The 140,365-nt window shown below is 58.2% G+C and overlaps 2 protein-coding genes, 1 long non-coding RNA gene and 1 pseudogene across 5 annotated transcripts in view; 2 read left to right on the top strand and 2 right to left on the bottom strand.

Annotated features, from left to right (window-relative positions):
• The window catches only part of LOC114513953 (ataxin-10-like), a 61,497-nt gene extending 21,710 nt beyond the window's left edge, over window positions 1-39,787 (bottom strand). The window contains exons 1-5 of the mRNA XM_036019745.1: window positions 39,555-39,787; window positions 21,462-21,653; window positions 17,725-17,807; window positions 8,044-8,140; window positions 5,918-6,076 (exon numbers count right to left, since the gene is read on the bottom strand). Coding sequence (XP_035875638.1) covers window positions 5,918-6,076; window positions 8,044-8,140; window positions 17,725-17,807; window positions 21,462-21,653; window positions 39,555-39,670 — 647 coding nt within the window. The 5' untranslated portion in view covers window positions 39,671-39,787. The remainder of the gene's footprint in view (window positions 1-5,917; window positions 6,077-8,043; window positions 8,141-17,724; window positions 17,808-21,461; window positions 21,654-39,554) is intronic.
• Window positions 39,788-41,183: 1,396 nt separating this feature from the next.
• On the top strand, window positions 41,184-42,717 carry LOC114513542 (annotated as a pseudogene).
• Window positions 42,718-74,900: 32,183 nt separating this feature from the next.
• Window positions 74,901-134,591, bottom strand: FBLN1 (fibulin 1). Of its 2 annotated transcripts, XM_028532712.2 has the most exons (17): window positions 134,405-134,591; window positions 125,127-125,232; window positions 123,597-123,729; window positions 121,558-121,729; window positions 117,628-117,690; window positions 116,127-116,228; window positions 115,431-115,568; window positions 114,158-114,295; window positions 110,923-111,066; window positions 109,885-110,013; window positions 109,053-109,178; window positions 106,273-106,392; window positions 105,165-105,296; window positions 103,302-103,425; window positions 92,075-92,217; window positions 89,616-89,747; window positions 74,901-75,667 (listed from the first exon to the last, which is right to left on the bottom strand). In XM_028532712.2, the coding sequence occupies exons 1-17, from the start codon at window positions 134,478-134,480 to the stop codon at window positions 75,528-75,530; spliced, it is 2,118 nt and encodes a 705-aa protein (XP_028388513.1). In that variant the 5' UTR covers window positions 134,481-134,591; the 3' UTR covers window positions 74,901-75,527. The 2 variants fall into 2 exon arrangements, with proteins under 2 accessions (XP_028388513.1, XP_028388514.1); XM_028532713.2 differs by lacking the exons at window positions 74,901-75,667; window positions 89,616-89,747; window positions 92,075-92,217 and adding an exon at window positions 96,569-97,017.
• LOC118499205 lies at window positions 97,713-98,364 on the top strand. Of its 2 annotated transcripts, none has more exons than XR_004901727.1 (3): window positions 97,713-97,772; window positions 97,860-98,074; window positions 98,305-98,364. It is a non-coding gene; the product is annotated as an uncharacterized LOC118499205 (long non-coding RNA). The 2 variants fall into 2 exon arrangements; XR_004901729.1 differs by lacking the exon at window positions 98,305-98,364 and adding an exon at window positions 98,176-98,202.
• Window positions 134,592-140,365: the final 5,774 nt, after the last annotated feature.

Here is a 140,365-nt window from a genome sequence, read left to right as displayed (position 1 = left end):
TTCCTCCCGCTGGTGCCGGGGCAGACACATCCCGGGCAGCTGGCGGCGGAGCTGCTCTGTTTAATAAGGAAATTCCTCATTTAAAGGTGGTTACAGAGCAGCCAGAGTTCACAAAGCAAGTTGTTGATGCCAAAGCACTGACCACGATTTTACAAGTTTCCACAATGGCTGGAAACCACGGTGCACGAGGCCCCTCTCCCCGTCCCTCCCGCCCTGCCCACGTACAGCCAGTCCTGAAGTGTGAGAACCGCCACAGAGAGACGGGTCGCGCCCACGTCACCGTGCTCTTCTGTCAATGAAGGGGGTGCGTGTGGAAAAAGACCAGCAACGGTGACCCTGTCGCTGGGAAACCCTAAAGTCAGGCTCCCCTGGAGGGAAATTTTCTAAAAATGAAAGCCATTTATTCTCTCCATTCCCATACACAGGGATACAGTGTCAAAGCTATATTTATAACACAAATAAAATAAATTTCATTGACTGCAAAACCCTAGAAAATGTTTTTACACCTCATTGATTATAAGTAAAGAATTTGATTTAAACACATTCTTGAAAATGAACACCACCCTCCTAGTTGCTTGAGATCTGGGAACTCCAACCTCGGTTGCTTAGTGCAGCTCTTTGGACGAGGCCTTACAAAGCTGCTGTAGCCAATAACCTCTTTCTCTTGTTGGTTAAGTAATGTTTTTAGCGGGTTAAACAAAACATGAAGATAGGTAACCAACAGTCTGATAATGCAATGACAACGTGTCTTCAACTGGAAAACAAAAGGGACAAAACCTCTGAACACATACTAGTTGAATTCCCTGGACACTGAGTGCAAGGCACGGCCGAAATGCCACCCCAGACTTTGGAGTCAGAGAGAGCGGGGCTTGTGTCTCAGCTGGCACCACGGGCAGCGGCGGCAGCGGCAGAGGCACCGGACTCGGTATCCACGGTCCCGGCACTCCAGGGTCCTGCTCTCCTGCTTCTACTAATAACATCAGAACGCAACTCCAACCAAGGAAGAGAAATGAAACAATATTTAACTTCGAAAGCAGTACAGACAATGAAAATGATTCCTTCGTTCATTCGTCATTTACTGAGTTCCTATAGATGGCTGCCAATTTTTTCCTGCCCAAGATCCCCTTTTCCTTCTTTGAATAACAGAAGATTTTCCTTTCAAGAATGAGCCCCAACCTGTCAGTGGGGGCTATCAGCCCCAGGGCCCCCAAAGCTCCACCACAGAGGCCAGCACGTGGCCCCCAGGGCCCTGGAACAGGGGCGGGGCCTGGGACGAGGATGTGAGCCACGAGGAAGGGCCGCTCGCACACCGTGCGAAGATCTAGCGAGTTAACGCTTCTCCTGGAGAAGACCTCTTTGTTCCGAACGCCCAAACTTCTCGAAACATTTGCCAGCCAAAGTTCACAAAGAAAAAAACAGTTCCTTACATCCCAAAGCATTCCAACATGTCACAGAAAGATGTACACGCAACAGAAACCCCAAGTTGTGCTCTGCATGCAACCGCCAGCAGGCACCGTGCGCAGACATCGCGAGAAGCACACTGGGCAGACCACGGCGCAGACGACCTTGGCGCACACAGGAACCGAGCGCTGCATGAGGCTCGCTGTGCTGAGGGGGCTGCAGCCAAGCAGCAGTGTCTCTGAGGTGGGCCTGCGCAGGGCTCGGGGGGAGACTGAGACGGACCCTCTGGGAGTCTCTCTCCAGGAGCCCCGGGAACCACACAAGCCTGACGAACCCGAAAGCCAACAATGCCACCAGTCACCCAACTCGGCCAAGGAAGACGACACAGCAGGCACTTTTCCATGCAGGGCCCCAGGGTAACTACTTTAGGTCACGTGGGCCAAAGGCCCTGCCCCTGAGCCTGCGGGGCTGCGTGACAGTAGCCACAGGTAACGTAGAAGCTCATGAGCACGGTGTGTGCCAGTAAAAGCGTATTTACAAAAACAGGCTGTGGGCTGGGTCTGGCCACGGACCCCAGTTTGCCAACACGTTCTCGCGACCAAGTACAAGCACTGTGGGGCCAGTCCTACATGGCAGCAACACACAAATGAGAAAACAACTAGAATATGTAACTCCAGTCACACTGAGTGCCGTTAGGTCACAAAGAAGAGCACCCCCGGTACAGCTCGGAGGGACACCGGTTCTCGTCTGGTGACAGGAAGTGCTCTGTAAGGACACACGGGAGTGGAGACCAGGGCAGACGGCCGTGTGGAGACCTGCAGGAGGCCATGCCAAGCAGAGGGAAGAGCAGGGGTCAGGTTCTGGAAAGAACGGAGCCCGGGTCTTCAAAGAAAGGAGGTGGGACCAGCTGGAAGTCAGGAGCAAGGCAAAGGGCGGTCAGAATAGGGCAGGAGGTCAGTCAGGAGCCAGGACCCGCCCAGCACCGTATTTTGCCACATAATATGCACGCTCACATTTTTGTGCATGTTATACACAGATCTGCCCATGGCATGTAATCATTATACTCATGCACAATGACCATCCTTATTGTTCTCTCAAAATTTAGGGCAAAAAAGTACACAGTATACACGGCAAAGTACGGTGCTTTGAATTTGCTCCCTGGTGTCTCTATGCCAGAGCGTGGCAAGCTCTACAGCCACTTTCTGAAAGGTCGCCCTGGGTGCTGTGCGGTGCTGCAGAGGGCCCGAGAGGCAGGAGGGCAGTGAGAAAGTTCGGGCAGCAGGCTGACTACAGGAGCGATGACAGGGCCTCGAGTGGCCGTGGCAGCTGACCTTGGAACATGGTGTGCAGACAGCGCTGGTGAGCACGAGCGGAGAGAGCAGAGAATCAGAGCTGACCCTCAGGGTCAGGGCATGAGCAGGGTCCGGAACGCAGCGTAGGGGGACTGGAGACACCAGTCATGGAACCAGCGAGGACTGGCAGGGCGGCAGCAGGCTTTGAGGGTGCAGGGGACCCAAAGCTTTCCCAAGTGTGAGACGCCACAAGTGTGCAACAGGAAGGCACACACGTAAGCCTGGAGCTCTGGTGAGAGGTCGAGGCCAGGTGCACACACTTGGAAGTCCTCAACTTAGAAAGGAATTCTGAGCTGTGGAACTAGGTCAGGACGCCCCGGGTGAGCAATGACAGGGAAGGCATCTGAAGACTGGCCGAGGGCCACGACACCTCGGGGCACACGCAAGGAGCCGGCGCTAGCCACGGAGCAGCAAGGGTGTCCGGGGGTGCGACCAGCACAGAACAAGACACAGCCGAGCCGGTGCTGGTGCATCCTTCGGCCCTGGGGCCCCGTGTGCCTAAGAACCCGATCAACTTGAGGACTTCTCAGTCCCGAAAGCCTGTAAATGACCTTTCGTGCACGTGCATTCTGAGCCGGGCCTCTGGCACTTGAGACTCAGGAGAATGATGAACAACGCCATGGCCGTCATGTGCCAGCTGCCGTCCCGGGGCAGGTCCGAGGGCGAACAACACTCAGTCCCCCGTCGGGGAGCCAGTCCCGCAGACCGGCACCGAGCGCCGTGAAATGGGATTGCAGGGAGGACAGAAGAGGGGCCGCAGACTCCAACGGCAGCTGGAAGGACCCTTGCGTGCATCTCCCCAATATCTGCACGGGTACGGAAACAGTGAAATTTACATGCACGGGGCACGAAACACCCCTAGAGCAACAGGGAGATAGCGATCTGGGAGTGAAACTTTGTCACGCAAAATAAATCAACGAGATAACTTAAATATGACCCAAAAGCAACACTCTACTCAGAGTCATAAATTGTTTTTGTAGGGAAACTGTGATAAAAGTTTACGCTGAAAGAGGCCAAAACTAAAAGAACTCATACCTCACCTCTGAATTCGGGCCTCCTCCCCTACCTGATTGTTCTCAGAACAGGTACCAGAGTAGACACGCGGAAGCCGCAAGTGCGGCCTGCCAGCCCTGCCTCTTCTCTGCACTGGTGCTGCGACCTTGGTCAGGCTGGGTAACCTTGACTGGCGGCTCAGGGCTCTCAGCTGCACAGGACAGCAAAACACAGTCCCAGGATGGCAGCCAGGGACCGTGAGACGCTCCCACACCGCACCCCCATCACAGGGGCGGCACGAGGCGGTGGTCCCTCTGTGCCCCCCCACCCCAGTAATGCCACACAGACCCACCCGTACTTCACTAAGCTACCAGGGCACACGCATGGGGCTATCCGGTTTCGAAGGACTCAAATGCCAAAATCCAGCCCTCAGGTCCAGCCAGGTTATCTAAGAACATAAACACATCCTTCACACCCATGAGCAAGAGAAACAAGCATTTTTAGAAGGACATTATCCCAATAACCCAACCTGAGTGGTGCCAAAGCCTTCCTGCCCACGCTTTCCTGTGTGGACCCACACAAAGAGACCCAGAGGCCCGGAAGCCTCGCATCTGCCCCTCTCCGAGAAAAGACACGGAGCCCTGCACTCCGCCCTGCACCGCTGTGCGCGCCGTCAGCTCTCACCACGCATCGGGCGGTGGGAGGGCACACAGTGGGGTTTTTCTCTCAGTGTTCAGGGGTGGGCTCCTATTTAACAGCGAAGAGTAACAATTTAGTTGGACACCGCGGGACAGTCTGCGGTCCCATTTTTGTTTACCAGACGCAGAGTTTCTCTCACTGCAGTCAAAGCCTTCAGCGAAGGGACCGCAGGGACACACTGGACCACTACGCTCCACCCTTCGCTCCCGCCTGACCCCGTCTGGTGACCTTCAATAACCTGAACTTGAGCTAACCTGAAGGAGATCTTCTATTTACAACTTTTGCCCTTTACTCCAGGTGGCTAAAACACAGACCTAAGACACGTAACAAACGAAAACAGAATCCCGCTGCAGAAAACCTCGCAGTCACCCGACTTCAATGATTCAGCCGTCGGGTTATTAAAAACACTGGATTCTGAGGGAGGGTTTCTAAGTCAAACACAATTGCATAATTATCTTTGCACCCACTACTATTTGTGTGCAAATGGCAATTCAAGTATAATAAATGTCCAGAAATGAAAAGTATTTTAAAATCAGGTATAATCTCAACAGAATAAGAAAATTCACAGCAAAGAGACGAAAGCGAGGCAAGTTCAGGCCTCGCTGGTGAAACGCCGGTGGGGCCCCTGGCAGCTCGAGGCTCCCCCCAGAGACAGTCTCAACCCTGAACACGCGCCACTACGTGAAAGCCGGACACAGAAATAGGTTGTAAAGGAAGCAGGAGAAGGGCCCTCGTAAACAAGAACAATCACTTTTGATGAGTTCCACAGGGAGGAAAGTGTCGACTCCTCAGGAGACGCGGCGGTTACAAACCCGTGTCTAACAGCGAGGGCTGACACGGGGACGCCAAAGCTGGCAGGACCGAGGGGAGAGAGGACACCACCCACGTCCACCAGTGACGGACGGTGGGGCAGGAGGCCGTCGAGGAGAAGGAAGCCTCGAACGACGGGCTAAGCCGACCAGACCTGCCAGGCGGCTACAGAAGACCCCACCGGAACCAGAGCACACGGCGTCCTCAAGAGCACGGGCCGTCCTCCTGACGGAGCAGCTGTCAGGCCGCAAACAAGCCCTGATGCGTTCACATGGGATGAGATGACACACAGCGTGCTCACCGACCTCCACCGCGACAGGGGACTGACTGCTCCTCCACACAGCGCCCACAACACACCACACGCAGCGCCCTCCACTCTCCGACGGACCACCCACTGCAGCCGCGGTCCTGGAGCCGCGTGTCCGCACGCTGCGCCGTTCCACACCTCCCACGCCTCCCCACTCCCCTGTCCTCCAGGGACCCCGCGGCCAGCTCCCCCGCAGAGCCCCAGGGTCGGCCGGGGAGCCCTCCCTGCTCTGTCAGCACGCGCTGTTCTAACGTACTGCCAGACCCTATAATCCAAGTTCCTACTCAAAACTTCTCTGAGGAAAGCGACCTGCCGGAAGGTTCTTCAGCGATCAGACTCCTAACGAGATACTCACGGCCACTCCGACTCAGGCTGCTTTTGGTGAGCGTTCACGACGTCGATCGCAATGTTGAGGTTTTCTTCCAGTTCTTTCATTCTTCCAGAATTGAGGGATGTGAACAAGATCATTGACGAGTAGGAAACGATTTTTTTGTCTGGATGATTTAAGCAAGACCTTCCAAATAAAGAAATAAGTGTTAGCCCAGTTTAACAACACAACAAAATATGACTACAGCATATACATAGCAATGATCCTATTAACAAATATAGTGGGCGCTGAATTTTTAAGGATTCAATGAAGAATTCCAGCACTTTGAAATAAGTACATTATTTACTGTAAAACAGCAAGTATCAGAGGAGTCACAGCACAAGGCACCCACCAGCAGTCGCGAAGGACAGGGTGCTTAAGGGAAGGCGGCGCCCGGGCAGGAAGTAAACTCTGGAGCCAGGAGCCTCAGCGGGGGTCGGCCCTGGCCCACCGACCTACCACCTCGTGAGCTCAGAAAGTGCTCGCCTTAGCGGCTGCCCGTTCTGTCACGGGTAACAAACAATGGCAGCATTCCATTTTTCATTCTTCTGGAGAAGGTATTAGCCTTACACTTCAGATAAAGGACGTGCCGACTGCAGCTGCCCAGAGACACAAAGCCAGCGCCAGCCAGAGCCAGAATTCAAATCTGGTTCTACCCGTCTCCGAGGCCCGTCAGGAGTGGTGTCGCCTGACTTCGCACCGTGGGCTTTCTGGCATAAAAACGGAACACAGCAACGAGACCTCCTCGCCTGCCTCTCAGGGCCTCTGAGGCCGAGGGGACGGGTGGGAAGCGCCAGGCAACCTGTCACGACTTCCCCGAGCACCTACGCCTGCTGGGGGCCCCTCGCCTGTGTTGCCGTGACACCGGGTGTATGTGGCTGGGTCAGTTCTTGGGCTACAATGTGGGCACCTGTCCCTCACCTCCCCACCACAGCACGCGCTCGTTGGGAATACCGAAGTGTCTCCAAGTCGCCCCAATGCCACTCATCTCGCTCAGAACCTGCCAGGTACGAGGCACCCGAAATGTTTTAAAGGAATGGATTCCAAAAATAATTAATTTTTATTTCTGTAGCTTGAATCCCACAATTCTCTCCTTCCCCCTAAGCTCAACTATTAGTAGTCACAAAGACAACAGACACGGAGGTGCCTCCCACTCTGGTTACCTGCAGCAACTTGAGGGGCAGTTGTGCTCAGTGAGCCGACAGTAACACGGGAGCCGTACTTCACAGGTGGCCGAGGCACACCTGTGCAACCAGGGACGGCAGCAAAGAGCGCAGGCAGCAGGTGTGTGAGGAGTGCAGGCTCTGGCCCCAAGAGCCACACGGGGTTTACACCCAGCTCTGCCAGTGGCCAGCACCCACGTCGGCTCCCGCCCCTGCCCCCTCGCTCGCCGCCACTCGCCGGGCAGGGCTGAGCAGGGAAGGGGGGGACACGCAGACACGGCCGGCTCAGGGCGTCTGAACAGCAGCTGCTGTGCTGCCACGTGTTCTGTGCCACCACCAAAGTCACCCCGTTCGGTGGCGACACAGCCGGGCTAGAAGCCAGGCCTCTGCTCCCCCACAGGGCTTTTCCCCTCCCCACCCCACCTCCGCCCCCCTGACCAGCCTTTTCCCTCCCCGCACACAACTGGGGAGGAGACAGGGCCCGGCGCGCGGGCGCACACCAAAAGCTCTCCGGATCGACCGAAGCGCGCGGCTCTGCACCGGGCACCCAGATCAGCTCATCGCCCACACGTCAACGTTACGGCTTTCTCTTGTAAATCACTGTGTCCATTAGAACAGCGTTTCTCATTTTAACCCAAACCTTTATTTTCTTAGAGTGAAACTGACATACAACCAAGGGCACAAATCACAAATCAGTGAGTGTGCAGATGCGTGCACACCTCTGTAACCGGATTAGCTGCAGAGCCCTCCCGGAGCCCCAGGGGACCTGTGCGCCCCTCCCTCTCAGCCGGCACCGGACCCGCCCCCGCCCCGCCACCGCCCCCCCAGGAAAACCACGATCCTCGTTTCTGTTAGCCAAGGTTCGTTTTTGCTGTTTTTGAACTCCCCTGAATGGAATGGTATTAACCAGCGTCTCTCAGAAGTCAGAGACAGTCCCCGCGGTGCACTCACAGAAAGAGTTCCGGGAAGGCGTGCACCCAGACGGCGGCCTGGGAGTCCTCGTTCCGCGAGGCGATGTTGCCCAAAAACTGCAGGCCACAGCGAAAGGCTGAGGGTTCGGCAAAGCAAACAAGACACACGATTAAAATAATTTTAACACAAAGAATAAACACATCTTAACAAGAAATATCCCCAATGTTATTAAACAGAAAGTTTCCGTCAGCTTCTTGTAACTACGTAGTTCTCTCGCCACAATGAAACTTTGCGTATGACATTAATAGTAAAATGCCTCACCGAAACAAAGCACTCGACAAAGTTCACTAACTTCTTAAAAAGACTAATGTTAAGTGTCAACACAAATAAATATACCAGTGACTACTGGTACATTAAATACTGGAATACGTGCTCCAGTCTTTAAAAAGGTGCTCTTAGACCAGGGCTTTTAAAGTCAGAGCGTGGTGGAAACGACACAGTGGGCAAGTGTCAGCCTGCAAAGAGCATCACAGACCATTTAAAATCAGACATAATAATCCTTAAGGCTGACGCTTAAGGCAAAAAAGCATCATTGGTGATTTCTGTAAAAAGTCATTTCAGAATGACTTAATTCACCAGAAAGCTGTAACAATTTTAAATTGGAATGACCTTAACGTGGCCTCAAGTATACAAATTTAAAAAATAACACTGACAAAAGTATGGAACAGAGAGAAAAACCCACATTAAAATGGGTACTTATAATATACCTTTCTCAGTAACTGACAGAATAAGCAAAAATACCAGCCTATTTAAAAGATCTGAGCATTATTTATTAACAACCTTGTTGACATGTTTAGTATATATTTCACCAAACAAAACTGCAACATATGGGCAAAAGCTAGAATGCTGGCAACACCAAATGCTGGTGAGGATGGGGAGCCGGGGGCTCTGTCCACTCATCGCCGGGGATGGGACACGGGCAGCCGCTGCGGAAGGCAGTCTGGCGGTTTCTCACAGAACGACACACGCTCTTTGCACACAACCCGGCAACTGCCCTCCTGGAGTGCACCTGAGGGAACCGAAAACACGTCCACACAAAAACCCGCACAAGAGGCTCACAGCAGGTTTGTTCATAACCGCTGAAACGGGGAAGCAACCAGAGGCCCTTCGGCAGCTGATGGATACACTGCGGTCCACCCAGACAATGGGGCAGTATTCGGGACCAAAAGGACATTATTGTCGGGCCGTGCAAAGACACAAAGAAACGTCAATGCATATGACTAGGAGAAAGACACCAGTCCGAAGAGGCTACACACTGTGTGGTTCCCACCCTGCGACTTTCTGGAAAAGGCCGAGCCGTGCAGATGGCCAAAAGATCCGGGGCTGCCAGGAGTCAGGGGAGGGAGGGATGAGCAGGCGGGCAGAGGGCGGAGAAACCGCTCCTCACTGCGCTACAGTGGTGGACACCTGTCATGACACATCTGTCAAACCCTCAGAATGCACCAAGAGTGACCCTGCATGCAGACTATGGCCCCCAGGCAACAAGGACGTGCCGGCGTAGGCTCATCGCCTGTCACAAACAAACTGCTCTGGGGCCAGGTGTTGACAGCGGGAAAGGCTGTGCGGGTGTGGGGGCAGGAGACACATGAGAAACCTCCATACCTTCTCAATTCTGCCGAGAACCTAGAACAGCTCTGAAAAATAAGGTATTATTAAAAAAAAAAAAAAAAAAGAGTAACAGCAAAATAAAACTGTTGAGGGGCCAAGAAGAAAAAGGAGCCATAAATTCAACTCCCAACTTAACGTGAACCTGCAAAGCCACCTAGCCTTCACAGGACCCAGTCTGCTCAGCACACAGCGGGACGGCACCACCCACCCGCAGAGCTGCTGGAGGGCTGAAACGTGGACTCGCTGCGAGTGCTGAGTGCGCCACAGGGAGCACGTGAAACGCCCACCAGGCCGCTACCTGTAACCAGCACACACCATGGACTTGGTACACACTGGCCTAAAAAGTCAGATTTTCAGATTTTAAATTAACACGTGTGTTCGGTCCCGTGGCCAGAGGCTCTGCACGGAGACCCCGAGTGCTCACCGTGTGAATCCGCATCACAGAGCAGGGGAGACCAAGACCCACAGAGGCCACCTGGGGCCCGACCAGGGTCACACAGTTACGGAGAAGCACAATTCTGGATCGCGACGGCAGCGACCCAGTGTGGGAGGAGTGTCACCTCGTGACCCGCAGAAGCTGCACCTGGAAGCTGTAGGGAATGTCATTAACCAAGAGGGGATTTAAACGGCCGCAGCACACGCAGCCCCCGCAAGGACACCGGGCACGCCGACAACGTCTCACCATGTGACACAGGAACAGACAGCTCTCCCCAAATGTCAACCGGATACAGAAGTTCACTGACCACCTTGGAATTATACCACAGAAACAGATCCCCCAGGTAATGAGAACACCCCATGGTCTGAAACTAAGAGATACAGTTCTAAATGATCCCTGGGGACAAAAAAGAAATCACAATGGAAGTAGCCTTCGAGAAGATCACTCAAAAGAGAGAAAAGGCCCCAGTAACAGAGAAAAACTTTCAGAAATGAAAGAGCATATGGCCACAGATCTCGAAGACATCAAAGAAAAGAAAATTGTGAGATATTACAAATAACGTAATGCCAAACTGTTTGAAAATTTAAATAAAATGACCAAAACCCTAGAATATAACTAACACAAACTGACTCTATAAAGAATTCTGTAAAATATTCAGGAAAAGCCTGAAGAGTCCTCTAACCATTAGGGAAATTGAATTAGTAGTCCCCAAAATTATCTCCTCAAAAAGACGACCCAGACCCAGAATGTGGCCAGCTCACGTTCAAGGAAAAATAATTCCAGTTCACCCAGCTCCCCCAGGGAACGCTAGAAGAGGGAGGAGAGTCCCCAACCGGCTTCGTGAGGCCAGCACGGCTGTGAGGCCCGGGTCGGGACACGGCAGCGTCAGGAAGGAGAGCAGGCAGGGCCCTAAACGATACGCTGACAAAGCGAGTCCACTGCTTTGAACGGCATCTCACGCGTCCTGTGACGGCGCTGAACTCGTGTCTCCGCTGAAAGCCACCTGAACACTAGAAATCACAACGTCTGACCCACCGCATTAACCTGTGAAGGACGAAACCACACGAGCATCTCAAATACTGCAGAAGACACATTCGATGAAATCAAACCCTCATTCATAATTTAAAACAAGGCAAAAGCCCCTCGCCATCGGAGACAGAAGGAGACTTCTTTAACCTAAAAGAGGTATCAACAACAAACCCCTCCCTGCCCAGTGTACGCAGTGACCGATGGCCAGCTGCGGAGAACCAGGGCACGCCCCCTGGAAGGGAGCGGGCGAGGGGGCCTGGAACGAGCGCTCCCGGACGCTCTGGCACCGAACGCCTCGGTCAGCACGACAGCGCAACGAAAGGCCCAAGAAGTAGAAAAGGAGCGGCTAAACTGTCATTTTGTCCCCAACAGATGAAATGTCCTTTCTAGTCCACATAGAAAATGTATTTTAAACCTATTAAGTTGTTTGAATTACTAAGAGAGCTATAAATGTCACTGGTGCAAAGTCAATATTCAAATATGCGTATTTCTATATACAGAAAGTGAGCAAAAATCAAGAAAAGAAACCATTTATCAAAGCACCAAAAATACAAATAAAAATGCATGCCACTAAAAAATCTTCTAAAAATAAGATGAATAATAAAGTAGAACGAAGTAAGTGGAGAATTATACCACTTTCACGGATCAGAGGACTAGATTAAGCGCCATTCCCATCTGAATCACAACAGGGGGCGTGTGTGTGTGATTTCACACACCAGAGAATGTGGCTAGTTTGCGTGTGTGTGTGTATGCACAATGGAGGTAAAAAGGGCTGAGATGAGGTTCAAAGCAATGCGGTGAGCGGGCTCGCTCTCACAAGACAGTAAGCAGCCATGGCAAGACAGCGCGGTGCTGGGGCAGGTAAACAAAGCAACAGAACAAAACAGAGCAAAGGACGGCTCAAACCTAAGCTGATATGTGACTAACGACAAATTAAAATGAAACCGCAGATTGGAAGTAAAAGAGTCTTTTCAAAAACAAGGCGGGGACAACCGGGTATGAGTAGGGAAAAATGAAAACTGAACTCTTTGCTCCCACACACAGAAGATTCAAGTCCATGTACTAACCTAAATGTAAAACAGTAAAAAAAACAAAAACAAAAACAAAAAAACCACTGTAGAATAAGAACTATTTTGAGACAAGACTCATAAAATAATACCCATAAAGAAAAATACTAGTAAACTATATTATATTAATAGACTACATTAAAACTAAGAACACTTTTTTCTCAAAAGGTACCACAAAGAGAGTTAAAAACAACAACAAAGAAAACTATCCACAGAACAGGAAAAAATACAGAACACATAACCGAAACAGGATTTATACACAGAATATATTGAAAGAGCTCTCAGAAATCATTTAAAAAGACAAGTAATCCAATAAAAAAGTAGACCAAAAACACCGAGACCCTGAAAACCATCTCATAAAACAAGGCAGACGAGACGAAGGCGAGGAGGGCGCACACACACACACAGACGAGCAGCGCCCGGCCCCAAGGGAGAGATGGAGACGCCGCTCCGCACCCACCAGAGCTACTCCGCACGCCTGTCTGCTGCAGCGCGGCCGGGGCTCGGGGTTCCGTGAAGCCCTCTCCGCCCCGGATGGACTGCAGGAGCCCCGTTACTCAGGTGTCACGCAGGGCGCTTTTGAGAGGGCACCACTACCAATAAGGGCCCCTCGGCTCCAAATAAACCCTTCAGTGCCCGCCCTGCGGACGGAGCTGGGCCCTTGGAGAGCCAGCCTTGGCAGCAGGGGCGCGGGAGGAACTCGGGGGAGCAGCATTCCCTGCCCCCCCGGCCCCCGCGGTTGGCAGTTCTCCAGCGATCAGCCCCTGCGGAGCCTGACAATGTCTCGGGGCGCTCAGGGCACATGATCAGTCATGGTCCCTCCCTGCAGACAACGTCCCCCTGCACCCCACGACCCCCTCGTGAAGGAGGTGTCAGTAGTCCCCCCCATACAGGAGAGGAAACCGACGTTCAAACAGCCGCTCACTCAGGACATGCTCCTTGTAAGTGGTGTGAGGACAGCGGGCAAAGAGGCCCGTCCCGGGGACAGGGCTTACGGCTGGTCACCGGAGGTCAAGCCACCGGAGGGTCTGACACGAAATGAAAGACTTCGCTCCATTAAAGGAATTCCCAACAGGCACCAACCAGGAGACAGTTTTCAGAGCAAGTGAACTTTCAAAGACCTTAAACTTCCCAGATTTCCGCTTTGCTAGAGGAGAGAAGCCGGCCTGCTGATCCGGCCCCAGACCTCCGACCTCTGACCTGGGACTTTGGCAGGGTCTGGGCCTGCCCCTCACCCCCGGTGGCCGGAAGCCTGGCTGGGCACCGGGCAGGCTGCGGGCTCCCGAGCCTCCGGGCAGAGCAGCTGCAAGGACGGAAAGCACGAGGTGCCCGCGCTCCGCACCACTCACCCACTCCTGCCGCTAACCCAACACCTGGCAGTGCGAAGCGAGGGGCAGAACTGGGGCCAAAAATCAAAACTCTGAAATTTTAAAAAGTGTACAAGGAAAGTGATGAGCCAAGAACCTCAAAACTAAATTAACAGTATAATCGAAAACAAAGACGCAGGATTCAGAACTGTACATGTACACACATACCCGTATATACAAATACTGAAAAATGACTAAAAAACAAGTCGAGTGTGTTTAATGTGGCCTGCACAGGTAATGAGGATTGTTTTTCTTTCTACTTTTCTGAACTTTTAAATGTCACTCTATAATAAAATTATAAAATGTTTATAATAAAAAACTCTTCATTTTTAATCATAAGATGTTGTAGTCTTAGATGACACTGATATTTCTACTGAGTACTTAGAGTACGAACACCAACCCGTGTAAAACCTAACACACCAAAGAGGGCAACCACGGGCACCGGCCTGCGCGCGGGCAGCAGGCGCCGGAGCGCGGTCCCGCGGAGGAAAAGGGTCCGAGACGTCCCGGAAACGAGAGAAGAAAACGCCGGACAAGTACAAATGACAGTCTGCTTTTACCAAACAGCTTATCAAATGATCTTTAGGTAAATACTGCAAAAGTTACAAAGCCCCTCAGAAATCCCAACATTATTTTTACAGATTAGAAAAGAGTAAAGGCCAAAAACAACACCAATAGCTCAATTAAAATAACTCCTGCTTGTGTTTACATAAAATTTGATGAGCATAATATATTCGTCACACCACTGTAATTATTCTCTGAAAATAATACTCTAAATATTATTTTGACAATGTAATTATAGTTCTTACCTCAAACGTGGTTAACAAAAAACTGGCACAGATGGCCTGCTAAATTCTACCGAGAACAACGTTCTCACAGAGAAACGGAGAGTCGATGGGCACCTCATTAGGAGCCAGAATTACCTTTTAAAAAATTTGTGTTAGGTTCGAACTAACACACCGTAAATGTTTTTAAGTTCCGTTGTTGAATCCAAGGTTCATTGAATTCCTGATAAAATTCAGTAACATCAGTAGCTGCCTTTTTCAAGAAGGGGCGAGGAAACTCCACTTGTTTTCCTTCCTGCCTCGGGACGGCCTCCCGCCTCTGCGTCCGAGCACGGCTCCCTGCTCGAGGCCGACACGGCCGGAGTGCTGCAGGTTAGACCGAAATAAGCACGTTCCCTGCGCACAGACTGGGAGGCACAGCACCAACAACGTGGCAACTCTCCCCCCAGAATCTATAAACTCCACACAATTCCTAGCATCCACAATATAATTTGAGTAGACAAAAGTATAACCCTTTGTCTTCTCTGAGCAGACAAAGGGCCCAATTAAAACCTGGGCCGAGGACTGGAGTGGCCATTTCCCCAAAGAGGACTAACGAATGGCCAACAAGCACAGGGCACGCTCAGCGTCACTAATCACTGCGGAACTTCCAAAGACCGTCAGCTTTCTACATCTTCATATCCACCAGGAGGACTGTGACCTAAACAGAGGGAAATAAATTTTGGCCAGCATGTGGAGAAACTGGAACCTTGTACATTGTGGGTGAAAATGTAAAGTGGTTTAGCTGCTGTGGAAAAGTGTGACAGTTCCTTTAAAATGCGTGCAGGTAGCCCAGCAATCCCCCCCTTGGGGGTGCGCCCACAGGAACTGCGGGCAGGTGCTCAGACCAGTGCAGGCACGCGCGTGTCCATGCAGGCCACACGACAGCCGGATGGTGGAACCCACCCAGACGTCCATCGCCCAATGACTGGGCAAAGAAAACGTGGCATGAGCATTTACTGGAATACTTTCCAGGCATTACAAATAAAGTGCTGATACGTGCTACGACATGAATGAACCTCAAAAAACACTATGCTAAAGAAAAAGCCAGGCACAAAAGATCCTGTAATTCTACGACTCCCTATCCAAGAAATACCCAGAACAGGTAACCCCACAAAGACAGAAGGCAGAATGGTGGCTGCCAGGGCTCTGGGCAAATGGAACACAGCCGGTCGGGGGCACCGAGTTTCCTTTGGGGGGCGCAAAAATCCATGCAATTCGACAGAGGTGGTGGGTGTACAGCCTGTGAATGCATTAAATGCCGCAGTTTAGGGTGGTTAATTTTATCTTCTATGGATCTGGCGTCAACAAAATGTGGGAGAGAGCAGAGCGCAGAGAAAATGGACGCAGGGGGACACGGAGTCGGGCAAGGCATTTTGCAGATGCCAAACAGGACGGCGCGCTGTACTCTGATGAGAGGGCGGGAAGAGGGAAGAGCCGACGCGGCCCAGAGACCGGGACAACTGCAGGGCACGAGTGTCTGCGTGCATGAGTGGAGCGCCGGTCCGGCTGATGGCTCTTTAATCACAGCGTTCGCTCGCAGGGCACTTCCTCTGGCGTCTTATTTCGGGCCCGTCGTCACGGGAGAAACCCACGGCCCGCCGCGGCCCCGCCGGGCTGCCGGGGACACACAGCCGCCACACCAGCGTTTGTCAGCAATTACAGAACGCAGGGCGTTCTGAGCTCTCTCTGAATCACCCCGCCACACACAGACTTCCGAAATAGCTGCCTTCCCGTGCAGGGCAGTGAAGTATGTCTTCTACGGCTGACTTTTAATTCCCCACGTTGCGCACTGAGGCTTTCATTTTATTACAAAATGGAGTTAACAAAAATAACTTTACAACATCTTTAAAACACTTTACAACTACCCCTACATCCTATCAAGTTCTTGAGAATGTTTGAAAACTTATTGCTGTTTTAAAAAACCGAGAGCAAACACTTTGTAAATTTTTAGATAACTTAATTCAAAAATGATTACGATTTCCCAAAGGAAGAATTCTAAGTCATATAAAAAGATGTAGGAATGTTAACAAATGAGCTTTAAATAAAAACACCAAGACATCACAGAACAGAACGAGAATTAAGCTGAGCCGGGCAGCCCCCTCCACCCAGACCTCACCCGGTCCGCTCCGGGCCACAGCTGCCCAGCCCGTGCAGGGAGGCCCGCAGCCCGCACCCGCACGTCCCCGCGAAGGCAAGTGTCCCTCGCCTCCCATCCGCACAGGCATTAGGGACTGCACATGCTGAAGGAGTCCATTTATAACTCAAATCACTTTAAATACAGCTGGAGATGTCTCACCTTAAAGAAGTATTTGTTGAAGTGTGTTATACTTTCTTTACTAAAAAGAATTTTTAACTACATCTGCTTATAAGCCAGATATTTACACTGAGATTTTCTTATTAAATGGCTTGCATTTACCCATAAAGTATTTCAGCTCTTTGGATGAAGACATCATATATTAAAATTCTATGTTTTTTAAATGTGATGTTAAGATAATAACCCAAGTTCAAAGGAGAAACATCGATGCCAACAGTTCAAGAACCAGGAACACCCGAACAAGTCTGGGAGAGCCCCCCGGCCCTCAGAATGAGCAGCACGGGCCACCCCCCCGGCCCCCGAGGACGGCCACCAACAGCCAGAGCTGTCCTCCCGCTCCATCGGTGGCTCCCCAGACATCCTTCTTGGGCATCGCTAGTGTCTGGTGGCTCCCCAGACATCCTTCTTGGGCATCGCTAGTGTCTGGCTGCCCTCAACGGAACGTCAGCACCCTGAGGGCAGGGATCTTTGTCCCCTGCAGTCCCTGTCCCACCACACCAATACCTCCCTCGGGACCTGCCCTGTGCTACTGGCTGGGCTGCACTATAAAGTGCCATGACAGGAGGGGCAGGTGTGGGCAGGGCGGGGCCTCCCTCCTCCGAGTGCACATGGCCATTTTCTTCCTGTGCCCTCACGTGGTCCTCCTTGGGTGCGTCTGTGTCCTGATGTCCTCTTCTTACAAGGACACCAGTCACACTGGACTAGGGCCACACACATGACCCCATCTTACCCTGATTACCTTGCTAGAGGTTCTGTCTCCAAATACAGGCACAGCCTGGGGGACCAGGCGTCAGGACTCCACCCGTGGATTTGGGGGAACACAGCTGGGCCCAGAGCAGAGGTAGGAAAGCAACCTGCTGCGACGTCTCTTATGCTGTCCCTTTAACATCACTAACAACGTCTCTCTGCACCGTCACAGGCATCTGCTCTAATGAATGACGCAATACCCAGGGTGCTGGTGTCCGAGCCCGCCTCAAAGGCACGAATAACCCACGGATCGCACTGCAGTTACCTGTCAGCAGCGCCTCCTGTTCCGCTCGCAGTTCCCGGAACAGAAGAATCAAATCCACGGCTATGCCGACTGTATCCAAGTTCCTGTACCACGTTGTGAAGAGAGACAAAGAGAGACAAAGTCAGACCCCTTCCCAAGCCTGCATGTCAAAGGTCCAAACACAGCGCCGAGCCTGCCGGTGCCAGTTCCTGTGTCCGGCAGGACAAGGTCCTCCCGGGGGCGCCATTGGGCTCCCCAAGCCTATAGTTATGTGACCTCCCAGGGCAAAGGGCACTCCACAGTCAGGGGCATGTATATAGGATATATATATATGTATTAAGGATGCCGAGAACGGAAGAGCATCCTGGGGTCTCAGGCGGGGCCGGCAGCGTCTCGGGGTCCTTGTAGGAGGACGACAGGGGTCGCAGTCAGGGAGGGGCACGCGCCGAGGAATGCACGCAGCCGCTGGAGGCTGGGAAAGGCCTCCAGGCGGGCTGCTACGCATCGACCCATGTGAACTTCTGAGTCCAGAGCTGTAAAATGGTGAGTCCGTGTTGTGTCAAGCTGCTAGTTGTGGTAATCTGTCATGGCAGCCACGGGAAACATACAGATTTGGGTGGCAGAAGCGGGGTGCCACTGTAACGAACACCTAAAAGGCAGGAGAGGCTCTGAAACTGGGCAGCAGGCAGGGGCTGGGAGCACTCTGAGGCACGCGATGGGAAGGCCCCCATCGCCCCGAACAGACCCTGGGGAAACCTGGGCACGGAGGGCCCTGCAGGCGAGGACTCAGCCACGAAGAGGAGCGCGTTACTGAAAACAGGGGGAGGCCGTGCTGTTCACACGGCGGTCAAAGCCCAGCTGAGCTGTGCGTGGAGGCCAAACGCACGCACTACGAACCTGGCCACTGTCACTGGACAGATTTCTGAGCAACTGGTCTAAGGCCTGATTTCTTCTTGCTGCTTCAAACGCGACAGGGAGAGATACACAAAGGAACGAAGAGGGAACGGACCTCCGTGGTTTCCAGAACTCTCGGCTTACCCAGACCGCAAAAGCTGCTGAACCCTGGCGACCACCAGGAAAAGGGTGCTCTGGGGAGAGAGCCGCGCCGCGGCTGGCCGGCCTCGCGGTGGTGGCGTCCCCTCAGTCCCCTCAGCCCACACCAGGAGCAGAGACGGCATTACCCACCACGAACGCTCTCTGGTGGGCCCTTTCGTCTAACGGGAACCCCCATGGTATCCGCGTGAGACCCACGGGGATTCCAAGACTGTTACACTGGTCGAAACTCCGCCAGCTTAAACAGAATGCACAGAGGCACGATGAAGTCAAAGAAGGTGGCCGGACTCCCAGAATCCTACAGGTGGGAACTAGGCTGCACACAGGACTCCGCGGCTCTCCCCTACTCTGGGGGCGGGGCCGGGGGCGGGGCCTCCAGCTGCAGAGGCTCACTGCTGAGCCCTGAGACCTAAGTTTGCCCGACGGGACTTTGAAACTGCTCAGGACCAGCGCCGCCTTTTCCCCTCCATTGTCCCTGCTTCTAAAGGGGACCTCTAAAACTGTCCCCCTACGCCTGTCCCAGCGCTGCATCCGAGTCAGAGCTTGTCTTCTAGCCTCGCGGGCCGTGGGACACAGCCACACCCACCCGTCCTGCGCTGTCGGCAGGTGCTCGCACACGGCCGGGGGGAGCCAAGACAGTCTGACCGAGACCTCAACGCCTGAACCGCTTATTACGTGGCCTGTCACAGAAACATCTCGGGGACCCCTGCGACAGGGCTCACACTTCCGAGTGGAGGTCACTGCTCCCAACAGTGTTCTCTGGGCGACGCCTGGGCCTTCACGGGACGCGGACCGCCCGCTTGGCTGTGGCAGACCCCACGCCACACTCCTGGTGGAACACAAGCCTAGTCCACACGCAGTACAATGTTCGCACAGGGGAGGGGAAAAGGTCTAAGCCTCAGCAGCATCACACTTTCGACTAACTCTTTAATAACTTAAAACCCAGAAAAACAAACATCGGTTGTGATCTGAACTTGACAGGTTCAGAACACCGGCTTCAGCTGAGGTTGGCCTTGAAGCCCGTACAGAATCTGTGTTGTATTTCTGACTAGAAAACGTTTTTCTCTGAGAGCTGATGCCCCAAATGGCTGGATTTCCCTTTAAAGTCAACAGTGAATAAATACAAATGTGGAACGTGAGGGGGGAAAACTAACACGACTTATGTTCACTTTCACGCCAAGACGACCGTAAGCTGCACGCAGTCCAGACACCGTGGCCACCCAGAGCACAGCCCCGCCAGGAGAGCGCTGCCAAGGCACTGAATCTTGTAACGTGTGGGCTTTTCCACTCTGCACTCAAAAAAGAATATAAAGATTGTCTCCCAGGAGACCAGTATCCTGAGTGTGCCTGTTCGTGGTGCAGACGGGTGAGCATGCCCGAGCCGTGCTCACGGGCGCCAGCGGGCGTTTCACAGAAGTGAACTCCCTCGACACTCACCCCACTCCCGGCGGCCGCTGCCGCCGGCCTATCCCACGGAGGAGGAAATGGCACTCAGAGAGGCCAGGGCCCTGTCTAGAGACGGCGGGTGGCACAGCCCAGGGGCGGGAGCATCTCGGGACAGTGCCAGCGCCCGCTGCCGAACTGAGCCACCACCCGAGCCACAGAGAACGCCCGTGGGCTCTCACTGGGCTTGAACTCATGGACGAGTCCCTTGGCCCCCCTGACCAGCAGTCCCTGACTGGCAAAAATGGAGAACCAGCAGCATGCTGTTTCCTGAGTTTGTGCTCAGGATCACAAAGGACACTGCCAGTCAAGCCCTTGGTTACACGGCCTGGACTCGGGGCGGGCTCGCGGGTCCCCGGGCAGGCCGCAGAGCACTCAGCTGGCCCGCCAGCCCACGGCCGATTCTGCGCTGAGGCTCGGGCCCTCCCCGCCCCACTGCCTGGAAAGGACAGGAGACACCTGCCTCTGGCCCCCTCTTCCAGCACCAGACTCGCTGTTTTTAAAATGTTGACTATTACAATCAAGATTATAATTGTTTCTATCCATTTATCTGCAAATGGATGGCAGTTTGGTTTAGAGCTGAAGTTAAACAATCCTGGCTTTCCCCCCCTCATCTTTCATCTTAAAAACCCCATTAATCACATCGCAGCCTCGGGTATCAGAACTGTCTAGGCAGCGCGGGGCGTCCCTGAAGTGGCTTCTGGAGCAGCCGGCGCGCCCGTCACGGCAGTGACAGGGCGGCCTGGAGGCTTGTCTGCACGGAGCTCAGGGAAGAAAGGCGAGTGCGCTCTCTGGGGCTTCTGGCCTCATCGCAGGTAAAAACATTTAATGACAGCAGATCCCATAAAATCAAAGAGGGCAGGCGCTCCGTCCTGGGAGGGGAGAGTAACATGGAAAAGCACACGCACAGCGCTGAGCAGTCCCTTGCTCTGCTTTGAACCACGTTACAAAGTGGGCGGGAAAGGAGCGGGCAACCTCGCGCCCTCTCAGGGACCTCTTGAGACAGGCCACCTCAGATGCCTGCGAACTGTGCTCCCTGTTCCAAGTAAACACAGGGGTCACTCGTTAAAACAGTGAAACAAACAAAACGTTTGCGACTACGAGGCCCAGAGCAGGCAGGTCCTAGCACACATCACACCACCCTGTACTCGGTGACACGCAAGCCCAGACACCACCGCCCAGGCGGACCAGCGGGACGGGCCCAGCACGCACGCAGACGCGAACGGAGAGGCACGCGAACGGGCAGGGACGAGGAGCACCACCTGATGGCGTTCTGGTTCCCAGGACACTCGATGCAAGCATTGCGGAGGCACCGGAAGCACTCTGTGATCAGCTGCAGACTGGAAGCCAGGTGCTCCACCTGCGACGGGTCCCTGCAGGCCAGCTCCACGGCGTGGGAGGACTTCTTTAAGATACCCAGGACTCTCTGGAAGATAGTCCTGGGTGCGGTTTCCCTGGAAAAAGACAAAACTTGTCACAAACCAGAAAAAAAATAACCTAATTTCCCAACGTCCTGTCCAGAACACGGCCTACACTTACTCTAGGCCTGACAACTTGTGTTGTCTGGGCCAGTTCCCCGACCGACAACACAAAATAAAAGGGATCCCTCCGCTGGGCGCCGCCGCGTGCCAGACACGTCCTCGCCAACCTCTCCCTGTGGTGTTCTCTAATCTGCGCCCTAAGCCAGTACCGTCCTGCCCACCGCACAGACCAGGCAGCTGGGGCAGGGGGTTCGGCACCTCGCCGCGCCCACAGGCAGACGCTGGCAGAGCCAGCTCCGGCTGCAGCACTCGGGCCTCTGTACCTCCACTCCCCGGGCCAACCCAGACCCCACTGGCACGGGGCTGTCTGTGCTTCCGGTTCTGCCCTAATCCACACGGAACAGCTACATGTCCTGCTCCAGGCAGAGCGTGCAGCCGAGTCCTGTCACCCCACGTGCACCTAAAGTACTGTTACGAGAAGCGATACTCATGCAGGACTGACTGCCTGGGAGGCGAGTAACCCACCCGTTCTCTAGATACAGAGAAGCTGGCAACACCTGCTCAGAGTGAGAGAGAGTGTGTTTGTGCATGTGTGTGTGTGAGGGCATGTGTGTGCATATGAACACATGTGTGCACATGCATGCATGTGTGTTCATTCAACTGCGTGGATGGGGGAGGGAGGCAGGCAGAGAAACAGGACAGAAAGCACTCCTCGATGGAGAACGTGGCCGTCCCCACATGCCTCTTGTGCCAGGAGCGGGGCCTGGGCTGACTGTCATTCCGAAGCTAGGAAGGCCGGAATTTTCCATGCCACAGAGCACCTAACGCGGGCCAGCTTCCTCATTCCACGACTCCCCAGACAAGCAGCCACGTTCCGACAGTAGAAGAAATGCTGCTGGGTGGGGAAATGGGAGAGATTCTTGCAGATTAATTCTGTCCAGATGAATCTTCTGCTTCTGCTCTCATCCGTGATCTCAGTGCCACACCTGTCGCCCTGGATTAAGCCAAAGCATCAGGGAGCCGCACGTTTACGCAGAACTACCGACCAGGAGACGCCTGAGGCGCTGGGCTTGCTCAGGTGCAAGGAAGACCCTGCCTGTCCCTGCTTTCCCGCCCGGAAGAGGCACTTCCCGCCTTGAGCTTCAGGGCCACGAGCACCTGGGCTCCACGTGGTGAGTCTGTGGCTTCTGGGGAACCACCGCGCACCACACTGACGGTCTCTGTCTGGGCCTGGCCGCGGCCGCACCAAACCCGGAGCGCCTCTCTCCCACTGTGGGTCCCCCCGCGTGACTCTGAGCACCAGCCTCCTTCTTCCCACCCGGCTTTCCCTTCCCTCCGACCTCCCTCCCTTAGCTTTTACTTAACTGCATTTATTTTTTCAGGCGCTTCACATTTGTTTTGGGAAAGAGGCAGAGTGTAAATTACTCAATGAAAAATTGAGAAGCACGCATAAAATAATTTGCCGGTACCTCCCTGTGGACCCTGAAGCTTCGATTCAATGTCACAGAGATTGACCGACCAAATAAAAAGGAAAAGCTCAATAACCATGTAAACCAGTTAAGCATGCAAGCCATTTTTAGTGATAATATGCCATAAAAGAACATACGTGAACATTCTCAAGAAAGCTGTAAGGACACTACATACAGTGCAGACATTAACACGCTAAGAAAACACCCAAGAGTTTAAAACCTTTCAAAGAATGCCGAGAGTGAGCCCAACTTCCACGACTTAGAAGAAAAGCCTTCTTTGCTCTCACAAATGAAAGCAGAACTCTGCACCTTCGATAACCCGCAGCAAAGCCTCCTCCTCCCCGTAAGATGGCTGAGAAACGCGTGCTCACACCTTGGATAAAGAAGTCAGTTTCATCTCCTTCCCGCGGGTCCTTTGCAAGCTACCTCTCACACGGGTGTCACCTTCCTACCGTGAATGGTCTTCCCTGATGTCACTCTTTAAAACCTCAACCTTCAGCTGACTCGGAGGTGGCACCCAGCACAGCAGAAGCTCCGGGACCGAACTACGGGAGGCTAAACAAGACAGGAGCAGAGCCCTGCCCTCGGGAACCCCGGGTACCGGATATGCCAACAACAGAACACGCAGCTCCTGAAGCGTCCTGTGAATGATCCCAACGTCACACGTCCTTTGTCATCGATGCACCATGCCTTTTTCCGTTATTACACTTTCAACCAAGAGAAAAATGTTTAAACTAAAGTCAACCAAAAGATTCCTGAAATCCAATAACTACTAACAGCCACTAAAGAGTAACCATGGCAACGTCTCCCTGGCACACAGAGATTCGTACCTATGGCTCAGAGACAAAATAAGCCGTGTCCAGGGTGGCTCCGTTGAGCGCCATGGCCCCGCAAAGCAAGAGGCCGCCGGCTGGGTTTCTGGTCAGGGCACACGCCTGGGTGGCGGGTTCAGGCCCAGCCAGGGCATGTGCGAGAGGCAACCGGTCCTCCTTTCTCTCTCACCCTGCTGTTTCTCTCCCTCTCTTTCCACCTCCCTTCCCCTCTCTCCAAAAATAAATAAAGTCATTTTAAAAAGAAAAGAAACTGGGATTGTGACCAGTGTCCCTTGCTCTCCCCAGGTTGCACACCATGGGCTCCTGAACACACCAAGCACTTGCCATCCTGTGTCTGCTCAGACGCGCACCCGCTGCCAGAATGCCCTTTCCATGCGCACACCGCCCCACCCAGCTCTCGCCTGGAGGACTCTCACGTCTCCTCACTCTCGGCCCTGGGGAACCCTCCCCCCACGGCCCCCGGGGAACCAGGTCCCACACAAGCCCCACTGGCACTCAGTCCAGAAGACTGAAATAACGTTTCCCCACACCAGATTACCTTCTCTTTGGTCCACCTCCCCGGCTAGCCCAGGAATCCCCTCAAAATAGAAACGATCTTATTCTTTTCCTTTACCTCCAGGTGTTATGCAAAACTAGCATCCACTCACTGACCACACGTGTACAATGCAAGTTTAACACGGCCGTGAGACTGCCGGCGCACTCAGAGTGGCACCGGAAGGGTCCACAGCCTGTGAGGGGCCCGAACCTCTCCCGAGCCGTGCTCTGAGCCAGGCGCCCGGCGGACACGAGCAGTGAACCGGCGCACCTGGTGGCGGCGCCTGGGCGAGGGAGCTGCAGGGGCATCGGCTCAGCTCTTCCGCGGCCGTTCAGAGGTGCACGTGCCCTGGACGCGAGACTATGCAAGTGTCCTGCGTTGAGAGGCGGATGTCCTCTGACCGACATTTAACAGCCGTCTAATTTCTCCTCGCCGCTACACAATCAATGGCTACGCTTAAAGGGGGCTCAAAGGAGAGGAGCCGTGGCCCGATTCACTGTATTTAAAATTTCTTGAGAGGAGAGACTATTTCTTAGATGTGTTTATCCCTCTAAAAAGAGTTGGGGAAAACCTTTTCCTCTGGAGCCATATAATAAACAGCCATATAATAAACATACTTTTATACAATATAAAACATTAACAACCTTCATCAGAGGACAAAAAAACTTTTACTCGCTAGCAGTAAATACTATGAAAGAATTTAACTCTCTTCTATACTTTTTTACCTTCTAAATAGCCTTGAAAGAAAGCTCCTTTGGCATTATAGATCCAAAGCAGTCGTAGTGTGCCCCGTCTACAGATTCTGAGTTCCCTGTCAAGGCAGCACAGCTAATACGCGTAGTGATTAACGACAGGGACAGAGCTGGTAAAGATCAGCCGACTGTTCCTATATTACAAATGTTATTAATAGTAAAAGTTGCTGTCACTTCTGCTTTAACCAAACTAACACAAAATATTCACAAGGACTTGAAAAAGCTTAGCTACTTCATTCACAGGAGGCAGAAAGTACTTAAGAGGACAATTAAAATTCAACCGTTAGACATTCCTGTTAGATAGGAATGCATACCCTGAAGACAACATATAAATGAAATGTTACATTACACACAAAAAAAAGGCTTAAAAAAAGCCTTTGAATTACACAAAAGGTAGAATTTCATCTCCTTCAAGTTCGAACAGATCCGCAGGTTTGATCTTGGCAAGTCCTGTTCCAGTGAGATGATAGAAAACTGCCCGTGATCACGTGCGGCGGGCAGAGCGGCCTGACACACTGTGTGCGCACACGCCGCACGGGCGTCCGTCAGCCGCGACTCCCGCCGAGGGGGAAGCCAAGTGCTCGTCACTGCGAGGCCACGGCTAAGACCTTCCTACTTGTTAAAAGATTTATTCTAATACCGTAGATTTAATTAAAAACTGGCATGTGTGGTTTACAGTAGTTCAACCACTGTCACTAAGCAAAACTATTAAAATACACACGAGTTCAGAGATTAGAGTAACAATCACTGGTTGTTACTTAAAACCATAAGCCCTGCCTGCTGATCTGACCGGGCTGATAGAGGAAAACCAGAAAGCATTTCTAGCTCCTGCCAGAAACAGCCTAGGGCAACACACTGAAATTCATCTCTGCAGACCTTAAAACTCTCCTCCGTTACCTCCTTTCCCCTCTCCTGTCACACCCAGGACGCCCCGGCTGTCCCTGAAGCCCAGGCCGCCCCATGCCGTGGGGCCGGCAGACCTCCGTAAAAAGTCAGCCAGGAACCCAGGCTCCACCCTCTCGCCCCTGCGGCTGTAACACCCACGAACAGCAGCCCCGGGCAGCAGCTGAAGGAACGTCCTGTCCTAACGAAACTCCTTCCTGGACACTGAAACCTAAAGCTCATGTCACTTCCCCATGTCGCAAAACTCTGTTTCCCTCAAGCACTGAAAAATGTGAAGACCATTCTTAAGCGGAAGACCACGGATCTACACGGGATGAAGAAGGGAAACGTGAAGGTGAGGAGCAAGAGGGGCAGCACACAGGAAGTGGGGGGGCCAGCAGGCTGTTCCCAGGTGCCCAACCCACTGCGAGCTGGCCCATGGGCCCGCGGGCCACATGCGGAGCTCATCGGGTTTTGTTAGTGTTTGTGTATCTAATGGGTGGCCCAGAGATGCCAGAGGTACCTGGTGCGGCCGCAGGCTCGTTGCAGGAGGAGACCCAGAGGGGGAACACGTGCAGACGGGAGGGAACGCAGCCACAGTGAATGAGGCCCGGGTAGCACTCGGCAACGAGTGGGTAGAGGCAGGGAGTGTCGCGCTCACTGAAGGAAAGTCAAGGAAAGAAAAGGCCAGCAGCGCACCGAAAGGCTAACCCACGCAAACACTGAAATAACTGAGGTTTAAGACAGAAGAAAGGCAGAGTTAACGGCGAACTGGAGCTAAATTTCTTCCAGAAATAAGGTGAGCGGCCCGCAGGCCTCTCTCACCAGCAGGAGAGACTGTAGGTGTGGTCCACTCTGCGGCCGGGACCTGGAAAGCTGGGGGGCCCTGCAGGAGAGAGCACACCTGCCTCGCCTCGGGCCCCGCAGTGCGCTGGCTGCTGGCAGGCGGCAACAGCCTCCCGCTCAGAAGACATTCTGGGAAAGGCACGTCCTCCAACGTGGGTCCGCTTCACTTAGATCAAGGGGAAAGGGATTTGCAGATAAGCTGAGGGTAAGAAATTTTCCTGAGGGCACATGGGAAAGGTTGTGAAGCTGAAAAATCAGAAAAGGATCCACATGAGCCAGGCAATACCAGAAAACCTGGGAGCTCCCCACAGAAATTAGGAAACCAGCTTGTGCATGTCCCTTGAGACCGGGAACAAGACAGGGATGTCCATTTTCACCACTGCTGCTCAACACGGTGCTGGAAGCCCCAGCCACAGCGAACAGACAAGAAGAAATAAAAGGCATCCCAACTGGAAAGGAAGAAGTAAAACTGTTATTATTGGAGGATGATATGCTACTGTATGTAGAGAACCCTAGAGATCCCACCAAAAAACTGCTAGAACTGATCGAAGAATTCAGTCCAGTAGCAGGGTACAAAATAAAGATTCAGCCCTGGCCAGGCAGCTAGCTCAGTTGGTTGGAGCATCATCCCAATAAACCAAGACTGCGGACTCCACCCCACGGCAGGGCACATACAAAAATCAACCAAAGAATGAATAAGTAAGTGGAACAACAAATCAATGCCTGTCTGTCTGTCTTGTTCTTGCTCGCTCTCTCAAAATCAATAAATAAAAAATTTAAAAATATATTTTAAAAAATAAATGTTCAGTCATGACTAGTGCAGTTCAGTGGATTGAGCTCGGGCTGCAAACCAAAGGGTCGCTGGTTCAAATCCCAGTCAGGGCACGTGCCTGGGCTGCGGGCCAGGTCCTCAGTTAGGGGTACTCAAGAGGCAACCACACATTAATGTTTCTCTTCCTCTTTCTCCCTCTCTCCCCCTCTCTAAAAATAAGTAAATCAAATATTTAAAATAAATAAATATTCAGAAATCAGTTTCATTTTTATACGACAATAATGAAGTATTGGAAAGGATAGCTTCAAAAAATCCCATTTGCAATTACATCAAAAAAATGAAATAAAATACCTGGGAATAAAATTAACCAAGGAGGTACAAAAATCTGTATTTGGAAAATTATAAGACACTGAAGAAAGAAACTGAAAATACAAATAAATGGAAGCATATACTGTGCTCATGGACAGAAAGAATTAATGTTATTAAAATGCCCATACTACTCAAAGCAATCTACAGAGTCAACACAACTCCTATCAAAGTACCAATGGTGCTTTCCACAGAACCAGAATGAGTAATCCGGAAAGTTATATGGAACCACAAAAGACCCCAAGGCCACAGCAATCTTGAGAAAAAAGGAGGTACCATGCTACCTGATATCAAACTGTACTACAAGGCTACAGTAATCAAAACAGCCTGGTACTGGAGTAAGAACAGACACATAGATCAATGGAACAGAACAGAGAGCCCAGAAATAAATCCATGCCTACATGGTCAATTCATACATGACAAAGGAGGCAAGAACATACAATGGTGTAAAGACAATTTTTTTAATAATGGTGTTGGGAAAATTAGATACACGCAGAAACAAATGAAACTAGACTACCTTCTTACCAGAGTAAACTCAAAATGGATTAAAGACAAATGAAAGACTCAAAAACCATAAAACTCCTAAAAGAAACCACAGACCGTAAAATCTCTGACACCTCTCTTAGCGGTACTTTGTTTCTCATGTATCTCCTCAGGCAAGGAAAACAAAAGAAAAAAAATAAATCAGACGACATCAAGCTGAAAGTATTTTGCACAGCAAAGGAAACCATCAGCAAGATGAAAAGACAACCCACTGAATGGAAGAAAATATTTGCCAATGATACATCTGATAAGGGGTTAATATCCAAAATTTATAAAGAGTTCATACAACTCGACACACACACAAAAAATTCTAATTAATGCCCTGGCTGGCGTAGCTCAGTGGATTGAGCGCGGGCTGGGAACCAAAGTGTCCCAGGTTCGATTCCCAGCCAGGGTACATTCCTGGGTTGCAGGCCAGAACCCCCAGCAACTGCACATTGATGTTTCTCTCTCTCTCTCTCTCCCTCTCCCTCTCCCTCTCTCTCTCTCTCTCTCCCCCCCTTCCCTCTCTCTCTCTCCCTTCCCTCTCTAAAAATAAATAAATAAAATCTTTAAAAAAAAATTCTAATTAAAAAGTGGGCAGAGGACCTGAATAGACATTTACCCAAAGGGGACATACAGATGGCCAACAGACACATGACAAGATTCTCAGCATCTCTACTCATCAGAGGGATTCAAACTAAAACCACCGTGAGACATCGCCTCACACCGCTCAGAATGACCACCACCAGTAAATCCCCACACACGTGTTGTCGAGGACATGGGAAAAGGGGAACCATCATGCACTGTTGATAGAAATGCAGGCCGGCACAGCCACTGTGGAAAACAGTATGGAATTACTTAAAAAAACTAAAAATGGAACTGCCTTATGACCCAAAGATTCCTCTCCTGAGGATATATCTGAAGAAACCCAAAACACTAATTTTTAAGAATTTATGCACAATAGCTAAGACATGGAAACAACCCAAATGCCCATCAATAAACAAGTGGATAAAAAAGCTGTGGTACATGTATGCAGTGGAGTATTACTTGGCCATAAAAAAGAATGAAATCTTATGTTTGCAACAGCATGGATGGACCTAGAGGGAATTATGCAGAGTGAAATAAGTCAGTCACAGAAAGATAAATACCATATGGTTTCATTTACGTGTTTAATCTAAAGAACAAAATAAGCAAATGACATTGGAACAGACTCACAGATACATGGCTGCCAGAGGGAAGAGGGGGTTGAGGGACTGGGTGAAAAGGTGAAGCATTAGGAAGCACAAATGAGTTGTTACAAAATAGTCACGGGGATATAGAGCAGGGCGCAGGGAACACCATCAGCGCTACTGTGGTAACGCTGCGTGGTGCTGCGCAGATGCTGGAAACAGCGGGGGAACACTCCGGAAAGTATATGACTGTCTGACCACTATGCTGTACACCCGAAACTCTACAAAGTAATACTGAATGTAAACTGTAACTGAAAAGTTTTAAAAAGGAAAAAACAGAAAGAAAACTTGTGAATACCTAACAAAAATTCTGTTGAGACGGTTTTTAGTTTGAACGTCACTGAAACAACAGCTCAATTTGGGGAGAACTGACATCTGTGCTCTGAGGTTCCCTATCGCGTAATGGCGTGTCTTACTGCTTCAGGTTTTTAAATAACGTTTGATAAAGCTTTATGATATCCTCAATGATGACAAGGCACTGACACTTAAATTGGGCTTATTATATGCCCAGCGCTCTTCCAAACACTACATGTATAAATAAACCCAATGGCTGTAATGAGCGTCGCTTGCTTTCAAACCGTCTTCTCAATGCTAATGTGCCTTATCCAGGCTTGCGGCCTTCGCAGAGGTGACTCAGCCTCGAGTTGGCCCCAGGGTTCCTGTGCCTTTGAGTGAGTGTCCCTGCCCACAGTCCAGTGACCACACCCTTGGGTCCAGGGACCACTACAAAAGACTGGAAGAATGAAAGAGCTGAGCAACTCTCCTCTGAGGGTACTACTGGTCACAATTCTAACCTTATTTATTTTGATTTGCTGGCTCTCTTTCCTGTCTACTTTGTCCATTTAAGATAATTGAATGTGAGGGGTGGCTCACACTGACCACATCTGTATTTGGAGCTGAGTCAGAACACCTTACCGAATAGTTCCATGCAGTCTTCCAGCTCATGGCACAGATAAAAATAAAGGAAACTGTCATCACTCTAAAAAGTTCTTTTTATAGTGTAACTTAATTGATGTTCTCTCTCAACAAAGCTGACCTGAATCATGGGTGAGTCAAGATGATATGGCATCCTCAGCTAGGCTGACGATTGATTCATGTGGAGGGTTTTTTGGTTTTTTGTTTTGTTTCGTTTTTTGTTTTGTTTTTGGTGCATCCGAAGACTCCTGCTGGCCAGAGGCGCGGTCACGTCCGGGGGAAGCCTGGTGACTGTGCGCACACACAGATGGCCGGGGTTGTTTCTGAGCTCCGCAGCACGCTGACCTCTGAGGGGTTCCGTCTGCTCCCTTCGTGAACATCAGCCAACATACCTGTACGGGCAGGTCGCAATCCCGAGACCTTTTTTACCTCTTGAAAGCATACTCATCATCATATCTGGTCACTTTTCTGTACTTCCTTCAGTCGAGTCTTTCTTCTGCACTCTCACTGTGTATCTAATGACTCAAGAAAATCAAACACTTAAGGAAATAATAACATGCTACGAAGTGCTCATTCTGTGCTGGGTCTCAGAGTGGGCAGAGGTCAGTAATGAGAACCCTGCCTTCGGCCACTCTCACATAGTGGGACCTGGAGGTGACTAAGTGACGAGAAGGCTCTAAATAAAGCTCTTTGGGAAAAGCAAGCACAGAGTACCACAGGGAACGCAGGCCAGGGGCACCTAGAAGGTTAAAAAGACTTTCGGTAGGAGGTGGAATGGTAATTAAATCTTCAGGGCAAATCAGGAGTGTGTATGAGCGAAGGAATTAAGGCATGAGACGTTTATATTTATAAATTTAATATCACAGCATTTGAGCTATTCCTGTTTGGGTGGTTCAAAGTGAGCTCAGTTACTTGTCCTGAATCCAGTATACCTGCAGCACTAAACACAGCACAGCACTCGGCATTCGTGAGATGAAATAAATGAAAGAACAACATGGGAATGGAATTAAGAACTTCTGAGTAATTAGGGCAATCGTCACTGACTGGGCCTGCGACAGCACTGAGTGATGTTTTCATTACAGCACAGGCTCCTCACTGCTCTCCTCAGTCCAGCACGTGTTCAGCCCCCATGTGGGCCTGCGCTAGGAAACATTGTCGAGAAGACAGTCCCAGCCCTGGACGGTCGCAGTCAAGCAGTAGGGAGACATTAAGAGGCCATTTCACGATGAAGTGAAAAGTGCCGTGAGAAAGGCGTTCACACTCCAAACATCTCCCTTCCGTTCCAAATAATGTAATCACACTTACTTTGAACTATAAATATATCGCCTTTAAAACAAGGTATCTCCATACACCAAACACGGAACGGAAATGCTCAGCTCTAACCAGGTCTAAAACCGAAGAGCAAGGCCTGCTCTGCACAAGCAGAGGCCACCTGCACGTCAGCTCTGCGGGATGACGGGGGACCGAGGCTGCCTGCGCCTGTGGTGACCAGGGCCACTGTGGGAAACTCGGAGCCAGGAGGGACTCCCCAGCGTCTGCCGAGGAGGAGGGCCGTGCTCAGTGTGCGCTACACACAGAGGTGCGCGCCTCCAGTGTCGGGGAAGGCAAGAGAGCGTCAGTGAGGACCCAGTCCAAGATGCCACCAGTGCAGCGAGCAGATGCACAGGACCCCCCGCACCACTGTGACATATCACCAACAGAGGCCCTGGGGCTAGGGCCGTGGGGGAAACAGGTAGGGGAAAATGCAAAGCTATGTATTATACAGGGAGTAGAGGGCCCGGGAAAACAGCAAACCTCTCACTCAAGAGCAAACCAAAGGCTCCAGAGAAAACCTAAGCCTAGAAAAGCTGGCCCCTTTCTCCTCACTCCCAGTGACCCAGCTACAGAGTGTGGGTCCCGGCCCCGCCACTCTAGACTGTGCTGGGCTAAGTCTTAGATCCAAGACAAGGGACACTTTCATCAGGGGGCACAGGGAGAAACCCAGTGGACCTTAGGCTGGACCTACAGAATGGTCACTGTGGACCAGCAAATGAAAAAGGACTTCCGGCACTGGCAGGAGTAACGACCCTGATTTTCAAGGAGGGCAGGGCTGCTTCCACAAGCAGGGGCAGGGAGGAGGAGATCTGGAAGTTAGAGAGTCTATGGGATGGAAGTCTCTTGGATGTTAAGTACTTTACCATGTATTTCTTGGCCCTTTATATATTGTGAAGCATGTAAGTTTCTTGCCTAATTTTTTAACTGGTTTTTTACCGAGTTGTAGGAACTCTTATATATTCTGAAGTAAGTCCTTTGTCAGATAGATACACGTATTGCAAATACTCTCGCTCCATGGTTTGCCTTTTCATTGTCTTCATTTCTTTCGATGAGCAGAAGTTTTAATTTTTATAAAGTCTAATTTGATAAAGTCAGATTCTTTCTTGCATAGTTAGTGTTGCACCCTAGATAAATGTCTGTCTACACTCAGGTCACAAAGATATTCTCCCATGTTCTCCTAAACATGTTATAGCTTTAGTTTTTATGTTTAGGTCTATAACCCACAGTGAAATAGTTTTTGCAAATGGTGCTAGGTGTGGGTCAAGATTCATTTTATTCCAATTAGATGTCAACTTGTTCTACCACCATTTCTTGAAAACAATAGTTTTTAGATTGTTTTGGTTTTGAGTTTTTAAATATTTGCGATGAGAAGCTACCTGGAAACGGCCTCAATTTTTCATGCACAGCATTCAGCATTCAATAAAAAAAGATAGGACCAAATGATTACACACAAAAAGACAAAATCTAACAACAGAAAGTTATCAGGCACATTCTTTAACTACAATAGGTTCAAGAAGATAAATGACAAAATGAATTCAACAGGGTAACCTATTTTTTAAAACTCAAATAAAAATTCTACAATGCAGTAACTGAAAAATACAATACCTGAAACTGAGAACACCATAGATGGCAGCAGATGAGATAGCAGAAAAGAGGATTAGAGAACTACAGCAAAGTAGCACGAAACTTTCAAACAAAAGCTCGTAAACAATGGAAACCACAGAATGGAGCCTATGAGACACAAAAAAGAATGAATGGTTTAACATACATGTAACTGGAGTTCTAGAAGAAAAGGAAAGGATAGGAGACCAATGATACTGGGAAAAATACTGGCTGACATTTTCCCAAACTGATAAAAAAAACATCAAATTCAAGAAGCATTATCCAAACAGGATAATCATGAAAAAAGCCAAACATCCCTGCCCTCAAGGGCCTTCCATTCTGGAAGGAGACAGAGAATAAGAAACCACTGTAAATAATTACATAGTACAGTAGAATGTAATAAGTGCTTTCTTTAAAAAGAATTTTATAAAAGAATTTATAAGGGAAAGGGAATCAAAAGTATGGAGGGAAGCATCTGCGCTATTTTATAGGATGTACAAAATCTTGAAAGTAAACAGAAAAACAATTTTAACACAAGTTGAAGAGGAAAAATAAGCCATACTGACAAAAGCCTTTAAAAAAAGAGTATCATCTACAAGAGTGTGGAAGAAAAAGACCAAGCATGCACAATGAGTAATAAGTTACAAAAATAAAAGCAAGTCCACAAGAATTTGTTAAGCACCTATAATTATCTGGCATACTCGATGCCAGATGCTAGGCACACAGGAAATGTGATATGATCACTTTATTCAAGAAGCTTACCGATGAAGAGCGATGAGTTATTAGTTACTCCTCAGTATGAGAAGAATGTATATTGGGTCGGCCAAAAAGTCCACATGTTTTTTTCCGTGAAGTAAAAGATACGTTTTTCGTTTTCACCAATAACTTTATTGACTTCGATATTTTGAGTATATTGGCTATCTCCCACATGGTACAACATTGATTGTTTTCAATTAATGTCTCAATTTGATCGCTATCCACTTCCATTGATCTATCTAATCATGGATCATCATCCATCAAGAAATATCCAGCACGGAGCTTCCCAAAACACTTTGACGTGTTTGATCAGTCACAGCACCTTCTCCAAACACTACACAAATCTTATCTTGCGTTTCAGTTGTATTTTTACGTTTCTTGAAATAATAGAGCACAATATGCCAAAAATGTCACGTACTGTCTTCCATCTTCAATATTAAAACGGCTGCACAAAAACTCACCAATTTTAATAAGCTTTTTTTTAAATGCACACTGATATGACAGCCATCACAATACAGTCTAACAAAACTGTTTCGAATGAAATCAAAGAAATCAAAGAGCTACTAAGAGCCATCTTAAAAAACCAAACGAACTTTTTGACCAACCCAATAAGCAAGTAGTATCCAAGTGTTACATGATTTCTTGAATACTTAAGAACCAGAACATAATCTCTTTAGAAATATAAATTATAGAGCAGCACTATCCAACAGAACTGCCTGTGAAATGGAAATATTCTATGTCTGCATACAATGAGGTAGTACTGGCCACACGTTGCTATTGAGTACTTAAAACATGACTGATGCACGTAAACAGAATTATTGACATTACTTATTTCTAATTAACTCAAATAGCCACATATAGCTAATGGCTACTTAATGGACAGTGGAGGTATAGAGTGTGACAACCAATCTCACTTGGTTCCACATTTTAACACAGGGTGCAGTCTGGACACATCATAAAGATAATGAGATGCATCATAATGGTGACTAAATGTTGAAAAACAACACTTCTGGGAAAAGGCCCCAAAATAGAATTTTTAAAATATTTGTATTTTACTTTGTTCCAGAAAGAATTTAACATGACTGGCAAAGACTCAAAGCACAGCAAGAAAAAAAAAATCACTTGTTAAATAAATGTTAAAAAAGCAAATATGTATATTAAATAAAGGTATAAAACAAACTTAAAATAGGTTTAAAAAAAGATTTACCTTCTGAGAAGAAATAGTTGAGCAATATCTGAATACTGGTATTTTATGACCATGAGAAGTTTTTATGGATTTAAGTGATTCAGATACTATTCAAGAAGAGGGTTATAGAGTATGGGTTTAATACAGAGCACGGATAATTTAGATTGAGATATGAATGATCCACTTCTATTTCATAAATTACCCCAAAATTTAGCAAATTAAAACAGTAACATTTAGGGGCCCACACAGGTCTGAGGGTCAGGAGCGTCCGAGTGGAGTGGTCCTGGCTCCGGGCTCCTCAGGAAGCTGCACACAGGGCTGAAGGCTGGGCCTGGTAAGACGGGATCCGCCTGAGAAATGATTCACCCCACAGCTGCTGGAATGAGGGCTTGATTCCTCACCACGTGGATCTCTTTAGGGGAACGCCTGAGTCCCCTTACAGCATGGCAGCTGGCTTCGTCAGAACAAGGCGGGGAGAGAGCAAAGAGAAAGCTGCGGCGCCTCCATGAACGACCTGATCTCAGAAGTCACACGCTATCCCTTCTGCAGTGTTCTTATTAAAAAGCAAATCACAAGCCCTGACCAGTGTGGCTTATTTGGTTGGGCGCCCATGTCCCACAGAGCGAAAGGTCACCACTGGTTCAATTCCTGGTCAGGTCGAGTACAAGAGGCCACTGATCAACGTTTCTCACATCCATGTTATTCTCCCTTTCCTCCTCCCTTCCTCTTGCTCTAAAAAAATAAATAAATACTAAAAAATAAATAAATAAAAGCAAATCACTAAATTCAGTCCACACTCTTCCTCTTGAAGGGCAGAGTACCAAAGAATTTGTGGACATATCTAAAACCACTCCAATGAGGTATGAGTATTACCTCTCCTTTGAGGGTTGGCTAGAAGTTGTAATGAGAACCAGGGATTCCTTTCCTGGAAACCCCCCAAACTAGAATTATCATCTTTATAAAATAGCTTCCATTGCTGTCTACAAGGCAGGAGATTCATCACAACCAGATTCTTGGTTGCTTACGGCCCAGTTACTTTTAACAGCAGGCACTAAATAAATGGCACCTACTAGGCATAAAACACTGTGCTAAGCATTTAACATTACAGATCCTCACAATAATCACACAAAATGGGCAGTATCACCCCCTTTTTCAAGATGGGAAAAAAGAAGTCCAGAGAGATAAGCCAGGATTTTTGTCCAGGTCTACCTGGTTCCCAAGTCATTGCTCTTTCCACTACGTGACACTTCTATTACTCCGCTAGACCGAACCTTGTTTTCTAGAAGGAACTCTGGGAGGAACCACAAAATACATTGTTTCAGCTAACATGCATACCTTTGGTTCCATAAGTTACTTTTTTACTTCCACCAGTCCATGTTTTGTTTGTCTGGCATTTTCTATTTGCTACTCTGAGGCCTCATTTTGTTTCACACTATGCCCCACCCAGGTCCTGGCTCTTCGGCCTACCCTCTCTCTGGATTCATCTGCTTTGGTGGGATCCTCTCACAGCTACTGGGCTCTGGTCCAGACCCCATGAGTCCCCTCTGATCTGAGGGGCAACTAGTGATTGTCCAAACACACGCAGAGAAGCAGAGAAGCCCATCCTCACGAACGCTCATCATAGGCTCTCCACCTCCCCACACGCCTGCATCTCCACCCCAAGCCCCTCACATCAGTTCACCCTTCCTGGTCTCCAAACCCTGCCTGGCCCAAGGACAAGGCTCCAGAGAAAACCCAGCCCAAGTGGGAAGCAACTTTGTTTCCTCATTCTCCCCATAATCCTTACGACTTGCAAGTATTTCATTCTCCCCATAATCCTTACAACTTGTAAATATTTTTCAGTATTTATCTTGTCCACCCTCACAGACAATGTCCTAATTCAGGCACTTGTCTCTTTCACTTGGGCTTCTGCATCAGCTTCTTTTTTTAAAGATTTTATTTATTTATTTTTAGAGAGGGAAGGGAGGGAGATAGAGAGAGAGAGAGAGACATCAACGTGCGGTTGTTGGGGGCTGTGGCCTGCAACCCAGACATGTGCCCTGACTGGGAATCGAACCTGCGATGCTTCGGTTCGCAGCCTGTGCTCAATCCACTGAGCTACGCCAGCCAGGGCCTGCATCAGCTTCTTAGAAGCCCTCCGGCTCTGCCTCACCCGGTCTCATTTATCCCCCGCAACGGCAGCCAGGCGCCTCTGTAATGTGCAGACCTTCCCGTTTCACTCCCTGGAGAGAACCGTCCCCAGCTCCCCTGTAACCGCCCCGCCCCCGCCCCCCCCCCCCCATACACACACACAAGAAGAGCAGGGAAAGGCCCTGTAACCCGTCTCGGGTCTGAGCGTTATCCCGCAGGTCACAGAGAGGGACCCGACGGTGGAAAGTCCCCTCCGCACCAGGCGCCGTGTTGCTCCACCCAGGAACCCTGCAGGGTCAGCACCCGGGGTCTCCGCCCAGGAACCCCGCAGGGTCAGCACCCGGGGTCTCCGCCCAGGAACCCCGCAGGGTCAGCACCCGGGGTCTCCGCCCAGGAACCCCGCAGGGTCAGCACCCGGGGTCTCCGCCCAGGAACCCCGCAGGGTCAGCACCCGGGGTCTCCGCCCAGGAACCCCGCAGGGTCAGCACCCGGGGTCCGCCTGCACCCACTGTGCTTCCCGACGAGCCCTCTCCTCTGGCAGCCGCGCGGCCCGCGGCCTTTCCCGGCCCAGGGGCTCCCCGACCGGCGTATCCAGAGGCCCCTGCGCCGGCACCTCTTCCGGTCTAAACGCCCCCATTACCGTCTCTTTACACAGCTCCCCTCCGTGCCCTCCGCCCCCAGGCGAGAACGCGTCTCCCGGCGAGCGGCGAGTACCGCGGGTGACCATCACGGGGCCTCCGCGGGACCCACGTGCCGGACAGCAGCCACCGCAGCTCCGGGGCAACCTGGTCCCCACGGCGCCTCTCCCGGCAGACTCGGGGGTCCAGCGGGGGGGCAGCAGGGCCCCCAGGGGTCACCCAGCCCGACCCCGACCCGGGCCCACCGTCCCTTCCTTCCGCGCTCTCCCTGCTCTTCCGAGACACGCGCGGGGCTGCGTGACTGTCCGCTGGCGTCCTGGGCCCGGACCTCCCAGCGCAGGGCGTCCCACGCACGACGACAGCAGCCGCGTGTCCTCGGTGCCGCGTGACGGGTCCGGGGGCCAGGGGTCGACTCCGCAGCGTCTCCTTCGGTGCTCGGAGCGGCCCGCCGGGGGTGCGGGGTGCTGCTCAGCGCCACTCCCGGGGCACAGACGCCGCGACTGAGGCCGGGACCGGGGCGGCACCCGGCCGGCGCCCGCCGAAGGCACTGGCGGCTTCCCGCGCTTTCTGGCCCGCGCTCCTCCTCCTCCGCCGTGCGGCCCCGGAGTGACGTCCTGCGTCGTGTTCGCGCTTCCAGACGAGACGCTGAGGCCGCCCGGCGCGGGGGAGGCCAGAGGCCGCGGGGCACCTCCCGACCCGGCTGTCGCCCTCCGGGGCAGCGCAGGGGCCGAGGGCCTCCCGCCGCGGGCCGCGCCCCCCTCCGGGGACCGGCGCTCCCACCCCCGCCGCGCGCCTGTGGCCCCGGGCCCCGCCGGACGGGGCGCCCTGACTGCGGCGCCCTCGGCTCCGGCTCCACTGACTGAAGCGGCCGACGGTGGCGAGGGGCTCGCTGCCCACGGCGCCCCCGCGTCCGCCCCGCTGCGCGCCGGGCCGGGCGGGCGGGCGGGCGGGGAGCACGTGCCGGCGGCCCGCGGGCACCCCGGGGGGCCGACGCGGGAGGAGGCGGGCCGCGGCGGTGCAGTGCGGCCCCGGGCCCCGGCCGGCCGCAGAGACCCCCGCCCCCCGCCGCACCCGGGAGGGCGGCGCGCTCCCCGCGGCCCGCACGCTCGCGCCGCGGCCGTTACCGATTCCGCTGCTCCTTGAAGAGCGCCGTCAGCGCGCGGAGGGCCTCCAGGTCCTGGATGGGCGCGGGCACCATGACGCCGGACAGCCGGGCGGGCGGCGGCCTGGGCGCCGCCATCTTGCCGACGCCGCGCTTGACGGCGAGAAGCGGCGGCGGCGGGACGAGCCGCGGCGGGAGGGGGAGCGTGGGGGGAGGAGCGCCCGGCGCCTCGGGACCCGGGCTCCGCGCTCCGCGGCCTCGCACGAGAGCTCGAGGGTCCCGCCGGGATCGCCCCGGGCCGCAGGGACTGCGCCGCCGGGGGAGGGGGCGCAGGCGGAAGTGCCGCCGGAGGGGCTGCGGCGCGAGCGGAAACGTGGCCGGAGGCGAGGGGGAGGGGGCGCGGGCGGAGGGCCGCGGGAGGGACGCCGGGAGGAGGTCGGGTCTGAGCGGCGGGAGCCTGGGTGCAAGGTTCACCCTGAGGGGAGGGTACGGGGCCAGGTTCACCTGAGGGGGCGGGGGTGCCGGGCGGGTTCCCCTGAGGGGGCGGGGGTGCCGGGCGGGTTCCCCTGAGGGGGCGGGGGTGCCAGACGGGTTCATCTGAGGGGGAGGGATGCTGGACGGGTTCACCTGAGGGGGCGGGGGTGCCGGGCGGGTTCACCTGAGGGGGCGGGGGTGCCGGGCAGGTTCGCCTGAGGGAGAAGGGATGCAGGACAGGTTCCCCTGAGGGGGCGGGGGTGCCGGGCGGGTTCCCCTGAGGGGGCGGGGGTGCCGGGCGGGTTCACCTGAGGGGGCGGGGGTGCCGGGCGGGTTCATCTGAGGGGGAGGGATGCTGGACGGGTTCACCTGAGGGGGGAGCTATGGGACAGGTTCACCTGAGGGGGCAAGGGTGCTGGTCGGGTTCCCCTGAGGGGGCGGGTTGGGGTGGGGGCAGGGGCGGGGAGCCGGGCAGAGGCATCGTCTGAGGAGAAGACCGACGACCAGGCTCGCGCAGCTGAAGCGACCGGCGCCGACCCGACCCGCTGGAACCCAGCGCGGCCGCCACCAGCCCGGAGTCTGGGACCCCGCCAGCCCGGTGCCCGAGGGCGGCGGTCACCCGGGGCGAGAGCGTGCGGCTGCAGCCACCTCAGGGCCCACGGCGCAGCCGGGAGCCGAGGGGCCGAGTTCCACAGCAGCAGCGTGCACACTGGCTTTTTTCTCAGGAGACGAGCATTTTTCTCAGGAATCAGACGAGGCTCTGGAGGGTGTTGGCCACTCTGCCGCTTTCCCCCCCTGCCCCCTGATCACACCGGGAGTGCTTCCGGCGGGGTGACGCGGCGGGAACCGAGGGAGCCGGCAGGCCGCAGGGACTGGGGAACCCGACCACGGAGCACCGTGCAGGGCCGGGGCGGAGGGCTGCGGGGACGGCTGTGGGGACGCTTCAGACCCACGAGCAGCGCCCTCTGCAACGCGATGTGAAGCGTAGGAGTGTGTTCAGGATGTGCTTCTCGTGTTCTTTCCTGAATGAAATTTAGATACAGTAAGAAACACCACTGGAGTCCGCAGAGGAAATGAAGCGTGCACAAGCACCATCACTTAGTACGGCGGTGCAGCCTCGTCCTTTTAAGCGACTACGTATTCATCTACTACTGGGTGCCAAGCATTAGACCACCTAGCAGTGTGTGGGATAATTCAAAATGTGTAACAATCCTTAGAAAACATTCCCCATAATTCCAAATTTATTGCCTGGATTATTGCAATACAATTCTGGTTGTTTTCTTTGCGTCTCTTGCCTCCCTATGTTCTAGGTCCTTTAAATATGCAAGTCAAGTACCTGCAGGGTTTGCCTCCTTACTTCCTTCAGCTTACCTACTCAAATGATCTAATGAGTTTCCCTTATCAGTATTTTTTAAAGATTTTATTTACTTATTTATTTTAGAGAGAAGGGAAAGGAAAACATCGATCAGTAGAAACATTGATTGGCTGGCTGTCCCTCACACGCCCCTAAACGGGAACCTGGCCTGCGACCCAGGCATGTGCCCTGACTGGGAATTGAACTGGCGACCTTTCAGTTCGCAGGCCAGCACTCAACCCAGTGAGCCACACCAACCAGGGCTCCCTTATGAACCTCTAAAATTGTAACATGCCACCCAAATTCTTGATCCTCAGGAATTTTTCTCCATAACACTTCACACTTTATCATAGTTTAGTTCTAATTTGTTTATTGTTACTTACTTTGTTTACTGCCAGGATATATTCCAACACCTAGAAAAGGACCTACTGTAGGTTATTGTTCAATAAATATTAATCGAATTAGTAAATAATACTTTAAAAGTATTTTAGGACCATGACTCCTTGCATTTCTCTTTCCAGGAGGCACTGAGCGATGGGTATCTCTCAGGACAACTGGCACAAGTGCCACAAGGCTGGAGACAAGCAAAAGTATGAGCTGGGACACCTTACTGCCAACACTAAGATTGGCTCCCACTGCATACACACAGTCCTTATGCAAGGAGTCAGCAAAAAGTACCATGCCGTGAGGCTGGACATGGGCAACTTATCCTGAGACTCCAAAGGTTGTGCATGCAAAACAAGAATTATTGATGTTGTCTACAATGCATCCAACAATGAACTGGTCCACACCAACACCCTAGTAAAGAACTGGTTCATGCTCATTAACAGCACACCATACAGACATCGGAAAAAGTCCCACTGTGCACTGCCTCTGGGCTGCAAGATAGAGGCCAAGTTGACTCCTGAGGAGGAAAAGATTCTAAACAAAACACATTCAAAGAAAATTCAGAAGAAATATGATGAAAGGAAAAGGAATGCCAAAATCAGCAATCTTCTAGAGGCACAGTTCTAGCAAGGCAAGCTTCCTGCATGCCTCGTTTCAAGACTGAGCCACTGTGACCAAGCCAATGGCCAGGTGCTACAGGGCAAGGAGCTAGAGTTCTATCTGAGGAAAATCAAGCCCTGGAGAGGTAAATAAATTCTCCCGCCTCCTATTTTAGCTCATGTAATAAAGGTGGTATACTTTCTGTGGGAAAAAAAAGATATTTTCAGAAAAAAAGAAAGGAAATAACATGCCTCCAGAAGAAGTACAACAGTCAAAAATGTTCAGGAAGGAGGAAGGATGGGAGAGAGGAAGAAAAATAAAAGGACGATTAACAGAGACATTAATAGGACAGGCTAGAAATATCGGCAAGTAGGAGAAACAAAAGAATATTAATTTTGGTCAAACAGGAGTTATTGACTGACTGGAATCGACTAGAGAATTTTCAACCTTGACTGAATTGACAGAACTGAGTTAATATTTCACTTGGGCTAAAAGGCATTTTTTAACATTACATAATAGTATGTAATTGTTTACCTTAGATCAGAGATTTTCAGCCAGTGTGCTGCAAGAATTTTTAAAACATGCAATACCTGACTGCTTAGTCAGGGGTACTGACCTCTTCCCTTAGATTGTCAAATTAAAAAAATTGACAACAGCCAACACAACAATAGCTGTCTGGTGTGAACAAGTCAAAATTATACCTATTTTTGTCAGATCAGCAAAAAAAAAATTTGGTGTGCCGCAGAGTTTTAGTAATTAGTTTATGTGTGCCATGAGATGAAAAAGGTTGAAAATCACTGCTGTAGTTAAAACGTGCCACCATATTGATGTACCTGAATTAAACTGCAGATGAAATTTGTGATATAAATTTGTATCTTGAGCCTACTGCAGAAAAACTGGATCAGCAATGATTCAGTAGTCAAAAGATAAAAATAAATAAAAAGAAAGAAGGAAGGAAAAAATGCAAAGCAAGGAAGAAAGTAGGTGAGGTTCAGGCAAAAAGATTTGAAGCAGCCCTGGCTGGTGCTTCTCAGTGAATTGAGCTCCGGCCTGTGAACCAGAGTCACTGGTTCGATTCCTAGTCAGAGCACATGCCTGGGTTGTGGACCATGTCAGGTCCCCAGTAGGGGGTGCATGAGGCAAACACACATTGATATTTCTCTCTCGTCTTTCTTCCTCTCTTCCCCTCTGTCTAAAATAAATAAGTAAAATCTTTTTTAAAAAGATTTGGACCAAAGCGCACATGGTTTTGGCACAGAAAAGAGAGAGGAAGTGGATACTGGTAAAGAAAATGGAAGATGAGTGACAGATGGAGAGAAAAATTCTTGTTTGTGCTGACTCCTCTATCTCGCTTTCTTTTTACCCTCTCTGCCTTTGATTTTCTCACTAGAAAGCTATATGTCATTGCCTCTTACTCCACTAAGACATCATGTGTCAATCAGGAAATCCTCTCTCTTGGCACTGATTTTTCAAAGACAGATTTGTGCTATAGTTTTATTTAGGTGCCATCGCCCAGCATCTGAGGTCCTTCAAGGCAGAGATTTTGTCTCCCTTATTTCATATAATGGCAGAATTGAGTAATTGTGACAAAGATTGTGTAGCCCAAAAAACCTAAATGTTAACTATTTGATCCTTTATAGAAAAGGTTTGCCAATCTCTGGTAAAGAGATGAGCTCTGGAATCAGACAAATCTGGATAATGTGAACCCTGTTCTCATCTCCTAGCACCTGAGCTTGCACAAACAACCATATCTTTAAGCTTTTCTTTTTAATTTGTAAAATAAAATAGCAATAATACCTACTTAATTGGGCTCAAGGTATAATTGGTAGTAAGTGACTAACAACAGACTGCTGGTATTCAAGGCAATAATTCTGATCTTCCTAGTTATATTTGCATTGTGGGGATCAATAATTGTGAGGTTAGCAACCTAATTTCCTATGATTGCTACCAATCCATTTTAAATTTAGCTTTCATATTTCAATTTAGCCAATATCATGAACTATATTAGAATCTAGTGTTACGAAGGTCAATAATATAATATCTCAGCCATCAATCAGCTGTCGTTCTATTAGGGTATCCAGAAATATAAACATACGTTGGTGATACAATGTAATAATACCAGAAAGGATATACAAAGAGCTAGGGAGCTGGGAGGTGAAGAAGGACTACTAAAGAAGACCTATAAGCTAGATTTTAAATGATTAGGTGAACACTGGACAGGCAAAAGTGGAAGTAGATTCCAGAAAATAAAGCACCAAAAATGTCCTAAGACTAGTTGGTTTTATAGTGAATTCTACCAAACTCAAAGAAAAGATACAATCTCTATCTTATATAAGAAGTTTCACAAAATGGAAGAAGTTTCACTTTTAGCCTGTAATGACAAGCTGGGTTATTTGAAGCAATCCTCTGAATGAGAAAAACTTTTTTAAAAATGAAATATTTAAAAAATTTTCCTGTCACCTAGTTGATCCAAGCAACCAAAAAATCTGAATTGGGATTAAGACAAATCCAGAATGACAGCACATTTAGAGGTGTGGTAGAGACAATTGAAAACCATCTCTGGAGGACAGTGACATCCCTAGGCATAAACTTATTCCTACAAATAATACTCAAATATAGTGAATAGCACAAAAATAACTATACCTACAAGGAAACAAGACATTATGAGAGGGACCAGCAACATACAACACAAACAGACCCACAAAGAAAAGATATTGGAATTATCATACATAACCAATGAAGCAACAATATGTGCTATATTGAAAGAAACAAAACAATTTAAAAGTCCAAGCAAGGAACTGAACTATAAAAAATGAAATAGCATATTTATAAAAGAAAGAAATAGGAAGTCTGGAATTGAAAGAGAGACTAGCACAATAAAAATTCAATGGATGGATTTAACAGCAATTTAAAGAGATCTGAGGAGAAAAAGAAATGAACTGGACAATAGATCAAAAGAAATCCAGCATGAGTAAATAAGAATATAACAAATAAGGAAAAGCTAAGAAACACAAAAGAAATTGAGGGGGGAAAAAGAAGAAATTAAGAAAATGTAACACATAACTGGAATCTCAGGGGAGAGGAGAGAGAAATAGATTAAAAACAATATTTAAAATGGCTGAAATTTGCCAAAACTGATGAAAGATTCCAAACCACAAACTCAAGAAGCTCAATGAATATAAAATAAAATTAATAAAAAACATATAGAAAGGCACATCATAGTGAAACTATAGGAGACAAAATCTGGTAAGAAGCCATAGGAAAAAAACACAATCTCTTTTTAAAGGAGTAAGAATTTGACTACACTGGGTTCTCTACAGAAATACTAAACACTAACACTAAATACATAATATAATAGTGGAATTCTACCTTCAACTTCTGAAAAATATAAGTAATAACTGTCAACAGACCCATGCTTAAGGAAAGACAGAAGAGTGTGAATAAGAGAACAAAACATCCCAGGTGGAAGAGAGGAATAAAGAGTAACAAGAATGGTAAACATTCAGCTTCATCTAAATGACCGTCCAAAGTATAAAGTAATAATAAAGCAACCATGTGTTACGGGTTTAAAATAAAGAATTAGGATAGTCATGGCATGGTTCTTCTCCAAACCATCATGAAGCCACCTGGGGTCTTTTCCCCTTCTTGTGTCCCAATTCATGCTCCCAGGTATCTCAAAATGCCTGCTTTGCATGCATAGGCAACAAAATAAAAAATAAACAAGTTGGACTTTAAGAAAATTTCAAAGTTTTGTGCATCAAAAGAGACTATATAGAGTAAAAAGGCAGTCCGCATAATAGGAGGAAATATTTGCAAATCATATATCTGATAAGGTATTAATATCCAGAAATATAAAGAACTCCTAAAACTCAACAACAAAAATAGTTCCTCAAAAAATTAAAGCTGGAGCACTGGCTGGTGTAGCTCAGTGGATTGAGCACGGGCTCTGAACCAAAGGGTCACTGGTTTGGTTCCTAGTCAGGGCACATACCTGGGTTGTGGGCCAGGTCCCTGCTAGAGGGCATGAGAGAGGCAACCACACATTGATGTTTCTCTCCCTCTCTTTCTCCCTTCCTCTCCAAAAAATAGGAGGGCCAATAAAATAAGAGACCAATAAAATAAGAAGTTTTTAAAATTTAAAAAAAATTTTCAACAAGAAAACCATGGCTGGCCATAATGATTAACTAGTAGCATATGGGTCCCCTTGCATTAAACAATTAGAAAACTGGACAAAACGTGGGGAAAAAAAACATTTTCAGACATTGACTACTAGGCAACATCGATAGCACTGGGATCCCTGAGATGGCCTTTCTGCCTGGACTCACTATCCACGTCACAGCACAGAAGGCAGGGATCCAGGATCGCTAAGATAGTAGCACTGAATTAAGGAGACAGAGGTCACAGAATGCAAACCAAAGTGGCTGGAATTTGTGGAGGTGGGAGCTCTACAGAGAATGAACTCCAGAAATCAGATAGGAATCTGAGTCTCAGACTAAATATTAAACTGAGCATACACAGGTGAGAGTCCATGAAGCAAGACAAAGAACAAACCCCAGAGCTCACACAGGCTTGGGAAATGTTTGAGTTTTGGCCAGCCGGATTATAGAGATACACACAACATGGATGAACCTCAAAAACATTAAGAAATCAGACAAAAAAGACCACATGGTTTATGATTACATTTATATGCAATTTCTAGAAAAGATAAACAATATAGAGGCAGAAAGTAGATCTGTATTTGCCTGGGGTGAGGGTGGAAAAGGAAAAGGGATAGACTGCAAATAGATACAGGGAAATTTTGGGGGGGGACGATGGAAGAGTTCTCAAATAGGTATAGTGATGATTACACAGCTAAATAAATTTTTGAAAACTGCCCTGGAAGGTGCGGCTCAGTTGGTTGGAGTGTCATCCCGTAGACCAAAGGGTCATAGGTTCAATTTCTGGTCAGGGCACATAGCAGGTTGTGGGTTCAATCCCTGACTGGGGTATGTATGAGAAGGCAACTGATCGATGTTTCTCTCTCACTTCGGTATCTCTCTCTCCCCTCTCTCCTCTCTCTCTCTAAAAGCAAGGGAAAAGAAAAATGTTTTTGGGTGAGGATTTAAAAAAAAGATAAAATACACATAAGAGCTTTCAGACCAGTTGCTCAAAACAAACCAAAAAATACTGTATGAAAATTCATCAAAGTGTTTCTAAAAAAAGCTCCTGGCACACCGCTGGGCCCTGTTAGATATGGAGCACCTGACCATGACATCAAGTGATCATGGGGCCAGTACCACCTATCAGGAGCTAGGTTCTTTCAGTCCCTGCAAGGGTGCAGCAGCTACGTGTCATAAGATGGAAGAAGCGTGTCTGGGCCTGAGAACTAGCAAGGCCAGAGGGCAGGGATAAGTAGTAGCAGTACATGGCCCAAAGTCGTGACATCCACCGCTGTTGGAGTGGCACATGTCCCCAAGCACTCACTATCTCTGGCCACACGGTTGGGAGTCGCAGATGACCAGATGGAGAAGGGAAAATAGCTTGGGTGACAGATGGGACTGCTTGGTGTAATACTGGTTTCTGATGGCTGCTGTAACAAATCATCACAAACATAATGTCTTGAAATGAGTTAGTATCTTACTGCTCTGAAGGCGGAAATACAGGAGTCTGGCAGAAGAAATAAAGCCTGCTTGAGTTTGGTTGGTAGAGTAATAATATGGGTGTGATAATTTATAGTTTTAATCTGAACATTTCACTTAAAATGTCATAGAGCGTGCTTGAGTGTGATATTATGTTACAGAATGACATGCTTATGATTTTGTAAGAAAATATTTTGTAATAAAACAGGGGTGTTATTTGTGCCGGACCCTCTATATCTGGGCTAACATGAGTTGTTGCCAGGGACAGGCCCATATTCCTTCTGGAGACTCCAGGGAAGAGTGTGGCTCCTTGCCTTTTCCAGCTGTAGAAGGCACCTAGATTCCTTGGGCTATGGCCCCTTCCTCCACCCTCACAGCCTGCAACACAGGCCTGCAGGGTTGAGCCCTTCTCGCACTGCCTGCCCTCCAGTTCCCGGATCCATCATCACGTCTCCCTTCCCAGCTCTCACCTGACCCTTCTGCCTTCCCTGTTATAGAAGCCCCGTGACGACATTCACAGGTGACTCAGATCACTCGCTTGGATAATTCAGGATAATCTCCCACCTCCAGACCAACTGATCAGCACCCTTAATCCCATCTGCAACCGTAACGCCCACTTGCCATGTAATCTAACACAGTCACAGGTTCCAGGGACTCAGTTAGGGCATCTTTGGGGGACCATTATTCTACTTATGACCTTTGGTGTGTGGGGGTGAGCCAGAGTGGAATGGGGCTGAGGTGCAGCCCCATTCAGGGATGGCTTTGAAAGACAGCAGTGAGCTGCACTCTTAAGGGGCTGAGCTTAAAGTGGTGGCCCTGCTCATCCATTTTCTGTGGGAAGAGAAGTGGCCCAAGGTTAGAATATATCTAGACCCATGAGCCATGGCAGAAAGCGTGGCTGCTCGGTCAGAGGTCTGGGAGAAGAAATATTGGAAGACTGGGAACAAGAAGATCCAGGGGAGAACATGGGAACAGACCTAAGGGAGTGGGCACCAAGAAAAAAGACCTTTGTACGACATGTTGATGCCACCAGTACAAAAGGGGCACTACACAACCAAGGAGGCAGAATGATTTAGTCACCAGCCTTTGGCATCGGCCACCCTGGGACTGACTCAGTGTTCTCACGGGTGATCAGCCAGGTGGCAGGAATGGGGGCTGTGCAGGGGCCCAACGGCATGGTCACCACACGGGAAAGCTGGTCTACCCACTGGCTGTCAGACGTACGATCTCCTCCCTCCCCCAGTCCCGCTTCCCTCTCTCCCCGCCAGTGTTGGCCCTGACAGCCCTCCCCAGCAAACTGCTTGCACCCAGATCCCTGCCCCTCCGCTCTCCAGGGAACCTCACCTGGGACAAGACACTCAACGACTATGTGTCGGCTGGAACTGAACCAACCTGAGTCTGTTGTGATCAAAGTCTTCTTTCTACCCACCACAGAGGAATGCAGGAGGCAGCCATCCAAGGCTGGGGTCCGAGTCTCTAGGGACCCGTTTCTCTCCTGGGTGGTTGACTGACCGAGAATTCCTCCCCACCTTTGGTCCCACTGCGCTCATCATCCACAGAGGAGATCCCTGCCGCCAGCGCGGGTGGGACAGTCTTGCTGGAGATCGTATCCAGAGCTCCAGTGAGTGCCCGCCCTCGGGCAGGGGCAGGCGTCTCCTCTGGGACAGGCCGGGAGTGCGCAAGGACGGGAGGAGGCCACTCGCACACCTTCCCTCTGAGGTCTCTGCCAAGCAGCCTACGCCAGACAGTCGGCCTGCTCTGCATTCCGCCACTGAACTCCGCACCTCCCTTCATTTGTTCACTTATTTAACGTCTGTTGGTCCTTCAAAAACGTAAGCTTCAGGAGGACGGGAGCCTCGTCGACCTTGCTCGCCGTTATACCCTCGGCATCCAGCCCAGCACCTGGCTCTGTGGCTTCAAAGCCCACATTTGCAGACGCTCGGCCCCCTCTCACCCCCAGCCCGGGCCGCTCACCTACTGTCCCGGAACCCTGGGCCGGTCACTGAGCCTCTGGTTCCTCAGCCGTAAAGCGGGAACAGAGGAGGGGTGTTGCCAGCGGAGACGAGAGAACACAGTCGTGAAGCCCTCTCGTGGTGCGCGCTCGCAGGAAACACCTGCCTGGAGAGGGGGCTCTGCCGTGCGGAGCCCATGGCATCCACACTCCCCGATGATCTCCTTCGTGGGCCAGGGGGCAGAGGGGGAGGAGGGGGAGGTTTGGAACAGATGCTGAGAAGAGGAGGAGGCGGAGCCACGCGGAGTGAGCAGCTGACTCCGGGCACTGTGGCCCCGGGGGCGGCAAACATCCTTGGTGTGGGCTTCCCTCCGTCCGCGCGCAGAGGCTGCTGTCGAGCGGATGAGACAGGTGCTTGTGCCACCAAACCCCTGGCCGGATGAGCAGGGCGGAAGGACACAGGGGCAAAGCAGCAGTGGAGGGTCCTGGCAAGAGAGTGGCTGTGACGGTGGACTGTGGGGTCTGGAGGGTGGGAGGTGGGGAGCCAGGAGGTCCTGGTCCACGTGGGCAAGGCCGGGGAGGGCAGATCAGGATGAGGTCAGAAGGGGGTGGTGGCGGGATGGAGGCGTGAGAGGACAGGCAGCCGCCTCGGAAGCTGTGGTCAGGGAGGGGGGCCCTGGGGTGCAGTTGGAACTGTCGGAGCGATGACAAGGCCCGGGGTGTGGGCAGCCAGAGGGGAGCGGAGGTGAAAGTCACCGGCGAGGAGGAGGCGTGGGAAGGGCGGACAGAGGGGACAGCTCCCTCCCGTCTCCTCTGCTCATTACTTCCCCCCACTCCAGGCCTCGGTGCCCAGTTTCTGGGGTTCTTCCTGTCCCCCCAGATGACTCACAGATGCACGCCTCTGCCCCCACCTCTAACCCCCGGTCCCCCTTTTATGTTTTCCTTCTACCTAGCACTGGAGAGCCAGGCCTCGCCGCCGGCCGCTGACAACCACACATGCCTCAACCGGAGCTTACTTTCTTTACACCAGATCCTTCCCTCTCCTAACCACCCTATCATTGTCTCCTCAACCCCCCAATTTTAATGTCGTTCGTTTCCTCTCCTATTTTGTCGGTTTTGCTCCCCGCAGCTAGTCTGCGACGGATGAATCCTCACGGGTCATTTTGTCCAGAACAGCTCCCGGCCAAGCCCTCCTTTCTGTTTCCAGAGCAAAAGCCCGGCTCTCGAGTCAGCGGCCCCGACCGGGAAAGGGCTGAGAAACGGGCCGAGTCCGTGGCGGGTGCCAGGGAACAGGAGGGAGAAGCCCTTGGGGTTGGGGGGGGGGGAACAGCGCACCTTTGTCATCAGACAGATGTGGGGCCCAGGCTGGCCCTGGGGGGGCCTCAGACAAGTCACTCCCCTCAGCCTCTGTAAATCGAGGAAAACAGCACAGGGGGGATTGCAAATATCAGGCGAGATTACTTACGGACCTGCTTGTCACCTAGTGGGCAGCTGAAGGGTGCCAGTCCCCTTCCAACAGAACAGTCTCGGCGGCAGGCTCCCCCGGAGCGCGCCGGGGCAAGGGGGGGGGCTAGGCTCTGGGCCCGCCTTGAGTCCCGCTGCACCCTCCTCCTCCCTCGTCAGTCATCTGGCCTCTGCACCTCGGTTTCCTCACCTGTCTCGCCTGCAGTGCCACCAGCCACGCGCCCGGAGTGTGTAACGTCACTGTCTCATTGGGCAGCTGCGAGCACTCAGTGAGAGGGCGCGGGAAGCTCACAGAAACAGGGTCTGGCGCGCACCACATTCTGCCATATATAATGCACACCTTTGCCCCGCTCTCTGAGGGAAAAACAAGGATGTGCGTTGTACGTGGGCATAATGAGTGCATGTCATGGGCGTAATGACCCCGTGTTAACGCACACAAAAGCGTGGCTGCACATCGTACACTGCAAAATATGGGTGAGTGACAGTTTGGCGATTTTTGGACCTTGGCTTCTGGGACAAGAGGAGGGGTTTCCTGGATAGGACGCGGGTAGGAAGCAAGTCGGAGCAGCTCTCACACTGACGGGGATTCCTAGCTCCCCCGTCTCTGCTCCTCCAGGCATCCCTCAGTCGCCCGTGTCTATCCCCCAAGCCAGAGTCCAGGCCCTTCCCTGCCGCTGGCTCTCTCCAGCCTGCCCAGCGGCCTGCCACGGCCTCTGCCACTCGCAGGCACCCACCGCCGCCACCCAATCTTTCCGAGCCAGCACCTCCCCAGCCCCCGTGTCTCCTCTTGTGGACACAGCCCCCTGGGCGCTTCACTTTTCTGAGCAGAACGGTTACTGGTTTTGAACGTTTCCTTGTCTTGGGGATCTAGGTTTAAAATGTTTCTTCTTTTCCCCTTCGGTGACAGCGCCCCCAAACACTCTGCGTTCTACCACATACTCTGCCACGTGGTGCAGGGGGTGGAAAGTGGGAGCTACCGAGGGCTGGCAAGGGAGAAGGTGCAGCAGACAGCAGAGCCAGGTGTGGCGGAAAACAAGCCGCCAGCTCGGGATGTGTGGGGGCGGCCCCTCCTTCCTGGGGACACGCCCAGGAGCCCCCTCCCACCCCCAGGCCGGGCTGGCCTCTGCCGCTCCCGGGGCACTCCCTGAGGGCATCGCCATGGGTCCCTTCCAGGGCCCTAGGACCCCAGGAGCACACCCATGAAAGGTCCCCAAAAGGGACAGGAAGTTTGTGGAGGAGGCAGGGGCAGGGAGAAAAGAGGGAAGGCCATTTAGCAGGAAAGCAAAGACACGTGTCACGGAGAATTTTGGAATGTTTGTGCCGGAGGCAGAGAAGTCTGAAAAAAAAGTCGCTCCCTCTGTCCCGGGCGAGCAAGCCGTCATTCCAGACTATAGAGCGACACCTAGTGGACACCTGGGGAGGCGCTTCCCTCCGCAGAGGCTGGGCGCGCTCAGGTGGGCATCTGGCGCGCTGGGTGCTCAGTGCAGGCAGAGCCTGGGCTCGGGGCTCACCTGCGGAGCGCGCCTCCCGCCTCACCAGGAGCCCCTGGGTTCCAGGCTCGGTGGGGACACCAGCTGAGCGACCTCAGGCCAGAACTCGGTCCGTCGGGGAGCAGCGAGGGCTCGTCTTTCCGCCCCCAGTTTCCTAGACTCCCAGCCGCGCCTCACACAGCCCTGCCTCCGCGCTTCGGCCCTCCGCCCCCGCCCCGAGGGCAGGCGGCCCGCCTTCCGAGCTTTCACACGGCTCCCCGCAGGGGTCCTTCCCAGCGTGGATGCCAAGCCCTCCGCCCAGGGCTCGGCCGGCCATACGCTCCAGAAAGTTCCTTTGGAGGAACGAGCCCTGGTTCTTGAGCTAGAATTTTGCTCCAGTCTAAACACCATAAGCACCTTGGCGACTGGAAGTGACACAGTTCTTCTAGAAAGTTCTCCCTGTGCCTTAGTCAAAATTGGCCTCTACAGTGTTATCGCATTTGTCCTTGTTCAGTCTTCTGAAGCAATTCAGCATAACTCGTTTTAATGCGATGCCTGCAAATACCTTTCATGTTCCCTGTAAATATTATTGTTTTGGGCTAACTGTGCCCAACTTCCTTTATTCTTTAGGGCAGTAGTTCTCAATCCAGGACAAACTGTGTCCCCCACCCCGGCCCCAGGGGACCTTGGGCAGTGTCTGCAGACCTTTCGGGGGTCACACCTGGAGGAGAGAGGCTGCTACTGACACCTAGTGGCTGGAGAGCGAGTTGCCGCAAGCCGCGCGGATGCTCAGCGTGCCCCACCCCCACCAGGCGCACACAAAGGGCCGGCCAGCCCCCAGGCGCGAGTGCTCAGCTCCTGGAGCCGGCTGGAGTCGGAGGCGTCCCAACACCCACGTCCCTTTCGCGGACGCTCCCGCCGGGTGTTGGACGTTTCCGCAGCGACGTGGTGCAGAAGTCCGGGCCAGCTCGAGCATCTTGGGGTCCGCACCCCGGATGTCTCTCCACGGAACTTAAAGATTCCGTCCGCCCTCTCACGTGGTCAGTCTGTCTCCATGTTTCTGAGCAAAGGGCTTACGACCTCAAACATGCGTGCAATGAAATAAAAGCTACGTGTTACCAAGAAAAGTCTCCTTTTCCTTCACAAAAATATTGGGTAAGACGAACATTCCTACAAGGTAGATTCAATTTGAAACAATCACGATTATAGAAATGTTTTTTTTTTTAACCATTCCTCTTAACAAAGCGACGGCCAGGCCCTGCGGAAGCCCCCAGAGCAGGCAGAACAAAGAGAAAGATGCTTGTCAAGGGAAATATGAAAGGCTGCTCCAAGCTTCCCTAGTTACATCTTGGAAGGGAGGCTTTGTCCTATTGACATTTGGGATCATTTTTCAGGGGCTCAGGTTACCCCCTTGAAGATTTTTAGGAAGTTTCATGATACGGAGGAGACTTTGAAAAAGTGGCCGCTGGCTGTCTGCTAAGCAATCAGATACAGAGATCAAACCCACCTCTGCCCACTTAGCTCAGAGCCGCTTTGAAGCAGCCAGGTTGTTTACGCTGATTTTTGTGTGTGGTTTTTCACAAAGGGTCCCCGAGGGGGCTCGCCCGCCCGCAGGTGAAGATGGGTCTCGGATAGCCAATATGTTCTGTCGGTGTTTAAAGGAACAGCGCACACTGTGCTTGTGTGCAGCCCCTGGGAGCAGAGGAAACAAAACTCCTCTCGCCAGCCCCTCAGGTCCTCCCCGTAGAATAGAAAATCCTAAAGTAAATGGTGGGTGGATCCTGCCCTGTCCTGAATCTTAAGTGTTTGCCTGCCTAAACTATCATTAAACTTAATGAAATTAAACTCACTCGGCTGTGTGGAACCCCGAGGTGTGCACACCTGTTTTGCACCCCCGGGAGACCGGGGCAGCGTGTTTGTGTACGGGCTGGCGATATTAAGGGGGGCCTCCCGTTTCCGTGCTAGGCCCTCATTCCTGGGAACAGGAGTGTCTAGCCAATAGGAATATATTATAAATCACATTTTCAGTGAGAATGACAAAGCTTAGTAACCCTTGCCTTAGGGAACCTGTCCAATTTGTCAGTTAAAATTCAGCCTTCTGATATAAAACGAGCCTGTTCATGTCGTCGGGGCTGATTCCCTGTGGAAAGAATCTGTTCGGAGCTGTCAACAATGTGGAGAGCGGAGAGCGCGCGGCGGTAGCCGGGCTGGAATGCGGGCACCTCGGGGAGAGCTCTGCGGGGTTGCCTCGGTTTCCCGCCTGCCCCTCCACGCTCCCCGCCCCCACCCCCACACCCCCCCGGGCCCTTTCTCGGGCCCGCATGGGCGTGTGGATGAGCCTCTGCAATCACCCGGCTGGCTCCCATGCGGGGGAGGTTTTGCTACATAAAAATCAGAACACAGAATCTGTTACTTTTATGAAAAGGACAATGGAAACATCACTCTGAAAACAGTAGCCAAAGTCAAAAAGTTGCATAGAAAGGAGAAGGTGGGGACAGATCCCGTTCCGTCCCCTCCGGGGTCCAGACTAGACAGGCCCTTCTGGGACAGGAGGAAGGGGAGGATTTGGGTTTTGAACCCTGACCTTTGGTGATTCTGAAGCGCCTGCAGCTCTGGAACGCGTTGCGGGTGGGTCCACAACACTGCCCCGGGGAGCGGAGAGGATGCAGCCGGCAGGCCCGCTGTTCCGAACACTTCGTTCCCGTACCTGTGGTCTCCGTGCCCAGCCCCGGGGAGCCCAGCCACACTGGCCCTGTCTTCCCAGGACCTCCCAGCTCTCGGGCAGCCCGGCCACCTCCGGGCCAAGGCCAGGAGTGCCGTCCGCAGACCACGTGCTTCAGGCTCCGTCACCGGCAGGGCCGGCTGAGGCAGCACGTTCTGTGGCCTCCTCCTGAGCTCCTAGGCCCGGATCCTCGTGCCTCGGCCATCTGGCCACTCACTGACACAAGGACCACAGAGCAAGCGGCGGTGGTCAGTCCAGCCCGCCCTTGTGCACCCCAGCTTCATCCAGGGTGGACACTGGCCGTGGCGGCCCCTCACTCCATGGGGCTCCCTCAGCACCTCCACACGAAACCAGAGTGCAGGTTGGACTCTGTTGCTGTCATGAACAGGACCATAGGGTTTGTTTGTTTGTTTGTTTTAAGATTTTACTTATTGACTTTTAGAGAGAGGGGAAGGGAGGGAAAAAGAGGGAGAGACACATCAATGTGTGGTTGCCTCCTACACGCCCCGCACTGGAGACCTGGCCTACAACCCAGGCATGTGCCCCAACTGGGAATCCAACCAGCGACCCTTTGGTTCACAGGCTGGCACTCAGTCCACTGAGCCACACCAGCCAGGGCAGGACCATGTTAATATTGACTCTACCATGCCCCCTGGGCTGAGGTCCTGCCCCGCCCCGTCCTGTTCCCATGGAGCTTCGCACGCCGGCCCCTGCCACCCGTCCCCTCCCCCTCCTGCCACCGAGCACTCTTCACACCCGCAGGCCAGCCATGCCATATCACGGGTGGGCTGGAGCTCCAGCCCGAGTCTAACACTCATCCCTGCGGGAGCCCGGGTTCCAGGGCTGCTGTCCCTCGGGTCGCCCAGCGTGTTTACGGAATGGGTGGGTGCCACTTAGCCCAGGCTTCCTGCGGCTGGGGGAGGACGCTGGGACTGTCCACGCGCTAAGCGAGGAGCAGGGTGGGAGGGCTTAGGGTGCCCGGGAGCGTGGTTCGGGGCCCACTGTGGCAGCGTCCTCGCTGTGCGGCTTCGGGTGTGCCTGTTAGCCTCTCTGAAACTCGTCTGCTCTATCTGCCAAACAGGGAAAGGGAGCGCCCCGCCGCCTCTTCCGGGGCAGAAGAGCCCTGAATGGGCCCGGGGCCGGGCAGGGTGGTGTCCACCGGTCCTCGTCCACAGTGTAGGCAACGCTCTGCACGGGGACAGTGCGGGCCAGGTCCCAGGGCTGGGTCCCACGCTCCCCAGGGCATAGGGGAATGCCGGGCTGCCCTCACAGCTGAGTGTGGCTGCCACGAATACAAAGCACCCAGCTGAGCCCACAGGCCACCTGCAGTGCCCCCTTTCAAAGGGGCCGTGGTGGACACGTGTCTCAGCGTCGGAGCCCGCAGGCTCAGGAGGGAAACCCGGGCCCTGCGTCCCACCAGCCCCTCTGTCGCCCCTCCCTCTGGGGTGCAGGCACCCTGCCCAGAGCCCTGCCACCCCTGCCCTGGCCCCCGGGGCCTGCCCCCACGGGTGCTCTCCAGCAGCTTGGAACAGGCCCCTTGGGACCAGGGGCCACCCAGTCTGAGAGGCCACGCCACGGCCGCCCCTGAGGGATGGGACATGGCTGCCCGCAGCGCCCAGAGAGGAATGCACAGCACTTCCCAGCGGCCTGCTCTCCGGGCCCCGGGCTTTAGGCTGGGACAGGGTGACCCTCACAGACCTTAGGGCTGACAGGAAGCCTCCTCCTCCTTGTGCTGGAGGTCCGAAGGTCTCCGAGGACCTGGAGGGTGAGCGGGGAGGAGGAAGAGGAGGGCAGAACGGCACTCCCTCGTCCCCTGGCCTGCAACGCCCATACCTCCCTGGGTTGGCCTGCTGGCTTCCGGAGCCCCTGCCAGCAGCTCTTCATTCGAGACTCAACCTCGGAAGCCTCCTCCTCCAGGAAGCTTTCCCTGGTCCTGCCTTTCGTGCCCCAACCATAGAAACTGCTCTCTCCCCTCTGCTCCCACTGGGCGCTCCGGGCGGCTCCAGCTCCCGTGGGTACTTGGCCATGGCTTTGCCTTCTCCCATCACAGACGCGCTGCCCCAGACGTCCAAGTTTGCTCCATCACTGGGCATCTGTGCCCGTCCTCCCCTCGGCCCGCCAGCAGCCTCTGCCCCCGAGGGGAGGAACTACACTGTGACACTTCTCTGAGCAGCCTGCTGGGGGATGGGAACAAACTATTCATCTTCTTGGGCCTACAGGGAGGGGACGGACAGAGGCCTGAGAGGCCCCCTGTATTGTCACCTGGAGGCTCAGAGGCACCCAAGACATAATTGGGACCAGAAAGCGTCTCCGTTGCCCCCTCGCTGTTGTAGCACTAGCGATGCGGGCAGGTCCTTCTAGGCCCTGCTACGGGCAGCCCTTCACAGTAGGCGCTGTGGCGGGCCCTCCCTGATTTATGGAGGACAAAACCAAAGCGCGGAGAGACTCAGCCACTAGCTCAGGTCACACAGTGTGGAAGGTGGGGCTCCAGGAGCCCACGTGGGCGGCATTCTTGGAGACCCCGGCGTGGCCGGGTAGCAGGTCTCCGATCTCACGCTCCCTGGGTGGCGATCATCAGGGACCCATTTCAGACCGGCACCTGCAGTCCCAAAAGAAGGAGGAGGCGGTGGTGCAGCAGGGAGGGTTCCTACGGAGTGGGCTGGGTCCCAGGGCACAGCCAGAGCCCAAACCCCGCTGGGACAGTCCCCCTAGCTTGCACCTCCCCGGGCCTGCGGGCACCAGAGGAGAAAGTGGTGACTCACTCAGGCGACCGTGAATAATAGGACACTCACTCCTGTTGCAACCTCAGCCTCCCGGGAGGTTCTGACCTCACCCAGGGGCCACATTGTGTCCCTGAAGGGGATCCGACCCCACCCAGGGACCAGGCCTGTGTCCCTGCAGGGTCTGCATCAACCCACAGAGGACTTTCAGGTCTCTGCACCCACAGCACCCCGTGGCTGGCAACTCTGACCACCTCCTCCTACCCCCCCCCCCCCCCCCCCGCGCCTGGGGACCCGGCCACTGAAAAAAGCCGCCGCTCGAGCCGGCACAGCCGTGAGTGACACGGCGGCGCGGCTCTGCCTCCCCTCACACCTGTTTGTCCCACCGAAAGGGGCTTTGTGTTGAAGTCTAACCGCCCTTAATGCATCCCCCACTCTCTACAAAAACCACAGCCGCCGGTTAAAAAACAAAACCCGAGGGCCAAGCACACTCCTCTTGCCTGGTTTTCCATTTTCTTTTGATCCATTAAAACCCGCGAGCGAGCCCTCCTGGCCTCTCGAGCGAGGCGAAGAGGGAATAATGGTCCGTGAAGTGGCCGGCCGAGTGTTTGCCCTGCGATGAAAGAGACGTCGAGAGAGCTCGGGAGAGAGAGGGACACTCTCCGTCTCTCCAGCTCCCATCGCTAATAATATTAATGAGTTAATGATCTACCCGAGTGGTCTATGTCTATTTGCTTTGCTGTTCATAAGCATACAGCGTTTCCTTGGTAACCCTGACATCGGACCGGACTCCATCTCCCCGAGCACCCAGGCGCGCCCGCCGGGGAGGGCCCCCCGCTTCTCCGGCTCTTTTCAGTGTTTGCGGAAGGGAGAATGATGAATTGATACGTTCTGAAGGAGCCATTTTTCTTCTTTCCTTTTCCTTCCCATTACCATTGAAAGCTGACGTTTGGAAACACCTACTGTATCAACATCTAATTCCACCACCTTCCTCCCCAACAATGCCTTTCGTCTTAGCCAAATAGCACGGCTTTCACCGGTGTGTGTCAGGCACTTCTGTGCGTGTGCGCGCTCACACACACACACACACACACACACACGTGCGCACACCCAGGCCAGCGACTTCTTCCTGAGGAACCAAAATGTGGCTCTATTTTCCTAGCTGACTTTTAAAACCGTAGGAATCGCAGCGCCTGTGTGTGCGAGGCCACGCCGGAGACTCCCCACGTGCTCACAAGGGGAGGGGGTCGATGCAGGTGGAAGGTTCTGGATGTGCCGAGGGGAGACCCATGTGTCCACATTAGCTCAGTGGCAGCCAGGTCGGGATTCCTTGGTGCCAGTGCCGACAAAGGAACCCAGGCCGGCAGACCCGTGCACACGGCCCAGAAGGGAACCCACACAGATGAGGAGTCACCCCTGACTCATCGGCGTGTGCTCTGGCCCAGCACCGGGAACGTTCTTGGAAGAGGCCTTTGTCATTGTCCTTCGTGGGGGACGCATTGTGAAAGAAACAGAGGAGGGGGGAGAGGAAGCTCAAGGGGGATAGTGGATGTTTTCCAACACACGCGCCTGGGTCGGAGCGGCGTTCCCCGCACCAAGGAGCACCCCCTCGTTCCCGCTCGTGCTCCCTGGGCTGCGGCAGCTGCCGCTCCGAGGTCCGGGAAGCGGGGGTCACAGTGGAGGCGAGGCAGAGTGGCGCGGCGACTCCAGGAGGGAGCGGTTTGCCTGCCCCCGAGTGAGGGGGTCCCTCGTAGGCAAGACGCGGCCTTAGGAAGCGCCTGGTCTGGTTGGCCGGCTGTCCAGGAAGCAGTGAAACCAGGTGGGGCCCTAGAGACGCGGCCACACGGGAGCGGCCTGGGGGGTTGCAAAGGCATTACCTGGACCCAGAGCTGGGGTAAGGCCCTGGCAGGTGCCCAGGTGCAGGGAGGAGACCTTGTTTTATGGCGAACTTCAAATTCCAAAGCTATCACGTCCCTTCCCACGCTAGCAAAATTCACCAGAGCCAACAGCTCGCCGGTGTTACCTGCTCACGGCCCCCTTCGCCCCTTCCCATCCCCAGCGCCGGGCGACACCGCTCTGAAACATCCGGGCTCTGGATGCCAGGCAGGGAGACAGCGCCGCTCTCTCGGCTCAGAGGTCACGGTGGGAAAAAGAAAAGCGAACTTCTTTTTATAGACTTTATTTTTATTTTTTAGAGTGAGGGGAAGGAAGGGAGAAAGAGAGGAAGAGAAACATTAATGTGTGGTTGCCTCTTGCATAACCCCTACCTACCAGGGACCTGGCCTGCAACCCAGGCACGTGCCCTGACTGGGAATTGAACCAGCAACTCTTTGGGTCACAGGCCCGTGCTCAACCCACTGAGCCACACCAGCCAGGGTAGGAGAGTGATCTTGACATGGCCCATTTCACAGACGGCCGGGTCCAGGCTCTCTGAAACTCACCGGTGACTGGAAGCTGTGTGCACAGAACGTCCAAGCCCCCGGGGCGGAATCCAGTCGGCCTGGATTCTACGAGAAACGTCCCACTGTTTTTACCCAGCGAGGCCCTCCCTTATCTACAACCTGCCCCGGGTTCTGCTGGAGGGGCCGAGCTTGTTTGCATGTCTGTAGGGGAGCGTGACGCCAGCCTGTCCTGTCTCCCGCCCGCTGAGGTATTCCAGGAAAAATGGGACCGACCACTCTGACCAACTGTTCCCACGACTGGGCGGCCCCCTTACAGCTGGGTGCCCGCCACCTCGCAGGGGCTCGGAGTCAGCGGGAGGCAGGGCGGACCTGGTGTACCCCGTGGCCTCGCCCCCTCTCACCCAACACTCCCCAACTTGTCCCCGTCTGAGCAGCAGCCACCGTGCCAAGGAGCCAGGCTGGGAGGGTGCAGAAAGTGCGGAGTTGGCTGGGTGCTGGTGCCGGACGGGCTTGTAAAGGACTCAGCGACGCTGCCTGCAGCTGCTCAGCCGATGGGCCGGCATTCCTCCCCTTGCCGCTGTCCCTCAGGCTGGGCTAAATTCACGCAAAAGGGCGAACTCAGGCATTGCTGTATGTCCAGAGGGACATGGGCGTGGGGGTCCCGGCCCCTCTGGCACAAGCCAGGGCCATTTGCGGTTGAGGACTCGGCTGTGCTGTTGCCGCCGCCTGCTCGGGCCCCACCCTCCTCGCTGTGTCTGGCGGCCCCGTGGCAGCCTGGCTGCCCCTCACAGGCCTGCGCTGTCCCTTGGGAGACTGGCCTTTCTTACAGACCCGGCTGTGCGAACCTCAGCCGGACTTTCAGAACCGGAGAGACCCGGTGTGACCCACGCAGGCGGCCTACCGCTCAGTGTCCTCATCAAACCCCAGGGGAGAACACATATTCCGAAGTTTCGAGAGGCCCCAGGGGGGCGGGTGGGGGAAAAGGCTGAGACTGGCCCAGGCCCCTCCGCCCCTCCCCCTCCCCCTGGCAAATTCTTCCGGTGCTGCTGCTGCTGCTGCTGCCCCTGTGACCTCGGCTCCATCAGGCAGCCCCTCTGTGCCTCGGTTTCCCCGTCACCTGTCTGTGTTGTAGGACTTCGGCTGTCTTCTCCGCCTGGCCCGTTCCCCCTGCCTGCCGCTAACCTGTGTCCACGCGTGGGCCAGGCGGGTGTGACCAGCAGCCTTTGTCCACTGTGGCCTGACTCGGTGGGAGTCGGCGTCCTGGCTCCCAGGAGGCCGTGATTAGCGAGCATTTATCAACCGGGTCCCGGGACGCGTCTCCGTTTCCATGACCGGTATTTTCCAGGGCCAACCCTGAGCTGCGCACCGAGGTCGCTTCTCGAGACAGAACAATGGAAGCGCATTCCTGCTTGGGTGGCTGGAGGCAGGTCGCCCTCCCGGGCTGTCTGTCTATCGGTGAGGAAAACAAACACAGGCACCCCCCCCAGCCCCTCTGCCCCCCCCAGCCCCTCCACCCGCCCTGGACAGGGAGGCAGCCTGTGAACCCAAACACACGGCCTTGCCCTTTCCATCCCGTTCTGGGGGGCAAAGACGCACGGACAAGGGAGGGTTAGCTGGAGGAAAACTAGACCGCCTGCCCCTGACCCAAGGGCAGAGGTCAGATGGACCCCTTCCTGGCTGGGGGGGCGGGGCTGGGCTGTGAGTGGCAGCCGCAGTGGTCACTCCTACTGGGGGCTGTGGGGCATCTCTGGGGCCCTGCAGCGGACCCCCCAGCAATCAGTCCCCTACCTGGGTCTTCCTCTGCTTGGAAGCTGCTGCTGCTGCTCCTCTTCCTCCTCCTCCTCCTCCCCTTCCCCTCCCCTCCCCTCCCCTCTCCTCTCCTCCCCTCTCCTCTCCTCTCCTGCTCTCCCTTGCCAGCAAGATACTTGCTCCTTCATTCCTTGCTGTTGATCCCCGCGGCAGGCTTTCCCTCCCGTCCTGGGAGGCCTTTCTCTGCGTGTCTACCCTGTTCTCGTTTTACAAACGCACCGTCTTCTCCAGTCCCGCTACGGACACCCAGCCCCGCAATTCTCGGTTACTTGGGGATTGCTCTTTCTCTTTCTGTGTTGGCTTTGCTCTCCAACAGCAGAGGCTTCCCCCAAGTCCCCGTGCCTGGGTGGGGGGGGCGGTTCTCGCGTTTCCCGGTGAGGCATATCTGCCAGCTGCAGGGAGCCCCGTGCGGTGGGCGGGGCTGCGTCCTCATCCGCGCAGTTCGCGGGACCGGGCCGTAGCGGCTCCCTGAACGTCAGGATGTGGGAGACCGGCCTTCAGAGGAGGGTCTGAGTGAGGAGGGGGGAGCGGCTGCCTCCCCCACCCCCCCCCGGGGTTCTCGGGAGTGCGTGGCCGACTGTGCTAGAAGCCAACCTCTGGGTTTGTCCCAGAGAGGCCGGCGTCCACAAGGAGTGAATTCTATTTGCTCAGAGGCCGGCCCTGCTCTCTGGTCTATGGGGTCACGGCCTTGCACAGGCTGGGCGGTGGGCGCACCGCATCTCCCTGCCACCACCCTCCAGGCCCTCCAGGCCTGCGGGTCCCAGGGACCCGGGCACTCTGGGGGGGTCCCCCAGGCCGCTGTGCCGCTTTCCCACAATGCCAAGCTCTTCCTTTGTCTGCTGCACGGGCCTCCCCCACCCAGCTCTTCCTCAAGGGCCCACCGGCTGCCGTTCCCCCTAATTACAATTTACTTCATTTGCATGTGGTTTTTCATTATAATTCTTCCCTGCACCTCGCTGGCTGGGTTGCCAGGCAACCCAGAGCCGACTTGCTTGCTCACTCAGTCATGGGCTGGCATTTCCTGGTCTCGCTGCAGCTGTGCTGGGGGTCCCCAGAGGAGGCCCCCCGGCCTCCGCCATGCTCTGTGCCTGCTGTGCCCATTTCTGCACCAGGTGTGGGTGGCTCGGACTTCCGTGTGCCCCGGACTCACTCAGTGTCCGCTGGCTGACTCGGGGACCGCGGCCTTCCTCCCGCACAGTGAACCCTGTTCTCAGTGCCCTGGGCTCCCCCACCCCTCGGGGCCGCCTCTGGGGTTCTCGGGATGCTCACTGAGACTGCGCAGGAAGCCGGAGCACCATGTCGTCCTCAGGACCGGTTCCAGCGCGGCCTGTGACCGCGTTCCTGCCACCCCTCCATCCCGGGTCACCACACAGAGGCCGCTTCTCCCTCCCGCTCTGCCTGCATCCCGTGCCTGAGGTGGCCAGGGCTTCCTTCCCCTTGGCCCTCCGGTGCTTAAACTGGAACCTCAGGGGATTCTGATTGAACGTGTGCACCTTGATTATAACCCTTGGTTCAGGACACTGTCTGCTGCATGAATGAATGAATGAATGAATGGAGCGATCTTCCGCCAGGTCCACACCCCACAATCTGTTTCAGAGAGGGAGGTGGAGTTTTAAGCGATCTCAGGCTTCACTGGGTGATGGGTGCTGAGGAACAGGGACAAAATGCGGTCAACGGGCCCACAACTAGACCTCAGGCCGCTCCCTCCGGGCCTTGAGTTCCACACCCTTCCCTGCAGTCAGTGAGCAGCTCAAGCGGCTTGCCGTTCCCCAGGACCCCTTGGGGGAGTGTGACTGTGTGAGGAAGTTAACAGGGTGTGGACAGCAGGGCCATCTATGAGGATGGAGTTTGAGATCAAGTGCATAAACTGCAGCTAACCTGGCGTGGAGGAAAAAGGGGCCACGCGCTGACCCCGATGAGCTCAGGGCAGCTCCGCATGGCGGGCCCCACAAACTCAGAGACGGAAAGGGGCCCCACGGGATGGTCTGCACATCATGTTCCGTGCTAAAAGCGGGTTGTGGCGGGTAGCCACATCCTAGGCCTGCAGCGTCCTGGGCCAAGGTCAGTCTGTACCTTAAGTCAGTCTGCCTATTGTGCGTTTGCATCTAAGACAACCTACTTTGGAAATATCAGGGTCATCCCCTTTTCCAGACGCCTCGGGGTGGCACCACCTGCCGCCGGAGCAGGGGACCGCAGAGCGGGCCCTCACTGTTGCCTGTCCCCCGGCCCCACCTCTGGGGCTGTGAGTGCCCATCGCTGACTGTGCTGCACCCGGCGACAGGGAAGTGGGTGTCTCTTCGTTTCACTTTTCATTCATCCCCAGAGGTCCCTCTGCTTTGCCGTATCCCCCTCCCCAACCTACCACCAGCGCATGTCACGGAACCCCGGACGCCTCCTGCTCTGATTCTAAAGCACAAAATAGGCTGTGGAACTGCCACTTCTGGAGTATTTCCTCATCCCGCTGAGGTTGTGCTTCCTGGCAGTTGTCCTCAGTTTGGCTCAAATACACTAGGAGACTTTTTCATGTTATAACTTATTAGGACTATTCACATGACAAATTAACTATAAAAGGCCCGATTTCAAAAAGCCGAACTCATGAACACTTTGAGGGGCAGGGGGCAGAGGAGAGGATTGAAACAACCAAAGAAGAAAAAGAAATTCTGCCTTTTAATTCCAGCTCAGCTTCTTACCAGCTTTGTGGCCGGGGGCCACTCAGCTCACGGATCTAGGGTGTCATTGTCCCCCCGTGGCTCGGGCTCTAGGGGCTCCTCAGTAGAAATCAGGGCTTGGACCCACACTCGTGGTTCAAGTGGAGGGAGGGGCTTACGACAGATTGTAACAAAGGCCGTGACTGTGCCCAAGAACGCCAGCTTGCGTTCAGGAAGACCGGGTGCCAGGAGACACGCTCTTCCCCGGCAACCACGGTGTGAGGCTACGTCAGCATCGCCACTCCGCCCCGGGAAACGGACTCGGAGGGCGGGACGACGTCCCCAGACCCACACAGCTGCCAGGTACGGGGTGGACGGAACTCAGGTCTGCCTCACCCCCGAGCCTCTGTGGGTTTTGCTTTTTTTAAAGATTTTATTCATTTACTTTTTTAGAGAGGGAAGGGAGGGAGAAAGAGAAAGAGAGAGAGAAACATCAACGTGCGGTTGCTGGGGGCCGTGGCCTGCAACCCAGGCATGTGCCCTGACTGGGAATCGAACCTGCAACACTTTGGTTCACAGCCCACGCTCAATCCACTGATCTACACCAGCCAGGGCTAGAGCCTCTGTGTTTTCATCCTGGTGGATCGTCTGCTGGGGGCCGCTTTAAGTGACGTAATCCGTATCTCCCTAAAGAAACGCTGTGGTTTTACTCAGTGTGCCTCCAACAGCTGTACGAGCACCACAAAAAAAAAAAAAAGAAAGAAAAAAGAAAAAGAAAAGGAAAGAAGGAGAAGGAGAAAAGACTCTATTAAAGATGTGAAAACATCCATGTCAGGGGGTGCTGGGAGGGGAGCTCAGACCGATCCGTGCTGCTGGGAGTCATATTATTTTTAATTTTTTTGTTTGCTTTTCTAAATTTAAATTTTTTATTTTTTTTATTTTAATCATTGTTCAAGTACAGTTTTCTCCCTTTTACTCCCACTCCAGCCCACTCACCCAACCCTCCCCACTTCCCTCCCATTACCACCCTCCCCCTAGTTTTTTGTCCACGTGTCCTTTAAATTTGTTCCTGTAAACCCTTCCCATTCTCCCCTGAAATTCCCTCTTCTCTCTCCTCTGGTCGCTGTTATTTTTAACTTTTCTGCTCCCGAGACGGGGAAAGCCGGTGTCCTGTCCGAGCCGCCCGTCGCTGCTGGAGCCCGCACGTAGACACGATGACCGACGAGGACAGGCCAAACCTCGCCGGGCGCTCCAGGCGGATGCCGGTGACTGAGAAGACGGCAGGTGGGGTGCCCTCAAAAGCCATCTCAACATCTCACCTCAAGCTAACGGTTTCGTAAGGAGAAGACACACGTAGGTACGGGTTTGGGGAAAAGGTGCATCAGATAACAGCCGCATTCCAGGGGCAGTTTTCCTGGTACTCCTGTGTCTGTCTGCTGATGGCGCGGTGGCTCAGCCGCCACCTCCGCAGCCTGCAGAGCCCCGGGGCACAGGGGTCGGGTTGCGGGTGGACCTTCCGGAGAATCACAGACCATCCCGCAGGTCACGGATTCCAGTTCCTGGAATAACCGCTTTCCTCCTGAATTAACCACAAGCCTACCAACAGGACTGAACTGGAAAGTTTACACTGGAAAGTTCAACATTGTTGTTACGTCAAGTCTCCCAAACCGATCTATAAATTCAATGTAATCCCAATAAAAAATCCCCAGTGTATATCTTTAATAGGTGTCAACAAGTTGATGTATATGGAATTGCAAAAAGCCTAGAACAGGCAGAACAATGCCGAAGAAGAAGAACAGAGTGGGAAGACTCCGTCTAGTGGCTATTAAGACCTACTATAAAGCCATCACCGTTAAGCAGTGATAATTAAGCCGTGTGATTTTGCCACTAGAATAGACAGAGACCAGTGGAATAATATAGAGAGTTCCGACACAGACCCACACATGATTGGCCACTTAATGCACAATAAAGGAGCTGCAGCAAGACAGCAGAGAAAATGGTGGTTTTGTCGATAAATGATGCCGAGCCCTGACCGGTGTGGCTCAGTGGGTTGGAGTGACATCCCACAAAGCAAAATGTTGCTGGTTCGATTCCCAGTCAGGGCGCATGCTTGGGTTGCGGGTTTGATCCCTGGACGGGGCAACGGATCGATGTTTCTCTCTCATGGCAATGTTTCTCTCCTTCTCTCTCTTTCTCCCTCCCTTCCCTTCTCTCCAACAACTAAATATTAAAAAAAATAACTTCTATAAGCCTGACCAAGTATTTTATTAGTAACATTGCTTATATTCTCGTAGGAAAACAGCGCCATTCCGGCCCACGCATGGCCCCAGCGCAGGTCACGTGGGCAGGGCCTTGCACGCGGCTGGTCTGCCCGTGGCCCTGGTCCTCCCGCCCGCGGAGCAGGAAGCCTTCCGTGGAGCTGCTGCAAGGCCGCTGCTCACTCGCCTCTGGGCCCACGAAGGAGGCTGCCAGGGGCCAAAGCAATCGGACATCTGGTTTCTCACCGCACCTGGGCTCTGATGAGGTCTGGGATGTGCTACCGTGTCCCCGCAGGGCACAGCTGCCAGAACGCCCCTGAGCTGCAACCCGGACGGGCTCCTCGTGGCGGGCGGAGGGTCATCCCCTCGCAGTCACCGTGCCCCTTTCGTTTAGTTGTCACACCGGCACCTGCGGCTGCTCTCCCTTCCGCTGTCTGACCCAGACTGGGCTCGTCGCTTTTGTGCTGGTTTTGCCCGGGCCTTGGCCTCGCCTCCCCTCGCCTTGGGCGTCCAGTTCTCGCAGGCAGAAAGTGGCTCCTTCCGTCCAGAAGGAGCGAAGGGGCTGGGGGCGGGGGGTGGCAGCTGGAGCTGGCTGTGGGGGCGCCCGTACTGAGCGCTGAGCACGGAAAACCACACGCACTCGCTACAGACTCGTGTCCTGCCGTCCTCTCTCCGCCTCACGCTTTGTTCGCCAGGGCATCGGCTGTGTCTGTGGTCAGGGCCGCAGCCTGTCCTCTGGCTCAGACTTGATGGGCCAGGCTGACCGTCCAAGTCCCACCCACAGGAGTCAGCCCTTCCGACTGTGCAGGACGCCAGCCAGGGCGGTTCCGAAGGGGCCGGCCATCCTTGCCCCCACGGGCTGCCGTCTCTACCCGATGGAGGGACGGGCGGGAAAGAGCTGGGCACACAGGAGGCATCTGCAGCTGTCACCAGAACAGTCCTCCCTGACTGTGGATGGGCAGGGGGCTGGGGGAGGGACGAGGCACCAGGCACAGTGCAAGCGGCTTTCCTGAATAGTGCCAGGTCCTCACATCGGGCCCAGAGAGGTTTAGCAACTTGCCTGCGTCACACAGTGTATCAGTGACCGCCGGGACGCAAATCCAGGCTACCAGGCTCCCCAGGCTGAGCTCCTCACTGCTGTACTTTGGCTGTTATCTGGGTCAGTCGCCAAAGAAACCGTGTCCCTGCCCAGCCTCAGGGTGGCCATGGTCACCTCTGGCTCAGGAGACAGCCCCTAAGACCCACTGAGACAGACGCAGCGCGGCCTGGCCTCTGCGTGTACCAGTCAACAGGGTGGCCTGGCCTCTGTCCACCTTCGGTGAGGCTGGCTGCGAGGGTGCGAGGGTGCCCCAGGTCCTGGCCAGAGGAAGCCTTTCCCCGGGGGCCCCCATCTGTCACCAGCCGCGGTGCAAGCACCGGGCACGCTCAGTCGCCCCTGCGGTCTTCCTTCTCTTGCTTCTTGCTCAGTGCCCCTCCCCCAACAGGCTGACAGGCAAAACTGTGGACGGTGATATAATAACACTAATAACGGGGAGGCAGTGTGAATCCCCGGAGGCCAGAGATAAACTAAGACGGTGGTGACAGTCGCCGCGGCCGCTGAAAGATGTGTTTACAGCGTTCCTTTCCAGCGCAGCCTGTGGGCTGGCAGCAGGGGGCGGGGGCCACCTGGCGCTGCAGGGACGGCCTGTGTCCTGCTGCTCAGCAAACGCCCGTCTGCTCTGGGGGCAGCCCTGCGTGTTCATCAGGATGCGGCGGGGTGCGGGGTGCGGGGCTGCCGGGCTGCGGGGCTGCGGGGCTGCGGCTGGTGGCACGGGCAGACCCTGCAGAGGTTCCGGAGGGCAGCAGGGTCGGAAAATCCAGCTGGGGAAGCGACTGTGAGATCCTTCCACCGAGAAAAAATAGCAGAGGGGGAGCCGCGGGCACGTTCTCTAACACGGTGTCCCAGCGTCCATGTTCAGCTGCTTTTTTTTTTTTTCACTAACCTCTCTTTCAGGTAGAAAACACTCAATACGGACTTGACCGTGTTGACCCTTATTAACTGCACAGTTCGGTGGTGTTGAGTACACTCACCGCAGTGTGCAACCACCACCGCCATCGTCTCCAGGACTTTCCCATCTTCCCAAACGGAAACACTCACTCCCCTTCCCCTCCGGTCTCCAGGGACCTCCCACTTACTTTCTGCCTCTATGGATGCGACTCCTCGAAGAGCCACAGGTAGGCAAAAGCACACCTCAGTCGTCCCGCAGTGACTGGCTTAGCTCACTGAGCGTGACGGCCTCACGGTCCATCTGTGTGGCAGCAGGGGCCAGAGTTCCCCTCCTCACTGAGGCCGACAGGCGTTCCACTGCGTGTGCTAACCGCACGGAGTTTACCCATTCGTTCGTCAGTGGACGCCCGGGCTGCCTCCGCCTCCTGGCTATGGTGTCGGGTGATTTCTATTGTGATACTCTCTTCATCGTTCACAAAATTATTTCTAATTCGGGCCTCATTTTAAATAAAGATATGAGATGACTTCCCTTAAATAAGGATATGAGATGATTTCCTTAAAAAAACCAGGCTTTAGAATGGTATAGACTTAAAAAATGGCCATTGGAGACAAGGTGGGAGATAACATTACAATGTAAATGTCAGATAGGGCATTATTCAGTTGGACATTAGATTTGGATTTGAGCTTCCCGGCAGCCAAGGTAAAAAGGGATACGTTGGTTCTTAGAATTCTAAAAGCGCATGACATTTTTAGCAGCAGAGTTAGGAAAGGTAAATGATAACCAATTCATTGAATCTTTCTTGGAGAATGTATTTCTCTAAGTATGTATGAAACGGAAATGAGTTTTATTGTAAACAACTTGGTGCATAGAGAGAAAACCAGCAAAATAAAACTTGTCCAGCAAGTTGGCAATAGACAAATATGGAAACCAGCTGCTTCTGGCCTGAACAGTGCCCACACCGCCCTGCAACTCACCCACTGGCCGCTGCGTGTTGCACACCGTATCTTGGGGCCAGCTCACACCTGTGCTGTGGAAAACGAGTGATCAGTATTTGTTCTAACCCGTGGAACCCTGTGCCTGCCAGTTGAGGCACTGGCGGCCAGGGCGGTGGTCGTGGTGGTGGAACGGGCTGAATTTAAAGAATCAAGCACTTGGGGCTGCGGCTGGGCCCACGCAGGGCACACTGCAGTAAAGGACAGCTGTCTGAGTGAAGGCCTGGCCCACACAGGCGGAGGGCCCCAGGGCTAGGCTGCAGTGGTCCCTCAGCGTCGTGACATAGCCGGGGCCTGGCCCAGGTACCAATGCGTCTGACCCAGAGACAATCTACTCCTATGAGGACCATGCGGGGGCACGGGGAAGGAAGTGGAGGCTGGCTTTCCAGAAGTGTCTCCAAAACCCACAGGAACGGCCGAAGCCCCAGGGGAAACCCCTGACTCTCCATCCTCAAGGTGATGATGAGGCCTCGGCCACCCCGGCAGGGCCTCCGGGGACTTGCCCCAGCACAGCAAACAGGCAGCAGCCACGGCCAGCGGCTCTCAGGCTGGGTGCTCCTGGGATCAGGCCGAGGGCAGGGGACCCGGCGCGCCGCTTGCTCCTCCGGGACGGGACCTGGCCCAGAGGCCAGCCTGGCGACTTCCCATGAGAGTGGGTGTCAGGCTCCCCGCTCCTAATAACCCCCTTCTCCGGGTGGGGTGCCTGCACACAATTACTTAAGCAATTCCCCGGGCTGGGTGGGGAGCCGCAGCCATCACGCTGTCAGGAGAGGCCTAGAGACAGGAGCGTCTCCACTCCGCGGAGGTGAAGACATTCCTTTCTGATTTCTACAGCCCACCTGGCCGGCACAGTTAAAGTGGCATCTGGCCCCAGGTGGGGGAGGGGGGGAGCCCAGGGAGGGGAGCATTGACCGTGGTTAAAACCCACACTGTAGTTACGGGGTACCCACCATACCAGCAATTCTTACCTTTATTGCTTCTTCTCCCTGCCCTCCCCCAACCTCGTCAGAGTCACTAACACACTGGCATTCGAAGGGGATAGGGCTGGTTCTTGGTTCGGGTCGAAGGTCAGAGGTGAGGGGGCGAGGGTCCTGGTGATTGCCAACCCCAACTGCTGAACAGACTCCAGGGAGGAGGGCTGGTTCAGTGCACAGAGTCCTGGGTGGGGGCGGGGGCGGGGCGGGGAGGAGACTAGAGCTTCTGGCAGAGGTCTGGCCAAACCCAGGCTGGCCCGCCGAAGGTTTGGTACGGGGGACAAAAGGAGGGTGAGGGGTAGATTTTGGCCGGATCAAAGAAAGACCTTCTCATGCTGTGAGACTCTGGACTATGTGGGTTCTTGAGAGATCAAGAAGCCCCCGAGACCCCCGCCCACCTCCTTCAGCCCCTTCTGCCAAGGTCACAGCAGCTGCCACGCCGATATCGGTCCTCAGACGGCTTGCTGGTCCCGCCTGCGGGTGGCACTCGGGTCCTGCCTGTTCTCGGTGTGTGTGAGCTCGTTGGCTCGGACCAAAGACTGGGCGGCTCAGACCACAGACGCTTATACCTGGTCATGTAACACCAGGTGCTGGACAGTTCGGGTCCCAGGGAGGACTGTTTTCTCGGGTCGTCCACAGGGCTTGTGTCTCTGGCTTGAGTGCCGCTGGGGCGGGGCACCTGGGAACCGGGGATGGCTGCCGCCATGCACCCACCCCCCCACCCCGGGTGGGCACAGCACAGCCAGGAGAGGGGCGCACTGGGCAGACGGTCCCGAATGCGGATCTGAACTGGCCCCGGGTGAGGCCCCCGCCACGGCTGGCACCGCTGGGGCCCCCGCACAGACCAGCAAGAGTTCCACGGATGGAGCCCTGTCACTCAAAACCACTGAAGATTACTCTCCTACAAACTCCTCCGGACTTCCGCTGCCGCGGCTGCTGGCCCACACCAGACTCCGAAGAAGGTGGTGTCTAAGCGAGTAAACAGTGTGTCCTTCGAACAACCCAGGGGCGGCCGGAAGTCGGGCCACAGTTGTTTGCGTGGAAAACCACACAACAGGAGAATGAGTCACGGTGCAAGGATGGTCTGGGGTTCGCACACTCACGACGGTAACCTGCTTTTGCCCGCCGCTGCATTTGTCCCGGTAGCGCTCTGTAAGGGGACCTATGACGTCGCAGTGCTTGTGCCGGTGTCCTGTGGGGCCATCCCACTGCGGCCTCACAGCGAAGTGCAGGCAATAGTTTTCATTCTGCGGCGGAGGAAGACGAGGCTCTGAGACATCGAGTTTTGTGCTCAAGGCCACACAGCTCCAGAGTGGCTCGTTCTGCGCTTGAGTCTGCAAAAGCCACAAGGTTTTTTTTTAAAGATTTTATTTATTTAATTTTGGAGGGGGAAGGGAGGGCGAAAGAGAGGGAGAAACATCAATGTGCGGTTGCTGGGGGCCATGGCCTGCAACCCTGGGATGTGGCCTGACTGGGAATCGAACTTGCAACACTTTGGTTAAGGTTGTTTTTTTTTTAAAGATTTTGTATATTTACTTTTAGAGAGAGGGGAAGGGAGGGAGAAAGAGAGGGAAACATAAATGCGCAAGGGATACGTCGATTGCTTGCCTCTTGCACACCCCCAGCGGGGGAACCTGGCCCACAACCCAGGGATGTGCTCTGACTAGGAATCGAACTGGCGACCCTTTGGTTTGCAGGCTGGCGCTCAGTCCACTGAGACCCACCAGCCAGGACCCCGCAGAGATTTTTAATGTTAAATGTAATATCTCCTCAAATCATCGTGTCTCCAAAATGCCGACTGACCTTGTAAAATATTAGCGGTAGACTCTAGGTGTCAGTACCCTTTTTTTTTCATTTATTATAAAATTCTTTCAACCATTCAGTATGTTTGAAACTTTTCATAATAAAATATTAGGCAGGGAAAACTTGCAGCATGACTTCCAGATGTTTTTCCACTTGAACCAACTTGAGAACCATGGTACATCTTACAAAAGCTGGCTGACCTCCCCCAGTCCTAGCCGGAGGGGTCGGCCGGGATTCCCGGCTCCACGCTGCCCAAGGCAGCCACTTCCTGCCGCCGGCTCCTGCCGAGGCGAGGCTCCCACCCGCCTCTCTGAGACTCGGGATCAGGCAGGGCCAGGACTCGACTCCCGCTTCTCACCTCCGCCTCTGCGCCTGCCAGCTCCCAGGCCCCAGGGCCCTCAGGGAGGGCTGATTGGCTAGCCAGGGTCATGTGCTCATCTGAGAGCCAATCCGGGGCAGGAGGCTTGGCCCCACCCACCAACCGCACCTCCCAGTCTAACAGGTTCCCGACAGCCCCACGGAAGCCTCAGGAAAGAGGCAGCTTCCAGAAAATTCCCTCTCCAAAGGCCTGGGCCCCAGACTTGACCCCCAAGCTGCAGGTGGGAAACCGGGACCCCAGGTGGCCTGCGCATTTCCTGCCCTTCACCCCGAGACATCATTCCTGCGATCAGATCCCAGGCTCCGCCCCGCCCCTGCCAGGACCCCGATCCGCTGGCATGGAGAGCTGCTCAGATGCCCCCTGCACTCTCCTGGTCCCTGGACCTGGCTCCCGGGACTGTCCAGCCTCTCTTTGATGTGCCCGGAAGGGGTGACCTCAACAACGTCCGCGAGTTCCTGAAGGTGGAGGGAGACCTCGTTCCACAGAGCTGGAGTGGCGCAGGCTTACATGACCAGGACACCGGCCACCCTGGAATCCCAGCGAGGCTGACGTCCCACGGGGGCCCCGAGACCTCGGCCAGTGCCAGGGCCGCTGAGCCGAGCTGAGCTGGGGCATTCGGAGGATAGAACCTCCGAGCTGCGGACGGGATACCCGCGAAGGTGGGGTAAGCCCAGGGCAGGATTCGGAGCAGCTTGTGTGGGAAAAGGGCTGGATGCTGAATCCCTGTGCATCCAAGGGCGTCTTGGGGGGTAGGGTGCTGTTGTTCCGACCCCTTACTTTGAGGGTGGCGTTGGGACACCCCGTAAAACCAGCCTGTCCACCTCCCGGCTGACACAGGTTGTCGGAGAGGAATGGAATTTGGAGTCTGATAACTGGAATTCCATCTTTGTCTCCGAACAGCTGCGTGACTTTGGGCAGTTGGGTTCCCAGTCTGAACCCCGTTTGCTCACTCCTGACTCAAACGTGACCACGCCCACCGTGCCCGGTGGCCAGGAGCGATGCGCGGAGCGCCCCCTGCCAAGTGACTCGGCGCACACTGGCGGTCTCGTCTTCCCGCTGAAGAGAATCATTCTTGCCCAGCGACTTCTGGAGGGGACACTCTCAGAAGCCACAGCTCTGTGACTTGCCCAGCAGGGCTGGACGTGGGTGTGGAGTAAGCCCTTGAGCCATGCTTCTCCCAGGGCCAGTGCGGTGCCAGAAATGGTGTGGATGGGAGGTTTCTCCAGTACACACAGGCCAGGCCCCACCCCGGGACCCTGGGCGGCTGGAGGGTCTCTGAGAAGGCCTCGGGGGACATTCCCGGGGCCCTTTGCTCCTGGGGATCCCCTTTTTTGAGAGACTGCCACGCACAGGCCATCAGGAGAATCACAAAGCTGTTTATTTTCCACCTCTAAGGAAAGACGGATGCAGGGAGCGGAGAAAACCCCTCATCCCCTGGCGCACGTGCTGGAGCCACACACGAACCCAACTGTGTCTTTACCAACGGGGGGCTGGGTCCACAGAACAGCGACTGGCCCCCAAGTGTCCCTCAAGCCACCGCGTCCACAGCGGCCGTGTCCCTAGAAGTGGGCCTACAACACCTGACTGGCAAAAAAGGCACCAAATGTCAACGTTCACACAGTCAGGGCAGACACGGCTCTGGTCTGGGCTTGGAGGGCAGCTGCCCCCCGAAAAGCACCTCCCTCTCCCCGCTCCTTAGCCACGCCCAGCCCGCAGGCCGAGTAGAGGCAGCAACCTGTGACCTTTGTGTTGAAAAATGAGTCCGGTTTTCAACCAGACAGTTGTGCGATCGGACCCGCCACTTCAGCACCAGAATACACCGATGGACGTATCCATCGGGCCCAGCTTAATATGCGTCAGCCTAAAACTACGAACGAATGCATGCGGTGGAGGCGCGCCTGGGCGGCGCGCGCAGGGGCAGGCCGCAGGCGGCGGCGGCGGCGGCGGCCGTGGCCGTGACGTGGCTGCGCCCTGGGCGGGGCCTCAGAACCAGTACTCGGAGACGAAGATGTGGACGTTGACGACGTTGCGGTGGGACACCACGCCGCCGACCACGTAGCTCATCTCCAGCTTCAGGACGGCCTGGGACGGGCCCACGATGGGCCGCACTTGGCGCACGACGCCTGCGGAGAGAGCGGAAGGGGTTTGGAAGTCAGCACGCCTGAGACTTTCTCTCGAGGGATCTCAGAACTAGAAGGGGCCTGAGACCGCATGGGATGCCGCTCCGAGCCAGGTGCTCGAGTGCCCCGCGTGGCATGTCCCTCCCGGGGGTCACCCCTGGGGCCTGCTTCCGCCTCCAGGGACGGGTGACAGTGAGCTCGCGCCAGCCTTTCTGCCGTGCACAGCTCAGACCGTGTGGGGGTCTGTGTGGGGGCTTTGGAGTCGGCGGCTCTGGGATCACGGCCAGCTCCCACTCTGTCCGAGCCCAGGCTTCCTCCTCGACCACCTCCCCCTGTCAGAGGACGTCAGAGCCCAGAAAAGGGCCCTGTACGGGGCAGATGCCCAGGAGACACCTGTCCCCTCCCTCCTGTGCCCCGTTCTGACCCTGGGGCAGAAGGTCAGAGTTCCCGTCGCTGCGGGAACTCGAAGGAAAGAGGCGAGGGGCCGGGCGGGCTGAGAACTATTTCAGGACGGAGAAGCCGTGCGGAGGGAGGGAGGGAGCATGCCTGCAGTCGGACACACACTCACTTCCAAGTTGTCGTATTCACTAGAGCACGTAATTACCGCACCATGTGTACACACGTGGTGTAATTATAAACACAAACCAGCGCTGGCTGGTGTGGCTCAGCGGATTGAGTGCTGGCCTGCAAACTAAAGGGTTGTCGGTTCAATTCCCAGTCAGGGCACAGGCCTGGGTTGCAGGCCAGGTCCCCAGGTGGGGGCACATGAGAGGCAACCACACACTGATGTTTCTCTCCGTTTCTCTCTCCCTTCCCCCCTCTAAAAATAAAATCTTAAAAAAAACCCAATAGATATTATATAAAAAATATAAATATAGCATATAGTATTTTAAATATATAAACTTTTATATGTACCTATATATATTTTATACTTGTCAATGTTTATTTTATAAAATGTGTAATTTATATATTACTGTATAAGATAAATTTATATATAAAATAAATATCACAAATAGAAAAATAATTGTATTACACACACTTAAGTAAGCCTTCCCTGCCGCCTGTGGAGCTTTAATAGCATCGACAGTTCAAACCCACGGGTGCTTGGGCCTGTCCGTGGGCTGGGCACTGGGCGCTGTGGGCAGGGCGAGTCATTGACAGGCTCAGTGTGGGGACCCACCGGAAAGGGAACGTGCCATCGGCCAACTCAGGGACAGGGCACAGCAGTGTGACCCCACGGGAGTGACGTAAGCTTTCCGAGTCTCAATTTCCTTTTGTTTGAAACAGGGCCTCAGAACAGCCACCTTCCGCATCAGAAACCAGCCCGGGACCACCCCTTCCCCTCCGTCAGAGGTGGCCGCTGGGTATTACGGGGCGTTGCGCGCTGACGCGGACCAGGCTTTCCCCGCATGGCGGGCCGAATCCCCGCCGGCCGAAAAAGCGAGCGAGACCACTGCATGGGTGGCCAGGTGTCACGAGGGAGGAAGGCTCCGACGAATGTGCAGGGAGCGTTGGCGTCTAAATTTCGTGTCAGGGCAGCTCACAGGGATCAGGGTCCCTGACGGCCACGCCTGCGCACGGGCTCACGGCTGGGATTGTGGGCCGCGGAGCGGGGAGGCAGAGGGGAGGCAGGAGGAAGCAGGGCGCCTCCTGTCGGCGAAGACTGGGCTCGAGGGGGCCGGGCAGACACCAGGCTGGACTGCTGATGCCGGTCACAGCCCGGGCCTGGCTTTCGCAGGACCTTTGCGCTGAACAAGAACAAGGATTTCGGCGGAACAATCAGACACGCTGCACGGGTCAAACAAGGAATCCTGCGCATGCGCGCAGCAGGTGGTCAGGGCGCCTGTCTCCCGGCCCTCTGACTTCAAGCTCGACCTCTAACCCCCAGCTGACACCCCCGCTCCCAGGCCACGCCCTCTCAGGGGACCTGCCGCCACCTCCGCGCAGCCACACTTCCCGGAGCTCCGGTGTGGCTGGACCGGGGCAGTGCAGGCTGGAGTCCCACCTGCTCCCATCACCCTGACCGAACCCTGCTGTCTCCCGGTCCCTCTTCCTTCTTCACAGCTTTCCCGCCCTCCCGCCCACCCCCGCCACAAAGCGGGGGGGGGGGGGGGGAGGGTAAGGAATGGTTGACAGAGCAGTGATTTTTCAAACCCTTTTCACCCTCAGCACACATGAACTAATTACTCAAGTTCTACGGCTCACTGGAAAATGCTTTTTGCTGATCTGACAAAACAGTAGGCATCCTTCTGCTTCCTCCGCCCCGGGCGGCCACCGCGGTGCTGGCCGTCTCCTGTCATCCGCCTGTCCGGGGGGAGAGCGGTCAGTGTCCTCGGCTGGACAGTCAGGTGGTCCGCGCTTCACGGATTCTCCTGGCGCACCGTCTGAAAACCACAGCTACGGAGGACCTGGCTTTAAGTGGGATTTTGAAGACTTAGTTGAAGGTAGGAAGCAGGAAGGACTGGCGTGAGCCCCAGGAGTAAGAGGGTTCCCCGGCCAGCATTAGTCCTAGGGGGGTGGGCAGGCCAGGCTGAGGCAGTGGCGGCTGGGGCTGCGCCCCCACAGAACCAGGGACCTGGCTCTGCAGTCTCCAGACCGCTGTTCTCTCAGAACCGTGGCCACTGCCCTCCTGGTGCAGGACACGTGGGCAGGAGGCGGCGGCGCCCAGGCTGCTCATCGGCGGGTCGCTGTCGTCGCAAAGCCTCCACGGGGTGCGGCGATGCCGTCCACCCACCTGGTTCCACAGACCTGAAGCGCCAGGTGCTGGGGACCGGCTAAACCACTTACATCCTCGTCTGTGAACCTCCACCCTGCCGTCCCACTCTGGGTCACCTGCCACCCGGTCTCCCGCAGGTGCCACACCGCACCTGCCCATTCCTGGGGACCTTCCCAGGGGGCTCCCGCTCCAGGGGCAGGGTCTGCGCCGCGCTCGCCTCGGTCCCGTCCCCAGGCCTGGGGCAGGGGCTCTGGCACGGTTGTTGAGGGGATGAAGGCGGACAAAGAGGACAGAGGAGGGGAAGGACGGAGCGAGCGAGGAAGGAAGGGCCATCTGTCCCTGAGCCCCCACTCGAGGGAGGAAGGTGAAACTCGGTCCGGAAGGGCAGGGGAGCTGCGGACGGCTCTGAGGGGAGGCAGCTCTCTCTGGAGGGACCATTCTGGCGGCAAACACGGGGCAAAGGGAGCAGCCACTTCCACCACATCCCCAGCGCCCCGGCTCCCCAGGGCCCCCAGGAAAAGGGCCGCGGAGCTGAGTTCACCCGTGTTAATCTCCCAGAGCCTCAGCGGCGGCGGCATTTCTGCTCCGGGTCTCAGACGCTGCTGGTATTCCTCGGCGTGTCTGTGCCTCTTAAAGATATAATTAAGCCTTTTTTTCCCCCTTTGAAAAATGCAGGCCCCTCGGGCACCTCGCCTTCACGTCTCATCTCTGCCAGGTAAATTGCAGCCGCCGCGCGGGGCACCTGGGAGCCTGCGCACGGGCCCAGCGGGGGAGCGCCGCCGCCGCTGCCTCTGCCCGGGGTCTACGGCCCGGGCCCCAGGCCCCAGGAGCCAGCCCCCAGCGGCGGCGGCCCCGGGCTGCCCTTGACCGCCCTCCCGTTGTTTGAAAGGATGGAGAGCAGCCACCGGGCTGTGACCTGAGACACTGACCTCCAAAGGGACCTGGAGTTGCAGCCTGGGGTTCCCGTGTTGGTTCCCCACCGGCCACCCGTGTGACCGAGCGCGTGAGCAAGTCCCCATCCGCTCTCACGCTCAGGCTCCGACTCGGGTCTGGCTGACACGGCGACGTGGTGGGGACAGAGTTGTCGGAGGATTTTAACCAAGAGGGTGGGGATGCAAGAGGCTGCGTGCCGACCCTGTGCCAGGGGAAATGAACTCCGCCCATTCAGAGACAGAGGCGTGAGTTAGAAAGGCAGACGTGAGGAAGCCTCGTGTTAACCCCGTAGAAAGAACCAAAAGCCACCACAACCTGAAAGCAGGTCACAGGGCTGACGCTTTCGTGGGTATCACCAGTCTCCCCACGCACGATGCAGGCCAGAGGCCAATGGCACGGCCTCTCTCGGTCACTGTTTCTGGTTCTTGGAACACAGTAGGTCTTTGGTCCTACTATGTACCTGACACATAGGGCTCACTCAACCAACAGCTGATGAACCAACAAACTGAAGGTCAAAGCATTAAGTGCACTTTATAACACAGGTGGCAAACACGAGGCCCACGGGCCGAGTCCAGCCCTCCACCTTGCTTTATCCGGCCCAGCACCTTGTTTCTACCCGGGGGCAGCGCCCAGCTCCTTGCCCCTAGTTAAGGAGCAGTTACATTTATACAGCCCTAAATTACATTCGGCCCTTTGAAGGCGACCCCAAGGCTGATGTGGCCCCCGGTGAAAATGAGTTTGACACCCTGGCTCTATAAGACTGAAAATTATCACCCGGACATGAAAGTGTTGGGGAGAATGGACGAGAGCCCAAGGTCACTGAGTTCTCCCGTGTTGACCACCCGGAGGGAGAGAGGCCCCAGACGAGAGGCAGGCAGGCACCCCCGTCCAGCCTGGGGGCTGCCGCGTTGAGTCACAGGCAGGGAGGGGCGGGGTTGCGGGTCCAGAGGTCCTTGCAGCTCGGAGGAGACACATCACACACACAACGGCCGGCTGGGACGCAGCAAACCAGCGGCCGGTCTCAGGCCGTCGTCCCTGATGGAGACGCCCACCCCCGCCGGCTCGGGCGGACGCGCCAACGAACTACCGAGCGTGCAGAGAAGGGCTGTCGGCGCTTACCAAGCAGAGCACTCCCATGGGTGGGTTTGGAAGGAGGGGTGCAGCGAGGACATGAGGGAGGTGGACGGCCCCCAAGCACCCGCCACCGCCCTGTGAGGAAGATGACCCCCTTCTGTCACCGTCAGCAGGGGAACAGGTTCTGGGAGCCGATGAAAAGACACACAGACACACAGACACAGGGACATGGAGTCCATCCGGAAGGGGCTGACCCCCAAGACCAGCTCTCCACCCCACTTGCCTCTCCTCCCGTCTCTCAGTGCAGCGTGAGGGGGGTGGGGGGAACCTTCCAGAACACACCGGCCACCAGACCATGGGCCGAGCCATAAACCCCAGCCACCGCGGTGGGAAGGGTTGATGGCATCATCGCGCCAGTAACCGGCGGTGAAGGAACCCAGTTCCAGAAACCCGGACCCCGCTTCCCGCCCGAGAGGCACCCGGGCCGGGCTCGGGCAGAAGGGGACAGGTGTCTGGGCTGCATGTTTAAAATACCAACTGTCAGTCAACATGTCCCGGCGGGACTCGTCATCCGTACTTTCTGATTATTATAGATGTGCTCCCCGCGCGGGTCTCCCGGGAGCGAGACCAGACGGTGGGGCAGGGGCCGCTGCAGGGAGCCAGCGGGGGCCAGCCCCCCCCGCCCCCCGTCTGCGTGTCCCCTCGAGCAGAAAGGCGGAACGTGTCAGCTTCGCATGAAACGCTCCCCTCCCCGACCGGCACGGAACATCCCCCCCCCCCCCGCGGGGCTGCGTTCCTGGGGGGGCCCCCTCCTGCCTCCTGCCTGCGTCTCCTCCCCTCAGCCCCACCTGGTCGTCCGAGGTTCGTGGGGGAGCGAGCACATGGGGGAGTCAGCTCTGAACCCGGGGAGCCAGCAAACCAGCCCCTGGGCCTCGGCCCCTCCACCGAGCCGCGTGGCCTCACCGAGTTGGCCGAGACGAAGACGGTGACGTGGCGGGGGGGGGGGGGGACGAGCAGTCCTCTTCTCTCCCTCTGCATGTGTCCCCTGCCTGGATCAGCCCCCACCCCCACCCCCCAGCTGCTTCGGCCCCTCCCCGCCCCGGACCCTCACTGGTCAGCCCACCCAAGCCCTTTCAGAGGCCCGGCTGCGGGCCCCTCGCCGGCCAAGCCCGCACCTTCCCCAGCCCCCAGGGTTCAGGGTCTCCTCAGCCCTCATGTGCTGGCCTGGAGGCTGAAACCAGAGGCTGGCAAATACTCCTTTTAACACTTTCTAGAACCCGCTTCCCTGCTCACACCCCACCCCGCCTCAGGTCAGGCCCCCCGCCGCCGACCCTACCCGAAGGCTCAGCGCCTGCGTCCTCACCAGCCACACACCCTCCCGCTGCGGCCAGGGCCGGCCTCCCAGAGCGTCGGGGGCCTCTGCGGCTCTGCTGAGAAGCAGCCCCCAGCCCCCGGCAGGTGAGGCCCGCCTTGACGTGGCCCTCCGCTCGGTTTCCCAGCGCGCCCCTTCCACCAGCCCCCCGCCCCCCGATGAGCAGAGGCCCCGGGAGGGTGCAGGGGCACCCGTGCTGCGGACTGGACTGGACTTACAACTGAGGGCCTGGGCATGCCGGGGACACGAGCCCTGCTGTCCGCTCTCCGGGCAGTGAGGCGTCACTACCCACCTCCTCAGAGGCAAGTAAGGACCCAAGGGATTGAGAGGCACGAGGCTGGGGAGAGCAGAGAGGGCACCCCGAACCCCACGCCCGCCGGTCGGTGCGAGCATCCTCTCTTTTGGGCTCACGCGGCGAGCATTGGGCACTGGCTCTGGGCGCTGGGCTGTGCTCGCAGGTTGCTCCCGGCCCCTGGGGACGGCAGACATAGAGGACAGGCCAGCCAAGGTGAGCGAGGGCGCTAGGGACCCTCCCCGGACAGGGCCCCAGGCTCCCCCAGAAGAGTCACCAGAGACCGCGTCTCAAGCCGCAGGTCGGGGAGGGAGGACCCTGCCCCGCCCGAGGTCACACGGGAAGGTCACGGCCGCAGGAACCCCACCTCGAGTCCTGGCCTGCTGTGCGCACTCCTAAGTCATGCCAGGGGGGCCTGGAACCGCCCCCGCGCCTCAGTTTCCCGCCTGGAGAACGGGGACAGACCCCCCCCCCCACGCACAGGTTGCTCTGAGGAGCACAGGTAACATACTGGAAGCATGGCTGCCGCAGAGCGAGGGCCACGGGACGGTGAACTGTTGTTCCTCTGACGGCCGATGCCCGGGACCCGGTACGTGGGGTGCTCAGCCGGGACCACAGACTGACCCTGGAAACCCCCCAGCACACGCCCAGCGTCCAGGCCGCAGGCGGCACACTGGGTGACAGCAGGCGACAGTGGGTGACGGGTCCCTTCCGTGTTTACTGGCCGGCAGGCGAGGCCGTCGGAAGATTCACGTCATCACCAGACTGTTTTTCCCCCTAACTTTGCACAGCGTGCCTCTGCGGCCGCTCGGCTAAAACGCTTCAGTTTCTGATAAAGAGGAAAGTATGGGCGTGCCTGGTGGCGTCAGAGGCTTTCCAAAAGGTGCCCCACAGCAGCAGCAGGGAGGGTTGCATGACGCTGACCCGGCTGGACACAGACGATGCCGGGGGACCCTCCGGAGTGGGACGCACAGAGGCCGCCGGGCGTGCCGCAGCCGGTGGGCACCAGAGCGTGCCTGCTCCCTGCCGAGTCCAGCCTGGGCCGGGCTGGTTATTACCAGTTGTGCGAGTGCGGTGACCCCTGAGAATTTCTGCGTCTGAAGTGGGGGGCCGAGAGTGGCCCCATGGGGCTTTGGAGGGACTAATGGCTGCCGCGGCAGAGTGGCCAGGCGTCGGGCGAAGTGCGGGGCCTGCCCCCTTCAGCCCCACCTCTGCTCCAGGGGCCCTGACACGGGAGCACACAAGGCATCTGTCCTCCATCACCCCCCCTCCCCCGCCCCCCAGGGACCCGGCCACCTCCAGGTGAAGTCAGGCTGCAGCCCGTCCCGGGCCTGGAGGCAACTGGGCTGTCGCCCGGGAAACCGCTTGGCTGTCGGCCAGGGTGCGGCCCCGGGGTGACGGGGCTGTGCCTCCCGGAGCAGAGGGAGCGCCTAATCCCCGGGATTTGCCCTGAAAGCCGGGACGTGGGCAGTCACTCATCACCGGGCGGGGGCGGCCGTGCCGCTGTTTTTGGGTAGAGTTTCTGAACTCGGTTCGCTGTGTGCACGGATCCCAGGCCAAGCTCTCGGATCAGGCTGCGGGACAGGGTCAGCCGCGCCGGTTTAACCCCTTAAGGGGTCATGATTTTAAAGTGGTGACTCGGGCCCTGCTGGCTGGATGCCTGTAAAGCAGTGACGCAGGCCCTGCTGGAGGGGACGACTGAGGGGGCTTGAGGCCAGAGGGCTGGGCCGGCCAGCGCTTTGCTGGACGGGGACCTGGCCGGGGACACAGACACAGTGAGCCTGGGGCCACCCCTCCCAGGCCCGGCTGCTGTGTCCAGGACGGCGGCCACGTCCCGCACGTAGGCTGCACTACGAACGGACCCCCCTCGGTTTCACAGCACAGCGTGCGCAGCTGGACACAGCAGCCCCGCCACACGCGTCACCGGCCCCTCAGACACACGGACAGGAAGGGCCTTCTCTGGAAAGCCGGCCCGCTCAGCGGCAGGGACTCGGGGTCCTGGGGAGGCTGGAAGAGCACTTTTCAAAGAGCAGGACCCACGGCTGGGGCCTAAGTTGGCTCGCCAGCCCCCGGCGCAGGGCCTGGCAGGGAGTGGGAAGCTGGGATGTCCTTGTTGACGGAGATGATTCAAGGGCGACGGGACCTGGGGGCATGGGCTCCACCATCCACGCAGGCTGGGCCCGACGAGCCAGCCAGACCGCAGGACACACCTGCTCGATAGCTCCCAGGGAGCTGGGGCCACTTTGGGGTACACAGTCCAGCTCTGGCCCCTTGGGGGGCTCCAAGTTGTCACCAGCTCCCAAAGCCTGCAGTCCTCACTGTAGCGCATCTACCCCGCACCGCCCCCCCACCCCGCAAAAAAACACACAAAACACTACAAGCTCCCAGCTGTGTTACAAGGCACACGTGCCCTCCGGGCCTCAGGACCCAGCACGTGTCACCCTGGCAGTTTGTCTGAGAAGCGAAACAGAGGCTCAGAGAGGTTACGTGACCGACCCGAGGCCACACAGCTAGAAACAGACCCCGGATTCAAGCCCAGGAGGTTTTACTCCCAGCTCAGCCCTTGGGCTTCAGGCACAGAAGACTCCGTCGTGTTTTACTCCAAAAGGGCTGGCCCCGTTGCTGGTACGCTTGAAATAGGATAATTGTCCTGGCTGGTGTGGCTCCGTGGACTGAGTGCCGGTCCGCAAAAACCAAAGGGTCGCCGGTTCGATTCCCAGTCAGGGCACATGCCTGGCTCGTGCACCAGGTCCCCAGTAGGGGGCGTGCAAGAGGCAACCACACACTGATGTGTTTCTCCTTCCTTCTCTCTCCCTTCCCTTCTAAGTAAAATCTTAAAGAGTCATCTTTACACACAGATAACATTTAGAGTGTTACTTCAAAACGAAGAGCTCAGTTACCTTGAAGAGGGCGTGGGAAGGACCATGCGTCCGTCAGAGGGGCCGGCACTCTGGTCACATCTCGAGGCCCCACCTCGCCTTCGGCACAGGCAGCGTGGGAAACAGGACGTGGGGACTCCCGGTCCCTTTTCAGGGAAAAGGCTTGGGCCCCGCTAGTGCCGGCATCACCCGCACCTGTCCCCACCCACGCGGTGCTCACCCTCAGCATACGCCAGGGGTGTCACACACATTGTCACCTGGGGCCACATCAGCCTCTCGGTTGCCCTCAAAGGGCCGAATGTCATTTTAGGGCCGTATAAACGCAACTGCTCCTTAACAGGTAAGCGAGAGCTCGGCGCTGCCGCCGGGGAGAAACCAGGCGCCGGGCTGGATAAAACAAGGCGGAGGGCCGGGGCCGGCCCACGGGCAGGCCTCGTGTTTTAGAGCCGCCTGAGCTCTATGTGGCTGCCGTCACAACGCCGGTTGCCCGTCCTCGGTCTCACACCACGTCTGCGACGGGAGGGTCTGGCCTGCAAGAAGCTGCTAAGCCGACCTTGTTGGGCACCCACCGGCCCCGGGGTCAGGCAGACCCCGCACACAATGAACCCGGTTTACCAGCGGGTGAACCAAAAACCAAAGGGTCCTAAAAAGGGCTTTCGCCGAGCACTCTCCAATTCCTCTGGGCTAGGGCAGGCTTTGCACAGAAATGTGGGCGAAGCTGCCTCTCCGTGCAGACAGGAGACAGGTCTTTGCACCTTCCTCAGGAAGAGGAGCCAAGCCGCTGTGGTGAGCGGGCAGGGTGGCGGACAGCTGAGGCCCAGGGCCCGCCGGGGCGGCCGCAGTCACCGCCGACGGCAGGTCGTCCACGGCCTGTACCCACGGCAGCCAGGGCCCCCCCGCCCCGTGCACCACCCCCCTTCTCCCGGCACGCCCACGACAGCCGGCGCCCTGCAGAACGAAGGGCTTGGAGCGGGGCAAGGGAGCCTTTGAGGGGGCCGAGAATCCCTCGGGCGTGAGTCCAGGTTTTCGCAGAGGCTGCAAACGCATTCTTCATGTTCCCTGACAGCTGGTTGGAGAGGAATGTGACAGCAAGGCCTCCCGGGAGACAGAGGCAGCAGGCCCCGCCCTGCCCCGGCCTGGTCGTCAGAGGACACACGGGGGACGCCTGGGGCTTTCAGGTCCTCAGTCGAGCTGGGGCACTTTCTCCTGTTATTTCGGGAAGTGAGCATAGCAGCCGCCAGGTCCTGGCAGCGTGTACCCTCTTTGTACCCCTGGGACACCCGAGTTCTTGGCAACTTTGCCCAACCAGCACCGGTGTCGGGGGGCTCCAGTCCCGTGCATTGTGGGAGAACCAGGCTCTAGGCCTGCTCTGCCCCACGCCCCCCACGCCCCCCACACCCCTCAGAGGGGCCTCCGGCCAGACTTCTGCCCTCTCTGGCCCTTGCTCCCTCATCTATTCATCAGGGTACCCCCTCCCCCCATGTCACAGGATTATGGCAGTGATGAATCACCTGCTCCCAGCCCTGATTACGTGTTTAGAGTTGCCCCTTCACGTACAGCGACACTCAGCTCAGACCTCACCTCTTCCAGGAAGCCTTCCTTCCTGACCCCGGTGCCCAGTGTCCACACAGGGCGTGGCCTGGAGCGGGCAGGCACTCAGACAACACCTGAGGAGTGAGGTGTCCCTCCCTGCGCGCTGCAGGCGGCGTGGGGCTGCACGCAGGTTCTCAATGGGCGGGGAGCCCCCCTCCCCTGAGAACTCTCTCCCCCCCTCCTCTGACCAAGGGTTTCTGTCTCAGATGTCGCCTGAGAAGAGAAATGGGCCTGCGGTTTCTCAGTTGCTCAGTCTCCCGAAGTCATTCACTCAGTCCCCTCCTTTGCCCAGGAGGGACAGCCCCGTCCGACCCTGGAGGTATTCCTGGGGACCGGCAAGACACGGGTGAAGGAGCTGGGCCATGATTCCCAGGCTCACGCTGGGCTCGAGTCCAGGGCAGAGCCACCAATCACTGGACGCAGCGCCACACCCATGCCCCAGGCTGGCCAGTGCCAGCCGGCTGCCCGTGCCCCAGGCCTGCAAGCTCTCGGGGTCCATGCAAGGTGCTTGGGACGGAAGCGGGGAGGCAAGGAGGCAGGGCTAGTAAACCAAGAGACAAGACCCCAGGCAGAGAAATGAGGCGGCAGCCAGGAGGTATGGAGAGCCCATCAGAAACCCAGCCGGGCCCCGCCACAGTGGGGCCGTGCCCCTCTGGCCTGGGTCCTCCCCCTGGAAGGCCACATTGGCACATGCCAAGAGCCAAACCCTACCAATGTCCCCACACCCTGCCAACGCCCAGCACACACACTGAGACGTGGAAGAGGTAGGGTGACAGGCAGGACCAACCCCCAGTAGGCAGCAGGGGCCTCCCGCCCACAGCACTGGCCCAGGATTCCACAGACCAGGGCACGCGTGACCGGGCACGGCGAGCAGGCGACAGTCGCCTGGCCCCTGTGGCCTTGCCCACATTCCATTCCCAGGACGTGGGGGTGGCACCAGTGGTCCCCTCTCACACCCAGAGCTCTGCTCCATGCCCCACGCTGCCCCTGAGTCACCGTGAGAAGACTGGCCAGTGCCCTTGCCTCTCCAGGCCTCAGTGTCCCCTTCTACAAACAAAGGAATTGGCAGAGGCGGGCACCAGGAGGGACCAACACGCCAGGACCTTCTGCCCCCGTGGATGGGGAGCCCATGTCTCCCGGGTTGGGTCTCTGCAGAGTGTGGGTGCTGCTGGAAGAACGTGCTGGTCCGCCCCGGGCCTGGGTCACTGCAGGGGCTGCCCGACCCCTTGGCTTGGGTCACTGCAGGGAGGAGGACTCCACTGGGAGCCGAAGGCCCCCCCACGACCGGGCGCCCACCCCAGGAAAGCCCTCGCAGGCCGGCCGTGGGGCCGTGCTGCCACCTCCCGCGCACGCCCGCTCCCTCGGCGCCGAGTTTTCCTGACCTCTCCCCCGCTGGAATGCGGGGCCCTCGGGCGAGGGCTGCTCCGCATTTCTCCGTCTCCGTGTCTGCACGGCCCAGCCCGGGGCCAGGGGCTCAGGAATGAGGTTCCGGTGCTGTGCCTTACCCCAGGGCAGCCGTGTCCCAGCCCCACCTGCAGGCCCAGCACCGAGCCCCAGGCTGGCGGGAGGCAGGCTTCGGTGTGTCCCCAGGGTGCTCACCCCCCACCCCCACCCTGCCACACACCCGCCACGACCCGCACGGGCGGGCCGCACCAACCCTGACCCTAGCCCTCCTCCCTGTCCTCACCCCCAGGTGCCTGGAGGCCCCTTGAGGGCTTGTCTAATAATGGGGGAAACTGAGGCCAGAGTGGGCAGGGGCTCCGGGGCAAGCTGCATGCTTTATGGTGGTAACAACCACACGCATGCCCTCCCTCGGGATCCCAGCGGGGGCTAATGGGGCATTAATTGTAATTAACTGATTATTCCTGCTGCCAACCGGCGGCGGAGGCGGCTGGGGGTGGGGGGTCCCCCAGTGACTCAGTCGTGTTTACAACACGGAAACCCATTTAAGAGCTTGTAAAGTTGCTATAAATGGCCCTTTGGCAACGGGCATAACGATTCCCTGTCTCCAGCTGCCAGTTGGAAGCGTGGTCGGGTTTGGGCTTCGGGGAGGCGGGTTCTGAGGTCCAACAGCGCCACCTGGAGGCCACGTTGTAAAACGCTCTGCTGCGTCCACCAGCACGGACACCGCTTCCCGGCAAGACCACAGGGCCCAGGAGACCACGGAGCCCACTCCCCTCCCCCACTCCGTTTCCAGTGAGGAAACGGAGGCCCAGGTGAGGACAGAAACCAGCCCTTTTGTTGCTCAGCTTTTTGGAAAATGTTCAGAGTCTAAACCTAAGCCCCAAAGGGCAGCTGGGAGCGTCAGGCTCCATGGGATTGAACTCCGTAGCATGGGACAGTTTGGGAGAGATACTGCGAACAGTTCCCCAGGCTCACGCGGTGCCGTTCCCCTCTGTCCTCACCTGAGAGGCCTCCCTCCGCCGCCATGGCCGGGAACCGCCGTCACCCTCCCCAGCCCGCCCCTCGTGCGCCCAGGGCACTGAGTCACGGGGTAGGGAGGCCCCAGCGGGCCCCACCGGCAGAGGGGCTGGGCCCGTGCCCACGCCACGACCCACACTTGGTTTTCCAAGAGGCCGACCCACGGATGGGGACAGCTGGACACAGGCAAGGCCAGCCACTTCTGGGGCGAGACCGGGGCTCAGGTCCCGACTCCCCACCTGGCCTTCCTTGCCTGCATCACTCCACGAGAACAAAGGAGCAGGGGCTCCCAATGCGTAGGGGACGGTGGCCTAGGACCAGGGCTCACCCAGGTGGTCTCGTCTGAGTTCACAGCCGTGAGACCCAGGGATCCAGTTAACCCACCCACTTGTGTATGGGGTGGGGGGCTGGAGACTGAGGCCCACGGGGGGCTGTTGAGAGACCAGTGGCACAGCTGAGGTGGGGTCCCAGGCAGGCTCTGCCACCTGGGCGCCCCTGTGCGTGGGATGGACCGGGGGCGTGGAGGTTCCGGCGGAGCCCTGAGGCACGGGCAGGATCAGACTCAGGAAGGACACTCGGGGGAGCGGAGCCGGTCCAGAGAGGGTCACCCACCCGGGCTGGGAGGACCAGGGGCGGCGGCAGGGCAGCCCCGGGCGCCTCGGGCCACTCACCCACGGTCATGCCGTCCATGTAGCGCTTGACGATGTCGAAGGAGTCCCGCAGGTTCCCTTCCGTGATGTCGAAGATGATGTCAGCGTGGTTGGCGGGGTACGCCGGCGTGATGGCCCGGACGAAGATGATCTCTGCGACAGGGAGGCACGGCGTGGGGAAGGGCACAGGGGGGCCTCGCCCACCCCACGCTGCGCCCTCGGGTTCTGAGCGCCCAACCCGGCGACCCGGACTCAGAACCAGCTCCACCTGCCCCGTCCTCTTTGTAACGGAGCCCGGGGCCAGAGTTCACGGTGCGCACGGGGAACACTGGCGACCACCGCTTCCGAGTAACACGTGAACCCAACCACGAACCACAGCGACCCCCCTCACGAGTAACACGCGAACCCCACTCATAACACGCGAACCCCACTCGGGAGTCACTCGGAAGTGCGTAAGGTGGCCTCTGAGCGCCGGGGCCCACTGAGCAGCCAGGGCTCTGTGGTCCGGGAAGGTCCGGGGCTGAAACCCCTCAGGTCCCGCCCGAACCCCGGATCCGGAGACAGATTTGAGCCCAGTCTCCTGTCCCCCCACCCACCCGCTGTAGCCAAACTCACGAGTAAGAGCGCTTGGCTCTCTCAAAGCCAGTGCCACTAGTGTTTGGGCAGCGAGCCCTCGCTGGGAAACAGGACCCCCTGCGTGGGGAAGTGGAAAGGCCCTGAGGGGTCATAGGGCATAGCCTATCCTCCCTTCCTACCAACGGGGAAACTGAGGCCTGGAGAGATTTTTGGCTCTTTCGTGAGGTCGGGAGCTAACCGGCGACAGGGCCAGCAGTAAGGAGCTGGTGATCAGCCGTGAATGTTTGTGAAGCTGGAAGACAGGGAGGCGGGTGCATGGCGGACGACGGGAGAGAGGTCAGCAACCGCCAGGGAGCAGGCTGGCCCCCGCCCACGGTGACGTGGGTGGGCCGGGCCGCTTGGGGAGCAGGGCAGCTGCCCCGGGCTGGATGGGGCACGAGGCCCCAATTCGCTCCGGGGCTCTGGGCCGTCTCGAGGGCGTCCTCTCTCTGGGCCTCAGTTTCCTCATCTGTAAAGCGAAGGAGGCAGCTGGCCGGTGCCCGCTGAGGGTCCTTTCAGCACCAAAGGTCAAGGCCTGGACTTCCCGGGCCCCGGATGTGAACGGGTATCCCTGGCCACGGCCAGCTCCCTGCCGAGCCAGCTCCGACCAGCTGCAGGAGAGGCCCCAGGGTGGTCGCTCACGCTCTGGGAAGGATGTGCCTGTGGTCGGGGGCAACTGGTCATTTCACTCGAGACAGACACCACACCAGCTGGTGTGACCTTCTCCGACCCAGGTCGCCCTGCCCTGCAAAGGGCCTGTGCCTCCTCGGGACTGGGCCGTGGGTCGGAGGCCGGCCGCCTGCCCCTTCGGCCGCCCACACCCTCAGGGCCTCTCCTGCCCTCGCCACCGCGCACGGCCACCAGGCTTTCCGTCTGGCACGTGCCCCTGTGCCCCCGGCAGGGCCTGCCACGTGAAAACGCAGGACGCAGTCACGCTGGCCGAACCTCCTTCCCCGGGAGGGTCCGCGGGCCCTGGCTTGTCCCTGCGTCCCAGAGACGGCCCTGAGCCCGACGCACGGGAGGCTCGGCCTGCGTTCACAGAATGAGGAACCATGGCCGGCTCCTCCAGGGGCCAAGGATAAAGACTGCGGGGAGGCGAAGGGTGGCCGGGGACCACACCAGCGCCGGCGTGGGGGCTGCACCCCCCAAAGCTAGGTGCCCAGTGCAGGACCCCAGTCACAGCCGAGGCTGGGCACTGTGGGCACGCCGCCCCGGCCCCGAGTGGTGAATGGTGCCTGGACATAGGTCTCCGGGGTGGGCACGGGAATGCTGACCCTGCACTCCCGGGCTCCCTGCACCCAGCCTACCCCTCCCTGCACCCAGTCTACACCCTGGGTGCCCAGGGTGGCGGTGAATTCCTGTCAGGGTCACACTCACATCTCGTGGAGCCTCAGCGGCTCCAGCCAGAAAAACCAGGCTTCGTGCCTCAGACGCCTGCGACTCCCCACTCACCTCCAGGCCTTCCCAGACACACCCCGCTCTGCTCGGCACCCTCCTCTCTCCCTGCTCCCCCTTCACTAGATTACCTCCTGCAGACCACGCAGGCCCCAGAGTAAAAGTCACTCCCTCCTGGAGGCCCTCCCAGATTCCCCAGCACTTGGCACAGAATCAGCATCTAATGGCCCTTTGCTGAATGACTGCTACCCATAGGAGACCCTGAACGGGGGGCTGGGAGTGGGCCACATGGTGCCGTGCAGTCTGGGGACAGGAGGAGAGCAGCGGGCGTGGGGCAGAGGGTGACACTTCAAGCCCCAAACCCACATCTTTGCCAGGAGTGGCTACCTCCCAGGCAGCCTCCCTAGACAATGGCCGGGCCTCCCCTGGGACCCCGGAGCCAACGCCCGGCTGCGGGGGTCGCCGCTCACCTTCCGGGCGGGTGAACTCACGGAAGGTGGACAGAGAGACGACGGTGTGGGAGATGGTGTGCACCGGGTCCAGCATGCAGGTGACGTCGTTGGGGCGACAGGACTTGATGCAGCGGATGGTGTCCGTCTTGTCCTGGTGGGGCCTGAGAGGGAGCAGAGCACAGGAGGGGGGTGGGCGTCGGACCCGGCACTCCCTCGGGGACGGGCCCGGAGGGGTGGCAGGCGGCCAGGCCCACGGACGGCTCCCTCGGAGAACCGGTGGCCTCCACAGCCCGGCGGCTCCGTGGGGCTGCCTCAGGGCCCCTCCTGCAGACTGGACCGGGACCCAAAGGTCAGAGACGCGCCCCAGCTTCCGTCGCCTGGCCGTGGGTAAGGCAGGCTTTGCTGTTTGCCGAGGGTACGAATTGGGCTCATGTCTACACCGGCAGACAGGTGCACTCACTCACTCGCTCAGCACGCCTGTCTGCTTGAGTGCCTCTGGGTGCCCGGCACCGGCACGCCGGGGGCCCTGCCTTCCTGGGGCCCTCCGTCGGGTGGTCGCACATGTTGTGTACAAAGTGCCCAGCTCCGCGCTCGGCGCAGAGCAGTCAAGTCTGCAGGGTCACGTGGCAGAATTTTATGATAAATTCTTTTTATCATAAAACAAAGTACACGTGCAAATTCTGCACAAAACAAGGCTACAGCGGAGTGAGTATTATAAGGCCAATGACTTTATAATGACCCCTCCGGTCAAGAAAGAGCTTCACCAGGCACCTGAGGCCCCTTCCCGGGGCCCAGCCTGCCCCCTCCGGCACCCCCTCCCAGGGGCCCCGCCCCAAGCTTCCCAGCAATCGCAGGCCTAGGTTTCTTCATAGTTTCTATCCCACAAGTGTGCCTCTCAAGGCACAGTCATTTAGACTCGTCTGTTACAATTTTTTTTGTCATGGGTTTCCTCCCCGTCCTCGTTTCCCACAATCTGTCTGCTAAGGAGCAAGCATCCGAGCTGTAGCGCTCCCTACAGGTCTGGCCTTGCTGGTGCACGTGCTCACTGTGCAGTGCGGCGCGGTCCCCTGTCCTGGGCGCTGCCTGCCCACCGGCAGCTGACCCAGACCCTGTCAGGGGCAGGCCCTGTCCCCTTGGCCAGGTGACAGCTGGCGGCAAGTCTTCCGGCCCCGTGGTGTCTTTCCTTCTGTACTGTCAGAGCCGAGACCCACCAATTCATCAGGGACAGCGGGACGCTGATAGGCTGACCCCATTGTTTTTGTTCCATTTATTGGTTGGAAAACTCCTGTAACAAGACGCTGCCCCTCCTACATGATCTGGTTACCAGGGAGCATAGTTCACAGGGGAAAAGCAGGATCAGTGCTGGGTTCTTCCCTCCTATCTACCAGTTTTAAGGACAACAGGCTAGCGGTCTGTCATCATCCAGAAGCTACCCGTGGTGATTTCAGCATCAGTCGGAACTCAAGGACTTAAACTGTCTGATGTGTCTCTATCCATTGCATTCATTATCCTTTTCAGTTTATTTCTCCTCTTTGTTTCTGAAATTGTTTTTTGCCTTGATATGAAATTATGTCACACTCCATCCCTCAGTTTTTTCCTAACTCTGATTTGCATTTTTCTTCCATTTTTTATCATTTTTTTCTTAGTGCTTCTAAAAGCACTAAGATCAGTGACAGTGTCAATGTCGCCTGTGAGTGCATCTCTCGGGAATTCTCCCATCACCCAGGGGCGTGCCCATCTGTTCCCTACCCTCTCCTTTCCCACAGTAACTGTAGAGGACATTTAACCTTCATAGTTTTGGGTTGAATGTTCTTATGTGAAACTAGTTTTCCTACAATTTTAGGAAGAGGCGTGGTTCATAGTAGGGATTTTTTTTTTTGCTTGTTTTGTCTTTTAACTTCTCAGAGCTCCCACGCCTGTCACTTTTGGCAGCTTGCTTTCTGACCCGGACTTCTCTCTCCACGGTCCCTGCTGCCTCTTTCCCACTCAGTCTCCTACTCCATTCCCAGCAGTTTCTGCACAGGGTGAGACCGGGAGCTTCAGGGAACCCCGGGGGGTTCAGCTGCAAGCATTCCTGTGGGCTAGATGGCCCTTTAACCCTCCCTCGAGCCCCTGGGCACACTGGCCATGGGGGCGGGGAGCAAAGGGACTCCCAGTGTCAACTGCTGTCCCCAAACTGGTCGGTTAGACCTCGTGGGGAATACTTGTGAGCTATTCAGGGTTTCCCACTCCTTTCTCCTGCCTGCATGCCAGTTCCACGCAGGTGGGCGTGAACTGTATTTTGGGGTTTATGGGGTACCCTCTCAACTTGTTTAGTTGTACATGCTTTCCAGGGATTTTAAAAATTCCATATCTAGGTGTCCGTGCATTTTGGTTGGGACCTGGAGCGCTTCGGACCCTCGGTGCCGTGTCCTCCCTCCCCCCAGAATCTCTGCGCCGGACGCTCGGCCCACATCGTCCCGTCTAACTGCACAGCTCTTCCCTCTACACCACGCTGCCTGCTTCTTTAGCTAATAAAATGCCCCGCTCTGTCCCTGGAAATTGCAGACGGGGCTGGGACCCAGGCTTTCCGAGACGAGGCTAGAGGACGACCTGACCGGCACTGACTAGTCCCCGTAACCCCGCCTTCTTCACAGCATTGAGGCGGCATGAGCGGGGGGGCTTCCAGGCACAGACCCCCAGGGCCAGGCTGCCTGGGCTTGAATCCCAGCGCCCCCTCGCCCCCAGTGCCAGCTGGGAGGCTTTGGGCGAGTGACTTAAGCTCTCTGTGCGTCCACGTCTTCATGGTGAGATGGGGGTCACAACAGTCCTGTCCCTGCAAGGCTGTTGTGAGGGTTAGTCAAGCACCTGGAACAGCGCAGGGCACACAGTGAGCAGGAAGTGTTAGCTGTCACAGTTCTTATTATCAGCGTTATAATGACAATCATGATTATGACCACGTCCCTTTGGGAGTCTGGCTTGGTACAGTGACCCAGTCAGAAGTGCACAGGCCTGGGAGGCAGAGGGGACTGCGGCTCTGCACGCCGATGACCTTGGGGGCATGCCGGCTCTCTGAACGTTCGCTCTGCATTTGAATCAAGACCCGGATGAACACTCAGGCGCCGTCCATGAGTGAGGAAGCCAACAGCACTGACTGCCTACCGGGCACCAGACAGGCCCTCAGGTGTAGTTTCAGCGACCTCCAAAACTACCCACGGGCGGGGCCCTAGCATGCGTGTGGCATCTTGCTAGAAGCTAGGGACCCGGCACTGATTGAGACAGACCTGGTCGCCTTTGTGGAGTTTTCTGGATGGCGGGGAAGACAGAGGAGAAAGGGCTGTTAAGAACCGTGATAATCACCACGAAGGAAGTGACAGGAGAAAGACTGACAGAAGACATGGAAGCCCGTGGAAGGCCTCTCTGAGGAAAGAACACTTCCGCTGGAGTTGAACCCGCACTCAGGCCGAGGGTACAGAGCACGAGCAAAGGGCCTGGGGCAGCAAAGGGCTTGTCGGTGTGGCCTGAGGGAAGTGAGCAGGTGGGGGCAATGTGAGGTAAGACTGGAGATGCACGCAGAACTAAGTTGTGCAGGGCCTTGAAAGACACGGTGGGGACTTGTGACACTGGTTTGGCCGCCATTGTGGTGGAGAGGGAGAGGGCCAGGTGGGTCAGAGCCCACATGGGGGGGGTCATGGCAGAGTGGGACAGTCAGAGCCGTGCCGTCCACAGACCGAGGTTTGAGTACCAGCTGTGTGACCTTGGGCAAATCCCTCACCCTCCCTGAGTCTCTAGGAGGCCAATACACCTGCCTCGAGGGACTGGAGGCAATGCGAGTGCAGGGCCGGATGCCCACCCAGTGGTTCCCGCCAGCAGCGCGTTCACTGCCTCCTCCCGGCTCGGGCGCGTCCTCAGCAGACGCACTGCCCTCACTTCAGCGAGAGCTGCATCATCCGAGATGCCCCAGCATCCAAGTGCTCAGCGTTTTCCACCACGGAGTCGGGCTTCTCATGGGGTGAATGGGACAGCAAACTTGCATCTCTCACACTCTCTCTCACACACACACACACACACACACACACACACACACTTGTTTTGCCTCCATGAAATGCTCAGCTCCAGACAATACAACAAAGAAACCAAGCTGGAGCCTGGCTCTGCCGCAAACCAGTCATGGGACCTTGGCCAAGCTCCTCCCATTCTCGGGGCCTCAGTTTCCACATTTGTAAATTGAGAGATGAAGCTCCCCGCTCTCCGAGGGCCCTTCTCCATCATCGCCTCATTCTCTGGGCTCCAAATGGAGAAGAGAGAACTCATCCGACACGGTGCACGGAGCCCCGTCCTCCCCTCGCCTGGGCTCCCGGGAGATAGGGAGGGTGGGTGGACAGACACGCCCAGATGTGCACCCCCTTATGGAAGATACCCCTCGGCCATCCCCTGGGGGCACCGGGCAGTGGCGAGTGCTCAGCTCAGCCCGGACGAGAAGCCACACGGAGACTTCCAACCGCACCCAATAAAACCAAGGCACGCGAGGCATGCGGGGTGGGATGGCCTGCTCAGCTTTATTGGAATCCCGGCAAGGAGGGTTAGGAAAGCGACAAGAGAGAGCCTCGCGGCCCGAAGCAAGTGCTCAGAGATCTGCGGACACAAAGATGAAAAGCTTGGCCACAAAGGAGCTGACGGTGCCGTGGCGATAGAGGTCCATCTTGACGGTCAGGAGCAGGTCCCTGGGCTCGGGGACGGGCTTGGCGAGGGCCACCACCCCACTGTGGTGGCTCACCTTCCGGGTGGTGAAAAAGCCCTCGTCATTGCCGCTGGTGATGGCCAGCTGCATGCTGTCCCCGGGGACGGAACTGGAGGGGCCCATGCGGAAAACCACCGCGGGCACTTGGATGTTGGTGGGGAAAGAGAGGTGGTAGTGGGTTATTCTCAGAGGCAGCTTGTGGCACTCCTGATTCTCATGGCAGGGCAAGCGCTCACAGCGGCTGCAAGAAAAGTGGACAGAGAGAGAAGAGGAGCGTTAGGGCCCGTTCGGCAAGCAGAGAAACAACAGAGCGCGGGGAAGCGGGGGCTCGCTGTGCAGGGCCTCCCGCCGCCCCTCTGGCCAGTTCGCTCACTGGGAGGAGCGCCCCTCACTCACCTGTGGGAGGTGCCGTGGGCCTCGGGGCGGCTGACTCGGGCACCAGCCTCTTCCAACGCCCCCGGGGGGCGCTGGGTGGCTGGGGCCAAGGGGTGTGCCCAGACTGAGCTGCGTCCCCTTCTCACGGGCAGAGCCCCACCCTGGGCTGCACTCACCAGGCACACCCCGCCCTCCGAGTGGCACCAGGCTCCCGGCCCTTCGGCGGCCAGGGCTCCACGGGGCCCTCGGAGGGCGGGTGGTTGGAGACGACCCCAGACGTGATCATCTCTGCCACCAGCAACCACAGCGGTCGCCATTTAACAAGTGTTTGCTGGCTGTTCACCGCCACACGTTCCCTGGTGTGGTCACTGCCACTGCACTGCGAGGGTGCTTGGGGCGCCATTTTTCAAATGAGGAAACTGAGGCTGGAAGAGTCAGGGCCTTCCCGAGGTTGCAGAGGGAGGAAGCCAGCTTGGAGCTCAGGGGTGAGGTCTGTCCCCCGTTCCCCCTCCCTAGGCCTTGTGCTCCAGGCCCAGTCCCCTGCCTGTGTCCCCAGGGCCAGCCGGGGCTTGGAACAGAGATGGAGACAGACTCTGACTTCCTGTGACAGGAAGGAGACAGGTTCAGCTCCCAACTTCCTGTGACAGAATGGTGACAGCTCCCAACTCCCAGTGACAGGAGGGAGATAGGTTCTAATTCCTGTTACAGGTTCTAACTTCCTGTTACAGGTTGTAACTTCCTGTGACAGAACAGGGATAGTTTCTAAGTTCCTGTGACAGAATGGTGACAGCTCCCAACTCCCTGTGACAGGAGGGAGACAGGTTCTAACTTCCTGTTACAGGTTCTAACTTCTTGCAACAGAACGGTGATAGCTTCCAACTTCCTGTGACAGGAGGGAGACGGGTTCTAACTTCCTGTGACAGGTTCTATCTTCCTGTGACAGAACAGTGATAGTTCTGTGGCAGAACTATCCTGTGTAACATCCTGTGACAGGATGAGGATAGGTTCGAACTTCCTGTGACAGCATGGAGATGGGATCTAACTTCTGTGATGGGGGAGACAGATTCTAACTCCTGTTATAGGCTATAACTTCCTGTGACAGAATGGTGATAGCCCCCAACTTTCTGTTACAGGTTCTAACTTCCTGCAACAGAATGGTGATAGCCCCCAACTTCCTGTGACAGGAGGGAGACAGATTCTAACTTCCTGTTACAGGTTCTAACTTCCTGTTATAGGCTGTAACTTCCTGTGACAGAACAGGGATAGTTTCTAAGTTCCTGTGACAGGACGGTGACAGCTCCCAACTCCCTGTGACAGGAGGGAAACAGGATCTAACCTCCTCTGATGGGATGAGGATGGAGCTACCTTCTGCCACCTGCACTGCAGGCCCTTGACACCGTGACGACAGCGGCCCAGGCAGCAGAGCGGGGTGCAGAGCCCCAGGACCCGCAGAGCACGCCCCAGGAAGCCCCGCCTGCCTGGCTGTGCTTGGACTCTGCGGTCAGGAGCGTCTCCTGTCCTAGTCCTCCGTCATGTCTCCGTGCCAGCTGTTTAAGTGTCCGTGCCTCGAGTTGGCATTCACTGTGAGCATGGGCTCTTTCCACACCCTACTTCCAGGCTCGTCATCAGGACGGACGGCAACCCCCCCGTTCAGAGTTTCAGAAGCACAGCCCGTGGCTCCACGGCCCTGCCGGTATGAGAGGCCCAGGACCCGTGAAGGGGGGTCACGCATGGGAGGGAGCCCAGAGGCAGAGGGGAGAAGCAGGGAAAAGGGTGGGCCTGGGTGCTGCCGAGGGGCAGCCCGACCCCAGAGACGCCCAAGTCCAGGCCAGCTGGGAGCGCTCCGGGCGACGTGGGGGGCCCCGGGGGACACTGCCGGGCACCACTCCCGTCTGCCGGGCTTTCTCCCCCAGCAGCTCCCCTCGCCGTCCCACGTCATTCTACTGACGGGAAGACCGGAGCCCGGGAGCCCACGACTCCACGGTCTGTAGCCAGTGGCAGAGGCAAGGTGGGCCTCTCTCACTTCGAAGCCTTTGCACAGTCACGCACAGTCATGCACACGCGCGCGCACACTCGCACCCCCTTCGGAAAGCCAGCTGGCGGGTCCGCCCAGCAGGTGGCGCCAGAGTCTCCTTTATGTGAGCTGAGCTTTCCCATCCTGGTCCAAGGACAGGGTTTCAACTCGGAAACATTAACCCAGCGCATGTGGGACGCGTGCGTGATGCTCTGGTGCAGCTCCCGCAGCCACCACACACCAGACGGCCGAGCGCTCCTTCCTCCCCAGGGGTGTCCACACTCCCAGTCCCAGAGCCAGTCACCGGAGCGCCTCACATGAGACGTCTCTGGGCCTGGCTCCCTGGAGACCCCCAGCTTCCCAGGGGCGTGGCCGTGGCTCGGTGGCTTCCTCTCCAGCACCCAGCACGGGCTTGACACCTACTGTGTGCCTAGGAAACCTGCGCCCACCGACACGGTCCCGGTCAGTTCCCAGGTGCACTGTCCTACCCTGCTGTGCCCCACACTTGCTGAAGCACCCCAGAACACCTGACCACTATTTCCGGCAAACCTCCTGTCAGGCTGGGAACGGCACAAAAGCCTTTGGCGGCCGGTGTGTCTATACCGAGGAGGGTCTGTCGTCACCACACCTACCACAGAGGGCAGGACAGCCAGGCCCCGGGGACCCCGTGCCTCGGTTTCCGTCTCAGCACGCACATGAGAAAGATGTGCCCCAATTTTTCACTTCGCCAAACTGAATCACGAGACCCCAGGCTCCATGACAATGCAGTTTGGAAAGCCACCACGTACCAGAGAAAAAAGGTCCTCGAGGCCCTGCCCCTCCTCCTGGGACACGTGGCCATTTCGGCCACTCCCGGCTGCCTGACGCCTGCAGCTGCCCCTGACGTCCACATGCCTGTCATGCTGGAGACAAGCCCCACGCACGGCCAGGGCAGGGCCTCACCCCTCGTCCACGGCAAGTACACCCTCAGGCCAGGAGCTGTGCAAACCAGGGCTGCCCGGCCCGGCCTGACTTCCGAGACCGCAAGTCTCAGGGGGCAGATAAAGAGAATGTTTTCGGTCCCCTCCCAGGCCCTGGGGCGTGTTGAACACCCTCCTGTGGGCAGGAGGGGACGGTGTGGTTATCCCAACAGCCTGCCTGGTCCGCCCAGCCCAGCCCTGCGGTCTCTGGCCCAGCCTGCTGGTCACGCTCCAGTTACTGCCCCCTGGTCGCCAGGGACACCGTGCAGAAGGAGGCCGCAGGGAGGGGGCGGCTGGGGCGTGGAGGGAGCGAGAGAGTCTCCAGTTTTGCCTGTCAAGGTCCCCGGGGCGAGTGCTCTCGTGGAATGCGGACCACGGATGTGCTGGCCACCCAGTCCCTTCTCACACAGCTCGTTTAGATGATACAAATGGCTTTCTCCAGGTCATATAATAAAGTCTTTAAGAGGCTTTTTGAGCCCTGGATGATGTGGCTCAGTGGATTCCGTGCCAGCCTGGGACCGAAGGGTCGCCAGTTTGAATCCCAGTCAGGGCACGTGCCTGGGCTGCAGGTCAGGTCTCTGGTCGGGGGGCGTGCGAGAGGCGACTGATTGATGCTCCTCTCCCTCTCTTTCTCCCTCCCTTCCCCTCTCTCTAAAAATAAATAAAATCCAAAAAAAATATTGAAAGGGTCTTTTTAAAAATGTTAAAAAGAGGCTTTTTGAGGAGGAAGAAAATGAGCTGTAAAATAGAAAATCCCACGGACGTGACTTGTCGGTGACTTTTCACCGTGCTCACACTGAGGGATCGGCACTCCTGTGGCCCCAGAGGAAGTCCCCGACTGGGGTGCAGCAGCCAGGATAAGGCCCCCACTGTTCCTCGATTCGGGATTCCAGGCCCAGGCCACGATTTGTCAAGAGGGATCAAGACAGGAGAAAACTGTCACCAGGCAGTCCCCGTGAGCAGCAGTGAGGGCAGCCCTGCGAGCACTCAGCCCTGCAGGAGCCATGCCTGTGTCCCCAGGCATCCGCACCCCTCTGTGGTCTCCCCCTGCACCCCCACTCTCTGCCTCAGCGGTCACACAGTTGGCTCACAGAGCAAGAGCTTAGAGAGGCCCGAAGGAACCTCCTCCTTCTGACGGGCTGCGTCCTGAGGAGGACAGTGGGGGGCTTCTCCCCTCCTCACCACCACTGTTTCCTGGGCGCCTGGAGCTCGTCTCTGCACATCCCCAGGCCTCGCCAAGCAGGGGTGACAGGGCCCCGGGGGGCCGACGGGCTGACCCAAGGCCACAGCCCTGAGGAGCAGGAGAGCCACAGCACGGGCAGTGAACTGGGCCCTGGCGTGCCCACGCGGGCCCCACAGCAGGGGAACCCGGAGCGAGCTTTACGGAGCGGACTCTGCCCCCATTCCCTGTACAGCTGAGGACGCGGAAGCTCTGAGACGCTCGTGGGACCTGCTTCTGGTCAAGGTCAAGGGGCCTGGAATGGACTGAGCTGGAAGGCAAACCCACGCGACCCTCACTCCTAAGCCAGGATCTTTCTAGAATGCCTCAGCATCCTCTTGAGATGGCAGGAGACTTACTGGGCCCTCCTCAGGTGAGGACTCTCTCTCAACTCCCTGCTGGGCCCAGCCTCTGCTTTGGCCACTGGGTGGCGCTAGTGAGCAGGAGTGGGAGTTAATGCAGCTGCCACCTTCAGGATGGGTGGGCCAGTTGGAGCCTCAGCCCCGCCCCCCGCCGGGCCTTTACTGTGGGTGGGGGCCCACTCCATGCCCTCGCTCGTGAAGAATGACCAGCCCCTTCTTGATGAGCCCAGGGAGCAGGCTGATGAAGCCATGAAGTGGGGACAGACCAGGCCTTGGAGGGCCCAGCCCTCATCAAATGCTGTGCTGTTCCCCGCTGAACGCCCCATTTCGTTGCCGGGGCTCCTCCCATGTCAGCTTCATGTGCATCCGCACCCCTCTGTGGTCTCCCCCTGCACCCCCACTCTCTGCCCGACTCAGTGCCGCCTCCTTCTCAATTTGTTCAAGCATCGCCTGCTCCAGGCACCCCTGCCACCCCCCAGCCATTGCTGGGTTTGCGGTGATCTTAGTGGGCAGTGGCTGGGGCCCTGGAAGGCCTACTGTGTGTCTGCCCGGGTGCCCGCACACAGTAAGCCTGCAGCCAACATTCCCCAAACAAGCCAGTGAGCTTCTCCAGCCCTGAGGGTGGCAAAAGCTCACACAGTGCACAGCAGAGTGCACTGGAAGAGTGCAGAGGGCTGCCAGGAGACGGGGCTGTGTGAGTGTCGGCTGAGACCTGCTCCAGGTTTCAACAGGCTGGAGGCCAGGCCAGAGGCAGGAGCCGGGGCCTGGGGCTGAGCAAGGGGACGCCGGGGCCTGGTGTGTACCATCCACGGAGGCGCTGACCCTCTGGGGGGAGGGGCAGGCTCAAGGGCAGAAGGCCAAGTCACACATCAGCCTGGCCGTGTGCTGGCTTGCAGCCATTTCCGGGGGCGGGGCAGGAGTCAGGCCGCCACGTCCCTGAGACTGTCTCCCGCTGTGGAGCTCGTCCTAGAACGACTCCCTGTAACCCTCCTAGCGATATCAGGGGTGGGGTGGTCTGCAGTGGCCTGAGGAGGAGGCACCCCTGACGCCCCAGCAGCCCTCCAGTGGCCGGGGAGGCAGCGAGCTCACACTGAAGCACGGACACCCGGCTTCAAACTGAGGGCGCAGAACCTTCCACTCGGTCCCCACAGTCACCAGGCCAGACCGATCTGGCTTTCAGAGGGCTCCCCCTGACGAGGACGCCCCAACAAGTCACGCGGGCCTGCTCGGAGTCGTGGCTCCCCGCATCTGATCCAGAGCATCCCGACACCTGTGTCTCACAGACGAGGACACTGAGGCCTGGAGAGCTGCCCCCTGCCCACGTTTCACACGGGACACGAGAGGTCCGGGCTCAGCCCAGCTGCACACAGAGCCCGTTCAGAGCGCAGCCCGCCAACCTCGGGTTCACCGGAGGTCATGACCTTGGTTTCTGAGACCAGTCTCCCTGGCATGGAGGGGCAGAAGAGCCAGGGGCCCTCGGATCCTCGAGTTTCCCAAGGGCACAGCTCACGAACCCCCTGCCCAGGCTGGGCGCCGGGCCCCCAGGAGGCCGACAGACAGACAGATAGACAGACACCCGCGGGCTGAGGGACTTACGTGTCTGCGGAGCGGCGGTAATTCTCCGGGCACTCGAAGGCCAGGCAGCGGAAGCTGCCCTGGATGTTGAAGCAGGTCTCGTTGATGGAGCAGTTGTGTGTGCCAGTCACGCACTCGTCGATGTCTGCAAGAGACCCCAGAGCAGGACGGTGAAGGCCTCGGGGCCGCCTGAGCAGGCTCCACCCACTGAGGGAGTGCTCGGGCCCCCCACCAGCCAGGTCGGGGTGGGGGTCGGGTCATCCTCGCCCCCGGCTGGCCGAGCTCCGGAGCGGTGTGTGCCGGCTCCTTCCCCAACAGGCCGTTTATATCTACAGAGCGTCTACTCCCTACTCTCAGTCCCCAGAAGGAGCGTGACAGTGACCACAGCTAACACCCTGACGGCCCTGGAAAGGCCTCACAGAGTTTTTCAAATTCTCTTAAGGATTCGCTGAGGCAAGGACCGTTATCCCCGCTCGAGGGAGCGGCTGGCCTGCGGTCAGACTCCGTGTGGGCGGTGGGGCCGAGCCGTGAACCCAGGTGGGCCGGCGCCCGGGCCCCTGTTCGAACCAGCGGGCCCCTCTCCACACTCCGGGGCTCACCACCCTCATTCACGGGACTCACAGCACCCCGGGAGGGAGAGGGCAAGAGCTCCGAGCCCCCAGTTACAGAGGGGGGCCCCAGGGCCTGGTGGGAAGCCACACTGTGCCCGGTGTCCGGGGTCAGCGATGTCCGGCTGGACCCTGGACAGGAGGGGCCGTGCCCCTTCCCGGAACTCCCTGGAGCAGCCGGGTGGCGGGGCCCAGGGGGCGTCACCAAGCCAGGAGGCATCTCCCAAGGGGCCGAATGCCCGGCCTTGGTGGCAAAATCGCACTCCCCATCTCCAGGGCCGAGGCTCAGGAATGTGTTTTGCTGTGTCTGGCAGGACGCGGGCCGCGGTGGGGGAGCCCGGCCAGGAGCAGGGGAGTCGCCCGCTGTGTCGGGAACGTGAGAACAGAACATCTCCCACCCCGGGCGCCGGGCCAGCTGAGCGGGGCCCTCCCAGGAAATGCCGCAGCCGCTGCCTCAGATCAAAGTCCAGACCTTCATCAAGACCAGAGGGGACATCTGCAGGACCTGGGTCCTCCAGAGCCTCTGGGCTGCCAGCCCCGAGGTTAGGGGCCAGGGGGACGGGTGGCGGGGGGAGGGTGTTCAAAAGGAAGGGGCCGCACAGACCCCGCCTCTGTGATTCAGCTTCTGGGACCGTTCCCGAAAGGGGGGCCAGGTCTCCGCTCCTAGTCATCCACTCACAAACATCTCCTCAGCCCCGAGAGCGTGTTAGGGGTGGGAGCCGAGTGGCCTGCCTCGCTGAGCCCAGGCCGGAGCAGACCCCCAGCCCCAGTGGGACCCTCGCAGCCCCAGAGACCCTGGAGTTGTCACACACCCAGACCACGCCCTCCCCTCACCTGGGCGGGGGTCAGCACCTCGGCCCCCACCATCTGATCACTGTTTGCCCTCAACCCCTGGCAATGTCTGGCCCACAGCATGGGGTTTGTTGAATGACTGAATGAAAACGGAGCAGACAGCACTATGCCGTGGAATGGGGTCCCTGGAGGGCATCTTCCTAGAGGCTGTCAGTCCCCGTTCCAGCCCCTTTGGGGCTGCCCAGGGCAGGGCTCAAGGGCCCAGCACCCTCTGAGGACAGGTGTGCTGGGGACAGGGGGGCCCCAGGACATACCTTGGAAGGGGAGGGAGAGGCCTCCCCTCCCCTTCCCAAGTGCACCCCGCCTGCGGTGTGGCCCCGGGTCAGGGCGGCGCGTCCCCCTGCTGGGGGCTGCCTGGCCTCGGCCCCCAGCACTGCAGAGCCCCGAGCGCGGCCACGTGACCCCGGGAGCCGAGCACACGCACCTTGGCAGTTGCGGCCGTTGGGGGCCAGCCTGTACCCCGACGAGGGGCAGCTGCACTGGAAGCTCCCGGGCACGTTGGCGCAGCGGTAGGAGCAGATGTGGCCCCCGGTGGGCAGCGCGCACTCGTCGATGTCTGCAGGGGCGAAGCGGCCTCAGCGCCCGTGCGGCCCGGCCCGCCACGTGCCCCCAGCGGCCACGCGGGGCCGGCGGGACACAGGAGCCCCCGCCCGACGTGCTGGGGCTGGGGCGGCCTCGGACAGCATCACATCCAGAGGGGAGACGGGGCCCAGGCAGGGAAGGGCCTAGGCCCGGGCCGCACGGCCAGGTCACGGTGTGAAGCGTGCGTGTGCGTGGGGGCGGGGGCGGGGTGGGGAGCTAAGCGAGGGGGCAGGCCAAGGGCTCGGGACGCCACGCAGGACAGGTGCCCTGCAGGCCGCCCGCGTGCCCTAAGGCTGATCGCCGCACACGTGCTGACGGAAAACAGCCCTCCCGCGGGCAGGGCGACGGCCCTCACAGTCGCTCTTTAAGCGCCTCGAGGTGCCGGACGCTGTAGGGAGCGCTTCTGCCTCATCCCCGGGTTGTGCCCTCGGACAGCCTCTCCCCGTCCTCGGGAGGGTCTGGGGTGAACCCCCCATGCTACAGAGGGGCAGGGCCCAGGACAGTAAGCGGTGTGGGTGGTCCCCGAGCCCACCCCTCGCCACTGGGTCACACAGCACCGCCGAGTAGTGCACACAGCCGTCACCGCCATCACACGCAGATTAAAGAAAGTGGTGGCGAGCCCTGGCTGGCGTAGCTCAGTGGATTGAGCGAGGGCTGCGAACCAAAGCATCGCAGGTTCGATTCCCAGTCAGGGCACCTGCCTGGGTTGCAGGCCATGACCCCCAGCAACCACACATTGATGTTTCTCTCTCTCTCTTTCTCCCTCCCTTCCCTCTCTAAAAGTATAAATAAATAAAATCTTTTTAAAAAAAAGAAAGAAAGACGTGGCGGGTGGCTTCGCTCCCTCCCAAACCTCACTCTCGGGGGTGGGAGAAGGGTACGGGGAGGAGCCCCCGTTGGAGGAGGAAAAGGCGGAGCACGGCCAGCCCGAAAGGGCGCGGCGCCCGCACCTTCGCAGGTGACGCCGTCCACGTCGCTGAGCTGGTAGCCGCGGCGGCAGTAGCACTGGTAGGAGCCGTACACGTTGGCGCACTCCTGGCTGCAGGGGCTGCTGCTGCACTCATTCACGTCTGCAAGAGAGCGTCCGGGGTCGCCGCTCAGGGCCCTGGCCCAGGTCCCCGCTGGGTGGGGCCGGGGGCACAGCGCCTCCCCGGGGCTGACACACACGGAGAGGCGGGGGCCCCGGAGTGTGGGGCTGGGGCCCGCCTGCCGTCGCCCGAGAGAAAGAGGCGCCTCCTGCAGCCCCGCGCGGCTGAAGGACCCGGATTCCCCGTCCCCTCCACTCCTGCTGCTGCCAGCTGCACTGGCTCCCGCTGGAACCACAGCAGGGGCCTCTGCCTAGACTCGGCCCCTTCCAAGCGGGCGCCACCTGGGCACCGGAGCCTTCCCAGTTCCCAGAGGGAAATCCGATCACACCCTCCCTGCTTCACCTCTGAAAGGAGGGAGGCCCTGTCGCCACGCCCACACCCAGTGCCCTGATGCTCGGGACTCCCCGGGCTGCTCAGCAACCCTGGTCTCTTGTCCGCCTCTTCCCTTTGCTTCGAGCAGGGAGCAGCCTATAAAACTGGCCCCCCACTTGTTTTTGTAAATAAAGTTTTATTGGCACACAGCCACACTCATTCATTTATCACCGTCTAAGGCTGCTCTCACCCGACAATGGCAGAGGTAAGAGTTTCAACAGACCGCGGCCGGCCAAGCCTAAAACGTTTACTATGTGGCTTTTAGGGAAAAAAGTGTGCCAGCCTCTGCCCAGGAGTCTCTGTGCACATTTGCTGCTAAATCTTAGTGGGGAGGGAGGGGTGAGCCGCTGAGGACGTCCGTTAGCCTCTCCCCTCTGCAGCCCCCCAACACCGGGCCTGGCTGCACCTGCTCACCCCTGCCCAGCGCGGCCCCTGTCACAGCCTAAGACACTCCCCCGAGGCTGGAGCCATGTTCTTCCCACACAGCCTTGGGCGGGGGGAGGGGAGGGTGCTCTGTACATGCTTAGCGGAGTAATGTGGCAAGGCCGGCCGGGCCCCGGTTTTGTGTCCACAGCACTGCCCGCCAGCGCAGACAGGAACACCCACTTTCCGGTTATTTAGGGTGACCGGGGTCGGCACGAGCCACGAACGAGAATGACGATGACGCCAGCTGTCTCGTGTTGCCAGCTCTCCGCCCACACTGGGCGTGACGGCTTCCACCTGCTTCCTCTTGTCTCACCCTCGTGACCCCTCCGAGGGGCGTCCGAACAGCCCCATGGCTGAGACACCTGGTTACTTCCTCAAGGCCGCAAATACGGCAGAGCCGGATCCACAAACCTGCTTCCCTGCCAATGTACGTGCGTTTGGTCTGGTTTGCGGGGCCGAATCACAGAATCTTTGGGGGAAGCCCTGGCCCCAGGAGCACACGTTGCACAGTCCCTCCTCCCATTGGGGTTTGGGGACGGCTGAGCACATCCCGGCAGCTCGGACCGTTGTGACTGGTCCCCTCGTCTGAGCCCGGCTCCACTGCACGGCACAGACCGGGGCTCGGCGGGCAACGTGGGCTGTGCGTCGCCAGGGGCTGTCCAAGGACTCGATTTCTGCTGCCGCCAGAGCCTGGTCCCTGGAGATGGGACACCTGCTGGGCACCCGACACGTGCCAAACCCCGAGTCAAACACACCGACGACCTCCTCTCGTCCGCCCCACCCTCGGAAGTGGGTGTCCTCTGAGAACCCAAGGCTCCCCGCACCCGTGTGTCTGTCCAGGCCCCGCCCCGCACACTCAGAGAGAGACCCGGGCAGCTAGGGTGGCTTCTGCTGGCCAAGGCGGGGTCCCTAGGAAGACGAGCCCAGGCCCCTTCAAAGCGGCTGCCTGGTGCCTTCGACACGGCCAGCGAGCTCACTGCACGTCGCAGCCGGCCCGACCCAGGCCTGGCTTCCCTTTCTCGTAGAAGCACTGCATTTCGCCCTGGCTGGTATATAGCTCAGTGGATTGAGCACAGGCTGTGAACCAAAGCATCGCAGGTTCAATTCCCAGTCAGGGCACATACCTGGGTTGTAGGCCACGACCCCCAGCAACCGCACATTGATGTTTGTCTCTCTCTCTTTCTCTTTCTCCCTCCCTTCCCTCTCTAAAAATAAAATTTTTTTTTTTTAAAAAAGAAGCACTGCATTTCGAAATCGTGCCAGTGGGAGCCCTTCCTCCGCCCTTTGAGCTGTGCCTTCTCCGACCCAGGAAGGTCCTTCTCAAGGGGGGGGAACCGTGCACCTGAAGTGTGCGCCTCCCCTCCCTGGGGGGGGCGGGGGGGGGGGGGGCAGTCGGCTAGCAGAGAAGCCGGCCTGATCGCACGGCCCTCCTTCCAAGCTTTCCCTGAGCGCGCCCCAGCACATAAAAAGCACCCCCACACTTCTGTTCCGGTGGAGCCGAGGCCAGTGGGCAGCGAGGACCCCCCCACACTGAGTGTCGTCTAGATAAACTCTGCCCAGCCTTGGTTCCTCTTTGCCATGTCAACCCCAGGCTCCCCGTGAGGCGGCCAAGGTCACAGGAACGAGTGGCCGGCTCGGAGCCTCCGGACCCCACACTGCCCGCGTGTCTCAGCCGCCCGTTGACCCCACGTCTGGGGGCCAGTGTGGTCGGCCCCTCTGGGGCGCAGGAGATCCGGGGTGGTCACTTCTGACGGGAGGCGGCCCCGTGCAGGCACTCACCGCTGCCGCGTCACTTAACACGGGCTCCGGAAACGGACGCGGGTCGGTCCCCAAGGGCCCCTCACCTTCGCAGGACCGGCCGTCGGCCGCCAGCCGGAAGCCCACGGAGCAGCTGCAGTGGAAGGAGCCCGGCGTGTTCTCGCACCTGTGGCCGCACAGGCGCCCGGGGTAGCGCCGGCACTCGTTGATGTCTGCAGGGGAGCGGCGGCGGCTCAGCGGCCATGGCCTCCCCCTCCCCGCCCCCCGGCAGCCCCACACGCCCCCTCCCCCGACCCCCACGTCCTTCAGCCTCATTTCTCAGAGGACAGAGGCGAGGAGACTGGTCCCCCAAACGGGGCACGCCAGCAGGGAGCCAGGGCCCCACTGGGTAAGCCCCTGCTCCTCCCACGGGCACAACTTGGCGTGCGCCCACCCCGGAGTTCTCTGCTCCAGATCCCCGTGGGAGAGTCCACCCTGGCTTGGGGATGGCAGGCACCGGCCAGCAGGGTCTGTCCCTGCTCCTGGCGGCCGGACTGCCGAGCTGTGCCTGGGTCTCACCGCCCTGGGCTGCACGCACAGCTCGGGACCCCGAGGCCCTGCAGGCTGGTGGAGAATGGCTGGGAAACCACGGATCCCTGGGGCACTTGTAGGGGGGCTGGAGCCTCACGGACACGCAGCGGCGTGAAGTGACACACAGCTCGCCCACCGTACAGGCGGGAGAACGGCCCGAGCCCGGGAGGGCAGCTGGGGCGTTGGCACTGGACCGGGTCTCCGGCCCCGGGGCCTGGCTCTGGGGCCGCCTGCACCCGGGTGTTCCGAGGTGAGGGACAGACCATGTTCGCTCTGGGAGACGACGGGCTGGACCTCCCGGGTGCCACCTGGCTAGGCCCCCCAAAGCCTACGGGGACACCCACATACCCACGCACGTCCTGCTGACGCCGTCGAAGTAGTAGCCGGACTTGCACTCGCAGCGGAAACTCCCGGGGGTGTTCAGGCAGCGGTGCCCCGCGCCGCAGGGCTCGGAGGGCGGCGAGCACTCGTCCACGTCTGCCGGGAGAGAGCGCAGGCGGGCGCCCTCAGCGTGCGGCCGGGAGAGAGCACAGGCGGGCGCCCTCAGCGTGCGGCCGGGAGAGAGCACGCGGGGGCCCTCAGCGTGCGGCCGGGAGAGAGCGCACGCGGGGGCCCTCGGCGTGCGGCCGGGAGAGAGCGCGCGCGGGGGCCCTCAGTGTGCGGCCGGGAGAGAGCACAGGCGGGCGCCCTCAGTGTACGGCCGGGAAGGGAGCGGCACGCCGAACGGGGTGTGCGTGACAAAGCAGCACCGCTGACGCCCCGACACGGCCTCACGGAGCACCCACGGCGTGGGGGGCCCGCGCTGGGGAGACGGCTGACCCCTCCCCACAGGGACTCCTGCTCTGGCTGGCCAGCGATGGCCTTAGTTAAGGCAGGAAGTGCCCAGTGACTGGGGGGGGGACGCAGAGAGAGTGCCCGGGGGGGTGACCAGGAAGAAGAGCCCTGTGGGCTGGCAGGGCGCTGGGCCCCGGACCTCAGGGCAGCGAGGAGCCGGGGGCACAGGGAACCACGCAAGAGCGGAGGCCAGGCTTGTCTGGGGGGCAGCGGGACCTGTGGCATCTGGGTTATACGGGTTGCAAGGCCGGGGCCGGCTCAGGGTGGCTGAGCTGCCGGCAGGGGCGTCTGTCCGCTGTCTGTCACCCCTGGGGACTGTGTGCATGGAGGGGCAGGACTGCTTCCGGCTCAGGGACACGGGACAGAGAGAAAGGGACAGGCCGGAGGCAGAGGGTGGACGGTGGACCGGAAGGGCCTGGAGCCCGGGGCAGACAGGCGGGCAGGCGGGGAGGGCCCGTCTCTGGGGGCCTGGCCTCCCCGCCGCAGGAGGAAGGGCTGTGCCGAGAGCAGAGCCGGGTCCCTTCCCGACCGGTTTCCTTGTCCGATACGCACCCACGCAGTGGGTCCCATCGTCGTTGAGGTGGTAGCCTCGGCCACAGTTGGGCACGTTCTTCTGGCACGTGTAGGAGCCCTCCGTGTTAATGCACGTGTGTCCCACGGGACACGCGGCGCTCAGGCTCAAACACTCATTGATATCTGCGGGGGAGAGGCACAGAACCACGCGGTCAGACACGGGGCGCGGCCGAACACGCACCAGCTGGCGCACCCCAGAGGCACTGCGCCCCCCTCTTTGCGCCCCCCAAACAGAGGCCCCAGGGAGCCTCGCCCGGCCAGGGGCCGCACGCCGGCAGCTCCCGTGCTCTTATGCCCACGGTCCCTGCCTGGCCAGCCTCTCCCTCGTCCACCTGGGAAACACGCCCCTTTTATTTATTTTTGTTTGTTTGTTTGTTTACATTCCTTATCTGAAGAGACGTTTATTGATTTGAGAGAGGAACATCGATGTAAGAGAGAAACATCAACTGGTTGCCTCCCACATGGGCCCGGACCGGGGATTAAATTTACAATCTGGTAAGTGTCCTGACCAGGAATCGAACCGACAGCCTTCTGGTGTACAGTACAACACTCCGACTAACCGAGCCGCCCGGCCAGGGTAACATGTCTCCTTGAACGCCCAGCGGAGGGCCATGTCCTCCTTGACGCCTCCTGTCCCGCCTCGGAGCCCTCGCCGACTCGGGCCCGGCGGGAAGGGGCCTCCCTCCCTGACCGGACACGCATCCCACACAGGGGCCCCGGGGCACCCCATGGCGATGACCCACACCCAGCACGCGTGGCCCAGTGAGTAGACAAGGAGGGCTAGGTACCACGTCTGTCCACTCCTCACACCCTGGACCTCCTACCGAGATGTCTCCTGAAAGCACCCACGTTTTTAAGAGTCACCTGGTCAGACAGACACTTGCAAACCACCAGTGGGGACAAAGAGAAGAGAGGGATACTCCAGGACCTCTGAGCGGAAGGCCAAGAGGGATCGTCTGTCCCTTGCCCCTGGCACACCCAACCCCCGCAGACAGAGGGGACCAGCTCCCTCTGCCCACTCCAGTGAACCCCCAGTGAACCCCCAGTGCGCAGAAGCGCCGAGTCTATCCTGCCCTGGACCGGCGTGGCCAGCCTGCAAGCAGGCGGGTGGGCCGGCATGGGATCCATAAGTAGGGAACTCCCCAGCTCAAGGCTGGAGCCCGGGTCTCCTGCCTGCACCCTGCTTTTGTAGATCAAGTTTACTAGAGCAGAACACATTCCCTTAAGCTCCTGTGAGGCGGGTTTCTCAGAGCAGAGACCCTCGGGGCAGAGACCCTGGGGAGGGCAGAGCTGACATCCACCCAGCCCCTCAGTTTCCAGGAAAAGCTCCCGGCTTCGGCCTGCCGCCCGGGATAAATGCGGGTTGGCAACAGTCCCGCTCCCTCCCCCTGAGCCTTGCGCTCGCCCGTAAGATCTGCAGTTCCCCAAGTCCGTGCTCCAGAGAGGGGGGGCCCCCAGCCTGTGAGCCCACACCTGAGTCGTGGGTTCAGTTCCCGGTCAGGGCACGTGTGACAGGCAACCAATCAATGTCTCCCTCACACGTGGGTGTTTCTCTCCCTCCCTTCCCTTCCCTCTAAAAATAAACAAATACACTTTTTAAAAATAAAATACAGTGGTGTCCCAATACAGTGTTAAGTGGGCGGGGGGCAGGGAGCAAGCAGCAGAGCCGTTCGCTCCATGTTTGAGAAACCCAAGTCTCCAGGAAGCGGGAGCTGGGAGAACACAGAGACACTACCGAGAGGAGAAGCTCTTCCTCTCGTGCTTCGGTTTTGTTTGCTTTTCGGTGAATGAAAACGTAGGTAACATTTGAAATAAGAATCCTTAAAAGAATCCTGAACTTGGTGGCAGGGATGACGTGCCCACAAAGGGAGACCCCCCACCCCGGGGCAGCCCCCGAGCGCCGGTGTGCAGCGCGGAGGCCGCCACCCGGCGACCAGGTGTGTGGTGGGGGCGGGCTGGGCCTCGGCCCGCCTCCCGGGCCCTGGGCTCCTGCGAGGCTGTGCCCGCCTCCCCGAGCAGACCCTTCCCCCACGTGGGGGCGGTCACGGAGGGGCCTGTCCCCTCCCACTGCTCGGTGCATGCCCCTGGACAGGGCCATGCCCCGCCCCCTAGAGGGGAAGCAGGGGCTCAGCTGAGCCTTGCAGACGCCCCCGCTTTGTGGGGGTCGGCCGGGTTCTGCCGGGAGTCAGGGTTTCCATCCCTGGCGATGCCAGCCCCCTCCGGAGCCCCCGGCCAGCCTGCAGCAGGCCTGGGCGGGACCTCGCCCTGCCAAGCCCTGGGAGAGCTGGGGCCTCCTGCTTACTCCCGCCACCCCCTCGGCCACCTCCTCAGTGACGCCGCAGGACTGGCATGGGGCCAGCCACAGCCTCTGAGGCCCCCACGGCTCAGCCGCCCGTCCCCGAGCGTGAAAGGGGGGCTTCGGGAACCAGGCCGGGTGGGTTCGGGGTGGCCCCTGCCCTGAGGGCGTCTGTCCTGCCAGTCTTTAAATGCCCCGGGCAGTCACATGAAGGGTTTTTACCCCTTTTACCCCTGTAAGTGCACCAACGAGTGGCTTTCAGTACGTCAACACCGTTGTGCGACTGCCACCCCCACCATCCAAGGAACTTTTCCTTTTCTCCCCTGAAACGCTGTGCCCTTGAACCCTGACACCGCATCCTGCCTGTCCCCTTCCCCGTTAACCACCATCCTACACTATGTCGGTGCATTGGACTGCTAATACGGAAAACTGTTGAAAATTTTTATAAACCCGACACTTCACAGGCCCCTGTGTGGGCCAGGCCTCCGCCAGACGTCCGGATGCTTCCCGTTCTACAGGGAGGGAAACTGAGGCTCGGAGGAAGTAAGTCACCTCAGGTCCCTTGGTTCCAAACCGGGTGTCTGACTCCAACACTCAAGTTCCCGGGTCTAAACCAGGGCTTGCTAAAACCCAAATATAGCCCTGGGGCCCTGGCCAGCCGGCCGATGGTTTTTGTCAATAAAGTTTTATTGGGACACGGCCCTGCCCACTGGTTGACCTATCTGTGGATGCTTTCCAGCCCACACGGCACAGGTGAGCGGCAAAAGCGGTGCCCTCCGGCCCGCAGCGCCTGACCCGTGTGTCGGCCCCTCACAGAAAAGGCTGGCCAACCTCTGTCCCGGACACCACGAGCCCCCCTCTATGAGAGGGGTCGTTCGCCCCGCCTGGCGGACCCCGGCGCCGGCGGCAGAGTCTTACCAATACAGTGGCCTAGAGCATCTTGTATAAAGCCGCTCTTGCACTGTAGCTTGGGTCGGCAGCGGAAGGATCCCAGAGTATTCTGACAGATAAAATCGGGGAGGCAGTTATGAATACCACTCTCACACTCGTCAATATCTGGTGCATCATAAAGAAAGGAAATCGTTAGCAAGAGTTCTGCCAGAAGCATCTTACAACACTTTAAAATCACAACAAAGCTGGTTTTTTTTTCATGCTTATTACTCAGGCTATAACCCAACACATTCCCACAGAGAGGCCACATCCAAAAAGGGCCCGAATTAGCCAAGACTTAAAAACGCTGACTTTTCCCCCAAGGCTCCAAGGAGGCAAACTTTCTGTTACATAATAAATAACCCAGGCATTTTCCTGGCAACATCTGTAGTGCTTTTTTTTCCCCTCCTCCCCGTTTCAGGCCATGTGCGTGTTTTGTTTAGATCATCCAGCATTGATCTTCGTGGCAATAAACACTGTCTCTATAAACGCATTCATTCTGAAGTTGTCACAATGTTGCAAATAGGGACAATGGTGACTGCCACGATCTGAGCGCTGGCTGCCCTCCCTTGAAGTTCGCAGCTGTCCGATTTCAAACACGGAGACTCGGTTGGCCGGGCCCCTGTGTCCTCAGGGTCCGAGCCACCCAGCGCGTCCATCCGCAGAGGCGGAACCACCCAGGGAGTCCTCCCGGGTGGGGCGCGCTGAGCTGGTCCAAAGCCCCAGGCGGCAGGAGGGCGCGCCTTGCTTTTGAGCTGCCCTCGTAATTCAGCCGCAACATCTTTACAAAAGCGGTCTGCCGCCTGAAGGGCTGGGAACAGCGGCACAAAACTGTGTTCGACCAGCTCCTCATCATCAAAGCCTTATCTGCCAGATAACGTCTGTGGCTTGCCAGGGGCCGGCCGGCAGCCAGAAACATCATTTTTTTTTTTTTAATGTAAGGGAAGGGCGCTTTGGACTTCAAGGAAGCCTGAAATCGGACACAAGGCAGCTGTTGTGCAAAATATGTATACTCTGTAACAAGCACATGTGAGCACCTGAAACTCCTCCCGGGTCTGGTTTTTAAGTGGCCATGCTCTGAGCCTTTTCATAAATGCACACTTGGCAAGGGCACTATTAACTCAGCGTTCAGGCACAGAATAAACCCACAGGGGTGCCAGCCCCGCGGAGCGCAGCCCCGGGAGCCCCCCCCCCCCCCCCCCCCCCCCCCCCCCACCCCACAGCTGGCCCGGGGAGGGCTCCGGCTGGGGCCGTGCCGCACCTTTGCAGTCGTTGTGCTCCGTGAGCTCGTAGCCCGTGCCGCAGCTGCTGTCTCTCTGGCAGCGGAAAGAGCCCACGGTATTGATGCAGGACTCCCCGAAACGGCAGGTGTGACTGCCCGTGATGCACTCGTTGACATCTAGGAGAGACGGACCGACGCGGGAGTCATGCGCTCTCTCCGAAGGCAGCATGGCTCGGTTCCCGGCCCCCGCCAGGGCCCCACACGCTGCCCAGTCCTCGGGCTGTGCCCTGGACATTCCCCACGGGACTCAAAGCAACGGCTTTCCTCCCCTGACCAGTTTCAGGTCAATGGCTCCTGGCCAAGAGCCAGGCCACATTGGAGTCATGGGACCCTTAAGAACCCTATAAGGGGCTATCGCTTCCTCCATCCCCCCGTGTCAAGACGAGGGGCTGTGGGAGGCTGCAAGACGTGCGCAGGGCCACTCAGCAGGTCCCAGATTCACAGCCGAGGCAAAGCCCACACCCAGCCCTGGCTCCCAGCCTGGTGTTCACATCCTCCTGCAGGAGCGCATGCCGCACAGACTCCAGGGGGCGCTGGAGAGCCGGTCCTGGGTCGCTCACCCACCAATGGGGCCCTGAGTTGTGCAAAGTGGGACCTGCCCCGATGTCTCAGGTAGAGACTCCCAGGTGCAGCGACCTGCTGTCGAGCTGTCCCCAGGAACACGGGGACACTCACCTTCACAGGAGAAGCCATCGGGCATCAGCTGGTAGCCCACAAAGCAAGAGCAGACGACCTCCTTGCCCGTGTCTCGGCACTGCTGCTTGCAGGGCCCGCCACCTGCGGACAGAGCGAGCGTGAGCCGGAGGCCGGGTGCACGCCAGACGTGGCACCCCTCCAGGCCTCCTGGGGCCAGGCCGGAGAAAGTGGCCCCGGGAGGACGGACACAGAGAGGCAGGCTCTGCAGGCTGGAGCCCACTGCAGCCCCCCCACGGAAGCCCCCCGGGGCCTGGCTCTGGGCACCCCAGCGCCGCTGCTCCAGGCCCCGGCCCTGGTCTGCAAATCGGGCACACGCAGCGTGGGCCCTGCAGCCGCGGCAGAGCTGGCAGGGACAACACAGACAAGCGTGTGTGACGCTGCCACCAGGCACACACAGAGCGGCTGGGCCACACAGGGCCTCCTCTGGCCCTCACATGTCTCTCGGGCTTCCCTCTGCCCCAGTCCCACCGCCACGGCCTCGCTCTGGCCGCCAGCTCACCGGGCTCACCCTGCCCTTGGAGCAGCCCGACCACCCCCCCAGCCACGCTTCCTGCAGGGCAGCCTGCGTGAAGCTCGAAAAGCGAGTCTCATCGGGACAACCTCCCCCAGGTAAAGATCTTGCTAGGGACAGCCTGACCACTGCCCAGGGCCTGGGGGGCCCCGCCCAGTCCCCCAGCCTCTTCCCGCACCCCTCGCTCTCCAGTCCCACTGCCCCCAGTCCCCCTTGCAGCCTCACTTTCCAGCCAGCACACCCTCACCCACTGCAAACCAGCTCCCTCCCCTAGGACACCCTCCCATTGCTGCCCAGCCCACCGCGGAGTGGGGGGCTTTCTGGGCTCTCTGGCCTCCACCCCCTCAACCCTGCGGCCTCTGTGCACCAACCACACACACCACTCGGTGTTGGCTCTCCAGGCCACGCCCCAACCGCAGGGCAAGCTGCTGAAGGACCTGTGTGTGGAGCGGGCCTGCCAGGCACGCAGGCCAGCGTGCTCCGTGAAGGAGACACAAACTTCTGTCCTACGAGAAAACAAGCCTGCCAGGCCCTGCCGACCCTGAATCGGCAAAGGTCTCCGGAACGGACCTTCCCAGCGGCACAGGGGGATGCCGGAACACAAGGTCAACCAGAACACAAGGTCAAACCACGTGCCTTGGGGGGAGCTGTGCTGACCCTTCACAGAGCCTGGGAGAGGGGTCACGGTCAGGTGGGCACGGCGGGGCAGGGTTTTTAATGCCGGCTTCTCACGTGGCTCCCTCTCTAAGCCCACCTTCCCCCGCCCCCACCTGCCAGGCTCCCTCGAGGAGGAGAGGGGAGGGAGGGAGCCCGGGAGTGCAGAGAGGATGGACAGAGTGACTTAGAGCAGACGCCCAGCGGGGGGCAGTTCCCCGGTGCCCCTGAGCACTGCCCGAGGCCAGGCTCCTCCCGACACCAGCCCCGACCTCACGTCCCGCAGGGCCCCGGCGAGGGGGACCCGGGCCTCACCTCGGCAGCGGTCATTCAGGTATGGGTCCTCCTGCTCATCCTCCGCCATCTCGGACATCTTAGCTACGGGGCAAGACAGGCAAAGACATGGTTATCCACAGCAGCGAGCCTGATCCCCTCGGAAGACACCCAGCAGTTTGCCTTCCAGGCAATATCAGGCAGTAACGCCCGTTTGTCCACCTCCTGACAGCTCGGCATTCGCTCAATCCTCTTGAAAAAGAGGACGACTCTCACAAATGCCGTTACGTCTCTAAAAGATCTGTTACAACACCGCGGCACCAGCCCAAGGACCTGGAATCATCCACTTAACGCAGAGTGCGGTTACACTGTCCAAATTCCTCGAATGTTTCAGCCAAGGCAAGCACGCCACGCCCTCCAAACCTGCAGCCGTGCACCTGGTGGAACTTTGTCGTTGTGGGCTGAATTGTGTCCCCCCGCCCCGAAAATGCCGAACCCCCACCCCCAGCACCTGCGAATGGGCCTCATTGAGGAAGGGTCTTTGTTGATGACCAAGTGAGGCTGAGGGGCATAGAGGGGCCTGAATCCAAGGACAGTGTCCTCCCCAAAAGGGGGACTGGGACACGGTGACAGACACGCAAGCTGTGAGATGACATGTCTGTCGGTTAAGCCCCCGGTCCACGGTATTTCATTCATCACAGCAGCCCCGGGACACGAAGGCCCTTGTTTCGCACAGTTTGCCTGCAAAGCTCAGTGTCTGTCGTGCCCGCCATCGACTGCCGCTCACTCGGCTCATTCCACAAAGGCGTGCGAGCGTCTGCCCCGAGTGAGGGCCGGCACTCAGCCAGGCCAGACCCCTCCTTTCAGCAGAAAATGGGGGGGGGCGTGGGCTGGAGACCTGGTGTGTGCAGGGGCCCTCACTCCCTAGGGTGGCATCCCCCCAATAGCCCCGGCGTGAGAGGAGCAGGCGGGGCCTTTTCACGCTGGCGGACGTGGCCCAGGGCACAGAGAATCTTCAGAGCTACGGGGAAGCCCAGCCGTCGGACAGTGAGGACCCCTCACCAGGCAAACGGCACGGAGCCCGAGTCCGTGACGACTCAGCAGCAACTGCGGCCTCGCCGGTGGCCATGCTCGGGGCCAAAGAGACAGGAAAGAGGCCGCGAGGAAAGGCGGCCCAGTCGGAACAGTGCCTCTCCACACGGGGTTTCCGGCAGAAAGCGTGCCTGTCTCCCGTGGGTTTCCCGCCCTCCCGCCGCCCTGGGTCTTCTAACTGCCCACAGCGCGCACGCGACACAGGCACACGGGAGCGGCACCCGTCGTCACGGGGAAGCACGTGAGCAGCTCTGCGGTTCAGGGCAGCACGACAGAGCCGGCACATTGTCACTGTGCGCGAGCGTTCTCATGCACATTAAGACACAGTGAGGGCCTCGACATCATTCTTTTCTCCTGGGGAGGCACTAAGCAAGAGTTCTTTAGGGTACAGCTGCCTCTGCTAGGTTGGGGGCATCTTTACTCGGGGAATTAATTGAGGGGCATGTCATTCATGGGGTGCCTTCAACCCCAGCAAAGAACAAGCCCCCCCCACAGCCCCCAACGTGCCGGGCGCGGCCAGGACGTCCAGGTCCCATCCTCCAAAGGGTCCCTTGGACAAGGCTGGGAGGACGTGTGAGGTGCTGTCTGTCAGCTGAGTGATGAGGTCGTCCAGATTCCTGGGGTGCTCTGCGGGAGCCAGAAAGCCTGCTACCTCTGCTAGAAGACGAACCCCGAACCTGCGCTTCCCCAGCCTGGGTCTCCCAACTGTAGGATGGGAGTAGCCAGAATATGGCCCAGCACGGTTCTCCCCAAACTCCCTGCGGGACAAGAACGGGGTTCTCCCCCCAGTCTCAGACCAAGGTACGTCGACAGCATGGAATAGAAACAAATTAGTAGAAAAACTAAGGGGAGAAAACAGACCTGGGAGCCCCGATTTTTAAATTTAGATTGAACAGTTGTAATTGACTATCAAATCTTCGACAGTTTCCGCACCCAGCAGGCGCACAATCCACATCAGTGGAGGGAGGGAGGGAGGGAGGGAGGCAGGCGCGGCTGTGACTGGGGGAGCGGGCGGGGGGGAGGGGGCAGCAGGGGGCCTGGTGGGGGGCGGCCAGCCCTCGCGGAGGCCCTGAGGGGAGTCTGGGGCGCGGACCGAAGCCAGCGAAGGCTGGGGGAGACAGGAGACATCTGGAGAGGCGGAAACGCCCCGACCAGAGATCGTTACCGAAACGAGACATAAATCAACCCAAGTCGTCCCCGGAGACGCAGGAGGAATGCTGCTCCAGGATAAGGCGTTCGGGTTTGTTTAAACTGCAAATGTCATCCCCGACTTCAAAAGTCCGGGCGGGGGTCAGAATGTGGCTCCCATCCGTCTTCACGACGGAGATATCCGGCATCCGCCCCGGGCGCCTGTGGGGCCCCTCGAGAGGAGACGTTAGGAACGAAGAGCGAAAGGCTGCTCCATTTGATCCCAAGCGCCGAAGCCCCCGGGGTCAAAAGGCCACAGCGAAGGGTGACCTGGCTCAGAGACCAGGGGTCTGCGAGCCCTTCCTCCCGCGGCCCTTCCGCCTCTGCTCTGGGCGGGGGGCTGGGGAGGGGGGGCGCAGAGCTCAGAGTGAGAGGGAAAGGGGCCCAGAGTCACGCAGACGCCTGGAGTTTTCCGGGGCTATTTCCGTTCCCAGGAAACCGTTGTGTAAGGGGAAGAGACAGCCACAAAATCTCCTGAGCCACGGAACCGCACCACGCCGACCGCTCTGGGACTCATCCAGCTCCGGACAAATGCACGCGGGAGACAGAACTGGTGCGCACACAGCAGGGGGCTCTCTCTCTCTAATCTGCCCTGGGGGCCACTCACCCCTTTGCTGAGCAAGCCTCTGTTACTTGAAAGAGCAGAGCCCGCTGTTAGCATGTGGCACCTCCAGCCTCTGGTCCAGGCATCGTCGGCCCCAGATGGAGGCGGCCCCGGACCAGAGACAGAAAGCAGGCTTTCTCCCCTTTCTGTGTGTCAGCTGCGTGACCTTGAATGTCAGGTCCTCACCCGTGAATCAAGAGCAAGGCCAGCCACCCACAGCGCCAGGGCTGTGGGAGGGACGGGGAAGAATGGTGGCAGCAAAGGCACCGCGCCACTTTATACGCAGCCTGCCCCCGAACCCTCCTCGGGACCTGTAATCACACCCATTTCACAGATGAGATGACTGAGGGCCAGACGAATCAGTCTGCCGAAAACCCGTGTTAGCACGGCGACGTGCACCTGGTCCGTCAAGAGCCCAGGTCCCAGGCCCTCCGTCTCACTTCAGGACAGTGGGTCTCAGGGGAGGTGACAACGTGACACTGCTCGGACAACCAGGGCCTCCCGTCAGGTTCCCGGGCGCTCTGTGGGGGCCAGCAAGCCTGCCCTCCCTGCCAGAAAACAGACCCCAACCCCGCGCTTCCCCAGCCTGGGTCCCCCAGTCTGCAGACCGGGAATGACCAGCACACGCCCCAGCACGGTTCTCCCCAAACTATAGTGCACGTGTGTGCCGGCCCTGCTTGTGATGGTTAATTTATACGTCAACACGGTGGGGCCGCGATTCCCAGATATTTGACCAAACGCTAGTCTGGATAGTGCCAGGCTGGTATTTTTAGATGAGATTAACATTCAAATTAAGCAAACTTGCAGTAAAGCAGATTGTCCTGCATAGCATGGGTGGGCCTGGTCTAATCAGGCGAAGGGTGTAAGACAGAGCCTGACCTCCCCCAGCCACAAAGGAATCCTGCTGGCAAACGGCCTTCCGACCTGAGCTGCCATGTCAGCTCTCTCCCGGGTCTCCACCCCGCCGGCCCAGCCTGCAGTTAGACCGCCGGTGCCCACGGCTGCGTGAGGCGATTCCTTAACATCAACTCCTCTCTGGCCAGCCCCGACCGACACACCGCCCGAGAGGGAGGGAGGAGGGGAGTTACCTGTCTCCTGGTGGTCCCCGTTGTCTGCGGGGGCAAAGTCCGCGGTCTCCTGGCCCTTGACGCAGCAGGCCCGGAAGACCAGCCCACACTGGTAGCCGACCATGAGGTTGTACTCGCAGCTCTGGCCCTTGGCCTGGGCCTCCCTGCCCAGCAGGCAGCAGTGGCAGCACCTCTGCAAACAGGCGGGGACCCCGGACGGAGCAGTCAGACACTGACCCGGCGGGGCCCGCCAGCCTCCCCGAGGCCCCCGTGCCCGCTCTCCTGGGACGGCGATGGCCCGGGGCCTGACATCGCTACCTCTTCTAGACGGGGACTGCAAGGAGCGGAGCGAGCCCAGCCTGCACACACGCCACCGGGAAGAGGCAGCTGTGAGAGGGGCCCCGTCAGGTCACACGGGAGCCCCGGGGAGCGGGGGGGCACCCGCCGGCCCTCCTGCAGGGTCTGAGATTTCCCTGCTGTGCCTGGAAGATCAGACATGCACCCAGCTCCTCCTCCCAAGTTAGGGTGGTGTGGGCAGCAGGAATTGAACCGTGCATCGGGAACGACCCCAGTGTCCCCAAAGGTCACACCTGAATCCTGGAGACAGCACGCACCCTGACACATGAAAAGCCCCTTTGGTCCTTAGTATCCTGAGCTCAGACTTTCCAGAAGGCCCCCAGCGGGAGCCGGGAGGAGGGGCTGGGCTTCGGTTTCTGCGGAGGTGGCGGGCCTTCCGTCACCTCTGCTGCCAGCAGGGAGGGGCCCGGCCCCTCCTCCGCCTTGGGTGGCATGAGTCATCCCTCCTGGCAACACTGATCGCTCGTCGGCCAGGGCGACCTGTTCGCACCCCCGCTAGAATGTTCCAGGCGTTTCCTGTACCCCCCTTCCTCTCCCGTCTGGGGACGCGGGCAGAGCTGCCCGCCAGGCAGACGGTGTGGGCGGGGCCCCAGCCCTGCCCAGGGAGGCCGTCTTGGGGCGTCCGAGGTGCTGGCTTTGACCGGACCACCCCACCCAGCTCCCTCTTGCCAGAAATCTCCCGTAAAAGCACTAAAAGGCTGAGGGCAGGCCACGCCCCTCAGTTTCTCCCCCTGAAATCTCCCCCACCCCCATTTGTGTGGAGACAGGATCCCCCGAGAGGAACCCATGCAGCCCCCCTCAGAACCCAGACTTCACTGCGAATCTGGCTCCTTGAAATGGCTCCATTGCCCTCCTGGCCAGGGACAGAACATCTTTTTTCCAGGGAGTTTGCCGTCGCCCCGGGCACCTCCAGCAGAAACCCAGCTGACCAGGGCAGCGTTCCAAGTCGGAGCGCCACGGGCCAGCTGTGTCCAGCCCTCTATGAGGCGGGGGAGGAGGGAGGCACAGCCTGGACACCCCCCTGGTTGATTTGCAGTTTCAGACCCGGTCATGCCATCTGGGGCTCCGAGCAGCCACTCGGAGATGCAGCCTTCCCTGGTAGGGAGGCCAGTGGCCTGACCCGGACCTGAGTCCCAGCATGCTTTACAGCCTCACTCCCCGCTTCTGTTCCGGGCAGGACTCGCTCTGGGCCTGCGGGGCCCCCTCTCCCAGCTCTGCCTCACCAGCCCCGCTCCCTCTGGTGGTCGTAAAAGGCCACTTTGGAACGTGCGTCTCTCTGAACCTCGGTGTTCTCCTCCAGGGTGGTAATGGGGGCCTCCCTAGGGGGCTGTTCTGAGCCCTGGGTGCAGAGAACCTCGTGGGTGTCCTGAGGGGGGCTGGGGTGCCGGCCTTGAACCAAGAAGAGGGTTTTGAAGGCCCTGAACTCAGGTGACCCCTGCTCTGACCTCTGTGCTCCCGCCTGGAGCCCGGGACGGGAAGCCCTCAGGGCAAGCCTGCGGCCTCTCCATCGCCATTTCCCCAGGGTCCGAACTGGCCCGGGGTGCTGCCCGGGGTTGACTGATCACACTGGGGGAGGCAAGGAGACTTGAGGGGTTGCTCCTCCCTCCTGGGCCGGGCACCCCCCGCTGCTCAGAAAGACAGGTGACCTGCAGCTGGGGTGCAGTGGGAGAGCCCCGGGCCTCCTGCCGACGGGCGGGGCTCACCTTCACGAACACGGCCTCGAGGCTGGCGTTGCTGGGCAGCGCGCTGCAGCTGTCCTGCTCGCTGGCCAGGTTGATGCCGGTGGCGCAGTGCAGCTCCTCCAGCTGGCTGTGGCAGCACTGCTCCTGGATCATCCTGGGGGCGCCGAGGGGAGGGCAGGAGTGGGCCGGGGCCTGGGCTCCATGGGGAGGCCTTCCCCACGCACCCCTCCCGCCCCAGACACAGACCAGCGCCTGGCACCCAGTCGGGGCTGGGAAACGTCAGAAAGACTAAACACAGGGGTGGGGGTGGGGTGCGTCTGCGGCGGCATCAGGGGAGCCCCGCTGCCCCTCTCTGAGCCCCGCGCCTGCCCTACAAAATGTTCCTGCTTCATCCCCTTTTCCCGGACTCTGGCTGGTGGGGCCGGTGCCGGAAGGAGCCCGGACTGGGCTCCGTGGTGCCTGCTTCCCTCACCCCTGATCACTATCACAGCCCTGGGAGGAGGGTCCCACCGGCCCCCTTTGAAACTTGGGGAGGCCTGAGGCTGGGAGATGACTCAGGTCACAGAGCCGGAAACAGCCTGGGCGGGCCGGGGGCCGGGCCGCCTCTGCCGGCAGGGTCGGCAGACAGACCGCTGGGTGGAGCTCCCCACTGCCTGCGGAGCCGGGGCCCTCTGCAGCGCTGAGCCACACGGGGGCCAGGGCCCCAGCTCCCACTCGTCCGACGCTCCCTGCCTCCCGACCCCGGGGCCTCGCAGTCAACCCAAACAACCCACATGGCTGGTCATCCCTGCCTGTTTGGTCTACGAGGCTTTTGGCTTTGAAGAATTTCAGAAATCAAGATTTACGTCCTGTGCCACGCCGGCAGGCGGCATGTGATGCTCCAGACGGAGGCCAGCCAGCCTTCCCCGCACATCCTTTCCCGGGGGGCAGCCCCCACCCCCCCAGCCCACAGCGCCCTGCCTCAGTACCCCCTAGACTGTGTCCTGGGCAGAGGAAGCAACCATGTCAGCTGAGGGAACGCTGCTCCCCAGGGCCCAGGGTCACACCCTGGCGCCAGCCCCTGCCAGCTGTGGGCACGGGAAAGCTCAGTCTCCCCATCTGTGTAATGGGTGAGCAGCAGCGGGGCTCAACGGGATCAACGGGCGCCCCACACACAGCGCAAAGCAGGGGCTTCCTGAAGGCTTGCCGTGACTTTCACTATTGTATGGTGACAACCGACATTTCTCACCTGCGTCATTTATTCTAAGCTCACAGTTCCCCCCAAGCTGTGGGGGGGCCGGAGGCTCCACTTAGGGAGAGGGGAATGATAGTGGATCCGGACGTTGGCTACTGTGTAAGGCGGGCCTGTCTGGGGCGCTCTGCTCTGGTTTGGGGGTCTGACGGTGGTGCCACGTGATCTCATTGCCCCCCCCACCTGACCCCCTTTCTGTGAGGAGGGAGTGATTGGCCACAGGGTTGAGCTGTGGCAGAGGGGGCTGGACACCCTGACCTCCCAGCGAGGGGGCCGACGCACACGGCCCCTCTCCCCCACTTCCCTCTGAGGGGACGCACCTGCACTGCGTGGACTCCGAGGCGTAGGGCAGCGAGCAGTCACGGTGCTGCGTGGCCATCTGGTGCCCGTCCGCACAGCAGGCCTCCATGGGGACATCTGCGCCCGCTGCGTGGGGGCGAGACGAGGTGACAGTGAGGAGCAACGCCCCTCTCACCTGCACCAGGTCCCCCTGGACACGTCCTGCCCCCCCCCCGGCCCTGCCCAGGGCCTCCTCGCGCCACACCAGCGGGAGGCCCCTCGCTCTGGTGCTCGCAGGTCTGAGAGGGCCGGGGGCGCGTCCGTCCCCTTAAGTCACCCAACAGCCCAACTGGAAACCTGCTGGGCCCCAGGCTGGGAGCACACGGGCCGCTCCCTCCCAGAAAGGCCCAAACCCCACTGTCATCTCCCGAACGCACGCCTGACGGGGCCGTGGCTCAGCACCGAGGTGCATGCTCGCCCCACTGAACCCCTGCTCCAGCCACACCCTGGACACGCCAACAGGGACCCTGCCCAGATGGGGACCCTGCCCACACGGGGACCCCGCCTTCACCACCCTGAGGGCAAGAAAGACGGGCGCTGCTGGCAGAGGTGTGGCTGAGCTGCCATCCAGCCCAGCGGCCGGGGTGTCCAGGACACGCGTGACCCCACTCCTACAGGGTCAGGGATGGTTCGTGTGACTGACGGCAAACAGTGCGGCGAGGGGGAGGCCTGGAGACGCCCAGCCGGGCCAAGGCCAGAGAGTGGGACACGGAGGACGACTCCTCTTGAGGGGCGACCCCGCCTGGCGAGTGTGGGGGCACGTACCAGGGAGGGGGTGCACGCGGCGCACGCCAGGGGCGAGGGGAGAAGGGAGCCAGGTCCTGGGAGGCGCAGCCTGGGTGTGGGGCGGAGAGAGCCGGCGCCCCCAGACCAGCCTCTGGGACCCGCGGCCTGCCCTCCCGCCGTCTGAGCAGCCGCATGGGGCGGCGGGGGCGCACGGGTCCGCATCAAACAGGTTATAAGGCCAAGGCCAGCGGTGGCCTCTGCCCTTGACTTGCCACAGACGGCGTCTTGCTTACAGGAAGGAAAGAGGAAAGGCTCCCACGGGTCCCACAGCCGGCCCGCCCACACCCTCGTGGCTGGGTGGGCTCTCTCTGGTCCCGCTCCAGGCTGCGGCCCCAACGCCCCCCCCCCCCCCCCCCCCGCTCACAGGAAGGAGCAGGCCCCACCACGGCCCCCCAGAGAAACAGCCGGGGAGCAAGCTGTCCGCAGCGAAAGGGGCTCCCACGGCCACAGCAGGAGCGCCACAGGCTCTGCGGTGGGGCCGGGGGGGGGGGTCGCCTCGAGGCCAGAACTTCACACCACGGTGTTTTCTTGCTGGCGGCTGGCGGCGCCCCCTGGCATGACCCCCACCGGACCGGCTGCGTGTCTGGGCCCCGCCAGCCTCGGGCGCTCTGTTCCAGCGCGTTTCTCTCCTGAGGCGGGGCCCTCAGGTGCCCCAGGACAAGGCCGCCTCTTGGGCTCAGCGGAGCCGAGACCTCCTGAGACACCGGCCTCGGTCCCCTGTTGTCAACCACACGAGCACCCATGCCCACGGCATGGGACCACGTTCCGTGGGTGGGAGGGCAGAGACGGTCCCAAGACCGTCCTTGAGATGCAGAGGCCACTGCCCAAGGGCCTCTCCGTCCGTCAGGGCGTGGGGGGCAGGGGGGTGGGGGTGGGGGGGGGTGGAAGGACCCTGAGGGACAGGGTTTCGGCTGGAGCCCCGGCAGGAGGCAGGGCTGGGGAGAGTTTCAGCGCCCGCCGGAATGTGCTGGGGGCGTGGGTCCGAGACCCCAGACCTGTCACCTTCTGGGCCCCACCCGCCCCCTGGGGGGAAACCGAGCTGCGGGGACCTGGGGGGGGGGGGCGGGGGGGTGCCTGGTGCACAGAGGGGAACGCCCTGCAGAGCCCCCCGGGGCCGCCGCTCAAGATGGCAGCCGAGGTGCCGCCCGCAGCAGGCGGGCCTCTGAAAGGTGGGTGGGTCCCGTCCAAGGAAAGATCTGCTGGGGGCTCGTGTCCCCAAACAGACAGAGCCGCGCCCCTCTGTCGGGCAGTGCGGAGAACCCGGCCCGGGTCCCACCCCTCCCCGCACAGGCCTCCTCCGACACACGCCCCAATTCGAAAGGGACATCCGGGGTGGCTTTCGCTGTCCTCTCGGCCCCCTTGTGACCAACACACTTCACCCGGGTGATGAAAACCACCTCGGGCCAGAGGGGCGGCGCCGTGGGCCAGGGAGGGAGAGCCGGACCAGGAGCCCCGGCCGGGCCGGAGTTCCCGCCTTGCCCCTGGGGTTCCGTGTGTCTGAGCGGCTCTCGGCAGCCCGGGCAAACGGGGGGGCCAGCTCTGCACCCCTGGGGGCGCGGTGCCAGCATCCGTGAGATCGCTTCAGGCAGACCCACGCTGGCCGCCCCCCACACCCTCCGGGTGCTCCCTGGTCACCCCGAGCCCAGTGATGATGGGCGGCGGGTCTCTGAAGGAAGAAGCGGGGCCCCGGGCTGGGCTGGCGTCTTCGCTCTCAGCTCGCTTCCCTCTCTCCCGAGAGGCCGCTCCGCCGAGCCCAGCCCTGTGCCTCCCCGGCTCTGCACTCGGACTGCGGGGATGGCTGGGTCCACGAAGCGTGTTGCCAAGGACAGACCGAAGAGACACTCTTTTCTGCAAAATCTCATCAGCCTCGACGCCAGCATTGCAAGGGGAGGCAACACCGTGGCTGACGGCTTCCTGGAGGACCCGCTCCCCCTCCCCGGGCCTGGGTCTCCTGTCCCCATCACAGGGGGGCGCTCGGGGCCGGGAGGACCCAGCGTGGTAATGCGGGCAAAGGGCTGTCGTCAGAACCTGACCACAAAAGGCAAACAGAGTCTTCAACACAAAATAAAGACACGGGTTGTGGTGCCCACAAGGAGAGAACGCTCTGTTCTCTCGGAGTCACAGGCGCCCCCAGGCTGCCGCAGAACCAGAGGGCCCCCCCCCACCCTCGTCACCCCTCTGCTGGAAGGAGACTCGCCTGCCCGGAGTCGTCGGGGTTCCAGCTCGGGCCTTCCCCGGCCCTGGCTCTCTGTGCTGCCCCTACTCATCTGTACATTCAAAACGCCCCTCGTAGGACCCTCCCCATGCCAGGCCGTGAGACTGGGTGAGGGGTGTGGGGCTGAAAGAGCAGGGCCTTGTCCTCAAGGGGGCAGGCTAGGGGGGCACCAGGCAGTTGTCCCTGGGCTGTGTCCCCGTGGCTCTGCAGGTCTAGCGCCAGGACAGACCCATCTCCCCTTCCGGGCCACCGACCACCCCAGGGAGAGGCAGGGTGTACATGAGCAGCACCACGAGGGCCAGCACCCCCACCCCGTGAGCCAGAGCCTGCCACAGAGAGACAGGGGTCTCGAACAGAGAACCGGCTAGAAGGAGGCGGCCAGAGCGAAGCAGAGAAAGCCCATCTCTGGAAGGGAAGGAGAGGCACTGTCCACACTGCTCCCCCCGGGCAGCTCTGGCCCAGGCAGCGCCCGCCTGGGACCACAGCCAGTGGACGTGTGGGCTGCCCTCACTGCCCCCAACACCGCCACAGCACCCCACCCCGCAGGGCCCATCCTCTCGGGTTTCCTGTCACCCCTCTGGCCGTGCGTCTACGCCAGCCATGTGCCCTGAACACCCGGCTTTTGGAAGCCGGAACACCAGGGGAGAGGTGGTCCTGGGTCCGCTCCTCTCCCCGGGCTAGCTCATTCATACCCACACCAGTTCAAAGGTCACTTCCTCCAGGAAGCCCTCCCTGACCTCGCCCCCCACGTACACACGAGACCACGGGCAGACGCACTCCCTTTCTCGCCTGGCCTCTGCAGCCCGCACTTCCCAGCACGTGGACAAGTAATCAGCCGTGGGAGCACTTGGTGCCACAGGCCGGGACAGGCTTGGTCCCTGCAGCACCTGGCCCCACGCCTGCCCCACGCAGGCATCCGACGAGTGTCTGCGAAGGAGTAAGTGGACAAACAGCCTCACGGGCCCCTAGCGAAGGACCCTTCCTCCCGCCCCGTGTCCGAGCCCCAGGCAAAGCCTGCCCACTCTCCCTCCCAGATGCCCAGGTCCGTGCCTGCTCCCCAGGCCCCTGGCTCCCCAGGCCCCTGGCTCCCCGCTACCCCCGCCAGTCCAGGCACTGTGAGCCCTGGACCCCAAGGGAGCCTCTCTCCGGCCCGATCTGCCTCCACTTTCGTCCCCCCAGAGCCCACCCACCACCAGCAGTCCAGAGTGACTTCTAGAAACCGAAGTCAAAGAATGGCAATCCCCTGCCTAAGGTTCTCCAGTGGCTTCCCAGGGTGTTCAGGGTAAAACCCCGCCTGCACCTCACTGCTTACGGCCCCGCCCCACCGCGTGGGCCCCTCCCGCCTCGACCACCCGCTCGGGCACCCTCCCGCTCCCCACGGCACACGCTGACCCTCACCTTCCGAATCCTGACAGATAAATCATTGTTCCCAAATTCTCCTCAGGGCACCCGTCGTAAAACCCGGGCCCCACTCGAGCCCAAGGCTGGTTCCTTGCCACTAACCAGGGCTGGGTCCCTAGAGGGAGGGCCCAGCCCCTGTCTGGGTGGCGTCCCCTTGGAGTGGCCTGGAGTGGGGACTTCCCAAGTCCTCCCCTGGGGGAAAACCAGGCCCCGGACCCCTCTGTCCCCCAAAAAGGAGTAACGGCGCCCGAGCCCTTGGGTCCCTGAGGAAGTGACCCCATCCCTGGCTCAGGCCACGTCAGCACAGCCCACTGGCAGGGTCCCTTGGCCAGGGCGGGTGGGGACAGCGTCCCAACGAATGAAGCAGGAACACAACCTAACGAGTTCCAGGGCCCAGCTCTCCCAACGCCAGCCCGGCCCTGCGGCATCCGGGACCCAGGGTGGCCAAGGGCACTGTCCCTTACAGAGGCACCAGGGGAGGGGCAACTCTCCCCGCCGGCATCCTTCCTGCAGCCAGAGCCAGCCTGGCCCAAGTGCCCAGGGCGGCGGAGGGGGGAGGCTGTGCCCCACCCAGAGGGCAGCAGGGAGGGCCTGACTCAGGCCGCACCCGAGAGTCGGGGCCGGCCATACCCTGAGCCGGACCCCAGCAGGCAGCCAAGGACAGCCTCGCCCACCAAGCTCAGCCAGGACAGGTGCCGGCACCTCGGGGCCACCTCCTGTGGAGCCCCTTAAAGGCCCGAGCTATGGTTCCCGCCTCTTCTGAAGGATGCCTCTCCTCTGCACAGCCCTCGTTTGTGGGATAAAGCATTGTCCCGCCGAGGGGTTGTAAGCGGGGGTCCCAGGTCCTGGTCCCCTACTTACTGTCCCTGTGTCCCGGGCAGGCTCCTTACCTGCTCCGGGCCTCGGGCGACACACCTGTACAGCGGAAACGACGACAGTTCCCACTGCACAGCGCTGGGGGTGGAAGAAGCTGGCCAGCGAGTGTGTGTCAGCTGCAAGAGTTTCCCAGGGCAGAGCGTGTGTTCCTTCCACGTTCAAGGGCGGAGGCAGAGAGGTGCGGCCGCTGTGTGCACGCTCTCCAGAGTCACCCTGAGGACTGGGACCTGTCTCCCGGTCCCCTGCGAGTGGGCAACCCTCCTGGTAACCTGCCGGCAGCTGGGGTGACAGGCACCCGGCTCCCGGTAGACTGGCCTGCACGGAGGCCCAGCTGGGGCGCGAGGAGGCAGGCCAGCGGAGGGAGCGCTGGCCAGAGGAGCCCAGCCCTGGTCCCCGTGCCGCTGCAGCCGTGGACTCGGGGCAGAGGGCCCAGCCTCCAGGCCACGCACACCCCCTCCTCTAAACGCCCCCCACCCAGGCCCCTGATCCCAAGAAAATTGGCGCAGTGGGTGACTGCCCCCTACCCTGTTTCGTTATGGGGCCACATTTGCGGTCATTACGAGGAACCAGACAGAGCCCACACCAGCATTTATTAATGATGTCATAGTACCCTGTTTCTCCAAAGGAAAATCTTTTATTGTCTCAAATGTGTTGGCAAAATCACCGTGCACCTATTAGAACTGCTTTCCTAAAGCCTGATCCACACAGTGGGGGGACTTCCTCCCCAACCCCGCCTGGGAAGGAGGGAGGCCCTCCTCAAGTCGGGGACAGGGCAGAGCTCCCGTGGGCTTCCTGGAAGCCCCCCCCTCCCCCCCTCCCTCGACTCTGGGCCTTTGCCCGGGCCATCCCCTCTGTGAGGAGCAGCCTCCTCCCGACTCTGCCCACAGGCCTAGCCAACTCCTCCCGCTCCTCACACCCCAGTTGGCATGCTGCTTCCTCCAGGAAGTCTTCCCTGACTCTCGTCCAGTTGGAGTTGGTTTGTAATTGCTCACTTTTCCCGGATCTCCCAGGGGATGAGCCGCCCCACAGGCAGAAGGGCCGGGCCTGCCTGCCTCCCTGCCGTGTCCCAAGACCTAGAATGGTGTCCGGCACAGAGCTGGTCCCCAGCAGGCACTGGTGACCGGGTGCCCTGAGGAGGCGGGCTGAGGCCACTTGGCCTGACCTTTCCCAATATGGCTTTGGCCCCTGGCAGCTGCCAATTCAGTGGCCCTGTCGGGCTGTTTCCCTGGCTAGGGACATTCAGTGTTAGAACGTTCAGAGCCATTTTAGGGGAAGGACGCTGTCCTCTCCCAGGGCAGGGGACAGCACAAACAGACAGTAATAATGCAGCCACCGCGGTGGCACTGCCTTCTGCTCTCTCTCCCTCAACCCTCAAGACCACTGAAATCCGGTTCCCTTCCTCTCCGAGTTAGCAGTGGGAAGCCACCAAACCACCCCGTGGCCGTTTCTGAGCGGTGACAGGGGGCTTGTTCTCAGCCCCACAAATGCTGTGGCACCTGCTAGGACCCGAAGACCAGTGATCCATGCCCCCCCCAACAGCCCCAGTCCCAGAGGGGTGGCAAAACATTGCCCATCATTGAGGGTCCTCAGGCAGTGCCAGGAGGGGGCATGACTCGGAGTTGCTGCCCCGCCAGGGTTCCCAAGTCTCATCCTCATGCACTTAGGCCTCCAAGAGCCCGCCTCCCCGCCCCCGCCAGCCTGCGGGCCCAGGCCCAGCGGCCTCCTGGGGAAGGTCCAGGATCAGCAGGCAGCCGACCACGTGCTGGCTAGCCCAGTCCCCTCTCCTTTGTTCTCCCTCCCAGCGCAGTTCTCTGTAATCAGTGGGAGCCAAAGGCCAGGAAAGTCTTGGGGAAAACACAGCCCCTCCTCTCTCCAGCCCCTCCCACCCTGGCTCCCTGTAAATCCCAGCAGGGCTGACTGGTGGGCAGGGCTCAGCTCTGACCTTGGGCATGACATTTCTGTGGCCAGGTCACCCCATGAGCTTCAGCAGATTAGCTCAAGGGCTCGCCACGCGATAGCTCTTTCCTCGATGCTTGCTTTTAAACCGCTGTCTGGAGGGTGGGGTCGGGGTCACCCGCCCTCCCAGGCCTCAGAGGGCCTCCCAGCCGCTGAGCCTGCAGCCCCAAAAGGAAGGGGGTGCCAGGCCGTCCCCGAGTCCCTGTCCCCGAACCAGACCAAACCCTGTAAACTCAAAAGAGGCGCCAACCCCAGAGAAACAAAGGCCACGGAATAACCCAGGTATTCTCATCCGAGTGTGCAATGAAGCGGTTTCTTTGATCCCCGTCATGAAGAAGACGCAGGCAGGGCCCCCGGCTGCTCCACCCAACAGGGTGTCCCCTCGCCACCCTACGGGGCGCCCTCCCACACAGCAGGCAGAAAAGAACAGCGACGGAGGGGCTGGGCCCAGGCCCTGGACGGGTCACCTCAGCCTTCTCTCTGGGCCCCAGTGGCCTCATTTGTAAGAGACAGCAGGTCTCAGGGGGCCCCTTCCATTTCCAACAGGGCGTCTAGTGTGGCCCCCAATCCGAGCCACTCTCTGGGCTTTCACGCCAGCCAGTGGTCCCCTGCGTGCCCTGCTCCCCTGCCCCTGCCCCCCTCCCCAGCTCCTGCCCCAGCACCAGGGAACCCCCGAGCAGCCCTGAGGGGTCAGGATGGCTGCTGCTGTCAGTGCTGAGCCCTGCACCCCCTGTGCCATCGCCCCCACGAAATGTCCCCCAGGGTCTGGTCAGGATGGAGCTGGTGCCCACAACAGCCCGAGGCCTGCAGGGCGGGCTGCAGCAAGCAGGCCCACAGACTGTCTGCACAGCCCCCACCCCCCCTCCGCCCCCACCCCCGCCCCCCGTTGAATCCCAGGCCAGCATAGCTGGGACAAGTGACCTGACGACCGACCCAGGGCCACAGGGGTCACCTGAGAGTTAAACTCGACTAACTCCAAGATAAAGAATCCGGGATTCCAAGGGTGACCAGTGACCCTTTGACCAAGGTGGAGGGTGGTCACCAGACCGTTTAAAAAAAAACTCAGGGAAGCCAGAGACAAAGAGCCAGGAATCCTGAGGATGGTGGGGAGCAACTTCTGGGGAGGAGCTGAGCCTGGGGCAAGGCAGGCCCAGCTAGTGGCTTCGGCAGCAAGGTCAGAGGTCATGGACCGATAGGAAGGGCCTCAGGGTTATCCCCCGCCCCTTGGGGGGGGGGGGATGAAAGGAGAAAGAAGGGCCGGTCTGTGTGCTCCGTCAGCACTGGGGCGGGGCCTCTGGGCCTGGGGTTTGCTGGCAGACACTTCCGCTCCCTTCCTCAGGTGGGTGGGGCGTAGCCCGTGGGTCCCCAGCTCCGGCTGAGCGGGGAGCCTGGCAGAAGGTCAGGGTCTGTGTCCCAGGAGGGCAGGCAGGGGTCCCCAGCGCTCAGCTGTCCCCCTGGCACCTCAGGCGGCCCCCTCCTTTCTGACTTCTTCAGGTCCCCCCCCCGCCCTGCGACAGGTCTGTCTGCCGCACAAACTTCTGTCCCCCACCGCCTGGCCTCGGTTTCCCATCCCCAAACTGGGTATGGGGGAGCCTTTACCTAGGGTCAGGGTGGGCGCGGTGCGCAAAGACGCGCCAGGGGCACTCCTGGCGCAGCGAGCCTCGCACCACCGGGCCGGCGCCCGCTCTCCCCCACCCCGCACCTTGGCCCTGAGGTGGGTGGGCACTAGGGTGGGTTCTTGGATGTGAGCTGGCCTCCAGGGGAAGGCGTTTGAGGGGGGTCGGTCTTCATAATAAGCACCACCAACCAGCGAGGTGATTAGAACCGAAACAAGGAGTGGGGTGTGGGGAGGGGGACGTTCCCGGGGGCTCAGCCGCCGCCGGCCGCCGAGCGGACAGCGCTCCCAGTCGCCCGCAGCTCCAGAACTTCCCGGGAGCGCGGGGCCGGGCGGGCGCGGGGACACCAAGCGGGGCCGGTGGACTCAGGGTGCCCCCTTCCTCCCGCCCCGCCCCGCTGCCCCCCTACCTGGGGCCACCAGCAGCGAGAGGCCGGCCAGCAGCAGTAGCAGCGGGGCCGGGGGCGAGGGCGCGGCGCGCTCCATGGCGGGCAGCGCAGCGGACAAAGGCGCGGAGCGAGGGGAGCGAGTCCTCGGCTGGCTCTAGGTGCGGGGACGGCGCCGGATCCAAGCTCAGGCCGAACCTCGGCGGCAGCCAAAGCTGGGCCCAGCGGCGCCGTTCAATTATCCCGCCCCGGAGGAGGGCGTGGGGAGGGCGCGGCGGAGGCGGGACCGCGGGCGCCTGGTCCGCCCGCCCTCCCAGGCCGGCCCCCTGGACAACTGGGACCCCTCCTCCGGGCAATGTGCCCCAGGGGGCGCACAGGCCCACAGCTGGGGGGGTAGGAACGGGGACCCCAAACTTCCCTGGTGGGGCCAGAGAGGAGGGCACATTCGAGAGGGAGGCAGCCCCTCCCCCCATTCCCCAACCCCCAGCTCTCTGCGCCAGGGAAACCTGATCCCCTCCCCACCCGCCGGCCCGCGGGGCAGGCTGGGTCTCAAAGGTTAACTCCGTGGTCACGCAGAAACGGCGGGCGGGCGTGGTCCCCAAGGGTCCATGGTGCCTTTTCGGGGTGGCATTGAGGGCGGCATTCGGGGTGGCAACAACGGTTCATTGGGGAGCTCCCTGCAGGACGCAGCAAACCCTGCACGCACTGCCCGCTGGGTTCCCGCCCTCATCCTTCTGCATGGAGATGCCCCTGGGGTCAGCAGGTCGCTGGCTAACCTCAGGTGTCCCTGGCTGGCACTGCTGGGACTCGACTGGCCTGTGGAGGTTTCTCCCCTGACAAGCCAGGCCTCGTGGGAAGACGCAAACCTGTGTGACTCCTGTCGGGGACACCCCGGTGCTCACCACTCAACACACACCTTGGAGCACGACACAGCCCCGAAAGGAACACTTCTACAGGTCATGTAGCCAGAGGACGGCTCTGGTGGACACCGTGTAACAAAAGAGCCAGACATGAAAGGACACTTGCCGCGTGATTCCCCTTCTGGGAAGGGGACAAGGACAGCTCACCAGTCAGGAGGGTGGTGACCCGGGGGGTGGGCCAGTGACGGGCCCTGGTTAGAATCTGTTTTTGTGTTTTTGTGGGTTTGTTTTTTTTAAACTCTGGGCGTGGGTTACCAGTTGGCTGTACTAGTAAATTTTTTTAAAGTTTATTTATTTCTTTTTAGAGAGAAGGGGAAGGAAGGAGAAAGAGAGGGAGAGAAACATGGATGTGTGGTTGCCTCTCCTGCACCTCTAACTGGGGACCCGGCCCCCAGCCCAGGCAGGTGCCCTGACTGCGGATCGAACCGGCGACCTTTTGGTTTGCAGGACAACACCCAACCCGCTGAGCCACAGCAGCCAGGGCTCCACTTGTGAGCGTGTGTTAAGCTGCTCACATACGACAGGCGCCCTTTACTGAAGGAACGTTAGATTTAAAAATCAGAAACACAAAGGCAACTCACCCCCCACCCAGTATGCCTCGTAACCTTGACGGTCGCAGAGGCTCCCAAAACACCATGAAGGGGTCCCACTGGCTGAGCCCCCCCCCCCCCCCGGGTGAAGGAGGCTTCCCCGAGCGCGGCGACAGGGACTGGCCTCGGAACGGGAACGGAAGGGCAGGCAGGGTGCCCAGGGCGGGACGCACAGCCCGGCGAAGGCCCAGATGAGCCCGAGACCCTGGCGGCCGGGGAAGGTCGCCTGGTCCAGGTCGGCCAGATGCAGTGGGGCGAGGCCCTGCAGGCAGCTGCGCGTGGGATGGGCCGGAGCTCAGAGCCGGAGACAAGTTAATGACTCGCTAGTACTTCGGTATTACGCTGATTTTTCTTTTAAGCCATGGGAGAGGAGTAGGGGTGCCCTGCGGAGAGGCGAGAGGCCCAGAGGAGACGCTATTTCCTCACCGTTCACGCCACTCGAGGAGGCTTTAGGGACCCCGTGTCTGCAGACGGCCAAACCAAGGCTCAGAGAGGGGAGGTCACGGGTCGGATTCTCACGAGTGGCCGCTCTGGGGGGTTGAATTCAGGACCTGGGATTCCCAGTCCCAGCCGCGTCTGACAGCGGCTGTGGGGGGGGGGGGGGTCCTGTTCGTCACTGAACACCGTCACGTCAACACTCGCCGTCGCGTTAGAAAGAGACGGGACACCTCCAGTGAGCCAACAGTCTGAGATGCACACACACTCACGTACCCACTGTCCTCCCACGGGACGCTGAGGCCGGTGACACTTGGGGGCTGTGAATCACTCGGCGTTGACAGCCTCGAGCTCCGGCTCCAGCCCTGGCTGCCCAGAAACGGGCGGGTTCACAGCCCCAGAGAGGGGAGACTGGGGCCCCGGCTCCGGCCCCCGCTCCGGCCCCCTCTCCGGCTCCGAGCCATGTCTGTGTTTGATCGGGGCCGTTTCCACGGGCAGAATGGGCGCCCCGCCGTTCCCCATGCGCGCCTTTAATCAGCTCCGTGGCTGAGCATTTTCCATGCGCTTATTAGCCGTTGGCATTGCTTTGTGTGTTTTTTTTGTGTGTGTGACTCCTTTCATAACCTGCACTCGTTCATTTTTGTAACGTCAGGCTTGTTTCTTGCAGTGAAAACCCAGGAAGAACATGCCGTGCCCAGCAAGGGCCTGTTCACGGCACACTGACGGGATCCCCGTTCGGTGGTTGGGTGGCGTCGGTGCCGTGGTGGGAGGCCGAGCAGGAGGCGTAGGCAGAAACGTGATCTTCACCGACGAACGTGATGTAAAATAAGGAAAGGAGACGAAGAGGCAGTGAGCGCTCCGGGCTGCACCGCCGTCTCCGTAGCAGCTCCTGCGACTGAGGATCAGACGGAGCTAAATGCAAGCGGGTGTTGTGTTTGGTGAAGGTTGTACTGTGTTTGATTTTTTTCCTTTTTACCAAACAGTTGAGACAGGGAAGGAGGAATGCGTGTGCCAGAAACCTGGAGGGATCTAATTCCTACACCTACACTTGACCCTGAATATCTTGGCAACCCGAGTAAAGATCGAATTACAGCGCCCTTGCACGGTTTCTGTTTGCTGATGGTCTCGGTCTCATCAGGACAGACAGATTCTGACCCCCTCCCCCTGCATCTTTACAGAAAAGGGTCAGGAAAGGATGACTGGGCGAGCGATTACAGTCTGCAGCGATGGGGCTGGTGTTGGGGGAGGTGCCCCCTCCGACACCCCGGCCCAGGGCAGACCACGCACCCCCGGGTTCTGCTCCAGGCCGGAAGCCGCCCATGCCGCCCCGCTGCGACCGCCCAGCCTTCTCTCGTCTGAGAGGAGCTGCCCGCCTGGCCGCTCGCCCCCGATAATAAGCAGCCCCCTGCCTGTCGGAAGGGTCATTGTTGGCCCCCTGGACTGCTTTTCTCCAGAAAACAACTGGCTTTGATGCTGCCCTGCCTTTGGAGGACGCGAGCGTCTCGTGGTTCTCCACGTGACGCCTGGACGCACCCCGGGCGGTTTTCAGAGGGCGGCCGCTGCCCAGGCCCAGCACAGCCCCCCGGAGGCACCTGGGCCCCACACGCCTGGCCCCCTGGCAGCAGCTGCGGGGCCTGCGCACAGCTCCCGGGGCACCCAAGCCTTCCTCGCCTCGCCTGCCTTTCCGCTCAGCTGGCTCCTCCGTGACAGTTGTCCGTCCCTCTTCGTGCCCCATTATTTCTTCGTTGAGGTGCTGGTTTCCTCGCTGCCCACTAGCCCGTGAGCGCCCAGAGGGCAAGGACGGCACCTGCACATCTGTCTTTGTTTGTTGTTTTCTTGTACCCCCTTCGGGGGGCAGGCTTATGGATTTTAGAGAGAGGGGAAGGGAAGGAGGAGAAGGAGAGAATCATCCATCTGTCGCCTCTCGTCAGCACCCTGACCAGGGACTGAACCGGCAACCCAGGCACGTGCCCTGACCAGGACCGAACCAGCGACCTTTTAGTTTACGGGACGGCGCTCTGACCGCCTGAGCCTCACCAGCCAGGGCTGGTCGGCACAACCCCAGTGTGCGTGAAATCCGAGCCCCGCGTGGGCGTGGACAAACTTGCACACCTAGTGGCTGGCCACGCAGCGTGGGGCGAGGCGCACTTGGAGTCAGAGCACGCTCAGCATCGCAGCCGCCGCCGCGGAGGAGACTGCGGCTTAGGGGGGTCTCGGAGCCCAGCCAGTCCCTGACACCCGGGGCCTCCAGGCACTGCCAGTCCGGGAGGGAGCTAGCCCGACGCTCGGAGCCAGCCACCTCTGCCCTGGCCCCTCACCATCCCCTCCGGGGGTCTTCTCCGTCCCACACCGGGGTCCTTTTTCTCACCAGGAAGGCCCTGGGGAGGGGAGCGACGACATGACTGGTGTCCCTTCCAGTGGGCTGCCGAGAACTACAGGTTGCAAATCACGTCACAGACACAGAGTGCGGAGGAGACCGCTGGGTCCCCCCGCGCTCCGGCAGACAGCCGTCCCCCCAGACTCCCGCACTCTCCACCCTGTGCCTCCCACGTGGCCCGGCTTCAAGTCAAGGCTCCCCGAATGCCCAGGTCATTCTCCCAGGCCGGGTGCCAGGAGTGACCCATGCTGGGCACCCCCCTGGGACACCCTCCTTGCCTTTGTGGGCTCCTCCACCTGCAGCGAGGAGCCCATGCCCTCAGGGCAGGCGGTGAGCGGGGAAGTCCCTGACTGGGGGGCCATCCTATTCTATCTCCCCACGACGTGTAACAGTGTTCATTTCCACGTGCCCAACACCTTTGCTCACTCGGGCCTTTTTCCCATGCCGCTCCCACAGCTGGCCGTGGGGCAGGGTGCTCTCCCCACGCCGTCTGACCCAAACTTCGAGGCAGGAGCGCAGAGGGACCTGCCAGCCCCTCCTGCACCAGCAGCAGGGCCAGGGTGCCACTGGGGCATGTGTGGGTTGTGACCCCACAGGTTTCTCGCCCACCCACGGTGCCCATCAGCACAGTGGCAGGTGGCTGGTGCGTGTGACGGGCTGAACGGTGACTTCAGAACCCATGTGTTCAAGTCCTCACCCCAGGACCTCAGCGTGGGGCTGCATCCGGGGTCGGGCCTTTAAGGAGGTGATAAAGGAAAGTGAGGTTGTATGGGCATCCTTGTCGGAAGAGGTCAGGGTACAGACCCACACAGGGGGAGACCACGGGGAGACCCAGGGAGAAGGTGGCCATCTGCATGCTAAGGAGGGAGGCCCCAGAAGGAGCCAGCCACGCCCACACCTTGATCTTGGACTTCCAGCTTCCAGAATGGTGAGGAAGTACATTTCTGTTGTTTCATCCTCAGCCCGTGGTATTCGTCACAGCGGTCCGAGCTGCCCAGTGCAGTCAGAAAGGAAGAGGTCCAGACATCGAAAACAGGTGTTGGAACCAGAGACGGGAAAAGGAGGGGCTCTCACCCACTCTGGAACATTCCAGAACCTCAGCTGTCCTGGGACTCTGTGGATCAGAAGAATGGCGAGGGCAGCTTCAAATAAAAACACCGTTATGTGTTTGTACGTTACAAAACTGTAGCGGTGGGGAACCGTAGCCCACCCCGCCGTTCCCCTGACGGTGTTTCCGTCAGTGCCGACTCTGACTGGCGTGCAGCTGGCGGACGAACAGCCTGTTTGTCTACAAGTTTTGGAAATGAACTTTAAAAGGTGCGGACTCCGGCCTGCCGGCCCAGCCCCGGGAGATCGGCTGACCTTTGGCCGTGGACCCATGATGACACGAAGCCAGGGTGACTGTGCGCCAGGATGACGCCCACTGACCGTCACCTGCCTTATCGGAATGGACTGTGTCATCTGTACACGGAGACCTTTTCCACCCCCCCCATCTCCTTGTTCTCCTCCCCTCCCCCTCCTTTAAAAACCCCTGCCTGCACTGAGAGGGGGACACGGGCTTGGAGATGTGGGTCCCCATCTCCCAGGTGGCCGGCACCTGAACAAACCGCTGTCTTCAACACCAGCACCTGCCTCTTGAGGGCTGGCTTTTGTAGCAGCGGGG

This window comes from Phyllostomus discolor, chromosome 2 (genome assembly GCF_004126475.2).
Source record: "Phyllostomus discolor isolate MPI-MPIP mPhyDis1 chromosome 2, mPhyDis1.pri.v3, whole genome shotgun sequence".
Classification (NCBI taxonomy): Eukaryota; Metazoa; Chordata; class Mammalia; order Chiroptera; family Phyllostomidae; genus Phyllostomus; species Phyllostomus discolor.
Note: the sequence above shows the minus strand (reverse complement) of the source record. Positions and strands in the feature narration are given on the sequence as shown.

What these genes read in the sequence shown, in the direction of transcription:
- FBLN1 (XM_028532712.2), bottom strand. Translation starts at nt 134,480, where the DNA reads ATGGAGCGCGCCGCGCCCTCGCCCCCGGCCCCGCTGCTACTGCTGCTG. An exon ending in TGAGTTCACCCGCCCGGAAG is followed by an intron (nt 89,748 to 92,074) that starts GTGAGCGGCGAC and finishes TCCCTGTCGCAG; the next exon opens with AGATCATCTTCGTCCGGGCC. An exon ending in CATGGACGGCATGACCGTGG is followed by an intron (nt 75,668 to 89,615) that starts GTGAGTGGCCCG and finishes CTCTCTCCGCAG; the next exon opens with GCGTCGTGCGCCAAGTGCGG.